This window comes from Pelophylax lessonae, assembly GCF_965119305.1.
Source record: "Pelophylax lessonae genome assembly, chromosome: 2".
Lineage (NCBI taxonomy): Eukaryota > Metazoa > Chordata > Amphibia > Anura > Ranidae > Pelophylax > Pelophylax lessonae.
Window position 1 is genome coordinate 716105027 of NC_138769.1, and position 144179 is coordinate 716249205.

The 144179-nt window shown below is 45.5% G+C and overlaps 2 protein-coding genes across 2 annotated transcripts in view; one reads left to right on the top strand and one right to left on the bottom strand.

The window, feature by feature from the left end:
- Nucleotides 1-9495: 9495 nt before the first annotated feature.
- USP35 (ubiquitin specific peptidase 35) lies at nucleotides 9496-76167 on the top strand (the record flags this gene model as incomplete). The annotated part of the gene is made up of 10 exons (XM_082247322.1): nucleotides 9496-10177; nucleotides 12417-12552; nucleotides 16639-16768; nucleotides 22067-22168; nucleotides 31052-31210; nucleotides 34140-34333; nucleotides 61341-61434; nucleotides 62951-63057; nucleotides 64306-65539; nucleotides 75942-76167. The coding sequence occupies 10 exons, from the start codon at nucleotides 9496-9498 to the stop codon at nucleotides 76107-76109; spliced, it is 3006 nt and encodes a 1001-aa protein (XP_082103448.1). The 3' UTR covers nucleotides 76110-76167.
- A 29620-nt stretch (nucleotides 76168-105787) lies between these two features.
- Nucleotides 105788-144179, bottom strand: part of GAB2 (GRB2 associated binding protein 2) — a 329003-nt gene continuing 290611 nt past the window's right edge. Inside the window, exons 3-10 of the mRNA XM_082245287.1 lie at nucleotides 140599-140839; nucleotides 135927-136498; nucleotides 125522-125616; nucleotides 122642-122931; nucleotides 120721-120813; nucleotides 115707-115809; nucleotides 109040-109165; nucleotides 105788-106866 (exon numbers count right to left, since the gene is read on the bottom strand). Coding sequence (XP_082101413.1) covers nucleotides 106723-106866; nucleotides 109040-109165; nucleotides 115707-115809; nucleotides 120721-120813; nucleotides 122642-122931; nucleotides 125522-125616; nucleotides 135927-136498; nucleotides 140599-140839 — 1664 coding nt within the window. The 3' untranslated portion in view covers nucleotides 105788-106722. The remainder of the gene's footprint in view (nucleotides 106867-109039; nucleotides 109166-115706; nucleotides 115810-120720; nucleotides 120814-122641; nucleotides 122932-125521; nucleotides 125617-135926; nucleotides 136499-140598; nucleotides 140840-144179) is intronic.

Here is a 144179-nt window from a genome sequence, read left to right on the forward strand (position 1 = left end):
GTGTGCATATTGAGAAAAAGGCAAGATGTCAAACTATTAAGGCTATTCACAGCATAGCAATAAATTAATGAGAAACCCAGCAGCAGCAGCCTTTTTTTTATGACACCTGCTGGCTGCAAGTAGTAAACATGGGATATTCAAGTTTAGCATTCAATTCTGTTTATATAGCCCTGAACACGTCCCCTTTAAATGATGGCAATTGCCAATCCAAATTCTTTGCCTTGTTTATTATTCATAAGAATTATTTTGCAAGAATTTATTGGCACAGCAAAGCATGATCTCAGCAAAAAAAGGATCAGAGATATAGGGTGACATAGCAAGATTCTATTTAAATCCTGATCTATGGATGTATTAATATGTCCTAGGAAGATTATTGCCAGCTGGAGGAGGGAGGGAGCAGAAGTTAACCACTTGTCTACCGGGCACTTAAACCCCCGTTCCTGCCCAGGCCAATTCTCAGCTTTCAGCGCTGTCGCAATTTGAATGACAATTGTGCGGTCATGCTACAATGTACCCAAATTCAATTTTTACCTTTTTTTTTCAAACAAATAAAGCTTTCTTTTGGTGGTATTTAATCCCTACTTGGGGTTTTTAGTTTTTGCTAAACAACAAAAAAAGACCACAAATTTTGAAAAAATAAACAGTTTTTATAGTTTGTTATAAAATTTTGCAAACAGGTAATTTTTCTCCTTCATTGATGTGCGCTGATGAGGCGGCACTGATAGGCTGCACTGATGAGCACTGATAGGCGACACTGATGGGCACTGATAGGTTGCACTGATGGGCACTGACAAGGCAGCACTGATAAGGCGGCACCGGTGGGCAATGATAGGTGGCACTGATGGGTGGCATTGATGGGGAATGAAGGGCACTGGTAGGGGCACTGGAGGGCACTAATAGGTGGCACTAATAGGTGGCACTGATGGGAACAAATAGGTGGCACTCATTAATGGGCACTGAAAGGTGGCACTGATAGGCCATGATAAGCACATTAATGGGTACTGTTAGGTGTCACTGAAGGGTGACACTGATGGGCGGCACTGATGATGGGGCACTGATTGGCACTGATAGGTGGCATTGGTGGGCAATGATAGGTGGCACTGATGGGTGGCATTGATGGGGACTGAAGGGCACTGGTAGGGGCACTGGAGGGCACTAATAGGTGGCACTAATAGGTGGCACTGATGGGAATAAATAGGTTGCACTCATTAATGGGCACTGAAAGGTGGCACTGATAGGAAATGATAAGCACATTAATGGGTACTGTTAGGTGTCACTGAAGAGTGACACTGATGGGCGGCACTGATGATGGGGCACTGATTGGCACTGATAGGTGGCACTGGTGGGCACTGATAGGTGACACTGGTGGGCACTGGCAGGTGGCACTGACGGGCACTGGTAGATGGCACTGGTTTGCACTGATAGGTGGCACTGACCTGCACTGGTAGGTGGCACTGACCTGCACTGGTAGGTGGCTTGGTGGGCACTGGCAGGTGGCACTGACGGGCACTGGTAGATGGCACTGGTTGGCACTGATAGGTGGCACTGACCTTCACTGGTAGGTGGCACTGGTTGGCACTGATAGGTGGCACTGACCTGCACTGGTAGGTGGCTTGGTGGGCACTGGTAGGTGGCACTAGGGCACAGATGATTCTCTCCTCTTCGGGACCGATTTCCCTCTGACAGCAGCTGGCGATCGACTAGGAGAAAAAAAAAAGCTGATCGCCGGCTGCTGTTTACATCATATGATCAGCTGTCATTGGCTGACAGCTGATCACGTGGTAAGGGGCTTGGACTGGCCCCTTACTCAGATCTGTGATCAGCGGAGTCTCATGGACTCACAGGGATCCCTCCCGGCAATTAAGGTGCGCTCTGTAGCCGTTTTTCAGCTATAGCGCGGACGGGAAGTGGTGAAGGCACAACTCCGATCTCCTGTATGGCAATATACACAAGTCTCAGTATGTACACAAAAATACATTTTTCTGGCCCTTTTTGTTCAATTCAGTATTTTTTGCTTGAAAATTACATATAACCCCCCAAAGATTATAAAAATATTTTTAGCAGAGACCCCAGGGAATAAAATGGCAATCGTTGCAATCTTTTATGTCACACGGTGTTTGCGCAGCAAGTTTGCAAACGCAATTTTTGGGGAAAAAAATACACTTGAATGATTTTTAAAAAAAAACAAAGCACAATATATATAGCACATTTTTTTGGTAAAATGTGAAAGATGATGTTACGCCGAGCAAATAGATACCTAACATGTCACGCTTTAAAATTGCGCACACTCGTGGAATGGCGACAAACTACGGTATTTAAAAATCTCCACAGGCAACGCTTTAACTACTTCAATACTGGACAATTTTACCCCTTTCCAGCCCAGGCCAATTTTCAGATTTCAGTGCTGTCGCACTTTGAATGACAATTGCACGGTCATGCAACACTGTACCTCTATAACGTTTTTAGAAATTTTTTGCACACATATAGAGTTTTCTTTTGGTGGTATTTAATCACCGCTGGGGTTTTTAATTTTTTGCTAAATAAACAAAAAGAGACCGTAAATTTTGAAAAAAAAAAAAAAAAAAAAAAACGGGTTTTTCTTTGTTTCTGTTATAACATTTTGCAAATAAATAATCTTTCTTCAAAAATTTAAACTAAAAAGTATTCTGATACATTCCTTTGGTGAAAATAACCCAAATCAGTGTATATTATTTAACCACTTAAGCCCCGGAAGATTTTACCCCCTTCCTGACCAGGGGGTTTTTTGCGATTTTTTACTGCGTGACTTTAACGGACAATTGCGCGGTCATGCGACGCTGTACCTAAACGAATTTCACGTCCTTTTTTTCCCACAAACAGAGCTTTCTTTTGGTGGTATTTGATCACCTGTGCGATTTTTTTATCATGCGCTATAAACAAAAAAAGAGAGTAAATTTTGCAATATTTTTCACATTTTTTTATATGAAATTCCCCCAAAAAAATGTAAAAATCAAAATTTTTTAACATTTTCGGCCAATTTGTTTTATGCTACATGTTTGTTAAAAAAAATTGCAAAAAGCGTATTTTGATTGGTTTGCGCAAAAGTTATTGCGTTTACTAACAAAGGGAAAGATTTTTGTCATTTTTGTTGTTTTTTTTTAAACGCGTAATGGCGCCGATCTGCGATGTTTTTTGCGGGACTGCGACATTGCGGCGGACAGATCGGACCCTTGACTGACATTTTTGACACTTTTGGGGTACCAGTGACATTACTGCAGTAATCAGTGCTATACATATGCACTGTTACTGTAAAAATGACACTGGCAGGGAAGGGGTTAACTGTATTGGAGAGGGAGGGGTTAAGTGTGTCCTAGGGGCGTGATTCTAACTGTGATTGGACATGGCTACTGGTGTAAAAACAGAGATCAGCAGTCCTACATAGTAGAACCATCTGATCTCCATTTTTACACAGGGGAGAATGACAGGCGGCTTGTTTACATTAGCCGCCTGCCTTTCTCCCTTCCCGGCGAACGATCGCGAGTGACCGGCAGACATCGGGTCCACCGGTCACACGCACTGACTTCTTAGGGAACGAGCCGGGGCGGGCGCTCACCCGCTATTGGCTCACAAGCCAGTGACAGGCTAGTGACGTATATATACGTCACTTTGCCTGGCCGGGGCTGACCGCCGCAGTATATCTACTTGCGGCGGTCGGCAAGTGATATGGTATATACTGTACTGTATATCTGAAAATTGATCGATCCTGATGTCCTGACAGCCAAAAATGCCAGGACAGTACAAATAGCCCCCAAATTACCCCTTGCTGGAAAGTAGACAGTCCAAGTTATTTAGTATTTAGAGGCATGGCAAGTTTTTTGAAGTTTTTTTTGTCACAAATGTTTGGAAAATAAAGAAATTAAAAAAAAAATGTTTTTTGCATAATCTTTTAATATATATTTTATATATATTTTTTTATACTGCAGAAGTGCATCATCATATAACTAGTGTGGCGGTGATGAGGGACACTAACTGGTGACACTATGTACAAAAAAAAAATATTCATTTTCTTTTTCAATTTTTTATATATTATTTTCTTTTTTACTATTTTTTTTTCCTTTTTTTGTTTTTTTACATTTTTTACAGTTACCAGAGCAATAGTAAGTCCCCGTTCACATGCAGGCAACGCTACTTCCAGGGGCGACCTCCGAGGTCGCGGTGCGAGCAGCGCGCCGCGACCTCGGAGCGGCCGCCACGGACTTCATAACAAGTCTATGGCGGTCGTCTCCTGGTCGCCCCAAAGAAGCCCCGGACCCTTTTTCTAAGTTGGAGCGACTTGTGTATTAGAACGGGTCCGCAGCTTCCCTATGGAAGGCGACCTGCGGCGACCTGTGAGGCGACCAGGTCGCCTCACAGGTCGCCTTAGTGTGAACGGGGCTTAACACTGTACTATTCTGGAGAGGTGATTAGAATTATTATTTATTTTTTTTAAACACGATTGCTTATAACTGTGAATTTTACAGTTATAAGCAACCATTTTTTTCGTAATGAAAACTATTCATTCAGTGTTTACTAGTGTGATTAGCTGTGATTGACCACAGCCAATCACATATTACAGATGGGCTGTGATTGGCCCTCTCTGTACCATGTGATCACTGTGACCAATCACAGAGCTCATCACAATAGAATACAATGAAGTACAGGGGCAATACGTGATGGTGGCAGTAGGCTAAAATATGTATCATGCCATCCCCCCAAAAACAACATTTAAACTCCTATGGGACCAATTTCTCCTATTTTGTTTCAATAGTACACAATGAAAGGCATGAATCGAAGCCTTTCATTGTTTACAATTGTCATGTAATCTGCTATGATTGGCCACAGCAATTACAAGGTACTGGCAGCAGGCCGGTACCACGATTAGTCATCAGCTTTGTCCGGTGGCAGGTTGCGCCACAGCACGGCCCGTGGGGCACGTGCGAGGCGCGATCTTGGGAAGACGTCATATGATTACCTCCCAGGATAATAGGGCTTCCACTCAGCCGTCGTATTACAATAGGCCGGGAGGGAGGGGGGTTAAACACCTTTACAGGTTATCTGTTTAAAGTTACATAGGAGGTCTAGCACCAGAATTATGGCTCTCGCTCTAACATTTGCGGCAATACCTCACATGTGGTGCAAATACCGTTTAAATATGCATGCAAGACTTATGCACGCCTTCGTTTCTGTGCACGAACATGGAGGAATGGGGGTGCTTTAAATTTTTTTTTTATTTATTTTTTTTTTTACTATCCCTTTTTTTATTTATTTTTTTATCACTTTTATTTATATTACAAGGAATGTAAACATCCCTAAGGATGACAGGTCCTCTTTATGGAGAGATCTGGGGTCAAAAAGACCCCAAATCTCTCCTTTACCTTTAAAAGCAAAAGATAAAAAAATAAAAGTATTTTTTTAGGGGGTGGGGGTACCCAAACCAGGCACTTTGCACATCATTGAAAGAACTGGACAGAGGTAATGCAAAATGGATTGTCCAATTCCAAACCGGAGGGGTGGCAAACCTAATTTCTTTTGGTGGTATTTGATCAACTGTGCAATTTTTTTTTTTTTTTTTTGCACTATAAACAAAAATAGAGCGACAATTCTGAAAAAAAAAAACAATAATTTTCACATTCTGCTATATAACATTCCCAAAAAGAAATGTTAAAAATCAAAATTTTTTAACATTTTAGGCTAATTTGTTTTCTGCTACATATTTTTGGTAAAAAAAAAAAAATCACAATAAGCGTATTTTGATTGGTTTGCACAAAAGTTATCTACTAACTACTGGAAAGATTTATGTCATTTTTATTATTTTTTTTACTAGTAATGGCGGTGATCGGCGATTTTTAGCGGGACTTCGACATTGCGGCAGACAGATCGGACCCCTAACTGAAATTTTTTCACTTTTGGGGGGACCAGTGACATTACTACAGTAATCAGTGCTAAAAATATGCACTGTTACTGTAATAATGCCATTGGCAGGGAAGGGGTTAACCCAGGGGCGATCAAAGGGTTAAATGTGTACCTAGGGGCGTGTTTCTAACTGTATGGAGGGAGGGGCTTGGGAAATGATCAGAGACCTGTGATCCTATATAGAAGGATCACATGAGCTCTGTGATCATTTCAGGGAGAAGGATGGTCAGCTGTGTTTACAACAGCCGACCGTACTTCTCTCTCAGCGGGGAACGATCGCGGGTGTCAGGCAGCAATCGGAGCCGCAAGATCAGTGCATCAGAGTCCCCGCTGCCGAATGGGGGCGGTAGCGGCGCATGCTCGCCCCCTAGCTGCAGGCGCGCGACCGACGTATACCTACGGCAGTTTGCACAGGAGGGCCAGCCTGCCGCAGTATAACTGCGGTGGGCGGTCCTTAAGTGGTTAATGAATTTTAAACCCTAAAAACTCAATATAATACCCGCTGTTTGGTAACATATACAAGATGAGGTTACACTGAGTAAAAAAAAAGATACCCTACATGTCCCGCTTTAAAATTGCAAATTCTGGGTGAACCCTCTGTACACTACTATACACACTTTCCAGCAAACTATGCAATGAAAAACAGAGAGGCGCGCTCCCGCCCCCACTTGTTCACAGACATCCCCCCGCTCGGATGTCCGCCGATCACTCGCGATCTCCCACTGAAGAGGGAGAAAGGCAGGCGGCTGATGTAAACAAAGCCGCCTGTCATTCTCCCTGGTGTAACTGCAGAGAGGATCGTATGTCTCTGTGGTTACATCACAAGCCACGCCCCCCCCACAGTTAGAATCACGCCCCTAGGAATACATTTAACCCCTTGATCGCTAATAAAGTTAACCCCTTCCCTGCCAGTGTCATTTTTACAGTAACAGTGCATATGTATAGCACTGATTACTGTAGTAATGTCACTGGTACTCCCAAAAGTGTCAAAAATGTCAATTAGGGGTCCGATCTGTCCGCCGCAATGTCACAGTCCCGCAAAAAAAATCGCAGATCGCCGCCATTACTAGTTAAAAAAAAAACAATAAAAATGACATAAATCTTTCCCGTAGTTAGTAAACGCAATAACTTTTGTGCAAACCAATCAAAATACACTTATTGTGATTTTTTTCACCAGAAATATGTAGCAGAAAACAAATTGGCCTAAAATGTAAAAAAAAAATATTTTTACATTTTTTTGGGGGGGAATTTCATATAAAAAAAAAATGTGAAAAATATTGTTATTTTTTTCAAAATTGTCGCTCTTTTTTTGTTTCTAGCGCAAAAAGTAAAAATCGCACCAGTGATCAAATACCACCAAAAGAAAGCTCTATTTGTGGGGAAAAAAGGACGTCAATTTTATTTGGGTACAACATCGCATGACCGCGCAATTGTCCTTTAAACTCACGCAGTGCCGAATCGCAAAATAGGCCCTGGTCTTTGAGCAGCCAAATCCTCCGGGGCTTAAGTGGTTAAAGGACATCTTTTGGTACAGGAGATACAGGAGGGGAGTGAGGCACCCTGCACCGCATGATCTGTCTTGAAGCACCTCAGCACTTTTTTACTTGAAGCACCTTAGCACATTTGTTGGATCCTTTGGAGCACTTTTAGCGCTTTGATCAGAAACTATATGAGATTTTTTGGAACACTTGAGCACTTTATAGATGTCAATGAAGTTTTTTGCACATGAACACTTTATTTAATAATTTTTATATGATTGTTATTGTTAGTATATCTTTATATGACTGTGAGGGCAAGTGGTGTTACTATCACTTATATATAGCCAGTAGTATTGCCTGTACAGTAACTGCAGGCATCATCCTGGTATAACGCTTCAAACCGGTAATGTAAATGTATGTTAGCAGGTCCTGAAGTAGCTAACTGACAGATTACTGTAGACCACAGGTGTCAAACACAAGGCCCGCGGGCCGAATGCGGCCCCACAGGCCATTCCATGTGGCCCTCGCACTTCTCCTGCAGCTGCAGCACCCCCCTTGTCTCTGCCCCCACCTTGACCCAGTAGTCAGCAGCAGAGGACAGAACTCCTTTGCCAGATCCTGCATTCCTCTGTGCAGCTGCAGAAAGGCTTGTCTTTGCCCCTCCCCTTCGCAGCAGTGAGGAGGGCAGAACTCCTCCTACAGATCCTGCACCTCTCTGTGCAGCCACAACACCACCTTGCCTCTGCCTCCCCCAGTCTCAACATTCAGCAGACTCTTGAAGCTGACTCCAGCCCTCCACTGGTTCTCCTCTAGACCCTGTACTTCTTCCCAGATCCACCCGTATCCTCTTCCTGGCAGCAGCATAAGGTAAGGGGGTGCATTGTGATGTAAGGAAGGGAGGGTGACTCTTGACTTCTGATGGTGGGGGGGGTTGACATCTCATGTAAGGGTGAAAGGGGGCGTGGGGTGCTCTGGACATCTAATCTTACAGATATAACCGGCCCTTTGAGGGCAACCATAATGCTGATGCGGCCCGCAATGAAATCGAGTTTGACACCCCTGCTGTAGACCATGGGTGTCCAACCTTTTGGCTACTCTGGGCCACATTAAGTGTAGAGAAATTTTCTCGGGCAGCATATAAAATCTACACTATAGTTAAGGTATATAAGTAATAAAACGCCGCCGCGCCCTTCCCGTGCTGCCGCGCCCACCCCACCCCCCCAGCACTAATTTAACACAACTAGTGGATGATCCCCCCCAAGGCTGCCTCTGTGGCCATGCCCCCAACTCGATTTCCTTCCTCCCCAGCAGAAAAAAAAAATTGTCAGTGGGCAGTGGGCCGCATTTCCTGCGGTTCCGGGCCGCATGCAGCCCCCGGGCCGCAGGTTGGACATACCTGCTGTAGAGTGATGTTCTTGGAATCCAAGAAGAAATAATGGCCATGATTTTGGAAGCCATAATCCAATCTTCTTATCCCATGTACGTCAAGCAAAGCTTGGCTGAAGCCTCCAAGCAGCCCATAGATAGCAGACAATGCTGGTCACTCCAAGGCCTTCTTCTTGGGTGAGCCCCATCTAACTGCTACTAGATATACCATCACCTGGATAAATGAGTACCTTCACAGCCACTGACAGAGACTGTTTGCGTGTTTCAAAAATTTATGATAGACTGCTGCCGTTTGACTGCCTTGCATTTCCCTGAATGCAGTAACCTATTATAGTAGTACATCCTATTGGGGATCATTTTGCAATGTAGGCAAAGCTGTTCAAATGCAACCTATTACGTTTGTAGGCATGCCTTTGAGCTGGGTTGCATTTGAATGTAACAGTCAATAATCGACACTAACACCTGTACACAAGCCCTTAGACCTCCTTGTAATATACTATTTTGATAAAAAATTTCTTCTGATAGAGGATCTGAAATAATCAGTGGAAATCCCCCAATTGGCAAGTATCCCCTGTGCAGTCTTTTATGTTCCTTGAAATCATATATGTTCACTGTAAAGTTAAATTTCTCAAATTGTCTTCCAGCTTCCCTGCTGATAATCTACAAACAAGCATAGATTGTTGCGCCTGGACAAGAAACCATGGACAAGATTTTGGAAGCCGTCATGCAGTCTACTTACCCCATGTATGTCAAGCAAAGCTTGGCTCGAAGAGTGATTGAGGCCTCCAAGCAGCCCATTGACAGTGAGCAATGCTGGTCAATGCTGGAACTTTCTACCAAGCTCTTCTTTTTGGGTGAGTCCCGTTTTGCAAGGGAAACTGCCAGAGAAGTTCTGGAGGTCTATGGAAGGTACCATCCAGAGGAATTTGAAGAATTTTTCAATGTCAGGTTCATCTTGAACCTCCTGCAAGAAGGGTATGGATCTCTTGGAAAGAGGCATGCCTTCATATTGGACTACATCCATCTCGGGCTTCAGTTTGTTTTAGACAAACCCTCCACGGAGGATATTTTCAGACTGCTGAGGGTTGAAGTGCTCCGTATTGTCTGCGAAAGGCCAAGCCTTAAAATTTGTGTGAGGATCAGCAAACTCCTAACTTCCTACTCACAGTGCATGCCAATGGGACATCACCAGGTCTTGTTCTGCCAGCAGCTAATCCGATGCTTAGGTCAGTTTCATTGCCATTCTGAAGACGAGGAGGGAGTTATACAGTTCCTGGACCAGGTTAACAGAGTTAGTGGGCTACTGCAGAACATCTGGAGGCTAGAGACATCTTTGATCCTGCCATCCTTAAAGGAATTATTTTCTGTCATCTCATCAACAGGTATGAAATACTATATAAGCCATAAATACTGTACATATACAGTGCCTTACGAAAGTATTCGGCCCCCTTGAACTTTTCGACCTTTTGCCACATTTCAGGCTTCAAACATAAAGAAATGAAACTGTAATTTTTTGTGAAGAATCAACAACAAGTGGGACACAATCATGAAGTGGAACGAAATTTATTGGATATTTCAAACTTTGTTAACAAATAAAAAACAGAAAAATTGGGCGTGCAAAATTATTCAGCCCCTTTACTTTCAGTGCAGCAAACTCTCTCCAGAAGTTCAGTGAGGATCTCTGAATGATCCAATGTTGACCTAAATGACTAATGATGATAAATAGAATCCACCTGTGTGTAATCAAGTCTCCGTATAAATGCACCTGCACTGTGATAGTCTCAGAGGTCCGTTTAAAGCGCAGAGAGCATCATGAAGAACAAGGAACACACCAGGCAGGTCCGAGATACTGTTGTGGAGAAATTTAAAGCCGGATTTGGATACAAAAAGATTTCCCAAGCTTTAAACATCCCAAGGAGCACTGTGCAAGCGATAATATTGAAATGGAAGGAGTATCAGACCACTGCAAATCTACAAAGACCTGGCCGTCCCTCTAAACTTTCAGCTCATACAAGGAGAAGACTGATCAGAGATGCAGCCAAGAGTCCCATGATCACTCTGGATGAACTGCAGAGATCTACAGATGAGGTGGGAGACTCTGTCCATAGGACAACAATCAGTCGTATACTGCACAAATCTGGCCTTTATGGAAGAGTGGCAAGAAGAAAGCCATTTCTTAAAGATATCCATAAAAAGTGTAGTTTAAAGTTTGCCACAAGCCACCTGGGAGACACACCAAACATGTGGAAGAAGGTGCTCTGGTCAGATGAAACCAAAATCAAACTTTTTGGCAACAATGCAAAACGTTATGTTTGGCGAAAAAGCAACACAGCTCATCATCCTGAACACACCATCCCCACTGTCAAACATGGTGGTGGCAGCATCATGGTTTGGGCCTGCTTTTCTTCAGCAGGGACAGGGAAGATGGTTAAAATTGATGGGAAGATGAATGGAGCCAAATACAGGACCATTCTGGAAGAAAACCTGATGGAGTCTGCAAAAGACCTGAGACTGGGACGGAGATTTGTCTTCCAACAAGACAATGACCCAAAACATAAAGCAAAATCTACAATGGAATGGTTCACAAATAAACATATCCAGGTGTTAGAATGGCCAAGTCAAAGTCCAGACCTGAATCCAATCAAGAATCTGTGGAAAGAACTGAAAACTGCTGTTCACAAACGCTCTCCATCCAACCTCACTGAGCTCGAGCTGTTTTGCAAGGAGGAATGGGCAAAAATTTCAGTCTCTCGATGTGCAAAACTGATAGAGACATACACCAAGCGACTTACAGCTGTAATCGCAGCAAAAGGTGGCGCTACAAAGTATTAAGTTAAGGGGGCTGAATAATTTTGCACGCCCAATTTTTCAGTTTTTTATTTGTTAACAAAGTTTGAAATATCCAATAAATTTTGTTACACTTCATGATTGTGTCCCATTTGTTGTTGATTCTTCACAAAAAATTACAGTTTTATTTCTTTATGTTTGAAGCCTGAAATTTGGCAAAAGGTCGCAAAGTTCAAGGGGGCCGAATACTTTCGCAAGGCACTGTAGCCATGGGTACAGATTGTTTTGATTTTGCTGAACCTCAAGCTTTGAAACATTAGGTCATTAACCCAGAACTAGTATGAAGATAAGTACTTCAGCCTTTACTCTTACTTTCCTGATCTTTAATGTTCCCTCTGTTCCATGTATGTGACCTAAAAGGTATTGAAGCTAGAAGGTCATACCATATTCACAAGTTGCTCAGCAATGGTAGCCTCCATATTTCTTTTGGGAATCATTCCCTTTAAGCAGTAATTGTTGTAGAATATCAGATGGTGGCCATTCATGACTTCATCAGGGAAGGGGATAGCAATGCCTGTTCTCCTGTGTCTGGTATTATCATTCAGTAGCCAGACTGTTAAACCTAGTGCAAATTTAGGTAATCTTGACATTCCACTAGCAACATAAACTAAGCTAAAAATCTTCGGCACCAGATTTATTTTTTAGATCTCTTGGCTCATTGGGCTCTGAGTTGTTCCAAACTCTGCAATGAACATTGGAACTTGATGTTCAGACTCTGACCTGCAAAGTTAATAGGAGGTGCACAATTTAAGGATCTATTGATGTGCTTCACAGATGAGTTGGAGACTCCCTCGAATTCCTTGGCGAGTGTGGTCCAGTACATTCCACTGGAGCTCATGGAAGGTGTTGTCCGGAATCTGGCCAATGCTGACAGCATCACAGATGCACAGATGATGACTGCCATCAACAGGTATGTGTATCTGGAACAGTGATGAAAAGCACCTACATTGCTACATGCCATGGTAAAAAAAAAATCAGGGTGTTACATTAAGAACAAGATTTTCCAGCTACCATCATTAGGTTTCCCTTGACCAATAAATAATATCAGTTTACCACCAGCCAAAGGTAAAGTTGGAAACCCATAGATTGGACTGCTGTTGCCACCAGGAACCTAACTATGTGTGATGAGGTACCATTGCAAAACATTAAGGGCATAGACAGATTAAGGTAGAATGGGTCCCTGGGGAAGGTGGCAACTTTGTCCCCCCCATTCCTTTCATCAGCATTTATAAGGATTGCAATAGGTACAGAGGAACTGCCCCATTTGCTTTGTCTGAACTGTATGTGCATGGCTCAGACACCAACAGTCAATGAGTATATCCTCCCATGTAAAATGACCGGCAGATGTACAGCTTTATGTTCACAAAAACGTAATGTCACTTCGGCACTCACTCAGTCCTACATCCAATGGTCTACATGTGGTGCTCCAACAATGCTGCCCTCTTCAAGCAGGGAAACTCCGGAGATAACCGTAAAAAGACACAGGGGGGGGGGTGGGAGGGGTGCAAATGCCTAGTGCATTACCACCACCAAATTTTATTCAGTATCGAAGCCAAAAAACATACTCACAAACATGAGAAGGTACAAGCGTAACAATACACCTCTCAAGCTTAGGGCGATACCAACATAGCGGCAGTTGGAAATCTTACGTGTTTCGGGGGCACAAGCACCCTTCCTCAGAGCTGACCCAATGAGATTTAGTTCCACAATTTATATATTCACATATTCCAAAGAACCTCCCCTTCAGTGATATGCTAATGTGGGGCTCAGCCACTGAAGAGGAGGTTCTTTGGAATATGTGAAGATATAAATTGTGGAACTGCATCAGGTTGGGGCAGCTCTGAGGAAGGGGGCTTGTCCCCCGAAACGCATCAGCTTTCCAACTGCAGCCCCAAGCTGGAATGGTTTATTGTTACACTTGTACCTTCTCATGTTTGTGAGCATGTATTTTGGCTTCTATATTGAATACAATTTGGTGGTGGTAATGCCCTACATGTTTTTGTGACCCAGGTGTCTTTTTACAGGTGTACAGCTTTGGCCAATCGTGGTCTCCCTTGGTTTACTGCAGGAACAATCACTGGGCCATAGGCTCCTGCCTAGGTCACCTTGTGGATGATCTGGTAGAAACCACTAGCATTCTCATGCTCCAGTATGGGTATACTAAAATTATTAGATGCCTCTTCCCATTCCCATCCTTTCCCGGTTGTCAGTCTATATTTTGGAACCACTCTGCGAGGCATTCAGAACTATCACATTGGGTAGCCGGATTAGGAGAAAAGAGGAAGTCTACATCTTCCTCACTGTGAAAACTCGAGGAAGCTCAGAAGTAGTGACAACGCTGAAGACCCAGGATTGACTAGCATAGCATTGCCACTCTCACTCAATACGGGAAAGCTGGGAACTGGTAGGGTCACCAGGTATTTACTATCTAATGCAGGGTTTCTCAACCAGGGTTCCGTGGAACTCTAGGCTTCCTCCTGAGGTTGCTAGGGGTTCCTTGAACAATTGGCAATTTCTGCATCTCAGAGAGAGGAACTCATAACGTTAAGAAAGATAAGAAGACCTTAGAATGTGTTCTATGTAGAAACCTTCAGGCACCCCGTGCTCCTTCCACCTTCCTGTTCTCCATAAAACTACAAACCCTCCTAATTAAAATAATTGGTGCCTATCATTCTGTACAACCCAAGACAATATACTGGGGACCTTACAGCCAAGTAGGTGGGCTTAGGACATTCATAACGTAGCTAAGGGTTTCTCAACTAGGGTTCCTCCAGAGGTTGCTAGGGGTTCCTTGAGCAATGGGCAATTTCTGCCTCTCAGATAAGTTCCCAATGACACCATTGTTCCTTTTATCTATCTGTAAGGGGGTAATTCTTCCCAATGATGACAAGAGTAAGGAGCATTCTTCCCACTCACTGTCACACTAATGTGTCATGAGTTGTAGATTTTTATTTTTTAGCAGGGGTTCCCTGAGACCAGAAATTTATTTCAAGTGTTCCTCTGTGTTGAAAACGTTGAGAAAGGCTGATCTAATGATTAATTAGAAAAAAAAATTGGATTTACTGACACTTTAAATAATAATTTTGGGTGGAATCTCCAACAAAACACAAAATTGTCCTTGTATGCCGTATGAGAAAAGGTAGTATTATTTCATTGTGTATGAGATTTGGGCTGCACAATTCTCCTAAGATATTGATTGTTGGGGGGAGCCACTGGAGACCTATTATTACTGACCTTGAATGCGCCTTTCCTGTGTGGGCGATGTGGTGGAGGAAGAGTACCGAACAGTAAATGGCAGTTGTTACATGGGATTTAGCAACCAGGCCGTTGATGTAAGTTATCCCTGATAAGTACAGTATACATACACTTTTATTAGTAGTATCATTGTTATTGTTATTTTTGTTTTGTTTTTCTGATTTGATCTTTTTCCTGTTAAGTTTTTTTAAGTCAATTTTAATTTTCAATTTAAATTCCTTTTCTGCCGTCTGCAAACCACACCCATGCTTTTTTTTCCCCTTAGCATGGACTGTCTGAAAGTAGAAGTCTAATTATAATTGAAGCCCTTTCCTTCAATCCAAAATATTGATGTGAAAAGTTTTTTTATCTTATTTTTTTAATGCTGACCATAATAAATAAAATATAAAAAAAAAACTATACATTACCTTTAGAAGGTTACTTCCCCCGCTAGATGACCAGGATATGGACAATCAAGTATTTTCAAATAGTAAATTTATTATTCGTAAATTAACAAGCCCTAACTGATCTCTGTACAGTAGCTGCAGGCACTGTGGAGCAATTCCTCCTTAAAGTCCCTCAAGTCCTTCTATCTGGAAGTCAGCTAACCTTGCTACCCCCTCCTAGTCGCAACTGAGCAGCTCTGCCCCCCCCCCCTCACCGGCAGTGACTCATCAGCTCAGCTTTCTTTGCTCCTCTCTCCCAGAAAGTATGTGGCAGCTCAGTTCCTCTTCCCAGATATCCTGATCTGAGATAAGAGGGCTGAAAAACTGCTGAATCACTGTTGAATAGGGAGGCGGCGGGGGGGGGGGGGGGGGTGTATAGATAAGCTGCTAAGTCACTACTGATAGGGAAGTCAAGGAGAGCCAAGCTGCTGATTTACTGCTGGGAGGATGAGCTAAGCTGCTGAGTTGCTGCTGAGAGGGGGAAGCAGGAGGAGCTGATCTGCTGAGTTACTGCTCTGAGGTGGGGGAAGGAGGTGCTAAGCTCCTGCTGGAAAGGGGGGAAGTAGGAAGAGCTAAGTGGCTAAGTCACTACTGGGAGGGTAAGCAGGGAGATTAGCGCTGCGGAGTCAGTGCTGGCAGAGGGAGCAGAACTGTTGAGTTAATGCTGGGAAGGTAAGCAAGGAGAGCAGGGCTGTGGAGTCACTGCTGGCAGAGGGAGCAGAACTGTTGAGTTAATGCTGGGAAGGTAAGCAAGGAGAGCAGGGCTGTGGAGTCACTGCTGGCAGGGGAGCAGGAAGCACTAAGCTTGTGAGTCACTGCTGGGGTGGGGTGCAGCTGGAGCTGACCTGTTGGGTCACTGCTGGGGGGGGGAGCTGAATTGTTTCGGGGGGGGGGAGCTGAGTTGTTGAGTCACTGCTGGAGAAACAGAGCTGTTGAGTCACTGCTGGGGAAAGAGGGAGCTAAGCTGATAAACCACTGCTGGGGTGTAGCAAGAGAAGTTGAGTTGTTGAGTCACTGCTTGGGGGGAGCTAAGCTGATGAGTCCCTACTGATGGGGGGAGCAGGTAAAATCTGAATAACAATGTAACTGCTGGGAAGGGGAGCAGGGAGAGATGAGCTGCGGAGTTACTGATATGAATATGAGTAGGAGATGCTGAGTCGCAGCTGGAGGAGGGGAGCAGGGGGTTCCGAGCTGTTTTGAAAATGACTTGAGCACTTCTGCATTGAACCTTGAGGAATAATTGTTCCACAGCGCCTAGAGCTATATAAGCCAATCAAAGATCATCTTTAGTTGACCTCTCTCTTCTCTGTTTACAGGATGATTGACTGGGTGTCCTGGCCATTAGGAAAAAACATTGACAAGTGGATTATTGCCCTTTTAAAGGGACTGGCAGCCGTGAAGAAGTTTAGTATACTTACGGAGGTCTCTCTCGCCAAAATACAAAAGGTCAGTTTGGCTGTCGCTACACTTTACCCCTTTCAGTGTCAGAGCCATTTTCTTTCATGTTGCACACAAATACTAAAATGTACATTTTTTTACTTAAAACCACATTTTTTACTTAAAAGAATGCCAGTATTCTGTTGGCTTTGCTTGCAGTAGCTTGGCATTGCATGCCATTGCTGAGCTTGTCCTCTACTAGGACCCCCAGGTCCTTTTCAATCTTAGATTCCCTCAAGGGCTCTCCCCCTAGTGAGTAACTTGCTTTCGTATTTCTGGCACCCAAATACATTACCTTACATTTTTCAACATTAAACCTTATTTGCCATTTAGATGCCCACCCAGTGCCGGCGCTACCAGTAAGGCAACCTAGACAGTAGAGACCCTATAGAACAAGGATGTGCAAGCTGCGGGCCTTCACCTGTTGCAGAACTACAAGTCCCATGAGGCATAGCATGGGATTATAGGGAAGCATAACATGGGACAGCCCCAATCATGACACCCAGAGGCAGAGGCATGATGGGACTTGTAGTTTTGCAACAGCTGGAGGGCCACAGTTTGCATAGCTCTGCCGTGTTTTTCCATATGAAAATTCTCAGTACATTATGATCAATATCATAAAAAATAATTCAAAATTTATTTTGCTTTTAACATTTAATTTTGAAGAGAATGGGCTTTCCCAAACAAAAACAAAACATACTGTACATTGTAATAAAATGACTTGTTTGAGAAAAAATTCCTATCCTGCTCCTTTAAATTCTTTCTGCACTGCAGTTGAAAAATGAACACTGATTTGGCCCCCCACTGACCATTACAAAAATGTAACAAATGGTATTAAAATGAAAACTATTAAACACATACAGTTCTATTAGTATAGGGCAGTGATGGGGAACCTTGGCACTCCAGATGTTTTGGAACTACATTTCCCATGATACTCATGCACTCTGCAGTGTAGTGGAGCATAATGGGAAATGTAGTTCCATAACATCTGGGGTGCCAAGGTTCCCCATCACTGGTATATGGCAATCTTTAGACCTACCTAGGGGGTATGGGGGACCACCCACTGTCAGAATGCATCAACAGTGCCTGCAATTGCAGGTGCTGTTTAGGTGACAGTTATCCATCTGGCCCCTTTAACAAAAGTCAATTGAAAAAAAATGTACTTTTATTGAACCAACGGGGCCACCCAGGGCCGAAATCTTTGCTGATTCAGTGCCGGTTCATACTGGTGCGATGTGGGAACCCTGCAAATCCACTGCTGGTTCCCGCGTCGCACCCGACTCGCAGGCAGTTCACACTGCCATATGCGAACTGCTGGGAGTGTCAATACAAAGTTAACGACACCCCCAGATCAGTTCGAATATCGCAGTGCGAACTGTCAATTCGGACAGGAATCGGATCGCATAGGAGAGTACCCATGCGATCTGATTCTGGTGCGGACAAAAAAAGGGTCCTGCACGACTTTTGTCTGAATGCGATGCAAATTCAGCCATGCAATCTGTATGGCTGAATTTGCATCGCACAGACATCGCATGTGCAGAGCAGTGCGGTGCGAATCACATGCAATGAAACTGGTGAAATTCAGCCATGTACTGCCTCCATGTTCCGCCACAGGGCATTTTAAGGATACAGAGAACAACATTCTGTTCTAATAACATATTTTTGCAAAGGCATTCCAGCATAGAAAACCTGGATGACCTGAACAAAATAATGGGGTGGGCACAGGGCTGGTGAAAGGATTTTCTCCGCCCTAGGCAAAATAAAATGCTCTTCCACCCACTATCCCAAGTTGCTGAAGGGGTTAAAACCAGTGGTGGCTGGTGCTCCATCGGTGGGGGGGGGGGGGGAACCTGGCCATGGACCCCCCCCCCCCGTCACTCCAGAGTCCAGTCCACACCATATCCCCCACCAGGCGCCAGTTCACTTACATTGTTCCTCTGGACAGTGACAGCTTCCCCCTCAGTCTCCTCCATGTCCCCTCTTGGTGGCCGTCTCCTCCCTCCTCCTTCGCCAATAGGATACCTTCTCCTTTGGCCAATTGGGAAACAGGTCTCAGGCCCCGCTTCCTGATTGGCTGGGAGGAGAATCAGCGTGGCAATAGCAAGTATTCATTCGCTATTGTCAGACAACTGGGTGGGATCAGGGCGCAGTGCTCTGTGACCCGAGCCCGCCCTTTTTTGAAAAGCCTATTAGAGCCTCTGGCTCCAATCACGTGCTTCAAAAAAAAAAAAAAAAAACCCTCATTGGAATTCATGCATCCAGCGCCCTGCATGTAGATTAGGGGGCCAGACGCATGGATGGGGGGGGGGGGGGGCGGCGCCCCTGCACCCCTAATGGACGGGCCGGCCGCCACTAGTTAAAACCCCTTCAGTGACTTACGGTAAGTCAATTACCTTGGGTCAGGCTCCTCCACGCACCCTGCTAAGTTGTGCCATAGGTGGCAGCCTAGGTCGCCTTACTGGTAGGGCCGACCCTGGGTGGGCATCTACATGGCAAATGAGGTTTAATGTTGGAAAATGTAAAGTAATGTATCTGGGTGCCAGAAATACGAACGCAAGTTACTCACTAGGGGGAGAGCCCTTGGGGGAATCTAAGATGGAAAAGGACCTGGGGGTCCTAGTAGATGACAAGCTCAGCAATGGCATGCAATGCCAAGCTGCTGCAAGCAAAGCCAACCGAATACTGGCATGTATAAAAAAGGGGATTCACTCCAGAAATAAAACAATAATTCTCACACTCTACAAGACTCTGGTCCGGCCACATCTGGAGTATGCCATCCAGATCTCGGCGCCGGTCCTCAGGAAGGATGTGCTAGAACTGGAGAGAGTCCAGAGAAGGGCAACAAAGCTAATAAAGGGAATGGAGGACATCAGCTATGAGGAAAGACTGCAAGCACTGAACTTATTCTCCCTGGAGAAGAGACGATTGAGAAGGGTATATGGTATCAATGTACAAATACTGTACTGGTGACCCTAGCATAGGGAACAAACTATTCAGCGAAAGGGAATTTAAATGGACTCGCGGCCATTCGCTAAAATTAGAAGAGAAGCGGTTTAACCTTAAACTGCGTAAAGGGTTCTTTACCGTCAGAGCGGTAAGAATGTGGAATTGTCTTCCACAAGCAGTGGTATCAGCACTCTCAGCATCCTCATTTGTCCCTCATTTTGAGCTAATCTATATAGTTGCATGCAGGGTTTTTTCAGCAGGAATGCGGGGGAACGCACCTCCAACACTGAATGTATGTAATGGCAAGGGGTGCTGAGGTGTACTAGAGGGTCTACTGATGTTGGCTGCTGGGGGATCTATTGTTCCTAGAGGGGATCTATTTTTGCATGGTAGAGATCTATTATTGTTGCTGGTGGGGGGATCCTTTATTGCTGGGGGGGGCTTATGTTGCTGGTGGGGTCAGCTGTTCCTGGGGGGATCTACTGTTGAGGGAGGGGTCTATTATTTCTTACTGTTGGGGGATCTATTATTGCTGGAGGACATCTATTTTTGCTTGGTAGTCTGTTTTTGCTGGAGAGGTCTGTTGTTGCTGGTGGGGGAACTATTTTTGTTGGTTGGGCTTATGTTGCTGGGTGATCAATTGTTGCTGGAAGGGATCTACTGTTGAGGGAGTGGCCTACTGTTGCTGGCTGCTGGAGAGTCTATTGAAGCTGGGCTGATGCTGGGAAATCTATTGTTGCTGCCGGTGTCTATTGCTGTTGGCTGCAGGGGATATAATTCCACACAACTTACTTATCACCACAAAATGATACTTGATTCTGTATTCTCTAAAAGGGGCCGTACTGGGAGGTGGGTAGTGGGTGGAACCAAGGAATGTTGCTCCAAGGTGAGTAGGGGGCAGAGGCAAGAAGTGACTCAGAAGGGGGGAGTTCCTGCACCTATTCTCTGAGGAAAAAAAAGCCCTGGTTGTATGTAAAATGCACTATTTATCCATGAAAAAGTGTTTCATAGTGCTAAACCCTTCATCCAATTTCTAAATTGCTGCATTTGTAAATGTAAAAAGCCAATATAAAAGATTAGTAGTGTAAAAGTAAAAGCACTTGTGGGTTTAACTGATCATTTTTTTGTATAATTCTTCTTTAAGGGGTGTGGCAGGGGTGTGTCCTATGCCATTATACTTGTGCTCATAGGTGTTCCTCGTTCCCATCTCAGAAAGTTAGAATGTATGCAATGTCATGGATGAGATATGGCCATGTGTCCATGTAACAGAACCGCGACCCACAATGTGCTTGTGGGCTTCCAGTAGAATACGGCTTCCTTCAGTCTTGAACATAGATATCAGATATTACAGCCGCCCCCATACAAAACTAGCCGAGAATAGCTTCTATAAGATCTGGAACATTTATTGAACAAACTCACACCGAATATATACCCCACTAGGTCACTGAATATATACCCCACCAGGTCAGGTGCCTGATTACATTATCATATGCAGATTAAATTATGTACAGAAATATAATTAACATATCTAAGGAACAACCAACACAAACAGTATTCTACTTTCCCAACTAATAGATGACAGTGATTTAATTAACTTGAGCTAATTAACTAGCAGACTTGCTGTCATCGAGCTCATGAAGTACAATACACATTATTTTAAGTGTAAACACATCCCCACAGTAGACAATAGGTGAGTTAATCAGCACAATCAACAATGTGTGGAAGACAGGTGGTTGAGCTGATGACATTAGCATCTGCCATGAGTCTGACTATGCGGAGCAGTCCACTATTCGCAATAGCCAGCTAGGCCTTTAACATGGATCCTAGGCCTAGAGTCCCAGAGTCTGTGTGTCTTGGGGAAATGTGGACTTGAATCCAAAGTAACATTACTCCAAGGGTCCCCCCAGTATACACCCCACAAAGAGCAGTGTTCCCTCATAAGCCAGGGCCCATAGTCGGTAGGCAAGAGGCTAGCCTGCAGTCCCCTCCTAAAGCCCCTGTCCTGAGTGAGTTTGTCAGAGTCCATTTGTGGTGAGCGATGTTACCAGGATTAATCCCCACCCCTTTGTTTCATGCAGTTGCGGGGCATGAAGCTAATTGGGCCGTTTACCTGCTATCACTTGACAGTTTCTTAGCTTAACCCATCCCTAAACATTAATAAAATACATACATATTTTTCTTTATCAACGCTCACTTACAAAGGGTAACCTACCTAATAGGGCCAAGAGGTCCAGGACACTAATTAACCAATGAGAACCCTAACAGTATGGAAGTCGATTCTTGTAAGCCCTCCCCCAAGGAACACTAGAAAACTCACTGTTTTCCAAACCTAACATGTATGTTGTACGGGTCTGTTTCCAGGTGTTCTCCAAGCTGCTGTACCCTGTAGTCCGAGAGGGAGCTCTCTCTGTCCTTCGATATATGTTACTTAGCTATCAACACTCCCCTGAAGCATTCCATCTGGTAAGAACGTAGAGCACAACCACACTCAGACTGGGAGAGGGAGGGACAGGGATGCTGCAAACTAATGTGCCGATAGGAACCTGCTGATAAGAGGTGAGAGCAGACAGGTGACCTTATTATTCTCCTGCGGCTCCTTCACTGACCAATCAGCAGGCCAGAGATCCAAAGAGGACATGACATCTACACTCCATAAAGCTCAATGAAGCTTTCAGCCTGAATCAGCTACATATATCCAACAAGACAAAATGTGTTCAAAGTCTTACAGTTTTTCTTTAGAAATCAGCCACAGTGTGAGCAGTAAAGACTGTCTCCTGCCAGCATGCTACAGAAAAGGACCCTTGCTCTCTGTCTGGAAGCAGAGGTCTGACATGCACCCCCTCCCCTTGCTGAGTCATACCCATAGCTCAGGAATCAGCAAAGCTCCTTATACCCACTGAATAGGGTGCTCTAATTCTGACTCAGCAGGGGGCATGTCAGACCACTGCAGAGAGACCACTGCTTCCACACAGAGGGGTTCCTTTTCTGCAGCATGCTGGCAGGGGACAGGTTATACTACCCAGGCTGTGACTGCTTTCTAAAGAAAATGAACTCTAAAATGTTGAACACCTTTTGTTTTGATGCACCTGGAATGCGTTTAGCTGATATAAAATACATTTTAATTGGGCTTCAACTGTAACCAAGAAAACTGGTACTTGGTAGCAGAGCTGTGTATATCTCAGCACTGGATGGACAGAAATATAAATCCTTTGGCTGGAAAAAAATAAAATAACAAAAAAACTTCCCATATACGTATTTTAGCTGCGTAATTAGCTGCTTGGCTGAAGTTCAAATTTGACTAAAAATTGATGGAAAACTCAGACACATAGGGGTCTTTTTATTTAAAAAAAAAATGCATAGCCATTCATCCAGCAAATCTGAATTTACATTTGTTCTGTGTAAAATGAATGTTTTTTTGTGTTGTTCTATTTTCTAAACAATGGTCATTTATTAGATGGCGCTGAGGAACAAACGTCTTCGTAAAAATGTACCGTTCAAGAGAATGCTAGAGGGAATAAATGTAAGCAATGGTTATCTGGAATTGTTACATTGTATTTCTTGTCACAAAGACATATTTATTTCCTATGCTCTTCAGCTGCATTAAAGTGATTGTAAATAGAGATGTATAGAACTGTTCGCCGGCGGACAGTTCCCGGCGAACTTAGCATGTTCGCGTTCGCCGATGCGGGCGAACATATGCGATGTTTGGTCCGCCCCCCATAATACATCATTGAGGCAAACTTTGACCCTGAACTTTACAGTCAGCAGGCACATTTCCAGCCAATCAGCATACCTCCCTCCCACACCCTCCCACCTCCTATAAATAAGCAAGGGCAGCATCCATCTTAGACTCATTCTGAAGCAGTGTGTGTAGTGAGAGTAGGGAGAGCTGCTGCTGCTGTTAAGCTAGGGACAGTTAGTCAGTGTTCCTGGTCTTGCAGTGTTCTTGGTCCACTACTGCTGTAAGGACAGCATCCTGACAGCACCCCAAAAAGCCCTTCTAAGGGCTGGTATTTGTGTAATTTTTTATATATATATATATATATATATATATATATATCTAGCGTCCCCAAAAGCCCTTTTAAGGGCTGGTAATTGAGTTTTTTCTTCTTATATATATATATATATATATATATATATATATATATATATATCTATATCTATCTAGTGTCCCCAAAAGCCCTTTTAAGGGCTGGTAATTGAGGATTTTTTTTATTTATATATATACATATATATATATATATATCTAGTGTCCCCAAAAGCCCTTTTAAGGGCTGGTAAGGTAATAGAGTTTTTTCTTTATATATATATATATATATATATATATATATCTATTGTACACTGCAGTTGCCTGCCCGCTGTGTGTGAGAGGCCACAGACCTACCACAGACTGTACTGTGTGCACACCACACTCATTTCGGGTGGCACAGGCACAGTACCTTGCATTTTAAAAAATATTTTTTTTTTCCTCTGTCATAATTGCAGTGAGTGCTGTGTCAGGTCCACAGAGTGCACTGTACCCACTGCAGTGCACTGCCCACCACTGATATATATACGGTGGCACAGCATCTTGTTGCAAATTGAAAAAAAAAATATTTTTTATTATTGCAGTTGCCTGGGCCGCCAGTGACTGTCAGGTCCACAGAGTGTACTGTGCCCACTGCAGTGCCACTGTGTGCCCACCCACCACTGATATATAAGGTGGCACAGCAGCTTGCAAAGTAAAAAAATATATATATATTTTTTAATTGCAGTTGCCTGGGTGCCAGTGACTGCTGTCAGGTCCACAGAGAGTGTACTGTGCCACTGCCCACCCACCACTGATATATAAGGTGGCACAGCAGCTTGCAAAGTAAAAAAAAATATATATATATTTTTTAATTGCAGTTGCCTGGGTGCCAGTGACTGTCAGGTCCACAGAGTGTACTGTACCCACTGCCCAACACTCCTATAGGGTGGCACAGCAGCTTGCACTCATAGTACAACAGTAACAACACATTAAAAAAAAAAATGACAGGCAGAGGCAGGCCACCCCGCAAGGGCCGTCGTGGTCGTGGTGCTGTGATTTCCTTAGGCCCTAGAATAATGCCCAGTGTTCAGAGGCCACCACAGACCCTGAACTCAAAAAATTCTGAGGCCATAGTTGACTGGCTTACACAGGACACCCAATCATCTACAGCTTCCGCTCGGAACCTTAATGCACCATCCTCCTCCAGCTCAGCTTCGGGCACCTCTCAATTTACCACTCGCCAGCCCACCGGCACCACCACCAACACTAGCACCACAGCCGCTTCACTTGATCCGTCAGAGGAGTTATTTTCACATCAGTTGGAAGAAATAAGTGATGCGCAACTATTAGTGCCAGAGGATGTAGATAACGGGGATATGTCTCAGTCAGGCAGCATTATACACATGGACGTACATTGTGATGATGATGATGTTGTACCTGCTGCTGCTGCCTTTGCTGAGTTGTCAAGTGAAGCGGCTGATGATGACGATGTGTCTGTGGATGTCACCTGGGTGCCTGCTCGAAGAGCAGAAGAAGAGGGGGAAAGTTCAGATGGGGAGGCAGAGAGGAGGAGGAGACGAGTTGGAAGCAGGGGGAGGAGGTCATCGCAAGAAGCTAGTGGCGCAGTCAGACAGCATGTAGATTCGGCACCCGGGGTCAGCCAGACAGCACGCCAATCAACGCAAGCTGTTGCCACCACCAGAATGCCGTCCTTGCAAAGCTCAGCAGTGTGGCATTTTTTTTGTGTGTCTGCCTCTGATATCAGCGATGCCATTTGTAACCTGTGCCAAAAGAAACTGAGTCGTGGGAAGTCCAACACCCACCTAGGTACAACTGCTTTGCGAAGGCACATGATCTCACATCACAAACGCCTATGGGATCAACACATGAGTAAAAGCAGCACACAAACTGAAAGCCACCATCCTCCTCCTGGTCCAGCATCTTCAGCCACGTCAACCACTGCTGTCCTCCATGCCCCCTATCAACAACCCGCCCCTCCGCCTCTCACCTTCAGCAGTTCCTGCTCACCTGCCCACAGTCAGGTGTCTGTCAAGGAAATGTTAGAGCGTAAGAAGCCAATCTCACAGAGTCACCCCCTTGCCCGGCGTCTGACAGCTGGCTTGTCGGAACTCTTAGCCCGCCAGCTTTTACCATACAAGCTGGTGGAGTCTGAGGCCTTCAAAAAATTTGTCGCTATTGGGACACCGCAGTGGAAGGTACCCGGCCGAAATTATTTTTCACAAAAGGCAATCCCCAACCTGTACTCTATTGTGGAAAATGAAATCATGTCACGTCTGGCACACAGTGTTGGGGCAAGGGTCCATCTGACCACTGATAGCTGGTCTGCAAAGCACGGTCAGGGCAGGTATATAACTTACACTGCGCATTGGGTAAACCTGCTGGCGGCTGCCAAGCATGGAATGCGTGGCTCTGCTGCAGAGGAGTTGGTGACACCGCCACGACTTGCAGGCAGGCCTGCTGCCACCTCCTCTACTCCTCCTACTCCATCCTCTTTGCTAACCTCCTCGGCTGAGTCCTCTTCTGCTGTTGCGTCTTGCTCCACACCAGTGTTAATTTTGGCAGCAAATTTCAATTTAGTTTTAGTCTTAGTCTTAGGACTAAAATGGCATTTTAGTTTTAGTCCTATTTTAGTCTTCTGCAAGTGTTTTAGTTTTAGTCGTATTTAGTCGACTAAAACTCCAGTATATTTTAGTCGACTAAAACGCCTTACTTTTTAGTCGACTAAAACTCATTTTAGTCATCTATAATCAAATGGGTGTAGTTCAATTGTAATTTGTAATGCATTATTTAAGCATTTCTCTACAATTTCCAAACTCATTATATACTACTGCTGGTCCTGGAGTGAAAAATCTAATATGTTATTATTTATGCTTTGAACATGCACCAGTGTTAATTTTTGGCAGCAAATTTCGATTTAGTTTTAGTTATAGTCTTTTGACTAAAATGCCATTTTAGTTTTAGTCGTATTTTAGTCTTAAGACTAAAATGCCATTTTAGTTTTAGTCGTATTTTAGTCATCTGAATTGTGTTAGTCGACGAAAACGTTTTAGTCGGTTTTAGTCGACTAAATTAATACTGCTCCACACCAACTGCACCCCCCCCAGCTCCCCAGGGGCTATTCCACATGCCGGATACGACAGTGTCACGCTGTCTTGGGGTTGACTTGCCTGAAAGCAGAGAGTCACACCGGACCAGCACTACTGTCCGCCCTGAACGCACAGGTGGATCAGTGGCTGACCCCGCACCAACTGGAGATCGGCAAAGTGGTGTGTGACAACGGCAGCAATTTGTTGGCTGCATTGAATTTGGGCAAGTTGACACATGTGCCGTGCATGGCACATGTGTTGAATCTGATTGTGCAACGCTTTGTGCAGAAGTACCCAGGATTACAGGACGTCCTCAAGCAGGCCAGGAAGGTGTGTGGCCATTTCAGGCGTTCCTACACGGCCATGGCGCACTTTGCAGATATTCAGCGGCGAAACAACATGCCAGTGAGGCGCTTGATTTGCGACAGCCCGACACGTTGGAATTCAACACTGCTAATGTTCGACCGCCTGCTCCAACAAGAAAAAGCAGTCAACAAGTATTTGTATGACCGGGGTGCTAGGACAGCCTCTGCGGAGCTGGGTATTTTTTTGCCACGTTACTGGACGCTCATGCGCAATGCCTGTAGGCTCATGCGTCCTTTTGAGGAGGTGACAAACCTAGTGAGTCGCACCAAAGGCACCATCAGCGACATCATCCCATATGTTTTTTTCCTGGAGCGTGCCCTGCGAAGAGTGCTGGATCAGGCCGTAGATGAGCGTGAAGAGGAAGAGGAAGAGTTGTGGTCACCATCACCACCACCAGAAACAGCCTTACCATCGCTTGCTGGACCTGCGGCAACACTGGAAGAGGAGTGTGAGGAAGAGGAGTCAGAGGAGGAATGTGGCTTTGAGGAGGAGAAACACCAACCACAGCAGGCATCCCAGGGTGCTCGTTGTCACCTATCTGGTACCCGTGGTGTTGTACGTGGCTGGGGGGAAGAACACACCTTCAATGACATCAGTGAGGACGAGGAATTGGACATGAGTAGCTCGGCATCCAACCTTGTGCAAATGGGGTCTTTCATGCTGTCATGCCTGTTGAGGGACCCTCGTATAAAAAGGCTGAAGGAGAACGACCTGTACTGGGTGGCCACGCTACTAGACCCCCGGTATAAGCAGAAAGTCTCTGATATGTTACCCAATTACCGGCAGTCGCAAAGGATGCAGCAGCTACAAAATAAGTTGAAAAGTATGCTTTACACAGCATATAAGGGTGATGTCACAGCACAACGGGAATCCAACAGGGGAAGAGGTGAAAGTAATCCTCCTCCTACCACCACAACCATGCCGGCAAGGACAGGACGCTTTACAGACGTCTTGTTGATGGAGGACATGCGGAGCTTTTTTAGTCCTATGCATCGCCACAGCCCTTCGGGGTCCACCCTCAGAGAACGACTCGACCGACAGGTAGCAGACTACCTTGCCTTAACTGCAGATATCGACACTCTGAGGAGCGATGAACCCCTTGACTACTGGGTGTGCAGGCTTGACCTGTGGCCTGAGCTATCCCAATTTGCCATTGAACTTCTGGCCTGCCCCGCTTCAAGTGTGCTGTCAGAAAGGACCTTCAGCGCAGCAGGAGGTATTGTCACTGAGAAGAGAAGTCGCCTAGGTCAAAAAAGTCTTGATTACCTCACGTTTATTAAGATGAATGAGGCTTGGATCCCGAAGGGACTGACAGTGGGGGATGCATTTGACTTAAAAAGGCCTGGTGATGACTGAGATGCCTTGGCCTAAAAATGGTCCACACGCTGCTGTCTTTAATCATTCTCTGCATGCCGGATGACTTACGTGACGTCTCCGCCACCAACTACGGTTCAAGCCACAATGTTTTAGTGCACTTTCTGCCTTGAAAACCTCAATTTCTCAGGCCGCTGCTACAGCAGCGGCTGCAACAATACCTGCTTTTTCATGCATGTGTACATGCCTAATTTTTCTGGCCTCTGTGGCTGCAAAAAAACAAAAAACAAAAAAAAAGGCACATACATGTGTCAATTCCCCTTCGTGATCGTTACCTTGTCGTGGTGAAGGGGCTTGCATATCACAATGAAGCGATCACCTCTAGGAGTGTGTTGGCACACCCCAGATGATAAGGTCGTTGCTTCATTGTGAACAGACCAAAAGCGATCCGCTGGATAATTTTTCATAGAAAAAACATTCATTTTCTTTCATTCTTTCTGCGGAGCTGGGTATTTTTTGGCCGCGTTACTGAATGCTCATGAACAATGGCTGTAGGCTCATGCGTCCTTTTGCGGAGGTGACAACCCTGGTGGTCAGTCGAACCCAAGGCAACATCATCGACCTCATCCCATATGCGTTTTTTCTGGAGCGTGCCCTGCGAAGAGTACTGGATCAGGCTGTAGATGAGCATGAAGAGGAAGAGTTGTGGTCCACTCCCCATCACCACCAGAAGCAGCCTTGTCGTTGTCAATTGCTGGACCTGTGGCAACGCAGAGAGAGGAGTCTGAAGAAGAGAAGTCAGAGGAGGAAGGTGGCTTTGAGTAGGTGGAATACCAGCCACAGCAGGCGTCCCAGGGGGCTTGTTCTCCCCTTTCGGGGACCCTTGGTGTTGTACGTGGCTGGGTGGAGGAAGAGACCTTCAATGATGTCAGTGAGGACAAGGAACGGGACATGGCTAGCTTGGTATCCAACCTTGTGCAAATGGGGAGTTTGCGGTTGTGCAAATGGACTGACTGACTGTTGTTAAACGGGGAGTTTGGTCTGTCAGAGTTTGGTCTGTCACTGTGAAGTGGGCGTAACCCTTACACTACCTGATCGATACAACATCATACCTGATCGTATTCACACACTGGATGTTTTAAAGCACGTTATTCCAAACAATTTAGGAATGTTAGGTGATTTATGCCCTTTATGGATCAAAACCCGACTCTGCGTCAACTACGTAATTTTCCATGGGAGTTTTGCCATGGATCCCCCTCCGGCATGCCACAGTCCAGGTGTTAGTCCCCTTGAAACAACTTTTCCATCACTATTGTGGCCAGAAAGAGTCCCTGTGTGTTTTAAAATTCGCCTGCCTATTGAACTCTATGGCGGTTCGCCCGGTTCGCAAACATTTGCCGATGTTCGCGTTCGCCGTTCGCGAACGGCGAATTTTAGGTTCGCGACATCACTAATTGTAAAGTGATTGTAAAGTCTCCTGTTGAGTGCCCCCACAGCAAGCAGCTTGCTATGGGGGCACCAGAGCCGAGCTACAGCCCTGTGTATTCATTCAGACACGGAGATGCCATTCGGCCCGTGCCCCTCTCTTTCCTCATTGGCTAATGGAGTTTGATGGACAGCAGTGGGAGCCAATGGCGTGGCAGCTGTTTCTCAGACAATCAGGAGGGAGAGTCCCGGACGGCTGAGGCACTCGTGGACATTGCTGGATAGAGATGGGGCTCAGGTAAGTATTAAGGGGGCTGAGGGGGGCTACACACAGAAGGCGTTTTATCTTAATGCATAGATTGCATTAAGATAAAAAAAAAAACCTTCTAACAATCAATATACACTTATTGTGATTTTTTTTTTATTAAACATATGTAGCAAAATACATATTGGCCTAAAATGATAAAAAAAAAATTATATTGGGAATGTTATATAGCAGAAAGTAAAAAATATTGTTGTATTTTTTTCAGAATTGTCGCTCTTTTTTTGTTTATAGCGCAAAAAAAAAAAAAAAAAAAAAAAATTGCACAGGTGATCAAATACCACCAAAAGAAAACTCTATTTGTGGGTAAAAAAAGAACATCAATTTTATTTGGGTACAGTCTCGCATGACCGCGCAATTGTCCGTTAAAGTAACGCAGTGCCGAATCGCAAAAAATGGCCTGGTCATTAAGGGGGGGAAAATCTTCCAGTCCAGAAGTGGTTAAGTGGTCATAATGCAATATTTTACTACTGTCTATAATAAAAGAGAACATTCGTTCAGAAGAGAAAATAGCCTAAAGAACATTTCTTTTTCCACAATTTTTATTTATTTATTTATTTTTTTAATTGGTTTTATCGAAAGTATGCACAATAACATAGGCAAATGTACAAAAAAAATAAAATTTGCTAGATGAATGGCTATACAAATTTTTTATAAACAGACCCCAACAGAGAATAATTGAAAATGGAAGTGTCATGGAAGGAAACCTCTGTCCTCGTGTGTTACAGCAGCATTGCTCCTTGTGATGATTTCTATTCTTTTCTCTCACTACAATCCCTCTACAATCCTTCTTGCGCCCGCAGATCATTCCTCACGTCCCCCAGGTGGTTTCCAGCCTCTCTAATGAGAACACAAATTCAGCGGGCAGTTGTCTGGAGCAGCTGGCGGAGCTCGTCCACTGTATGGTCTTCCGATTCTCTGGATATCCGGATCTTTATGAGCCGATCATGGAATCAATAAAGGTGTTCATTTTATCTACAAAAGGTTGCATGTATCAAAGTCTCTTATAGTCCTATCATGAGTATAAATGATGTTTTCTCTATGTGCTGTGCATCGGGAACCGGGTTCTCTACTCACCATTCGGCTGCCTTCTGAAAGTATGTTCTTGGATTAGTACAGGGAGGCAGAGGCTTCATTCCTCCACCAATTCTATCCCCTGAAGCCCAAACTAACCTATTAGGTACTTACTGTGTCCATCACAATCTGTCTCCAGTCTCTGACCATCTCCTCTACCATGTCTGCAGTCTCTGACCATCTCCTCTACCATGTCTGCAGTCTCTGACCATCTCCTCTACCATGTCTGCAGTCTCTGACCATCTCCTCTACCATGTCTGCAGTCTCTGACCATCTCCTCTACCATGTCTGCAGTCTCTGACCATCTCCTCTACCATGTCTGCAGTCTCTGACCATCTCCTGTAGTGTGTCTGCAGTCTCTGACCATCTCCTGTAGTATGTCTGCAGTCTCTGACCATCTCCTCTACCATGTCTGCAGTCTCTGACCATCTCCTCTACCATGTCTGCAGTCTCTGACCATCTCCTGTAGTGTGTCTGCAGTCTCTGACCATCTCCTCTACCATGTCTGCAGTCTCTGACCATCTCCTCTACCATGTCTCTATCACATCAGAGGTCCCCTCTATCACATCAGAGGTCCCGCCATCACTTTAGAGGTCTCCTCATCACATCAGAGGTCCCCTCTATCACATCAGAGGTCCCCTCTATCACATCAGAGGTCCCCTCTATCACATCAGAGGTCCCGCTATCACATCAGAGGTCCCGCTATCACATCAGAGGTCCCCTCTATCACATCAGAGGTCCCCTTTATCACATCAGAGGTCCCGCTATCACATCAGAGGTCCCGCTATCACATCAGAGGTCCCGCTATCACATCAGAGGTCCCCTCTATCACATCAGAGGTCCCCTTTATCACATCAGAGGTCCCGCTATCACATCAGAGGTCCCGCTATCACATCAGAGGTCCCGCCATCACATCAGAGGTCCCGCCATCACATCAGAGGTCCCCTCTATCACATCAGAGGTCCCCTTTATCACATCAGAGGTCCCGCTATCACATCAGAGGTCCCGCCATCACATCAGAGGTCCCGCTATCACATCAGAGGTCCTCCCATCCCATCAGTGGTTCCCCCTTTACATCAGAGGTTCCCACTTTACATCAGTGGTCATCCCCATCACATTAGTGATCCCCCCATCACAGTAGAGACCTATCTCATCAGAGACCTCCAAACACATCAGAGGTTCCCCCTTCACATCAGAGCCTCCTTCACATCAGAGCCCTCTTATTACTTTAGAGATCCCCCCCCCGTCACATTAGGGGTCTCCCCATCACATCAGAGATACCTCATCACATCAGAGATTCCCCCATCACATCAGAATTCCCCCATCACATCAGAGATTCCCCCATCACATCAGAATTCCCACATCACATCAGAGATACCTCCTCACATCAGAGATTCCCCCATCACATCAGAATTCCCCCATCACATCAGAATTTCCAGTTTGGGTCACAGTCCTGTTTACATGTGCGCTCCCTATCACATCAGAGTCACCCCTATACAGTACATCAAATTCCCACTATGTGTGTCAGAGTCCCCCCATCACTTCAGAGTCTCCCCACCACATTAGAGTCCCCCATTTACCACAGCATCCCCCCATCTTCAAAGAGTCCCTTCATCACAGAGCCATCCAATCACACATGCCCCTCCTCACATTTGAGCCCAATCTTTTGACTCCAGCAGTTTGGCAGAGATTGGGAGGTGGAGGAGGTCTCGAGGAGGTGGACTTCTGTCTTTTGAATGCTAGGGGTGTCCCTGCATGCCACCTGTCCTGGATCAGAGTCATGCGTTGCATGGTGTGGGCAAGCTGGCCACCATCATTATGGAACATGCGTTTTGGCAGAGGGACTGTGCAGAGTAGGGGTAGCTATTTCCTTCTCCCTCTACCTCCCGTAGATCTATGGTGCCCCCTCCATCCCCATAACAGCAGATCCATACCTCTCTAGGGATCTGGAAATTGGGGAAGACATCGGTGAAGCCTGAGCTTTACACCTATGATGCACTGATTGCGGGTGCAATGCTCTGCAGGCATCATTACAAATGTGCAAATGTAGCAGTTTTTTGTGGGACAGGTAGCCTAAGCCTTTAACAAAAGATATGTGTGTAAAGCCCTGTACACACGTACCGATTGTCGGCCGTAAATATTCGGCCGGCGACCGATCGGCCGATTGTAGGCTTGTTAGTATGATGCTTCCGACAGCCAACAGCGCATTTTCGGCCGAACAGAATCTGTCATGCAAGCATTAAAATTTTTGTTGGCCAACACCAGAACGGCCGATTGTTCGTCAGTCAGTACAGAATTCGGCCGACAAACAGCCGATTAGCAAGACTGGGCATGCTCAGAAAAGAAAAAAGACAAGGAAAGTTAACCATCACATGACATCACTTCTGCAGTCGGCTGTTATTGGCCGACAAAATTCGTGTGCAGTCTTTTGCACTTTTCAGCCGACAGGACAGCCCTGGACAAAAGACGGCCGATCGTTCGGCCGACGATCGCTACGTGTGTAAGGGGCTTTACTCATCATATTGCACACATAGCTCTCCTCACTGTTAATCTCTGGACTCATATTCTGATAATACTTGTAAATCACACAGAGGGCAGCACTGAGCTGCTTTAGGATTAGATAACATGCAGCTTGTTCATTCTGTGCTTTGCTATTGATAGAGCACTTTGGGAAAATGCAAGACAAGAAGCCAATTAGATGATTTTCTGCATTTGTTGGGGCTTTTATATATGCCTTGTTCTCTGCCTATGCTGACCATTCACAAGTTGTTATAAGAGTATTCAGCCTGTCACTTCCTGTGTTTCCCTTTGAAATAGAAACTCCCGGTACCAAATGAAGACCGAATAAAACAGTTGCTGGGTCAGAACGCCTGGACATCTCAGAAGAATGAACTGGCTCCGTATTACCCCAGACTGGTATCCAAATCTGACACGGGTAAAATCGGCCTGATTAATCTAGGAAATACATGTTACATGAACAGCATCTTGCAGGCTTTGTTTATGGCTTCCGAGTAAGTAAAACATACCCATGTAAGGTTGGGTGGTAAAACATACCCATGTAAGTTTGGGTGATAAAACATACCCATGTAAGGTTGGGTGGTAAAACATACCCATGTAAGGTTGGGTGGTAAAACATACCCATGTAAGGTTGGGTGGTAAAACATACCCATGTAAGTTTGGGTGATAAAACATACCCATGTAAGTTTGGGTGGTAAAACATACCCATGTAAGGCTGGGTGGTAAAACATACCCATGTAAGGTTGGGTGGTAAAACATACCCATGTAAGGTTGGGTGGTAAAACATACCCATGTAAGGTTGGGTGATAAAACATACCCATGTAAGGTTGGGTGATAAAAGATACCCATGTAAGGTTGGGTGGTAAAACATACCCATGTAAGGTTGGGTGATAAAACTTACCCATGTGAACATGTACCCATGTATAAGGTTGTAGTGCCGATAGTAATGAGACTTAATAATTATGATGGAATATTGATTTTCAGTTAACCAATGGCTACAATAGTCTTTCTCAACCTTTCCAACACAGAGGAACCCTTGAAATACCTTTACTGTCTCAGGCAGGGCCGCTGATAGGGGGGGACCACTAGCCCTCTTGTAGGGGGCCCAAGCACACAGGGGGGCCCACACAGAGAGGGGGATTAGCGATGGACAACAAATACAGAAATCTTCCTCCAGCACCTGAATCTGATCTGTCCCTCTCTCTGCTTTCAGCTTTTATCTGCTAAGAAAGAGACAGCCGTCGACCCTCACAAATCCCCCTCCCTGAGTGGGCCCCCCTCCCAGCACTGGTTCTAATGTTATCTCTACTCAGGACTTTATTTGTAACTTTGTTTCTCTCTCTCTGTCTCTCTGATCACTGAGCTGCAACTGCCCAGCCTGTATATTTTTTCTCATCTCATCTTCATTTTTATTTAACAGTTTTTTTTTTTTTTTTAGATTTAGCAGGAATTATGTGAGTTATGTTATATTTGTGTCTGCTAATAGTGATTAAATATGTGTTTAATATTTTCTTGGGGGGGGGCTGCCAGGTAGTCTGTACGTGGCCCCGCGATTTCTAACAGCAGCTCTGGTCTCAGGGAACCCCTGCTAAAATGACTATATCTACAACTCATGATGATACATTAGTGTGATGGACAGTGGAAAGAAAGTTTCTTACACTTGTGGTCATTGGGAAGAATTACCCCCCTTACAGATAGCTAAAAAGGTCAATGGTGTCAGTGGGAACTTATCTGAGAGGCAGAAATTGCTCATTGCTCAAGGAACCCCTATCAACCTCAGGAGGAACCCTGGTTGAGAAACCCTTAGCTACGTTATGAATGTCCTAAGCCCACCTACTTGGCAGTAAGGTCCCCAGTATATTGTCTTGGGTTGTACAGAATGATGGGCACCAATTATTTTAATTAGGAGGGTTTGTAGTTTTATGGAGAACAGGAAGGTGGAAGGAGCACGGGGTGCCTGAAGGTTTCTACATAGAACACATTCTCAGGTCTTCGTATCTTTCTTAGCGTTATGAGTTCCTCTCTTCCAAGGTTATACTGGTTGGCCACTTAAACTTTGAATGTAGCTCCCTGGCATTTGAGGGTTCTAGCGGTTTCTTGATATTCAGGGCAGGACAGCATGAAAAGGTTCCTGTGTTGACCTTCCACTCACTCAGTTACTCACCACCTCCATTGTGGAGGACAGCTGCAGTTTGCTTCCTCTAGGCCCAAGTGGAACTTCATGACAAATGAGTAAGATGAATCATTCCATACTTAGAGCAGCGTTTCTCAATCCCTTTTCAGTCACAACACCCTTTAATAATATAGAGAATCTCATGCAACTCCAGGATCCACTTGACCTCCGGGAAGATTTACCCTCCTTCCTGACCAGGCCATTTTTTCTGTGATACGGCACTGCATTACTTTAACTGACAATTGCGCGGTCATGCAACACTGTACCCCAAAAAAAAATAGAGCTTTCTTTTAGTGGTATTTGATTACCTCTGCATTTTTTTGTTTTTGTGCTATAAACAAAAAAAGACCAACAATTTTGAAAAAAAAAACATTTTTTTTTAACTTTCTGCTATAAAATATATCCAGTAAAAAATCGAATTTCTTCATAAACTTAGGCCAATATGTATTCTGCTACATATTTTTGGTAAAAAAAATCCCAAGAAGCGTATATTGATTGGTTTGCGCAAAAGTTATCGTGTCTACAAACTATGGGATATATGCTGGAATTTTTATTATTTATTTTTCTTATATACTAGTAATGATGGGGATCAGCGGCTTATAGAGGGACTGTGATATTGTGCGATGTGTGAACGTTCTGACACTAACTGACACTTTAGACACTTTGTGGGAACCGGTGACACTAATACAGAGTATAGTGCTAAAAAATTATGCACTGTCACTGTACAAATGACACTGGCTGGGAAGGGGTTAAACATCTAGGGCAATCAAAGGGTTAAATGTGTGCCTAGCCAGTGTTTTTGTGTACTGTGTTAGGTGCATTCAATAAGAAGAGTGATAGAATACATTTTTCATTTTTCAGGGAAAGAAAATCGATCCCTTTCCCCCTGTGTACACAGGCAGAGCTCCGTTCTGTGTGTTTTGCCGATGATTGGTGGGTACCGGCGGACATTCATTTGCCGCCACCCGCTGATCAACTTCTGCTATGACAAATCACTGCAGAAGAGGCGCGCACGTGCGTCCCCTACTCGAATGCGGGATCATGTACTAGGTACCTGATCCAGCACAGGAGAGCCAATTTGCCGGCGTACATCCTTGTGATGCGGTCGGCAAGCGGGTATAAAATGCAAGGCCCCTTTTACACAGGGCAGGTTCCCTGCTGATTGGAGCAGAGCAGACGGATGTCACATCTCTATGGGCATGGGCGTCCGCAGAACTTTTTCCAGGGCCAGGGGGGGCATAATTTTAAGGTCAGTCATGCGCCGCCCCTTTTCAACAATGTAATGAAGGGGAGGGGCTTAGTCATTATCACATAAAGCACAGGCATTGAAATGTTTGGGAAACCTGATGCAAAAGCAAAGCTGACCCTCTTTATTTTGGGTCTGTGCAGGCATCCCATGCATGCACGTGACGTCAGGACAGGCTGTGACATCACGTGAAATGCCTCTGTGCACAGGGCCACAAATCTCAGTTTCCTTCCCCTTGGCTTCCCCTCTCCTGGAATGATAGCACCGGGGCCTGGGGCTGAGGACAGTGATCCACGCAGGTGCTGGTGTCAGCCACTGCAAAAGCTGCGACTTACGAGTATTTATTTTTAAAGGGTAAAAATAAGCAGCTCTTTACCAGTTTTCAGAGCGCTGATCGCTGTTCACGTAACCCGCCACCTCTCTCCTCCTCTCGGCCTTTCCTCTTCCCCTACCGACTAACGTCAGTGGGGAATCCTTGGCCCCGCCCACTGCAGGCAGCTGTCAGACAGGGAGAGGAGAGAGCTGGCGGGTCACGTGAGCGGCGCTCGGCGCTCTGAAAACTAGTAAAGAGCGGCTTATTTTTTTTAAACACAGACACAGGGGCAAGGGCACACAGACCAGACAGGATAGTATAAAGTGGCTTAAGAACCACTTTAAAGGGGGAGTTGAGATTTCAGGCAGGGGCACTTGCCCCCCCATGCGGACGCCCATGTCTATGGGTGACTCAACTGTCCATTTACACCAAACTGCCTCCAATAAGCAGAGGAGGATGCAATCCTCTTGCATTTTTTTGTTTTTTTAATGGAGGCTGGATCAAACCCGGGGTTTAGCATGATGTGTCTTTTATCTGCTACATTGATTTTCCTGGCCGACCACTGCATCTACGATCCTCAGTGTTGCCCCTTTCTTTGTGCTTCTTCAAATGAGCTTGAACAGCACATCTTGAAAGCCCAGTCTGCTTTGAAATCTTTGCCTGGGAGAGACCTTGCTGATGCAGTATTACTACCTTGTGTCTTGTTGCTGTGCCCAGTCTGCAAAGCAAAGCTACAGTCTGCCTCAGCACTTGCTGGAGAGGTAAGCATGAGTGGTTGTCGTTTGCAGGGAACCTTTTCTTCAGTACAAAACCTTTTTCCAAACATTTTAAAGCTGAACCCATGCACAAAAACGTTATTTAAATATATTCCTCAATAGCTCCAAAGGTTATAAATCCAGTTTAAAAGCACCAAATGCCTTTGCAAACACAGGTATAACCTTGTAAAAGTAGCAGTGATATCATCCATACCTCCTGACCGCCCCCAATTCACCAGGACCGTCCCGGAAATTGGTCCTCAGGAAATCAGGGCTAAGTCCCGGAATGCTTGCGGCGGTGCAGGGAAGCTTGTTTCCCCACACACCACAAGCAAAACATGATGGCCAGCAACTCTCCCCGCTGCTCTGTGCAGAGTGGAGATCACTGAACCCTCCCTTCATCCTTCCTGTGTTTTCCTGTACATTAATGAGGCGGCGGGGAGCAGCACACCACTGTACAGGACGTGGCCTGATCTAAGGTCTGTAATTTTTATGGCATGAGGCAGAGGAGGAAGGCATGGAGCAGAGGAGGGAGGCATGGGGCAGAAGAGGGAGGCATCATGGGGAAGAGGGTGAGGGCGGGAAGGATGGAGCAGGGATGGGATCAGGGAGATGGATGGAGCTGAGATAGGATCAGGGGATGGATGGAGCTGGTATGGGATCGGGGAATGGATAGAGCCGGGATGAGATTGGGGAATGGAAAGAGTTGGGATGGGATCAGGGGATGGATGAACCTAGAATAAGATCAGGGTGGTGGATAGACCCGGGATGGGATCGGGGTGGTGGATGGAGCCGGAATGGGATCAGGGTGGTGGATGGAGCCAGGATGGGGTCAGGGGGCAATTGGATGGAGCCAGGGTGGGATTGGGGGAATGGATGGAGAGCCACCCCTGCATTCTGTAAATTACATACTCCTGCACCCTGCATTCTGTACATTACATACTTCTGATCCCTGCAGTCTGTACATTACATACTCCTGTACCCTGCATTCTATACATTACATACTCCTGCACCCTGCATTCTATACATTACATACTCCTGACCCCTGCAGTCTGTATACCCCTGCAGTCTGTATATTACATACTCCTGTACCCTGCATTCTGTACATTACATACTCCTGCCCCCTGCATTCTGTACATTACTCATTCCTGCCCCCTGCATTCTGTACATTACATACTCCTGTCCCCTGCATTCTGCCCATTACATACTCCTGACTCCGGTACACTGTACAACACACACTCCTCTCCCCTGCATTCTGTACATTACACACTCCTGTCCTCTACATTCTGTACATTGCATACTCCTGACCCCTGCATTCTGTACATTACATACTCCTGTCCCCTTCACTCTGTACATTATGTACTCCTGGACCATGCTCTCTGTGTATCATGCACTCCTAATTTCAGCACTGACTACAGCCCTCAGTGCTTTACATAATCCTGATTCTTGAACACACTGCATTACATACCCTGAACCCCTGCAGTCTGAGTTATGTATCCTAAACCCGTCACTGATTTCAGCACTCCCCAACCCCTGTGCTCTGCCTTACACCCCCCCCCAACCCCTGTGCTCTGCCTTACACACTCCCCAACCCCTGTGCTCTGCCTTACACACTCCCCAGCCCCTGTGCTCTGCCTTACACTCCCCAACCCCATGTGCTCTGCCTTACACACTCCCCAACCCCTGTGCTCTGCCTTACACACTCCCCAACCCCTGTGCTCTGCCTTACAAACTCCCCAACCCCTGTGCTCTGCCTTACACCCCCCAACCCCATGTGTTCTGCCTTACACACCCCCCAACCCCTGTGCTCTGCCTTACACACTCCCCAACCCCATGTGCTCTGCCTTACACACTCCCCAACCCCTGTGCTCTGCCTTACACACTCCCCAACCCCTGTGCTCTGCCTTACAAACTCCCCAACCCCTGTGCTCTGCCTTACACCCCCCAACCCCATGTGTTCTGCCTTACACACCCCCCAACCCCTGTGCTCTGCCTTACACCCCCCAACCCCATGTGCTCTGCCTTACACACTCCCCAACCCCATGTGCTCTGCCTTACACACTCCCCAATCCCTGTGCTCTGCCTTACACCCCCCAACCCCTGTGCTCTGCCTTACACACTCCCCAACCCCATGTGCTCTGCCTTACACACTCCCCAACCCCATGTGCTCTGCCTTACACACTCCCCAACCCCTGTGCTCTGCCTTACACCCCACAAACCCTGTGCTCTGCCTTACAACCCCCCCAACCCCTGTGCTCTGCCTTACACACTCCCCAGCCCCTGTGCTCTGCCTTACACTCCCCAACCCCATGTGCTCTGCCTTACACACTCCCCAACCCCTGTGCTCTGCCTTACACCCCCCAACCCCTGTGCTCTGCCTTACAACCCCCCCCAACCCCTGTGCTCTGCCTTACACCCCCCCCAACCCCTGTGCTCTGCCTTACACACTCCCCAACCCCTGTGCTCTGCCTTACACGCTCCCCAACCCCTGTGCTCTGCCTTACACACTCCCCAACCCCTGTGCTCTGCCTTACACCCCCCAACCCCTGTGCTCTGCCTTACACACTCCCCAACCCCTGTGCTCTGCCTTACACACTCCCCAACCCCTGTGCTCTGCCTTACACGCTCCCCAACCCCTGTGCTCTGCTATGCAGTCCATGACTATATTAATGAAGTTCTTTTTTAAAGTAGGCTCAGACAAAACAAAGCACATTTTATAAGTACAAGGAAGCCTGGGTTTTGTATAACCTCATCCCTTAAGCCCCTCCAACTGCTACGTGATTGGCCACGCCCACATTTTGCCAGTCTCCAAGTCTTATCCCTCCTCCAGTGTCTCTCATTCTGAAGTTCAAATGTTGGGAGGTATGCATCATCACTCTACTGCTGAAATCTACGGGGGGGGGGGGGGGGGGGGAGAAAAGACCAGAGTTGTATAAAGTACTCGAAACCCATACTTGAGTAAAAGTACAAGTGCTCAATCAAAAAGTGACTTGAGTAGAAGTGGAAGTGCTCGATCAAAAAGTGACTTGAGTAGAAGTACTAAAGTATTCAACATTTTTTGTACTTAAGTATTGCAAGTAGTTTTTTAAAAAATTTTGCTACTCAAGTACTGAAAGTAAAAGTACCAGTAGTTTTGAAAAAAAAATTGCTACTCAAGTACTGAAAGTAAAAGTACAAGTACTGTGTTATGTAGTTTTAAAAGAAAGAAGTCAAAAGTTTGAACATCATATTGTTTTTTATTATTTCAAATGCAGCTTTTATTTATACATACAGTAGCATTTATTTTAGTATGCGCTGATAATACACGTTTTGAGCTTCATGAAACCTGCCATCTACTGTTCTGGCAGTGGTAATTTTTATAATAGTAACGAGTAACTATGCAGCACAAAAAAAAAATATTGGAGTAGAAGTATTGAAATCATTGAAAGAATGTAGTGAAGTAAAAGTGGAAGTAGGAGAAGAAAATTCTACTCTAGGAAAGTACAGATACCGCCTTTCGGTACTTAAGTACAGTAGTGATGTAGTTCTACTTAGTACATCTCTGGAAAAGACCAGTCACTCTCCAGTCTCACACTGTATTACTGCCAGTGCAAGGACAAGGTCATCCAGAGCCCAGGGTGAACATGCCAAATTGCGCCCACCCCAAGATGTGTGAGCATCATGTGTCAGCGAAAATCCCCTCCCCCCCAAAAAAAAAATCATGCACTAATTTGCATGCCCATTCCTAAGCATAAATTCCCCCTCTTTCCAGTATAAATCTGCCCCCCCCCCCCCCCCCCTTGCTGACATTTCCCTCCACCCAGCACAAATCTTTGTCTCCCATTCAGTACAAAGCACAAATCCCCCCATCCCTAATCCCCCTTTCCAGCACAACCCCCCTCCCCTCCACAAATTTCCCTTCCTAGTACAAATACCCTCCAATTATCCCTACTAGCACAAATCCCCACCCCAAGATGTATGAGAATTATGTATCACCGAGAATCTCCTCCCCCCGAGAAAAAAAAAAAATCGAACACTGATCTGCGTGCCCACCACTAAACATAAATTCCCCTTCCTTGCAGTACAAATCTGCCTTCCTGCTGAAATCTCCCCACCCCCACCCAGTACAAATCTTTGCCCCCCTCCAGCTCAAATCCTCTTTCCTCCCATATGCTCCCAGCACAAATCCCCCCACCAAAAAAAAAAAAAATTCCCCTTGTAGCACTAGTCCTCTATCCCTCAAATTTCACCCTCCAGGCACAAATCCTCTCCCCCACTCCAAATTTCCCTTGCTAGCACACATACCCTCATATCATCCCTATTAGCACAAATCCCCCCTCCTTCCCAAAAATAACAATATATATTTCCCCTCTACCATATTATTTTTGTAGCACAAACCCCCCAAATCCCCCCTCCTAGTTACATAGTTACATACACAGTAGTTGAGGTTGAATAAAGACAATAGTCCGACCAGTTCAACCTGTGTAGATGTGTGTGGCTGTAATCATCTCACATACCCCTTAATGTCCTGATCCTTGAGATGTACGTCTAGAAGTCTTTTGAAAGCCACCATACTTCCCGCAGAAACCACCTCTTGTGGTAGAGAATTCCACAATCTTGTACCCTAACAGTAAAGAATCCCCCACATTGCCTGAGGTTAAAACGCTTCTCCTCTAATCGCATTGTGTGCCCCCGAGTCCTCATGCCATCCCTTCGACTGAACAGCTTTTTTTCTAAGCTGAGATCCCCATTGAGATATTTATAAATTGCTATCATGTCCCCCCTCAGGCGTCTCTTCTCCAGGGAGAATAAATCAAGCGATTGCAGACGCTCTTCATAATTAAGGTCCTCCAATCCCCTAATCAATTTAGTTGCCCTTCTCTGGACTCTCTCCAGCTAACTGTAGCACAAATCCTCTTCCCCCTGCCAACAAAAATCCCCCCAAATTTCCGCCTCCTAGTAAAAATCCTCTTCTCCCATCCCCCCTCCCAACACAAATCACCCCCAAATCACCACTCCTAGCACACCTCACTAAATGATACCACAGTGCTCTGGGCAGCCATCCCTCCTGCCCACCCCTTGTCCCGGCCCTGATTACTGCACAGATCTGGAAGAAATACACAAAGCATGCCGATATTCAAGTAGAACACACAGGACCAATGGATTTAGAGGATATTTGCTTATCCCGGAGTTCAGCTTTAAAACATTGAGTAAGAGGAAGAATACTCCGAACGTGTCCTTGTAGAACAGCAACCTGCATTTCACTATATTCCAGCATGAGATCCCAGAGGGAGGATGTTTACTGTAAATATCGATTTACTTTTCTGTTCTTTGGCCATTCAATAATGTGTTGAGACTAAAATAGAAACAAAAAAAATGACTTTTTTAAAAATAATTTTAAATCGCTGTGTCATCACAAAACTGCAACATTGCCGAGGCTCTAGAATTTCCTGAACAGGTTTATGTTTGCAGCATTTCAATGTTCGTTTTTTTTAAAGTAATTGCAATTTAAAGCCAGTCCCATGTGCCCAGACACGGCTTTAATCCCCGTGTGAAATGAATCACGAATCATTACCGGGCACTTTTACCCCCTTCCTGCCCAAGCTGGTTATCCGCTTTCAGCGCTGTCGCAGTTTGAATGACAATTGCACGGTCATGCAACACTGTACCCATATGACATTTTTTTTTCTACACAAATAGAGCTTTCTTCTGGTGGTATTTAACCACTTCCCGTCTGCCCACCATCAAATGACGGCGGAGCGGTGCAGCTATTTTATGACGCTTCTCATATGACGGTGTCCCAGTACAACCTCACTCGCGCGCCCACAGGGGCGCGCAGTGTGGTAATTGTGGCCGCGTCGTGTTGCTAGGACACGGCGCAACCCCGATCTTAGTAAAGAGCCAATGACTTGGCTCTTTACCCATGTGATCGGCTGTGTCCAATCACAGCCGATCACATGTAAATAAGAAAGTGCCGTTTATTGGCTCTCCTCGCCTCACGCTGTCAGAGTGTGTGGCGAGGAAAGCCGATCAGCGGCTCCTCCTCAAAGGGGAACCTAGAAAAGGTAATCAGGGCACTGATCATCAGTGCCCTGATTACAGAAAAGCTCAAAAACAGTGCCCACAGTACCCACAATCAGTGCCCATAGTGTTGACAGTCAGTGCCTGCTCATCTGTGCTGCCCATCAGTGCCCATCAGTGCCACCTATCAGTGCCCATCAGTGCCACCTTGCAGTGCCCACCAGTGCCGACTTTCAGTGCGCACCAGTGCTGCCTATCAGTGCTCATCAGTGCCGTCTATCAGTGCCACCTATCAGTGCCCATCAGTGCGGCATATTAGTACCTCCTCATCAATGCCCATAAGTGCCACCTCATCAGTTCAGCCTATCAGTGCCCATCAGTGCCGCCTCATCAGTGCACATCAGTGAAGGAGAAAAATTACTTAATTTCAAAATTTACTCACAGAAATTAAGAAAAACTTTTTTTTTTCAAAATTTTCTGCCTTTTTTATTATTTTTTTGTAAGAAAAAAAAAAAAAACAGCAGTGATTAAATACCACCAAAAGAAAGCTCTATTTGTGTGGAAAAAAATGATAAAATTTTTATATGGGTACAGTGTAGCATGACCACGCAATTGTGCGCTAAAAGCTGAAAATTGGCCTGGGCATGAAGGGGGTGAAAGTGCACTGTATTGAAGTGGTTAATCACCACTGCGTTTTTTATTTTTTGACAAATAAGGCCTCTTGCACACTGCAGCTTGAAAAAGCTTAGTACAGCTTTTCTTTTTTACTAAGCTAAAATCCAGCCCATTAACCGGTTCCGGACCACCCATAGCATATATACTGCGGCAGGCTGGCCCTCCCGGGCTATGGGCTACGGCAACTTTCCCGTAGTTAGTAGATGTGATAACTTTTACGCAAACCAATCAAAATACACTTATTCTGATTTTTTTTTTCCTTAAAATATATAGCAGAAAAATTGGCCTAAAATGTAAACAAAAATTTGATACAGTGCATTGCGAAAGTATTCGGCCCCCTTGAACTTTTCGACCTTTTGCCACATTTCAACAACAAGTGGGACACAATCATGAAGTGGAACGAAATTTATTGGATATTTCAAACTTTGTTAACAAATAAAAAACAGAAAAATTGGGCGTGCAAAATTATTCAGCCCCTTTACTTTCAGTGCAGCAAACTCTCTCCAGAAGTTCAGTGAGGATCTCTGAATGATCCAAAGTTGACCTAAATGACTAATGATGATAAATAGAATCCACCTGTGTGTAATCAAGTCTCCGTATAAATGCACCTGCACTGTGATAGTCTCAGCGGTCCGTTTAAAGCGCAGAGAGCATCATGAAGAACAAGGAACACACCAGGCAGGTCCGAGATACTGTTGTGGAGAAGTTTAAAGCCGGATTTGGATACAAAAAGATTTCCCAAGCTTTAAACATCCCAAGGAGCACATTGCAAAAAATGGATGGCTTCCTTACATGCCAGAGAAGATTTTTGTCAATAGTTCTATGGATTGTATTCAATTTTAATTTATTTATTGTTGATCCATATTGCACATCTAGCGCCAGTGGCGGCTGGTGCTCAAAATTTTTGGGGGGGCGCAAAAAGAAAAATGTAATAGGTATTGCTTTGCGTCAAAAAACGCAGTAAAAAATTGCGTGACTTTGAAGTCATGGTACAGGCATGGCACAGGTGATGGTATAGGCATGGCATAGGTGATGGTACAGGCATGGCACAAGTGATGGTACAGGAGATGGTATAGGCATGGCACAGATATGGTATAGGCATGTCACGGGTCATGGTACAGGAGATGGTATATGCCCCCTTTCAATGCAGAGACCAGTGTACATGCCCCCTTCAATGCAGAGTTCAGCGTGCGTGCCCCCTTCAATGCAATGAACATTGTGCTGTGCCCCCTTCAATGCAATGAACACTGTGCTATGCCCCCTTCAATGCAATAAACACTGTGCTGTGCCCCCCCAATGCAGAGTTCAGCGTGCATGCCCCCTTCAATACAACTGTGCTGTGCCCCCTTCAATGCAATGAACAATGTGCTGTGCCCCCTTCAATGTAATGAACAATGTGCTGTGCCCCCTTCAATGCAATAAACACTGTGCTGTGCCCCCCTCAGTGCAATAAACACTGTGCTGTGCCCCCTTCAGTGCAATAAACACTGTGCTGTGCCCCCTTCAATGCAATAAACACTGTGCTGTGCCCCCCCAATGCAGAGTTCAGCGTGCATGCCCCCTTCAATACAACTGTGCTGTGCCCCCTTCAATGCAATGAACAATGTGCTGTGCCCCCTTCAATGTAATGAACAATGTGCTGTGCCCCCTTCAATGCAATAAACACTGTGCTGTGCCCCCTTCAGTGCAATAAACACTGTGCTGTGCCCCCACAATGCAGAGTTAGCGTGCATGCCCCCTTCAATGCAACTGTGCTGTGCCCCCTTCAATGCAATGAACAATGTGCTGTGCCCCCTTCAATGCAATAAACACTGTGCTGTGCCCCCTTCAATGCAATAAACACTGTGCTGTGCCCCCTTCAATGCAATAAACACTGTGCTGTGCCCCCTTCAATGCAATAAACACTGTTCTGTGCCCCCTTCAATGCAATAAACACTGTTCTGTGCCCCCTTCAATGCAATAAACACTGTTCTGTGCCCCCTTCAATGCAATAAACACTGTTCTGTGCCCCCTTCAATGCAATGAACACTGTGCTGTGCCCCAACAATGCAGAGTTCAGCGTGCATGCCCCCTTCAATGCAATAAACACTGTGCTGTGCCCCCTTCAATGCAATAAACACTGTTCTGTGCCCCCTTCAATGCAATTAACACTGTGATATGCCCCCTTCAATGCAATTAACACTGTGCTGTGCCCCCTTCAATGCAATAAACACTGTGCTGTGCCCCCTTCAATGCAATAAACACTGTGCTGTGCCCCCTTCAATGCAATAAACACTGTGCTGTGCCCCCTTCAATGCAATGAACACTGTGCTGTGCCCCCACAATGCAATAAACACTGTGGTATGCCCCCTTCAATGCAATAAACACTGTGCTGTTCCCCCTTCAATGCAATAAACACTGTGCTGTGCCCCCCCAATGCAGAGTTCAGCGTGCATGCCCCCTTCAATACAACTGTGCTGTGCCCCCTTCAATGCAATGAACAATGTGCTGTGCCCCCTTCAATGTAATGAACAATGTGCTGTGCCCCCTTCAATGCAATAAACACTGTGCTGTGCCCCCTTCAGTGCAATAAACACTGTGCTGTGCCCCCTTCAATGCAATAAACACTGTGCTGTGCCCCCTTCAATGCAATGAACACTGTGCTGTGCCCCCACAATGCAGAGTTAGCGTGCATGCCCCCTTCAATGCAACTGTGCTGTGCCCCCTTCAATGCAATGAACAATGTGCTGTGCCCCCTTCAATGCAATAAACACTGTGCTGTGCCCCCTTCAATGCAATAAACACTGTGCTGTGCCCCCTTCAATGCAATAAACACTGTTCTGTGCCCCCTTCAATGCAATAAACACTGTTCTGTGCCCCCTTCAATGCAATAAACACTGTTCTGTGCCCCCTTCAATGCAATGAACACTGTGCTGTGCCCCAACAATGCAGAGTTCAGCGTGCATGCCCCCTTCAATGCAATAAACACTGTGCTGTGCCCCCTTCAATGCAATAAACACTGTTCTGTGCCCCCTTCAATGCAATTAACACTGTGATATGCCCCCTTCAATGCAATTAACACTGTGCTGTGCCCCCTTCAATGCAATAAACACTGTGCTGTGCCCCCTTCAATGCAATAAACACTGTGCTGTGCCCCCTTCAATGCAATAAACACTGTGCTGTGCCCCCTTCAATGCAATGAACACTGTGCTGTGCCCCCACAATGTAATAAACACTGTGCTATGCCCCCTTCAATGCAATAAACACTGTGCTGTGCCCCCTTCAATGCAATAAACACTGTGCTGTGCTCCCACAATGCAGAGTTCAGCGTGCATGCCCCCTTCAATGCAACTGTGCTGTGCCCCCTTCAATGCAATGAACAATGTGCTGTGCCCCCTTCAATGCAACTGTGCTGTGCCCCCTTCAATGCAATAAACACTGTGCTGTGCCCCCACAATGCAGAGTTCAGCGTGTGTGCCCCCTTCAATGCAACTGTGCTGTGCCCCCTTCAATGCAATAAACACTGTGCTGTGCCCCCTTCAATGCAATAAACACTGTTCTGTGCCCCCTTCAATGCAATAAACACTGTGCTGTGCCCCAACAATGCAGAGTTCAGCGTGCATGCCCCCTTCAATGCAACTGTGCTGTGCCCCCTTCAATGCAATGAACAATGTGCTGTGCCCCCTTCAATGCAACTGTGCTGTGCCCCCTTCAATGCAATGAACACTGTGCTGTGCCCCCTTCAATGCAATAAACACTGTGCTGTGCCCCCTTCAATGCAATAAACACTGTGCTGTGCCCCCTTCAATGCAATGAACACTGTGCTATGCCCCCTTCAATGCAATAAACACTGTGCTGTGCCCCCTTCAATGCAATAAACACTGTGCTGTGCCCCCTTCAATGCAATGAACACTGTGCTGTGCCCCCACAACGCAATAAACACTGTGCTATGCCCCCTTCAATGCAATAAACACTGTGCTGTGCCCCCCTTCAATGCAATAAACACTGTGCTGTGCCCCCTTCAATGCAATGAACACTGTGCTATGCCCCCTTCAATGCAATAAACACTGTGCTGTGCCCCCTTCAATGCAATAAACACTGTGCTGTGCCCCCTTCAATGCAATGAACACTGTGCTGTGCCCCCACAATGCAATAAACACTGTGCTATGCCCTCTTCAATGCAATAAACACTGTGCTGTGCCCCCCTTCAATGCAATAAACACTGTGCTGTGCCCCCACAATGCAGAGTTCAGCGTGCATGCCCCCTTCAATGCAACTGTGCTGTGCCCCCTTCAATGCAATAAACACTGTGCTGTGCCCCCTTCAATGCAATAAACACTGTGCTGTGCCCCCTTCAATGCAACTGTGCTGTGCCCCCTTCAATGCAATGAACAATGTGCTGTGCCCCCTTCAATGCAACTGTGCTGTGCCCCCTTCAATGCAATGAACACTGTGCTGTGCCCCCTTCAATGCAACTGTGCTGTGCCCCCCTTCAATGCAATAAACACTGTGCTGTGCCCCCACAATGCAGAGTTCAGCGTGCATGCCCCCTTCAATGCAACTGTGCTGTGCCCCCTTCAATGCAATAAACACTGTGCTGTGCCCCCTTCAATGCAATAAACACTGTGCTGTGCCCCCTTCAATGCAACTGTGCTGTGCCCCCTTCAATGCAATGAACACTGTGCTATGCCCCCTTCAATGCAATAAACACTGTGCTGTGCCCCCTTCAATGCAATAAACACTGTGCTGTGCCCCCACAATGCAATAAACACTGTGCTATGCCCTCTTCAATGCAATAAACACTGTGCTGTGCCCCCCTTCAATGCAATAAACACTGTGCTGTGCCCCCACAATGCAGAGTTCAGCGTGCATGCCCCCTTCAATGCAACTGTGCTGTGCCCCCTTCAATGCAATAAACACTGTGCTGTGCCCCCTTCAATGCAATAAACACTGTGCTGTGCCCCCTTCAATGCAACTGTGCTGTGCCCCCTTCAATGCAATGAACAATGTGCTGTGCCCCCTTCAATGCAACTGTGCTGTGCCCCCTTCAATGCAATGAACACTGTGCTGTGCCCCCTTCAATGCAACTGTGCTGTGCCCCCCTTCAATGCAATAAACACTGTGCTGTGCCCCCACAATGCAGAGTTCAGCGTGCATGCCCCCTTCAATGCAACTGTGCTGTGCCCCCTTCAATGCAATAAACACTGTGCTGTGCCCCCTTCAATGCAATAAACACTGTGCTGTGCCCCCTTCAATGCAACTGTGCTGTGCCCCCTTCAATGCAATGAACAATGTGCTGTGCCCCCTTCAATGCAACTGTGCTGTGCCCCCTTCAATGCAATGAACAATGTGCTGTGCCCCCTTCAATGCAACTGTGCTGTGCCCCCTTCAATGCAATGAACACTGTGCTGTGCCCCCTTCAATGCAATAAACACTGTGCTGTGCCCCCTTCAATGCAATAAACACTGTGCTGTGCCCCCTTCAATGCAATGAACACTGTGCTATGCCCCCTTCAATGCAATAAACACTGTGCTGTGCCCCCTTCAATGCAATAAACACTGTGCTGTGCCCCCTTCAATGCAATGAACACTGTGCTGTGCCCCCACAACGCAATAAACACTGTGCTATGCCCCCTTCAATGCAATAAACACTGTGCTGTGCCCCCCTTCAATGCAATAAACACTGTGCTGTGCCCCCTTCAATGCAATGAACACTGTGCTATGCCCCCTTCAATGCAATAAACACTGTGCTGTGCCCCCTTCAATGCAATAAACACTGTGCTGTGCCCCCTTCAATGCAATGAACACTGTGCTGTGCCCCCACAATGCAATAAACACTGTGCTATGCCCTCTTCAATGCAATAAACACTGTGCTGTGCCCCCCTTCAATGCAATAAACACTGTGCTGTGCCCCCACAATGCAGAGTTCAGCGTGCATGCCCCCTTCAATGCAACTGTGCTGTGCCCCCTTCAATGCAATAAACACTGTGCTGTGCCCCCTTCAATGCAATAAACACTGTGCTGTGCCCCCTTCAATGCAACTGTGCTGTGCCCCCTTCAATGCAATGAACAATGTGCTGTGCCCCCTTCAATGCAACTGTGCTGTGCCCCCTTCAATGCAATGAACACTGTGCTGTGCCCCCTTCAATGCAACTGTGCTGTGCCCCCCTTCAATGCAATAAACACTGTGCTGTGCCCCCACAATGCAGAGTTCAGCGTGCATGCCCCCTTCAATGCAACTGTGCTGTGCCCCCTTCAATGCAATAAACACTGTGCTGTGCCCCCTTCAATGCAATAAACACTGTGCTGTGCCCCCTTCAATGCAACTGTGCTGTGCCCCCTTCAATGCAATGAACAATGTGCTGTGCCCCCTTCAATGCAACTGTGCTGTGCCCCCTTCAATGCAATGAACAATGTGCTGTGCCCCCTTCAATGCAACTGTGCTGTGCCCCCTTCAATGCAATGAACACTGTGCTGTGCCCCCTTCAATGCAATAAACACTGTGCTGTGCCCCCTTCAATGCAATAAACACTGTGCTGTGCCCCCTTCAATGCAATGAACACTGTGCTGTGCCCCCACAATGCAATAAACACTGTGCTATGCCCCCTTCAATGCAATAAACACTGTGCTGTGCCCCCCTTCAATGCAATAAACACTGTGCTGTGCCCCCACAATGCAGAGTTCAGCGTGCATGCCCCCTTCAATGCAACTGTGCTGTGCCCCCTTCAATGCAATAAACACTGTGCTGTGCCCCCTTCAATGCAATAAACACTGTGCTGTGCCCCCTTCAATGCAATGAACACTGTGCTGTGCCCCCACAATGCAGAATTCAGCGTGCATGCCCCCTTCAATGCAACTGTGCTGTGCCCCCTTCAATGCAATAAACACTGTTCTGTGCCCCCACAATGCAGAGTTCAGCGTGCGTGCCCCCTTCAATGCAACTGTTCCGTGCCCCCATCAATGCAGAGTTAAGCGTGCGAGCCCCTTTCAATGCAGAGCGCCACAGCATTGTTCCCAATCACTGCAGAGCGCCACAGCATTGTCCCCAATCACTGCAGAGCGCCACAGTATTGTACCCCAATCACTGCAGAGTGCCACAGCATTGTCCCCCAATGATTGCAGAGTGCCACAGCATTGTCCCCCAATGATTGCAGAGCGCCACAGCATTGTCCCCCAATGATTGCAGAGCGCCACAGCATTGTCCCCCAATGATTGCAGAGCGCCACAGCATTGTCCCCCAATGATTGCAGAGCGCCACAACATTGTCCCCCAATTATTGCAGAGCGCCCACAGCATTGTCCCCCAATGATTGCAAAGTGCCCACAGCATTGTCCCCCAGTTATTGCAAAGCGCCACAGCATTGTCCCCCAATGATCGCAGAGCGCCACAGCATTGTCCCCCAATTATTGCAGAGCGCCACAGCATTGTACCCCAATGATTGCAGAGCGCCACAGCTTTGTCCCCCAATGATTGCAGAGTGCCAGCATTGTCCCCCAATGATTGCAGAGCGCCACAGCATTGTCCCCCAATGATTGCAGAGCGCCACAGCATTGTCCCCCAATGATTGCAGAGCACCACAGCATTGTCCCCCAATGATTGCAGAGCGCCACAGCATTGTCCCCCAATGATTGCAGAGCGCCACAACATTGTCCCCCAATGATTGCAGAGTGCCAGCATTGTCCCCCAATTATTGCAGAGCGCCACAGCATTGTACCCCAATGATTGCAGAGCGCCACAGCATTGTCCCCCAATGATTGCAGAGTGCCACAGCATTGTCCCCCAATGATTGCAGAGTGCCACAGCATTGTCCCCCAATGATTGCAGAGTGCCACAGCATTGTCCCCCAATTATTGCAGAGTGCCACAGCATTGTACCCCAATGATTGCAGAGCGCCACAGCATTGTCCCCCAATGATTGCAGAGTGCCATCATTGTACCCCAATGATTGCAGAGCGCCACAGCATTGTCCCCCAATGATTGCAGAGTGCCACAGCATTGTCCCCCAATTATTGCAGAGCGCCACAGCATTGTCCCCCAATGATTGCAGAGTGCCACAGCATTGTCCCCCAATTATTGCAGAGCGCCACAGCATTGTACCCCAATGATTGCAGAGCGCCACAGCATTGTCCCCCAATGATTGCAGAGCGCCACAACATTGTCCCCCAATGATTGCAGAGTGCCAGCATTGTCCCCCAATTATTGCAGAGCGCCACAGCATTGTACCCCAATGATTGCAGAGCGCCACAGCATTGTCCCCCAATGATTGCAGAGTGCCACAGCATTGTCCCCCAATGATTGCAGAGCGCCACAGCATTGTCCCCCAATGATTGCAGAGTGCCACAGCATTGTCCCCCAATTATTGCAGAGTGCCACAGCATTGTACCCCAATGATTGCAGAGCGCCACAGCATTGTCCCCCAATGATTGCAGAGTGCCACAGCATTGTCCCCCAATGATTGCAGAGTGCCAGCATTGTACCCCAATGATTGCAGAGCGCCACAGCATTGTCCCCCAATGATTGCAGAGTGCCACAGCATTGTCCCCCAATTATTGCAGAGCGCCACAGCATTGTACCCCAATGATTGCAGAGCGCCACAGCTTTGTCCCCCAATGATTGCAGAGTGCCACAGCTTTGTCCCCCAATGATTGCAGAGCGCCACAGCTTTGTCCCCCAATGATTGCAGAGTGCCAGCATTGTACCCCAATGATTGCAGAGTGCCAGCATTGTCCCCCAATGATTGCAGAGTGCCAGCATTGTACCCCAATGATTGCAGAGTGCCAGCATTGTCCCCCAATGATTGCAGAGTGCCAGCATTGTACCCCAATGATTGCAGAGTGCCAGCATTGTCCCCCAATGATTGCAGAGTGCCAGCATTGTACCCCAATGATTGCAGAGTGCCAGCATTGTACCCCAATGATTGCAGAGTGCCACAGCTTTGTCCCCCAATGATTGCAGAGTGCCACAGCTTTGTCCCCCAATGATTGCAGAGTGCCAGCATTGTACCCCAATGATTGCAGAGTGCCAGCATTGTCCCCCAATGATTGCAGAGTGCCAGCATTGTACCCCAATGATTGCAGAGTGCCAGCATTGTCCCCCAATGATTGCAGAGTGCCAGCATTGTACCCCAATGATTGCAGAGTGCCACAGCTTTGTCCCCCAATGATTGCAGAGTGCCACAGCTTTGTCCCCCAATGATTGCAGAGTGCCAGCATTGTCCCCCAATGATTGCAGAGTGCCAGCATTGTCCCCCAATGATTGCAGAGTGCCAGCATTGTCCCCCAATGATTGCAGAGTGCCAGCATTGTACCCCAATGATTGCAGAGCGCCACAGCTCACTTACCGGTGGTGATCGAGTCTTCTCTTCCAGTCCAGATGACCTCCACTCCTCTGGAGACGCTGCGCGGCTGCGGCCTGGTGAGGTGACTGCCTGGTCGGGTCGTCCGTCTCTCTGAAGTCGATTCCGGTGTCCGGTCTGCTCTCCGAGTCTCCGCTGACTCTGAGTCCGCTCCGCTCTGCTGTGCCCATCCGTCCACCGCACTGACTCGTGACTGACGTACGCGACGTCAGCGGGGTCACGGGTCAGCATCGGATGTCCTGGATGATGATTGGTCCAGGCTGGAGACTGGACCAATCACAGCCAGGACATTCCGAAAGTGGGGGTTTCCTAGCGCTGTACCCTGCGCCCAGGTTACGCCCCAGAAGGCAGCCAATCGGCGCCTCTTCTGGGTCGTAAACCCCACCCCCCCACAGCCTCCACATAGGCCGGCGAACACAATTTTTTTTTTTTTTGAAAACTTTATCGATTTTTTGTAATTTTTTTTTTTTTTTTTTTTAATTTTTTTTTTCTTTTCTTTTTTTAGGGGGGGGCGGCGCCCTGGCGCCCCCTATGCACAGGCCGCCACTGTCTAGCGCTGCACCATATTCTCTATTGTTTTCATTTTGGTGTTGTTTATTGTACCAAGGTGTTCAGCAGCTTTGATTTTACCTATATTTGCTTGTGCCAATATATTTTTCTGGTCACTTTGATCAGAGATGCAGCCAAGAGGCCCATGATCACTCTGGATGAACTGCAGAGATCTACAGCTGAGGTGTGAGACTCTGTCCATAGGACAACAATCAGTCGTATACTGCACAAATCTGGCCCTTATGGAAGAGTGGCAAGAAGAAAGCCATTTCTTAAAGATATCCATAAAAAATGTCGTTTAAAGTTTGCCACAAGCCACCTGGGAGACACCAAACATGTGGAAGAAGGTGCTCTGGTCAGATGAAACCAAAATCGAACTTTTTGGCAACAATGCAAAACGTTATGTTTGGCGTAAAAGCAACACAGCTCATCACCCTGAACACACCGTCCCCACTGTCAAACACGGTGGTGGCAGCATCATGGTTTGGGCCTGCTTTTCTTCAGCAGGGACAGGGAAGATGGTTAAAATTGATGGGAAGATGGATGGAGCCAAATACAGGACAATTCTGGAAGAAAACCTGATGGAGTCTGCAAAAGACCCGAGACTGGGACGGAGATTTGTCTTCCAACAAGACAATGATCCAAAACATAAAGCAAAATCTACAATGGAATGGTTCACAAATAAACATATCCAGGTGTTAGAATGGCCAAGTCAAAGTCCAGACCTGAATCCAATCGAGAATCTGTGGAAAGAACTGAAAACTGCTGTTCACAAACGCTCTCCATCCAACCTCACTGAGCTCGAGCTGTTTTGCAAGGAGGAATGGGCAAAAATTTCAGTCTCTCGATGTGCAAAACTGATAGAGACATACCCCAAGCGACTTACAGCTGTAATCGCAGCAAAAGGTGGCGCTACAAAGTATTAACTTAAGGGGGCTGAATAATTTTGCACGCCTAATGTTTCAGTTTTTTATTTGTTAAAAAAGTTTGAAATATCCAATAGATTTCATTCCACTTCATGATTGTGTCCCACTTGTTGTTGATTCTTCACAAAAAAATTACAGTTTTATATCTTTATGTTTGAAGCCTGAAATGTGGCAACAGATCGAAAAGTTCAAGGGGGCTGAATACTTTCGCAATGCACTGTATATAGCAGATAGTAAAAAATATTGTTTTTTTTTCAGAATTGTCGCTCTTTTTTTGTTTATAGCGCAAAAAATAAAAATCGCAGAGGTGATCAAATACCACCAAAAGAGAGCTCTATTTGTGGGAAAAAAAGGACATCAATTTTATTTGGGTACAGCGTCGCATGACTGCGCAATTGTCCTTTAAAGTATGACTTGGTCATTAAGGGGGAAAATCTTCCGGTCCAGAAGTGGTTAATTGTAATGTGCCTATGCACACAGGCGCGTAATAGAGCACCATGCATTCTTCAGTAAAAACAAAATAGAAAAATCTGCATTTTTGGTCAGTAATTTAAGCCCATGCGTGCAAATACGCGCAAATCTGCACAAATGGCCATTTACATAATGCACAAAACAAGAACATGAGAATACGTTTCCGCGCATTTGCATAAAATGCACGCGAAATTGCGGGAACGCATATGCGCAAAAATACGTGCAAGTACATGAAAAAAAAAAAAACTGATGAAAAAGTAGATGCTCAAAGAGGAGTATTGTATGTAAGAGACCTAATAGAAAATAATGAAAATTTCTCTTATAAGGTTTTGCAAATAAATAAACTTTCTTCACAAATTTAGTTCAAAATGCATTCTGCTATATTTCTTTGGTAAAAAATAACCCAAATCAGTGTCTATTATTTAGTCTGTTGGAAAGGTATAGAGCCCACAAACTCTGCTATATACAGTGCCTTGAAAAAGTATTCATACCCCCTGTAATTTTCCATATTTTGTCATGTTACAACCACCGACCGACACAAAGTGGCACATAATTGTGAAGTTGAAGGAAAATGATAATTGGGTTTCAACAATTTTTTACAAATAAATATGTGAAAAGCGTGACGTGCATTTGTATTCACCCCCCTGAGTCAATACTTTGTAGAACCGCCTTTCCCTGCAATTACAGCTGCAAGTCTTTTTGGGGATGTCTCTACCAGCTTTGCACATCTAGAGAGGGACATTTTTGCCCATTCTTCTTTGCAAAATAGCTCAAGCTCTGTCAGATTGGATGGAGAGCGTCTGTGAACAGCAATTTTCAAGTCTTGCCACAAATTCTCAATTGGATTTAGGTCTGGACTTTGACTGGGCCATTCTAACATATGAATATGCTTTGATCTAATCCATTCTATTGTAGCTCTGGCTGGATGTTTTGGCTCGTTGTCCTGCTGGAAGGTGAATCTCCGCCCCAGTCTCAAGTCTTTTGCAGAATCGAACAGGTTTTCTTCTAAGATTGCCCTGTATTTGGCTCCATCCATCTTCCCATCAACTCTGACCAGCTTCCCTGTCCTTGCTGAAGAAAAGCATCCCCACAACATGATGCTGACACCACCGTGTTTCACGGTGGGGATGGTGTGTTCAGGGTGATGTGCAGTTTTAGATTTCTGCCACACATAGCGTTTTGCTATTAGACCAAAAAGTCCAATTTTGGTCTCATCTGACCAGAGCACCTTCTTCCACATTTGCTGTGTCCCCCATGTGGCTTCTCACAAACTGCAAACAGGACTTCTTACGGCTTTCCTTCAACAATGGCTTTCTTCTTGCCACTCCTCTATAAAGGACAGTTTTGTGGAGTTTACGACTAATAGTTGTCCTGTGGACAGATTCTCTCACCTGAGCTGTGGATCTCTGCAGCTCCAGAGTTCCCATGGGCCTCTTGGCTGCTTCTCTGATGAATGCTCTCCTTGCCCGGCCTGTCAGTTTAGGTGGACGGCCATGTCTTGGTAGGCTTGCAGGTGTTTCCTCTTTCTGATGATTATTGAACAGTGCTCTGTGAGATGTTCAAAGCTTGGGATATTTGTTTATAACCTAACCCTGCTCTAAAGTGGGCCTGTACAGTGATCAGTCATAAGCTGTGTCTGTCCTCCCAGAACAAGTGTCCCCGCCCGGGAAGGTGTTAATGCATATCCACAGCCTTCCCCTCAGTCTTGTACAGTTGTACCGGCTGTGATGGAACACCATTCGCACTTTGTACTGCAACCAGTACCTTTCCTGGAAGGAGGCAAGGATTTTTCCCTGGTGTCGCTGCTCACGGGCTAGCTCTTCTTTCCAGAGTTCCAAGCAGATTGAATCATACCATCCTAGCAGGACCTGCTCTGACACTGGTCCCCTGTGCTGTATCCGCATCTCTCGCAACCTCCTTCCGAATTCCTCTTCCATGGCGGCTGGTATCTCTACCTCTCCTCTCCTGCTATCTGGACCTTGGATCCTAGTGGAGGTCTGGATGTCCGAGACTGCAGGAAGCATCCCACTGCTGCCACCAATGTGACGAAACCGGACACCCCAACTGGGTATCTCCGCCAAGAAGCTGCTTCCTAAGCTCTGGAACACAAGATCCTTGAATCTGGCTATAGTTACCCCAAGAACAAGGAAATACCAGTTTTGGAGCAAACCAGAATAGGAACTGTTTATTAAAACACAGGCACATAGAGATATACACCCTGGGACAATCCCCCCCTCCCCTTTTGCAGCTAATCCACATACACATATACATCCCATAATAGGTTGATCCCAAGGCAGACAGAAACAATAGAACAATGGGATACGGGCACTTATAATAATAATAATAAATAATAAACCCCACCCCACCTCACCATGTAGCAAGGGTCTATGAGACACCCCTGCAATATTCTAGCAATCGGAAAAGTCAAATTGTTTATCTCTTGAGGGATATTGTTCAGAAATCTTATTGTCCCAAGTGAAAGAGCTCCTTCATTCTTTCAACACAAACCACACATATAGAACCCAGGATAACCGAGGTAAAACAAAATGCCAGTCCAGTGTGGTTGTATAGCGAGTCTGATTAGTGCAGACCCGATTGGGGTTCTTGGTCTCCCTGTGCCTCTTATAGACACAGGGTGACTTACACATAAGATGGGCCGGAGGAAGCGTGACAAGGAGTTGTAAGGTAACCTGGATTCCACCAGCCCCCTGCACAAAGTGACTCCTGTCACACCGGCTCTTCTCCTGGGCTAACGTTGCTTACTCTGATTTCACTGCACACTTTGAGTTTATCACAGTGTGCATTAGAAGCTGCAGCAAGTCAGATAGAGCCCGTCCTATTTCTTGATTTCCTGGCTGGAGGATGTCCAGCACAATCTAGCCCTTTCATCTCCAGTCTGACTGTCCCTGGCCCACACTTTTCATTCATTGGCTTTCAGTTCTTTCATGGAGCCTCAGCATTACATGTGAGCGTTACCTAGGGCAGTCTGCTGGGTGTCTGTAATTGTAACCCTCACATTTATTTTATGTAGCAGGCTGCATTTTCCAAAATACTGCAAAAGAGTATTTTGGCATCATGCTCTTTCGTACAAGCTCCACCCCTTGTGTGATGTGATTATTTTGGCAAAATAGAGAGAATTATCAGAATGGTGCAGGTAGGGATACAGCTAAGCTACAACATAATCATACATGTGACTGTGCTGTAGGTGTGTAGGATTATACTAAAAAGTCCAAAGGTCCAAAGATATCTGTTGCGGCTTCTCAATGAGACTGAAGTAATCTCTGCAATATATAAAGGAAACGGCAGAGGGCGCCAACTAAGTGCAGTATATAGGAAAAGACTTTCTTAAAAATCATAACTGGAAACTCACAAGACGCATAAGGCTAAGAGCATGTAATCTGCCCAGTGTGGTTCGCTGTGCAGCCTCAGTGTATCTTCAGGAGCCAGGAAGCAGACAGCAGCAGTGGCGGCTGGTGCATTGGGGGCGCAGGGGCGCCGCCCCCCATCCATGCGTCCAGCCCCCTAATCTACATGCAGGGCGCCGGACGCATGGACTTCAATGGGGCTTTTTTTAACCATGTGATTAGAGCCAGAGGCTCTAATAGGCTAAAAAAAAGGGTGGGCTCAGGGCGTAGAGCACTGCGCCCCGAGCCCACCCAGTTGTGTGACAATAGCGAATGAATATTCGCTATTGTCACACGGAACCTCCTCCTGGCCAATCAGGAAGTGGGTAATGAGACCAGTTTCCTGATTGGCCGCAAGGAGAAGCCATGCCATTGGGCATGGAAGAGGAGGGAGGAGACGCAGAAGACTGAGGGGGAGGAAGCCGAAGTCGCCACCATCGTTTGCTGCTGGCAGGGTGAGTGAGCCGGGGGGGGGAGGGATCCTGCTGTGGCCCTGGGGGGGGGGGGGGGGAGTATGGTGTGCGGCCTGGTGTGGTCCAGGGGGGGGTATGGTGGGGTCCGTCTGCCGCCCCCGCCGGCCCATGGAGCACCAGCCGCCACTGGACAGCAGCCTCTTTTTTCTGGCTCCTGAAGACACGCTGAGGCTGCCCAGCAAACCAAACTGATCCCATTGACTTCAATGCAAAATCGTGTTCTATTGACTTCAATGCAAAATCACGTTCTATTGACGCTAGCCACATTAGTTAACTTTTAAAAATATTTTTTAAAAACCGTCCATTTCGGTTTTGGTTTTTGGCCAAGCGCATCCTGAATTTTCGGCTTCGGTCCAGAATTTTAATTTCGGTGAACCTCTACTATATACTGCATCCTCTTTCTATTATATTTTGGCTACTATATTGGGCTCTTAGAGGCAGCATGGGGTCTGCTTTTTACAGTATGCAGAGTATTCCCCTGTTTGTTTGTTTTTCTGTACAGACTACCAGACCAAAAAAAAGAAGAAATGGTTTTATGTGATGTGAATCTCCTGACTCCTCTTGACATCCCCTGCACCTCTTCCACAGTTTTCTTGCTTTAGCCACAAATGCCCAGAGAGAAATAAGATCAACAAAAGAAATGACAAAAGATTAATTCTGAGGCCTGGTGCTGCCCCCTCCAACCCCGCTACCCTAGGCATAGGGTTGCCTCCTGTCCAGGATTCACTCGAACAGTTCAGGTTTTTAATCATGGGTCCAGGATTCAGTCCACCTGAAACCCGGACACAATATTCAAACAGGAATGTGGCTCAGAACAGGGCCTGACAGGAGGGTGAGGGGGCACTATGCATTACTATTCTCTTTGGAGGGCCCAAAGGTCCCCTAGGTCTGTTACAATCCTATAGTGTATGCTAAAAAAAAAAAAAAATTGTGGTTTACCGCTAAAGTGTTCAGGTTTGTCATAAAGAAAAGGTGGTGACCCTACCTATGCACTAGCCCACGATTGCCGTTATGGTAGATAATACAGCCATGGTGGGATACCCTGAGCTCCAACAGTTGCAACGCAGCAGTAGAAATGTAGTAGTTGTAGAAGTAGAAGAGAATCCATCTTGTTCTGATTTGATCCCTATAAACGGGATAATAGTGTTGGTTTCCATTGATGTCCATTGACTTTGCGTTGTCAGTTTCAGACACTCAGTGCTCTGCTTGCGGGACAGCAGCTCCCAGCCTCTGATGATGAAGCTGCAGTACCTATTTGCTTTTCTTGAGCACAGTCAGGTAAGTGGGATCCCATTTCATTTTTTTTTTTTGAAGCCCAACTGAAGCCAGGTAGACGTTGTATCACAATCTCCATTTTCTTAGGTTTATCTTTGCTTTCCTTTTGCTTTCCACTGTCCAGTTGGACAGTGTGTCTAAATGAGTGATGGATGGCTGGCTGGCACATTGTGGTGGGTGGCTGGCTTTCATGCACCCTGTGGCGGGGTGGCTGGCTGGCACCCTGTGTGTGTGTGGGTGGCTAGCTGGCACCCTGTGGTAGGTGGGTGGCTGGCATAGGGGCTGTGGGTGGCTGGCTGGTACAGGGCCTGTGGTCGGCTGGCTGGTACAGTGCCTGTGGCTGGCTGGTACAGGGCCTGTGGGTGGCTGGCTGTCTGGCACCCTGTGGTGGGCGGCCGGCTGGCACCCTGTGGGGGGTGGCTGGCACAGGGGCTGTGGGTGGCTGGCTGGTACAGGGCCTGGATGGCTGGCTGGCTGGTACAGTGCCTGTGGCTGGCTGGCTGGTACAGCGCCTGTGGATGTGGGTGGCTGGCTGGCACTGGGCTGCTGTGGGTGGGTGTATCGCTGTGATACACTCCCGCGAGACTAGTCCCGACTCCAAGGCGAGGGAGGCGGCCTAAGAAGGCAGAATGACGTCACAAAAATATCGGCAATATCGGCCAGTTCCGGGGCCGACACCGATATATCGGAGAAAGTGCATATCGGCCACCGGTCTATCCCTAGTCTAAATATGACGAGGCACCAGGGCCAGACCACCCTGCCCCGTGTGTGCTATCCTATAACAGACCTGAACCCTTTCTTCCTCCACCATGAATGAGGATGCACGTTGCCAAAGGAGAAAGAGGGAGCACTTTCCAGATGTTGGTATTATGGATAACTGTGAAAGCAGCTTATGAATGAGAAACACATTTATTGAAGGAAACAATAGTTAAAAATGTGTGTTAAAAACACATTTGTAAATATATGCAAAAGCTGCAGAGGCCGCATCACAGCACCCCAGTGTACTGCAGGTCTAACTCTATAAATTTGAGAAATATATTTGCAAATGTGTGCAAACAAAACTTGTTTTTAATGTGAACTGTTAGACAGGGTCTTCAGTTTGTTTCAGAGTCCTAACCTGGTCTATAATAAAGACTAAATATATTTAAAGGTAGACGTCTATCTGGGCTTAAAGAGTTCCCATGAACCTGTGGCAGAATGAACAGATACTAGAAGAGTCTACTGAACGGAGGGAATTTTCCCTTTTTTTGGGTTTCCTTTACCCCTAATTTATCATTCTTTTGAGGAGTCAATACATTTTTGCAAAAGAGGGTTGGAGTCCTTGAAGTCTTTCGCTATTGGAAGGTTCAGGGAGTGTCCGAGAACAGCTACAAGTAAGATAACCTGTAGGGAAAGCAGGAGAGCCTGTTAATATCCAATTTTGGCCAATTTTAATATGTTTTTATTCTATTATTATTATTATTATGTGAAAATATTGTAAGTGAAATTATTGATTCGGCTTTGTGTTTTTGTTCCCCAGCGTCCAGCAGTCTCACCGGAAAGTTTTTTGGCTTCTTCTTGGCCTCCTTGGTTTACTCCAGGCATTCAGCAAGACTGCTCAGAGTATCTGAAATATCTCCTAGATCGGTAAGCAGAAGCACAACTTCATTTTACCACAAAAATAATACCTCTGCTTCGCTTTTAAAGGGGCATTTTACAATTCTAACCACACCACCTTCTCCCTCACTAGAGCAGTGGTTCTCAACCTTATTGGGACCACGGCCCGGTAAGTTCTTCCAAAACCTTCTATGCCCCAACAGTAAAAAAAAAGATCATACTCACAAAAAAGTAGGGGAATACAAAATATGTACTGAAATTCTGGAAGGCTTTGAATGGGATTGAGTGTCACTATGGGGGGAAGAAGGTTTTGGAAGGACTTAGGAAACTCTGCAGCAGACATAGAGGCCTTTGAGATCATGAGGTCTCCAGAAGGAGCTGGACGCAATTTTGGGGGATGGGGCCTTTGAAGGAAGCTGGAGATCTCTACATGGAGCTGTTTTTTTTTATAGGAGCAATGTGGGCGGCTGGAAGGCAATGCAGGGGTTAGGGGGCACTCTGGGACACTGTTAGGAGCACTATCAGGGGCTGGGGGCTCTTCAGCAAGCTGGGGGTGGGGGACAATGTATGGGGCTGGGAGCATTGTTAAAGATTGGTAGGCATGAAGGGCTCCTAGGGTGGCTGTGGGCACTTTGAGAGGTTGCGTAGTGCCTATGGTAGCTGGGAGATACTATGGTAGGTTAGGGGATCTGCAGCTAGCTGAAGATCCTGAAGGAAGGAGACAGTGGAGTGACAGTGGGCCATGGCCCATTAGTTGAGAACAACTGCTCTAGAGCATGTCTCTTTCTTTAACTCTTTTCTGTGGTGAAAAGCAGGCTTGTTAAATTACTAGGCTTGTAAAGTCTTTGCAGGAGGAGCTTCTAGGAGCTAAATTCTTTCTGACGTAGGCATACCACCATAACAACATCGCCTAAGAGCCCCTTTTCTACATACATTTTGTGGGCAGGAAAGGAGAAAGGCAGAGTTCTGTAGTTCAGTAGGCTTATCACAATGGTTGGAATTTAAGTGCAGAAAAGGCACTATTTTATCAGGCCAAATAGGATTGTAGGAGATCAATGGATTTCTAGCAGATCAACAGGTATTTTTTGGAAATGCAGCATTTTTAACGGTAAAACATGTGTATGTATTGCAGAGATGTACTTAATGTTAAGCATACACTTATTTTTGCCGATGTTAACATTTTGTTTGTGAGACCCAAGGCCAAGTGTGACTTTTTTTTATTGAAGGTATTTTTTACTTTTAATTACTTTTACCTCTGATTTGCTGTTCTCTTTAAAGGCTTCATGAAGAAGAGAAAACTGGAAAGAGAATTTCCCAAACCTTGGCCCAAAGTAGCAGTAGTTTACAATCAAAGAAGACTGTCTTGGGCAACAGGACACTAATAGAGCAGATGTTCGGTGGAAGAATTGTTACGAAAATTCGGTGTCTGAAATGTCAATGTGTTTCAGCTAGGGAAGAAGCCTTTACTGACTTATCTTTGGCTTTTCCTCCAAGTGACTGCACCAAGAAAAAGCATCCTCAAACTTCTAATTCTTCCTCTCCACCAGAAGAAGAGGTAGGGCCATATGATGCTCACACAAGACCCAAAGCTCATCCCTTACAAACCACGGACTGTCTAGATGATGTCAGGTGGCAACAGAAAATTGAGGAAAATCGAGGTAAAGTGAGCCCAGCTGAAGTCTTGAAAATTCATGAAAAAGATTCCACTAAGGACAAAGATGAAAATAATTGTATGGTGGTTGGCATTCGGAATTTGGGTACTGTCAACTCCGTTGAAAAAGCGGGTGCCAAGAAATGTTCCCTTACCCTTTCTGATCTGATCAACCATTTCTTATGCCCAGAGATGTTGACCGCAGACAATAAATATCGTTGTGAAACTTGTCTGTCCTTACAAGATGCAGAGAAAATTGTAGAGCTTTCCACTGGTCCACGATACCTTATTTTGACTTTACTCAGGTTTTCATTTGATTTGAAGGCAATGAGGAGGAGAAAAATCTTGGACAACGTGTCCATTCCACTGATTCTCAAGTTACCTATCCATGTGCCTTCTTCCCCTGGGCCAGAGAATGCATCTATAGAAAGGGACAGTAGATATGCCTCTATGAAGGTACACCAGTCTGCAACCTACGACTTGTGTACTGTAATTGTACATTCTGGACTGTCTTCCGAAAGTGGTCACTACTATTGTTATTCTAGAGAATGCATGGACACCGAGAGTCACAAACCACCGGGTGTTGATATAAAAAGGTTCCCATCTGACAAACATCTGGACATGGAAATCCAGTGGTACCTCTTCAATGACACCAGAGTGACTTTTTCATCCTTTGAATCTGTCAGCAACATAACATCCTTTTTTCCCAAGGATACAGCCTATGTGCTCTTCTACAGGCACCGGCCATATGGCCTTCCCGAGGCAACACAGGACTTAGAAGCAGCCAAGCCACATGGTGATATCTCTCTGAACAAGGAGCTAATGGAAGCAATTACTAAAGATAACATCAAGTATTTACAGGTGAGCAGTGGTGGCTGTTGCTTGGTAATTCGGGGGGGGGGGGGGGGGCGGCAAACCAATGCGCAACCCCCTGATCGGTCTGTCAGTCAGTTGGCAAGCGACACGTTCCTCCCCCGTGACACGTTCCTCCCCCCCCCATGGTCTGCTTCTACCTCCTCCTGCCTCCTGTCCGAGCCGGGGAGTGCTGGATGGCTGAGCCGTCAGCCGCTGTCCTTCTCCTCCAGCCGTGTCTCTTCTGCCTCTTCCTGGCCACTGGCCAGTAAGATCGCTTCTCCTTTTGGCCAATCGGGAAAGGGGTCTCACAACCCTCTTCCTGATTGGCTGGGAGGAGAGTCAGTGTGACAATAGCGAATATTCATTTGCTATTGTCACACAATGGGTGGGCACAGGGCGCAGTGCTGTGCGCCCCGAGCCCACCTTTTCTTGAAGCCTATTAGAGCCAATGGCTCTAATCATGTGCTTCAAAAAAAAAAAAATCCCCTATTGGAATCCATGTGTCCAGCACCCTGTATGTAGATTAGGGGGCCAGACGCATGGATAGGGGGGGAGCCCCTGCACCCCTAATGGATGGGCCGCTCCTGCAGGTGAGCTGTAAAGTCTTTTTTTCAGCTTATCCACTTCAGTCCCAGAGCCATTCTTTTAATCCATTTTGCACACATGCTTAAAATGCGCATTCTGAAAGCAGAGACTCTGGAGAATAAAAGAGTGGTATTTGCTATTTTTATGTTACATGACATTGGCACAACAATTTATCAAACCCAAATTTTTGGTAAAAAATTACACCTCCTTGTGCAAGTTATTATTAGTGCAAACAAACACAATATATTACTCGATTATTTGGTAAAAGACAAAAGATGAGGTTGTGCCAAGTAAATAGATACCCAGTATGTAAAGCCTTAAATCTGCATGCTCCCGTGAAATGGTGTTAAACGTCAATACTCTAAATGATCCATAGGTGACACTTTAAAAGCCCCTACAGGTCATCATTTTAGAGGTAACCATGATTAATGGGCCTTGTATTGATGTCTCCCCTACATTCCACTGTAGCTAAAAGAACAAAGATCATGCTCCATTAGCTGCTCCCCAGAGAATGACAGCTCTGAACCAGGAAGTGACGTAATACTTACCAAACCATGTATCTGTGGTCATGTGTACCCTGCTACCCTGCTACTTGTAAGGGACTTCTGATTGGCCGACTGCTGGTGTCAAATCACTCAAGCTCCTGTCCTGCTTCTTCTATAATAGGACTACAACCCATGGCTGGTAGTTCCTAGCCTTTGCCATATTGTGCCCAACTCCCTGCCATAGGCCTTCCCACAATATCCCCAGTCATTATCTTTATATATACAGTATATATATACAAGAAAGGAATGTCCACATAAAAGTTATAGTTTCGACACGTTACTAATGTTTTTCAAAGATTGATGTGATTCATCACCTCACACAGACATACCGACTGGTGTTTTCTGCATTCATTGCCATACACATAAGTGGATGAGCTGTAGGAGTCATTGTGAAAGCCACACATTGCACATCGCTGATAGGCCTTCTTCTCTTAGTATGTCTCTCTCTCCTCTCTTTGGCAGCACCATGGGCACTCAACTTCCTATATACTATATCTTCTCTTCAAACTGAGATTCACAAGTTGAAGCATCCTGCTCTGTCAGCCGAGATTAACATGATGTCTTCTACAGTATACCAGTCTCTCTTCTATGTTCCCCTCCATGATGTTAGTCTCTTACTTCCCAGGGTCATCAGAGGTCTCTGACTTGCCCGTTAGGCTTTATGCATCCAGCTCACAACTTGCTTCATGTCATTACAGAGACAGGACTGCTGCAGCTGCACCTCTGAATTCAGTACACTTCTCCCAGGTGTCAATAGAAGTCCCATGGGCATTAGTACTCAGAGAAAACTAGCTTGGCCTAGAAGACCTTTTGCATCCCACTCGCAGTCCAGTTAAACCATATTTCTGGTCCACTTAGACCATGTTTAATAAGACAGGACAACCTTGCTCTTCTGGCTATTGGACTATTTCACCCGGGGACCCTCTGCCCTATGCAGGGCTTTTGCAGCAGCTGGTTACATCTGTGTGAGATGTTTGGTTTCCATGCCCCATTTGACTAGGACTTCCCTCATCCTGGCATTTATATGGGTGCTCTCCATTTATTTTTATTTTAGTTAAACAAGATTATGTTATGTTTCTTTTTGCAGTGAAAAAAATTCTTACCAGAGAACTTACTAAAATAAAAAGTGTGCTTTTGCCATTCATTAAACATAAAAAATTATATGGATAGTAGAAGGAAATTTGAACTGGCAGGACTGTTGATTTTGAAAGGTGTTTTTAAAATGTACTTGTTTTTTTAAAAAACAAAAAACTCAGTGTGAAGTTGCACAATAAACCCCTCATAGACATTTGAAGACAGACCAAAATGGTAAAAATGTATTTTTATTATATTTAAACTGTTTAAAAAAGACATTATAAAAATGGTAATAATATACAAAATTGACACAAAAAAAAAAAACAAGTACCCTTTACAGCATAAGGACATGGCAAGTACAAGGCCACCCATATTGAACCATCGGACTAACCGCCATGAACTCTTGCGTGAACATCTGACATATTTCGGACTAGTGTAGTCCTTCTTCAGAGCTCCACGACTGCGCAGGTCCATCCAGCAGAAGCCACTTTTTTACATCTAGCTATGACGTGCAATATATTTGTTGAACTTTGCAAGTATATTTGTGGCTTATGTAATGTTTAGACTGTGATATCACCTTATCTTTGGATATACTCTTTGTTATATACATAGTTTTCTTTTTGTTACCCAAATGTGATATGTATGACTATATTACTAATACTATACATTTATATTCTGGAAAAAAATAGTACCCATCGTAATACCTCTGAAGAAGGACTACACTAGTCCGAAACATGTCAGGTGTTCACGCAAGATTTCATGGCGGCTAGCCCAATGGTTTGGCCTTGTGCATGCCATGTCCCTATGCTGTAAAGCAGGGGTGTCCAACCTTTTGGCTTCTCTGGGCCACATTGAGTGTAGAGAAATTTTCTGGGGCCACATAGAAATTATATACTATAGTTAAGGTATATAAGTAATAAAATGCTGCCACACCCTTCCCGCGATGCCGCACCCCCCCCCCCACACACTAATTTAACACAACTAGAGGATAATCAAATGAAATGGAATCAGTATACAGAGGTTTACTTCTTCTGAGAGATATTAAAGGAACACTCTAACCACCATGACCACTTGTCACGTACCTGGTCCTGAAGCCGAAATGCCGAGAGGGCTCTCCTTGCGGCTGAGTGCTTGGTGTCCCTGAAGGTGGTAACAGGAAGCACGAAGCCCAAAGTAGCAGGGATTGCCAGCTGTGCCCCAGATGAGGGTTGATGGTAGGAATATATCTCTGCAGGTGAACACCAGAGGAGGTGAGCACTAGGACCCAGGAGTGCTGTGGTAGTTGCAGACTGCACACGGCTGGAAGTAGTTTGTAATGGAGAGTGCAGCTGGCAGGATCAACAGGTAAGTACTGGAAGCAGGTTCTGCAGGCTGGGTACAGCAGGTGGGCACCAAGGCAGATCACAGCAGACAAGGCACAGCCAAAGGCGTAGTCGGGGACAGAAGCAGAGGTCAGTAAGCCAGAGGTCAGCAGATCAGATAGCAGAGTCGTGGTTAGGCAAGCCGGGGTCATACACAGGGCAGATGACAAGAGAAGATCCGTGAACAATCCGAGGTCAGAGCTGGGAGCGAGACAAGAGGAATCCAAGAACAAGCCGGGTTGTCAACAGGTGATCAGAAGCAGCAACAAACACAGGAAGCAGGAAACAGGAAACAGGAAGCTGAAGACCAGTCAGCAATGTTCATGTGCCACAGATATCCTTTTAAAGGCCAGAGGGTGCTGGGATTGGACATCCACTTTGTGGGCCAGCACGCACACGTCTTCGCCCTAGCGGACGTGCGTTTGCAATACGTGCGTGCGTATTCATGCGGCTAGTTCCCTGACAGTGCCCCCCCCTTATGGGCAGCCTCCGGATGCCCAAACGTGACACCTTCTCAGGGTTTCTGTTGAAGAATTCTTGCAGTAACCTGGGGGCATGAATATTTACCTCAGGCTCCCATGAATTTTCCTCAGGTGGATATCCCTTCCACTTAACAAGATACTGAATATGTCTTCCTCGCTTTCTGCAATCCAGTATTGCTTCCACCTCAAATTCAGTTTCCTCGCCAATAGTAATTGGAGGTGGCGGTGGGTTCTCCCTTCCTGGGAAACGATCTGGAACAGCAGGTTTAAGAAGAGACACATGGAAGACTGGGTGAATTTTGTAAGATTGCGGAAGAGAAAGTTCGAAAGCCACAGGATTGATGATTCTTTTAATTCCGAAAGGTCCGATGAACCTTGGTCCCAGCTTACGAGAAGGACAGGGGAGTTTTAGGTTGGCCGTAGACAGCCACACTCTGTCACCAACCTTGAAGGCCGGGTTCTCTCTTCTCTTCTTATCATAATTCCTTTTATAGTCATCCTGGGCCTTTTGTATTGCCTCCTGCAGGGTCTGGTAATTCGTAAAGATGGAGGTTAATCTATCTTGTACTGCGGGCACATCAGTTTCTGGCAGAGAATCTGGAAAAAAGCATGGATGAAAGCCATAGTTAGCCCAGAATGGGGTTTGGTTGGTGGCCGCGTGCACTGAGTTATTGTAGGCAAATTCAGCACAGGGGAGCAGAGATACCCAGTTGTCCTGTGAAAAGGTGGAGAAACACCGAAGATACTGCTCTAAGGTCTGGTTGGTCCTCTCTGTCTGACCATTGCTTTGTGGGTGGTAGGCTGAGGACAAGCAGACATCAATATTTAAAGCTTTGCAAAGGGTTCTCCAGAATTTGGAGGTAAATTGCACACCTCTGTCTGATACAATGCTTTTGGGCAAGCCGTGAAGTCTCACTACTTCTTTAATAAAAGCCTGAGCCGTGTCTGTGGCTGAAGGTGTGCCCACCATAGGCACAAAATGCGACATCTTAGATAATCGATCAATGACTACAAAGATGGATGTGAATCCCTCAGCCGGAGGCAGGTCCACTATAAAGTCCATTGACAACATCTTCCAGGGCAATTCAGGAATTGGTAACGGCCTTAGCAGGCCCCAGGCTCTGGTGTTACTTCCCTTATTACGAAGGCACGTAGTACAGGAGCCAACATAATCCTTACAGTCCTGATTCAGGCCTGGCCACCAAAAAGATCGTTGAATGAGCTCAATGGTCTTGTGTACCCCGAAATGACCCGCTAATTGATGGTCATGACATGCCTTCAGGACTAGGGTCCTTGCTTCTTGTGGAACGAAGATCTTGTTATTTTGCTAGAAAAAATTGTCTTGTTTTTTCAAGGAACAAACTTCAGACTCCGGACACTGAGTGGAAGCTTGCTGGATGGCTGATTTTAAATCAGGTTGCAACAACAAAAAGTTTTGTGGTGAAAGGATGGTACTGGAGGAGGCTATTTCAGGGGTCTCTGGAAACATTCGTGAAAGTGCATCGGCCTTGCCGTTTTTTGACCCTGGCCTGTAGGTGATATGAAAATTAAATCGGGAGAAGAACAAAGCCCACCATGCTTGCCGAGGCCTAAGGCGTTTAGCAGTCCTAAGATATTCCAGATTCTTGTGATCTGTAAATATCATCACTGGATGGGCAGCTCCTTCCAAAAGATATCGCCATTCTTCTAAGGCTGTTTTGATAGCCAGTAGCTCCCGATCACCGACATCATAATTCCTTTCTGCTTGACTCAGCTTCCGAGAAAAAAAAGCTACCGGATGGAGCAAGGCTTTAGGCCCCATACGTTGTGACAAGATTGCCCCAGTGGCGACCTCGGAGGCATCAACCTCCAAGACATAAGGCAGAGCAGGGTCTGGGTGCCGAAGTATTGGAGCGGAGGTGAAAAGAGCTTTCAGTTTATTGAAGGCCGCCTGGGCTTCCTGGGACCACTGAAATCGGGAATGTTGACGTGTGAGCTGGGTAATGGGAGCAATAATGGATGAGAACCCTTTAATAAATCTCCTGTAAAAGTTGGCGAACCCCACAAATCTTTGGATTCCTTTTTTATCCACTGGGGCAGGCCATTCCAGGATGGAAGACACCTTTTGGGGGTCCATAGCGATACCATCAGTGGATATGATCAATCCTAGGAACTGGATGGTTTGTCTCTCAAATTCGCATTTCTCTGCCTTGGCGTAGAGTCCATGTTTCCTGAGGGTAGACAAGACTTTCTTTACGTGCACACGATGCAATTCAAGAGATGCAGAGAAAATGAGAATATCATCAAGATAGACTATAAGGAAGTAATCCAGAAATTCTCTAAAGATGTCATTTACAAGGTGTTGGAAAGTGGCTGGGGCATTGCAAAGTCCAAAAGGCATCACAAGGTATTCAAAATGTCCAAAACGGGTTCGGAAGGCCGTTTTCCACTCGTCGCCTTCTCTAATTCGGACTAAATTGTATGCACCTCGTAGATCCAGTTTAGTGAAAACTCGAGCAGCTCGAAATCGTTGAAACAGTTCTGGTATGAGAGGTAGCGGGTAGCGGTTCTTGACCGTAATTTTATTCAATTCCCTGTAATCTACACAAGGTCTGAGTGTATGATCCTTCTTTTGAACAAAGAAGATTCCTGCTCCTGCAGGGGAAGAGGATGGACGGATAAATCCTTTTTCCAGATTCTCGTTTATGTAGAGTCGTAGAGCCTCCAGCTCTATTTCTGATAATGGAAAAATCCGACCAAAAGGAATTTCTGCACCTGGAAGTAGTTCAATAGGACAGTCATAAGAGCGATGAGGTGGCAACACATCAGCTTTCTTCTTATCGAACACATCCAGGAAGTCATGATAGCTAGTAGGCACATACTGACCGATATCTGAGACTGCCTGAACGGTCAGGCAGCTGGGAGAGTCCAATGGTTCAGGAGCGAAACAATGCTGCTGGCAGTAGGCTGAAGGGAACATGATCTCCCCTTTAGACCAGTCAATCTTGGGATTATGGGCCCTCAACCAGGGAAGGCCGAGTATTACAGGAAACAAGGGGGAGTAGAGGACATCGAAACATAGGAACTCTTGATGTCCAGAGTCAGTAATCGTTAGAATTGGTTCAGTCTCTTGGGTAATGGGCCCCGACTTGGGAATGGTGCCGTCTGCCAGGTGAACAGTAAGACTCAGTGTTTTAGGTCTAAGTGGAATCTGTAATTTCTTAGCTAATGTAAGATCCAGAAAACAACTGCAGGCGCCTGAATCAACAATGGCTCGGAATTTGACTTCCCCTTCTGCCACTTGCAGTGAGACAGGCAAGATGATATGAGCGGGGGAGGATCCAGCGACCGAGGCATATGTGGGACGAGAGGACAGGAACTTACTGGGTCTCACAGGGCAGTTTCGAAGGAAATGTCCCGTACCGCCACAGTATAGACAAAGGTTGGCTTGCCGCCGGCGGATCCTCTCTTCAGGGGTCAGGGAAGGCCGCAACAGGCCGAATTGCATGGGTGTAGTGGTGGTTACTGGAGGTTTGTAAGATTGAGTCCGTTCAAAGCGCCGCTCCCGTAATCGGCGGTCAAGCTGTATAGCCAACTGTATAAGGCGTTCAAGGGTAGTGGGAGCTTCCACCCGGGCCAGTTCATCTTTGAGCGCCTCGGACAGACCAAGCCGGAACTGGTACTTGAGTGCGGCTTCATTCCAGTCTGTATCTGCTGACCATTTGCGGAATTCAACCGTATAGTCCTCTACAGGCCGATTCCCTTGCTGGAGTGTGTGCAGGGCCGCTTCGGCCGAAGCCATTCGCTGGGGGTCATCATACAGCTGTGCCATGGCTTCAAAAAAGGCTGAAACTGAGTCTAGGACTGGGTTACTTTGTTCCATAAGATGATGGGCCCAGGATTGAGGTTCTTCTGTCAGCAAGGAGATGATGAAACCGACTTTGACAGTTTCAAGGGAGAAAGTCCGTGGCTGCAGAGCTAGGTATAACTGACAAGCATTTTTAAACGCTCTGAATTTTCTTCGGTCCCCGGAGAAACGTTCGGGTATGGGGACCCTTGGTTCAGGTGGAGGTACCACTACTGTGGGTATGACAGCGGTGCGTTCAAAAACAGCAGAGGCTGGAGCAGAGACCTCATGTGCGGTATTCTGGCAAGCAGAAAAGGACGTAGAGGGTATGCTGTGCAGGCGACCTTCTAGTTGCATATAGCCTTCTTGTAAATTCTGTACGGCTTGTGTGAGGGCTGTAACTTGTTGGCACAAAGCCTCTAGCGGAGACGCACCTCTGTCGGCTTCAGACATTTTATGGCTGACTGGTACTGTCACGTACCTGGTCCTGAAGCCGAAATGCCGAGAGGGCTCTCCTTGCGGCTGAGTGCTTGGTGTCCCTGAAGGTGGTAACAGGAAGCACGAAGCCCAAAGTAGCAGGGATTGCCAGCTGTGCCCCAGATGAGGGTTGATGGTAGGAATATATCTCTGCAGGTGAACACCAGAGGAGGTGAGCACTAGGACCCAGGAGTGCTGTGGTAGTTGCAGACTGCACACGGCTGGAAGTAGTTTGTAATGGAGAGTGCAGCTGGCAGGATCAACAGGTAAGTACTGGAAGCAGGTTCTGCAGGCTGGGTACAGCAGGTGGGCACCAAGGCAGATCACAGCAGACAAGGCACAGCCAAAGGCGTAGTCGGGGACAGAAGCAGAGGTCAGTAAGCCAGAGGTCAGCAGATCAGATAGCAGAGTCGTGGTTAGGCAAGCCGGGGTCATACACAGGGCAGATGACAAGAGAAGATCCGTGAACAATCCGAGGTCAGAGCTGGGAGCGAGACAAGAGGAATCCAAGAACAAGCCGGGTTGTCAACAGGTGATCAGAAGCAGCAACAAACACAGGAAGCAGGAAACAGGAAACAGGAAGCTGAAGACCAGTCAGCAATGTTCATGTGCCACAGATATCCTTTTAAAGGCCAGAGGGTGCTGGGATTGGACATCCACTTTGTGGGCCAGCACGCACACGTCTTCGCCCTAGCGGACGTGCGTTTGCAATACGTGCGTGCGTATTCATGCGGCTAGTTCCCTGACACCACTTCAGTGATTTGAAGTGGTGATGGTGGTAGGAGTCAGAAACACTGCACATGCTGGGATATTTACAGTTATGTGCTGGGGGCTAGTTGCACCCCTAGCACATGTGACTTAGGCAGCCAGAAAAGGTCATGTCCCTAATTATACATGTATGAACAAGGACATGACATATTATGACAAAACACAACTAGTTATTAAAAAACATATTGCAACAATATACACCCGCTAATGTACATACAGTATACATATATGTATTTATACATACCTTTTCTACATAGTTTGCAGACTGCTGGCAGGTAACTGCTGGTGCGTTTACTGCTGGTGGGTAATGCTGGTGGTTACTGCTGTCTGGTGCTGGTGGGTACTGTTGGCAGGTATTGCTGGCTGGTGCTGGCAGGTACTGTTGGCGAATATTGCTGGCTGGTGCTGGCGGGTACTGTTGGCAGGTATTGCTGGCTGGTGCTGGCAGGTACTGTTGGCGAATATTGCTGGCTGGTGCTGGCGAGTACTGTTGGTGGGTATTTCTGGCTGGTGCTGGCAGGTACTGTTGGCGGGTGTTGCTGGCTGGTGCTTGCGGGTACTGTTGGCGGGTATTGCTGCCTGGTGCTGGAGGGTACTGTTAGGGGTGGGTATTGCTGCCTGGTGCTGGTGGGTACTGTTGGGGGGTATTGCTGCCTGGTGCCGGCGGGTACTGTTGGCGGGTATTGTTGATGGGTTCCCGACCCACCATTCCTGAGAATCAGTGTAACAGTCACAGAAGCTGATAACGGAGCCGCGCTGTAGGATTCGGAGCCGATGCTTCTGTCACAGGCGAAGTACATCTGGTATCACTCCACCTGTGACAGGAGCTGACGCTATACAGGAAGCATCAGGTCTGCTTCCTACAGCGCTGCTACGTTATTTACAGTGGTGTGATGCTCGAGGATGGCCCCTCCCCCCGATCCGCCCCTGGTCTGGAGTTCTGCGGCCGGCGGGCCGCATTGCCTGTGGTTCCGGGCCACATGTTGGACATGCCTGCTGTAAAGGGTACTCAGATGTTTTAATTGTATCAATTTTGTATATTATTCACATTTTTGCAATGTTTGTGTCTTTTTTTAAACAATTTAAATATAATAAAAATATTTTTTTACTATTTTGGTCTATCTTCAAAAATCCACAAAGGGGTTTATTGTGCAGTTTCGCACAGAGTTTTTTTTTTTTTTTTGTTTCTTGGACATGACAGACCAATTTTTCAAACACATACCACCTCTCCCCATATTTTGTTCTCTTAAAAGTTCCAGAACTTTTTGGATTTCTTTCCTTTTTTCCTAGGAGCAAGAAAAGGAAGCCAGGAACACAGCAGCTTATATTTCCCCACTCCTTAAATCTCCTCTATGGTGGCAGGACTTCGACAAGGACAGCGATGATGATGGCTCATCAGGAGGACTCGGCCCATCTGCTGGGGGGGCTGGCGGATCATTTCATGGTCTTGTGTTTTAGAAGATCTTCATGTGATAACCCTCCGGCATGATCATTGCGCATATTTATTTTTCCTTGATTGGGGTATATAGACTGCAGATTATAGAAAGGGTGGGTACAGCTGATGGGACCATTTTTTTTTTTTAGATTTCCCGATTAACACCATCAGGAACAAGCTTCGAAACTTTAGCTTTACACCCAAGGAAATGCCATATGCATCCAATTACCATTTATCCATTTTTCTATTTCTTATCTGCAATACTGAAAAAAAAAAAAAAGGGACTTTAATGTAAACTATCCAAAACCAAACAAGCATGCCTGCTTCAATTAAAATGCCCCCCCCCCCCCCTAAAATATATACTTTTATTTCACATAAAGATAAAATCATTATAACCAATAAAGAAAAAACACCCTTATTGGGCACAATATTCATATATTATTGTTATTTTAGTAACATTACCCCCATAGTACACATCCAATGTACCCAGTAGAAGAAACTATATATCAAGATATGGTCTGATTGCTGATGCTGGCTGATGTACATTTTGCAAGTTGATTTTCATTGAGATACAGCGGGCTAATTATCAATAACGTTTCCAGCTTAGAAGAGATTTTGTTTAAAAAAGAATATTCATGAAATGGTAACATTTCCTTGAAATGCCTCACCTCAGTTTGGCTCAGTCCTTTTAGCCATACACAAATTCATTGGATTCATTTTATTTGTCTTATATAAAATGTTTATTTTGACCTGGGATTTTTTTTATGAATATTATTTCGATTGATCACATATCTTTTTGTTGGTTTCAGTCAGTATAAATTTTGAAAAGTGAATAGTCAAGAAAACAGAAAAATTTCCACTTTTACTATTTAATCTATTTTGCATTTAACATTTTTCAATTTGCCTACTGACTTTTTTTTTTTTTTGACCTGACAAAATGTTTTCGAGTCAGTTTTAGATTCAGTTAGAAGTAACTACAACAGTAAACATTAAATGTAATGTGAATTGTGAAAACATTACATTCAAAAATAATTTATTTGGTTTTTAAATTTTTGGTTTTTAAATTTTTGGTTTTTAAATTTTTGGTTTTTAAATTTTTGGTTTTTAAATCTTTGGGTTTAAAAATTGCAATCAAGAGGCCTATAAACTATTCACTCTGCCTAGTGGAATTTTATTTGATCTGAAAAACCAAATTGAAATATCAGTTTTAGATCCAATTGAAAGTAAGTAAAATTTTAAATTGAAAAATACATTTATAAACCTTTTATTTTTTAACATGTCATCAAATGGCCTGGAAACTTTTCAGACTGACTAAATACATGTTTATTAAACCTGACAAAAAAATTTCAAAAATCAGTTTAAGATTTAATTGGAAGCTACTAATGAAAACATTCAATTGAAAAAATTCATAAATCTTTTTTTGTTTTTTTTTTTTAATCCAATTAAAAGACCTGGAAACTTTTCAATCTGTCTAATGACTTTTTCTTTTAGACCTGAAAAAATATTTTAGAATTCTGTTTTATATTCAGTTGGAAATACCCAATGAAAACATTTAATTTTTGTTTTTTAAATCTTTGATTTTTAAAATTCTATAAATCCTTGGCTTTTAAAATTACCTTTAAAAGGCTTAGGAACCTTTCAGTCTGCCTATTGGAATTTTATTAGATCTGAAAAAAAAAATTAAAAGATCAGTTTTAGATTAAATTGAAAGTAACTTAAACCTAATATTTAAAAAAAAAATAATATCATAAGCCTTTTGTTTTTAAACATTAAATGGCCTGGAAACTTTTCAGTCTGCCTAAAGAATGTTTTATTAAACCTGACAACATTTTTCAAAAATCAGTTTTAGATTTAATTGGAAGTTACTAACTAAAACATTAAATTTAAAAAAATCATAAATCTTATTTTATTTTTATCTCATTAAAAGACCAGGATGATATTCAATCTATCTAATGACTTTTTCTTTTAGACCTGAAAAAATGTTTTAGAATTTAGTTTTAGATTCTGTTGGAAGTAACCAATGAAAATTTACATTTTTGTTTTTTAAATATTTGTTTTTCAAAATTACCTTTAAAAGGCTTAGGAACTTTTCAGTCTACTTAATGGAATTTTATTAGATCTGACAAAAAAAATTAAAGATCCTTTTTAGATTCAATTGAAAGTAACTAAAACTTTAAATTAAAAAAATAACTTCATAAGCCTTTGTTTTTAAATATTAAATGGCCTGAAATTTTCAGTCTGCCTAAAGAATGTTTTATTAAACCTGACAACATTTTTCAGAAATCAGTTTTAGATTTAATTGGAAGTTACTAATGAAAACATTAAATTGAAAAAATTCATAAATCGTATTTTATTTTTTTATATCTCATTAAAATCTGTCTAATAACTTTTTCTTGTAGACCTGAAAAAATGTTTTTAAAATTACCTTTAAAGGGCTTAGGAACTTTTCGGAACTACCTAATGGAATTTTATTAGATCTGAAAAAAAAAAAAAAAATGAAAGATCCGTTTTAGATTTAATTGAAAGTAACTAAAATTTTAAATTAATAAATAACTTCATAAGCCTTTTGTTTTTAAATATTAAATGGCCTGAAACTTTTCAGTCTGCCTAAAGAATGTTTTATTAAACCTGAGAGCATTTTTCAAAAATCAGTTTTAGATTTAATTGGAAGTACTAATGAAAACATTAAATTGAAACATTTCATAAATCTTTGTTTTTTGTAAAAAAAAATCCCATTAAAAGGCCTGGAGGGTTTAAGTCTGCCTGAGGAAATTATTTATCAGTCCTGGCAAAATAAAACCTATATAAATTAAAACATAATTTCATAAGTGTCACGCCGAGCGCTCCGGGTCCTGCAGCATCCCCGGAGCACTCGAGGCATGCTGCGGGTAGCGACGCTCCGGTCACCTTCCCCGACCGTGAGCGCCGATTCCCCGCATTTCTCACACAGTCGGTCCGCGCGGCGGGACGTTCTTGCCCGCGGACTCCACTCACCTCCCGCTCGGCTCTCGCCCTGGCTTCCTCCCGGCGAGCGGCCCCGCTCTCTAGGGCGTGCGCACGCCGCTGTTCTGAAATTTAAAGGGCCAGTGCACCACTAATTGGTGCCTGGTCCAATCAGTCCAAATGCTATAAAAACCCACTTCCCCTTCCTGTCCTTGCCCGATCTTGTTGCCTTTGGGGCCTTGAGAAAGCTTTTGGTGTATTTTTCCGTGCCTGTGTATCAGACCTTCTGCTGTTGCCCCTGACTACGAACCGTTGCCGCCTGCCTTGACCTTTTTCTCCGTCTGACCCTGCCTTTGCCTTGTCCTTCTGCACCGCGCCTGAATCAGCTGTCTTTGAGGTTGAGCCGTTACCGGAGGATACGACCTGGTTGCTACCGCCGCAGCAAGTCCATCCCGCCTTGCGGCGGGCTCTGGTGAAAACCGGTAGTAATTTAGAACCGGTCCCCTGGTACGGTCCACGCCAATCCCTCACTGACACAGAGGATCCACCTCCAGTGCAGTCACCTGCCGCCAGTCCGGACCCTGACAATAAGCCTTTTGTTTTTAAACATTAAATGGCCTGAAAACTTTTCAGTATGCCTAAAGAATGTTTTATTAAACCTGACAACATTTTTCAAAAATCAGTTTTAGATTTAATTGGAAGTTACTAATGAAAACATTCAATTGAAACATTTCATAAATCTTTTTTTTTTTTTTTTTTTTAATCCCATTAAAAGACCTGGAGGGTTTAGGTCTGCCTGATAAAATTATTTATCAGTCCTGACAAAATAAAACATATATAAAAATAAATAAAAATAAAAAATAGCTTTATGTATGGGTCAATTATAATTAAATTTAGTCAGAATATCATATAATCTAATGAAATAAATGATACAATAGATATTATAACATCCAAATCCTCCCATATAAAATGACAAATGTTTAAACTGCGTAGGCATTTTAAACATATGTATTATAATATATAATATATTATACATCACTACAATTTTATTGGCATTATATACATTTGAATATTTTGAACAGGCATTTAAAATTAAACTCCAGGCTAATTTTAAAACCTTCAATTTTATCCAGTTATGTATTAATTAAAAAATCATTACATGTATTTCTACCTATAGTTAGCAAAAGTATTTGTACCTCTCTCCTGATATTATCCTTCTGCAATCCCCTGCCCAGCAGCATTCAGACAGGAAGGGAGGAGCTAACACTAAGAACCAATCAGGTGCTCTTGCATTGCATTGAGCTGTTTCACGTCTATAATCACAGCTTGCTGCAAATCTTATTTAATTTAATTCTATTTAATAAATTAATTTATGTGACAATTTTACTTAAATGATATTCATAAAATAAATATTACAATTTATTGAATTAAATAATGTGTAAACTATTATTTGTTAAAATAATGTAACAATCTGTTAATTGATAGTAAATTACCTACATTTTGCCTTATAATACCCTGGCAAGTGCCTTAAAAAGTAACATTTAGCGTAATCTGGAGCTTGAAAAGACTTCATTTGTCCTAAGGTGTGATGTATATTGACATTCTATTCATTTATGTTATTTAGTGATATGGTGCACACTATTAAACAGCTTTAAACATAGATTAGACTCCGCCCTAGAGGAGCATTTTTTTTCTAAAATCCATTCCACAGTCTCACTCACTTGTTACGAGACATTACTTATGAATGCTGTTATATGCAATATCTAAAATAGAGTTACATTAAAAAAAGCACATTAGCTACTGCTTAATTTCGGTATCGGCTGATATTGGCCGATATTTTCGTACATTCTTATTTTTATTTATTTTTTTTTATTTTTTTTTTTTACAGGTACTCTTGTGGAGGGATCTGGAGGTCCAATAGACCCCAAACCCCTCCTCTGCACTTAAAAGTATTCAAAACGCCAAGTTTGGCTGTTTTGAATGCTGTAATTTTTTTTTAATTTGGCGCCGCCAGTACCCGGAAGTGATGTCATGACATCACTTCCGGGTTTTTACATGGAGACCTGATCAGAGCCGAATGCGGCTTTGATTGGGTCTTCTCTTCGGCGGCCGTGCAGGATGGTTGCCCAGGTCTCCCGGTTGGGCGTGAGACCCAGGCGAGCCGCGGAAGGTGGCGGGAGGGGGGGACGTCCCCTCCCGCTCCTTGTAATGACAGCCGAGCGGCTTCTCAGCTGCATCGGTTGTCATTACAAGACAGCCGACAGTGGACTATGGATGCCGGTACCAGGGTGATGCCTCTAGCTGCAGGCATCACTCCGGTACAAGCACTTTCCAGAAATATCGGCAATATCGGTCACTTTGCCTATAATTGGTCGATCTCTAGTTTTGATATCCATTAATACTGTCAATGACCCAGGCCAAATGTCCCCCCACCTTAGTTCCTACCAGAGAGAACCTACCTACCAGAAGATTCTTTCTATTGTGTGACACCATCAAGGTCAGCTTTCTGGACTGAAGATGGGAGAAGATCCCCTGGGTAACGGGTGGTAGAAATATCACCAACCCACTGCTAAAAATAAAGATTTGGGCAGCGTTCAATGTTAAAAACAGGGTCCAACATATTCACAAGCTTTTTGTCGGCAATCATGGAGCCCCCTTGTGTTTCCAATTGGCGGAGCATGCTTGGACTATCTATATTGCCTGCAATGCCTCTGTTGTACTTCACCGCCTCCAGCCCCTATGTACCGGCATCACTTACAGGAATGTTAACTAACTTTACAGATATTAAAGTGAAGTTTGTGAAATAAACAGAAGCAGCATTTCAAAAAATGGTGTCTTTCTTCCTAAATTACTGTGTATCTGTCATTGTGCTCAGCACACATCGTTTCCGAAAACCCCATGGTGGATATTGGGCAGAGCCCAATACAAACATTTATACCAGGGGTCTAACTGAAAGGTTTATTGAATAAGAGCATCAGATGAATCCGACGTGTTTCGGGGGAAATGCCACCCCTTCCTCAGGGCTGTCAAGACTGCAGTTTGCAATCTTGACAGTCTTGATCAAGCATCACTATACTATAGGTCTCCTAATTGCATCTCACCATGGGTCCAATTATATCTATGGCTTCAGCCCTGAGGAAGGGGGTGGAATTTTCCTCCACATTCATTGGATTCACCTGATCACAAAATGAACCCCCCTGAGTGTCATGAAATTTTGTATTGGGTGCTACACCCCAGAGTTTGTTCTCTACTGGGAGTTCTCCTTAAGGCTATCAGAGAGGCAGCATCACGAGACCGGAACAAGGTCCATCTACACTGCACTTTTATTGCATATTAGTCCCTTTGAAGGAGAGTTTACTCTATTGTACAGCCAACAGTACTAATACCCCGCTTCTTTTAGTGCAATGCTATCACACATAAACATCAGCTCATCATTTCCCAGTCAAACTAATGCACTCTGATGCTAGAAACTCACCTTTTGACCTTTTATTTACCTCAAAGACATCCATATGTAGCGCTACCCCCTAGTGTCCACCTAATCCTGCACAGCCAAGCAACAAGCATTTTTCCAGCTTGCATTCTCAGTCTTGAACCTGACATTGGGCTTGCTTTTATGTTTTATTGAGGGAATATAAACTTGGATGGGCATAATGAATTAAGGGATGCCCAAACTGAGTTCAACAACAACTTAGAGGACAACTTCTCTATGTACAACTTGCAGCAAAATGGATCCTAGACTGTACTCCCACCGGAATAATGTCAGTTCTTAATGATTTAGTAGCGCCCTTCCTTGCAATACAGGGTGTCTCCTAAATGAGACCTAAGGGTGGTGAAGATCCCTCTGGTCAAACTGCTCCTGCCTGGAAGCAGAGCCCCCAGCCCCAGGGTCCCCTCCATGCCTCACGATTAGCACTCCATACTCCAACCAGCAATGACCCCCGACTAGCCAAGTTCCTCAGTATTTTTGGGCACATCTTACCACCCTGCCAAGCCTCACTGCCTTGGAATTGGTCAAACTCCTATAAACAGTCAGATCCCCACCCCTGCACCACCACCCACTAGCTTCTAGAAGTTTTTGGAAACTTCCAGAATCAGGGGGAGATGACAGAGGCCTGACAGGCAGAGCCCTAAAGCCTGACCTGAGCTGGAACCCCACAGACATGCTCACTTTAGCTACTTGTAAACCAAACTAAATTTACCTAAGCTACTTACACCTAACCTATTCACACTATGTACACCAGGGGGTGCTACACATACATAACCCTTATAAAGGGTGGGCACATGGCTTTATGATAGTACTGTACAGAATCCAGCAACAAAGAGAAAACCAGTGCACAGAGTACTTGCAGATCCTGAAGCATGATTCACTGAAGTCCCATATCAACAAAAAAGTTACACCAGTGTTTTGAGAGCACGGTGGCATCTGACTGTCAACTTGAAAAAGAGGGCCACCGTGCTCACAAAATATTGGTGTACTTTTTTTGCTGATTTTCTTTTTAAGCTCCACAGTGCAGTGTGCACGCTCAAAATTAAACACTGGTGCAATAAAAAAAAAAAAGTGAGCACACAAAATCATTGTGTAAAAAAGAGTGTAACACAGGGTCCACCTCTGAAGGGAAAGGACCCTGGTCCTGTTCCCCGGGAGCATGTAACTCCTGACAGGGACTGGGGAACTCGTGGTCCACACGGCCAAAACCAGACAGACCCCATTCTTCAGACGACCTGCCAAGGCAAAGTCCACCCAAGTACTGGGGCGGGGGGGGCATGACCCCAAGACTTTTAGGACAACTCCAAGGAACTATACCCACCTAATCGAATGTCAGTAAAGTGCAAAAAATTGCAAAATAAATAAGCGCTTAAGGTGCAAAAGTTCAGACAATGGCAGGCCTTTTTTTGCTGATGTGGGACTTCAGTAAATCCTACATTGGAATCTTCTTTTTGTTGTGCTGTCTCAGGAGTAAGTGATGCAGAGTTCATTGTTTAGTAGTAAGTGCTGCAAAGTTCAGGGGTCAGTAGTAAGTGACTCAGAGTTCATTGTTCAGTACGTGATGCAAAGTTCAGGGGTCAGTAGTAAGTGAGGCAACAATCGGGGGTCAGTAGTAAGTGACACTGAGGTCAGTAGTGATACAGAGTTCAGGAGTCAGTAGTCAGTGATGCAGAGGTCAGGGGTCAGTAGTAAGTGACACAGAGTTCAGAGGTCAGTAGTAACTGACAGTGTCAATAGTTTACGGGTCAATAGTAAGTGATGTAGAGTTAAGGGGTCAGTAGTAAGTCACAGAGTTCAGGAGGTCAGCAGTAAGTAACATAGAGGTTCAGGGGTCAGTAGTAAGTGACATAGAGTTCAGGGGTCAATAGTAAGTGATGAAGAGTTTAGGGGTCAGTAGTAAATGATGCTAAGTTCAGGGGGTCTGTAGTAAGTGACACAGAGTTCAGGGGGTCTGTAGTAAGTGACACAGAGTTCAGGGTTCAGTAGAAAGTGGTGCAGAGTTCAGGGGTCAGTAGATAGTGACACAGAGTTTGGGGGTCAGTAGTAAGTGATGCAGAGTTCAGGGGTCAGTAGAAAGTGGTGCAGAGTTCAGGGGTCAGTAGTAAGTGGCACAGAGTTCAGGGGTCAGTAGTAAGTGGCACAGAGTTCAGGGGTCAGTAGTAAGTGGTGCAGATTTCAGGGGTCGGTAATAAGCAATGCAGAATTCAAGTGTCAGTAGTAAGGGACACAGAGTTCAGGAATTAGTAATAAGTGATGCAGAGTTCAAGGGTCAGAAGTGACACAGAGTTTAGGGGTCAGCAGTAAGTGACGTAGAGTTCAGGGAGTCAATATAAGTGAGGCAGAGTTAAGGGGTCAGTAGTAAGTAATGCAGACTTCAGGGGTCAGTAGTAGGTGACACAGAGATCAGGGGTCAGTACAAAGTGATGCAGAGTTCAGGGGTCAGTAGTAAGAGACACAGAGTTCAGGGGTCAGTAGTAAGTGATGCAGAGTTCAGGGGTCAGTAGTAAGTGATGCAAAGATGCAGAGTTCAGGGGTCAGTAGTAAGTGATGCAGAGTTCAGGGGTCAGTAGTAAGTGATGCAGAGTTCAGGGGTCAGTAGTAAGTGATGCAAAGATGCAGAGTTCAGGGGTCAGTAGTAAGTGATGCAGAGTTCAGGGGTCAGTAGTAAGTGATGCAGAGTTCAGGGGTCAGTAGTAAGTGACACAGAGTTCAGGGAGTCAATATAAGTGAGGCAGAGTTAAGGGGTCAGTAGTAAGTAATGCAGACTTCAGGGTCAGTAGTAAGTGACACAGAGTTCAGGGGTCAGTAGTAAGTGATGTAGAGTTCAGGGGTCAGTAGTAAGTGATGCAGAGATGCAGAGTTCAGGGGTCAGTAACAAGTAACACAGAGTTCAGGGGTCAGTAGTAAGTGATGCTGAGTTCAGGGGTCAGTAGTAAGTGATGCAGAGTTCAAGGGTCAGTAGTGATGCTGAGTTCAGGGGTCAATAGGAAGTGATGCAGAGTTCAGGGGTCAGTAGTAAGTGATGCAGAGATGCAGAGTTCAAGGATCAGTAGTAAATGATGCCGAGTTCAGGGGTCAGTAGTAAGTGATGCAGAGTTCAGGGGTCAGAAGTAAGTGATGCAAAGATGCAGAGTTCAGGGGTCAGTAGTAGGTGATGCAGAGTTCAGGGGTCAGTAGTAAGTGATGCACAGTTCAGGGGTCAGTAGTAAGTGATGCACAGTTCAGGGGTCAGTAGTAAGTGACAGTGTTCAGGGGTCAGTAGTAGGTGATGCAGAGTTCAGGGGTCAGTAGTAAGTGATGCAGAGATGCAGAGTTCAGGGGTCAGTAGTAACTGACACAGAGTTCAGGGGTCAGTATTAAGTGATGCAGAGTTCAGGGGTCAGTAGTAAGTGACACGGAGTTCAGGGGTCAGTAGTAGGTGATGCAAAGATCAGGGGTCAGTATTAAGTGATGCAGAGTTCAGGGGTCAGTAGTAGGTGATGCAGAGTTCAGGGGTCAGTAGTAAGTGATGCAAAGATGCAGAGTTCAGGGGTCAGTAGTAAGTGATGCAGAGTTCAAGGGTCAGTAGTAAGTGATGCAGAGTTCAAGGGTCAGTAGTAAGTGATGCAGAGTTCAAGGGTCAATAGTAAGTGATGCAGAGTTCAGGGGTCAATAGTAAGTGATGTAGAGTTCAGGGGTCAGTAGTAAGTGATGCTGAGTTCAGGAGTCAATAGTAAGTGATGCAGAGTTCAAGGGTCAGTAGTAAGTGATGCAGAGTTCAAGGGTTAGTAGTAAGTGATGCAGAGTTCAAGGGTCAGTAGTAAGCGATGCAGAGTTCAAGGGTCAGTAGTAAGTGACATCGATTTCGGTGGTCAGTAATAAATAATGCAGCGTTAGGGGTCAGCATTAAGTAATGCAGAGTTTAGGGGTGAGCAGAAAGTGACACAGTTATATGTGTATGTGAGGTTCTTGCTTTGTGGCACAGCAATCAAAGCATATTTTATAGGTACAAGGAAGCCCAGGTTATATTTAACTATTCCCTGAAGCCCCTCCCACTGTTAAGCATGACCACACCCACATTTTGCCACAGCACACTAAGGGGTCTCTTACTTCCTAAAGTGCCCCTCATTCTCAAGTTCTAAAGTTGGGAGGTATGTGATTCCTATGGAAGGTCTAGCAAGGATGAACAGAAGGATTAGATCATTTCTTTGGAAAGGGATGCAGCACTGTCCCCGTAGGGTTTGCTATGTGATAACTTCTTGGGTCTCCTCTGATTACCTGCAGACAGTCACTAAGGGATTTTCACACATCCAACCGGTTGCTCGTTACTCAATAAACAGTCCAGGGTATTTGTTTTTTTTTTATTATGGAACTTGGATGGGAGAAGGAATTGTGGGTCACTCCAACTGAACTATTCACAGTAGATAAGGAAAACTCTCACTTGGCCTCAAACGGATTACTTGTGGAAGCCAACACACTTCTTTTACCATACTGCCACTTGTATGCAGGAATTAAGTCTTCTCGCTCTTTTTAGCATCAGACGTAATACAACTACTTTATCTTCAGGACACTTTCTAGCATCCCCTTGACTGACAATCGTCCACTGACTCTTCCACTGAAGGGATGGCCCTCACATGGCAGGCCCCATGACACAGATCTTTACTCACTGTAGGCAGATTCCGATCTTTTCCAGTGTCCCCCTTCCAGTCAGCTCTGCAGGACATCTGGGTTTAGCTTCAATTTGACCTTCAGGCCCTCAGGTTGATTACCCAAGGCCGCATGGCAGCTTCTACAGAGGAGAGGCAGCCGCCCCCTTCCTAGGGACCACGCTGTCCAGCCGAAGACCCTGAGCACATGTGCACCTGGCATTTATACAGGCATCCAGCATGCATTAAGGCACTTTCCTCTGCTAATAGCCAGGGCTGTTACAATGCCTGTGCCCTCACTTGTCAGGTTTCCTCCCATTGTCCAATACGGCTCCCTATGGACCAGTGTGAGACATTCAGACAAGCTGAGCTGCACCTGGGCAGACCCTATCAATCGATCTTGCTCTCTGGTAGGCAGAGAGCACTATAGATTTACCTGGCAACCTTCCTGGTAAGCAGAAAGACCCAAAAACAACACTCTCTTCTAGCACCTACCTAGAAGGGTGCTACGGGGAAAAGAAGAATTCATGTTTTAATATTTAAGTCTAAATGGACTCCCAAATATAAAGAGCTATAACATGGCCACACTATTAAGAATAGCCTTAGTCTGGGTCTTACAAATGTAGGGATTCTGAAGCAATAATTTTCTTTGGAAACAGCTTAAAGCCACAGCATTTGCAGTGTAAAAGTCAAGAAAGAAATAATTTGTCCGTTACAGGGAACCCACGATTCATACCAGGAAATGGTAGAGAATAAATCAGCCTGAACTTGGTCATTTGGTTTAATATCACATGACCAAGAGAAGGGAATGCAAAGGGAAATGTCAGCATCGGTCCTCACTTTGCCTTAGATACGTTTACTGGAGAACCGATGTGGTACGGGAACTTGACTGGACCCCCCAGGAACAGAGGCTCAGTTGCATCTGTCGCCACTGGGAGACCTGCACTTGATCATGTGGTCTGATCACATGACCAAAACCTCTTACATCACCTCTGACTTCCTTTGAAGAGGTTGCATGAAAAAAAACAGGTGTTTTGCAAGTTTGAAGGTACAATAAAGTGGGGTGCTATAAGAGGGGGCCAGCAAGGGGGTGTCTAGCCTAAAATGTAGACCTTACATCTGTAGCTAACCCACCAGACCATAAACCTGCAAGGCCATTTTGCTTACCACTAAGGTACCAAGCTGTTGTCACCAACAGGCCTCTAAATCTATTGTTAGCCAAAATCTGGGTTCAAGTATTACTTTTTCTACCAAACATTGTAAAAGAACTAAAGGTTCATATGTATGCAATGACCCCCAAAGAAGCTGTGGGATTTTATTGGGCTCTCCTGCAATCTTTACTAGTGGCCTGTCATAAAGATGTCACTCAGACACTCAGCCAACCTTCAGTAGTGACAATCAACACTCCAAGTCCAATCTTCTTTTTGCAAAATGTATTAGTTTAAATGTATAGGGAGAAATGGTTGAGGTAAAGGGTACCCAAAAACAGCATAAAATATCAATCCTTCTTATGCCAGCAACAAAAATGGCTGGTGACTCCAATACTCCCAAAGGTGATGACAATTCTAGCAACCCTCCAGGTATCTCAAAATTGATAACGCCTTCCAGTTGAAAAAAGGAACCTTGTAACAAGAACTTTTTGGCGGCCCTATATTCTTCAGTAGAAGCCTCCTATAAAATGGATCCTTTAAGTGGTTCTATGGATGGCCCTTGATATTGCAGTAGTAACCTCTAAATAGGAACTGGTCTTCAGGTCTCATGATATGGTTGGTGTGTTCCTGGAAAACAAGTGTGCCTGGAGTTGTCTTCAGCCACCCGATGGTGCAGTGCAGGGGTGTTGGTAGCACCGGGCACCTGCGTCTGGGAAAGTCTGTGGTTTGTGCCGGGGTGAAGGTCTGTACTAAGGAGGGAAGGTCTGTATTGTGGGATAGACTGTACCAGAGAGGAAAGGCCTGTATTAAGGCAGGGGGGAGTCTGAACTAGGGAGAGAGGTTTGTATTGGGGAGAGAGGTCTGTGTTTGTGGGGGGTATGTACTGAGTTGATTTCTGGAGAGAGAGCTCTGTACTAAGTGGGACTTGGGAAGGGGGAGTTCTTTCTGTACTGGGGTGATTTAGCGGGGGGGGGGTCTTTATGGAGGAGGAGGTCATTTCAATCCACTCCACACTGGCTTGTATGTTACACATTGTTGACCCCTACATGCTGCACTAAACACTCCTGACTCCATCTGTCAGGAATTAGATGAATCGCTGGTGGCACTGTGGTTCCCAGAAGCGCAGGGTGCAGTTTTGGTGGCCACCAGCAGGTATATCCCAGCAACCAGCAGATCCCAGTAATCAAACTACCTGATGATGGCTGCTGGTGAGGTGTTTAATCCTCTCCTTAACCATACCTCCCAACTTTCTGAGATAGGAATGAGGAGCACCTATTAACAAATGTATGCAGGCATTGGACACACACCCTGCCACGCCCCCTTAAAGGAGAATTATACTAAAAAATTATTATTTAAACCCACAAATGCTCATTTTCTTTACCACTACTATTCCTTTATATTTGGCTTTTGAAATTTACAGTTGAAACAATTTAGAAATTAAATGAAAGATTTAGCATTGGGAAACACTTTTTTAACCACTTAAGCCCCGGAGGATTTGGCTGCTCAAAGACCAGGCCCTATTTTGCGATTCGGCACTGCGTGATTTTAATGGACAATTGTGCGGTCATGCGACGCTGTACCCAAATGAAATTGACGTCCTTTTTTTTTCCACAAACAGAGCTTTCTTTTGGTGGTATTTGATCACCATGCGATTTTTACTTTTTGCGCTATAAACAAACAAAGAGTGACAATTTTGAAAAAATAACAATATTTTTTAAATTTTTTTATATGAAATTCCCCCCCAAAAAAATGTAAAAATCAAAATTTTTTAACATTTTAGGCCAATTTGTTTTCTGCTACATATGTTTGGTAAAAAAAAATCGCAATAAGCGTATTTTGATTGGTTTGCGCAAAAGTTATTGCATTTACTAACTAAGGGAAAGATTTTTGTCATTTTCATTTTTTTTTTTTTTAATGAATAATGGCGGCGATCTGCGATTTTTTTCTGCGGGACTGCGACATTGCGGCGGACAGAACGGACCCTTGACTGACATTTTTGACACTTTTGGGGGTACCAGTGACATTACTACAGTAATCAGTGCTATACATATGCACTGTTACTGTAAAAATGACACTGGCAGGGAAGGGGGTTAACTTTTACTAGTGATCAAGGGGTTAAAGCGGAGTTCCGGGCACAAAAACAATATTTTTTTTTTGTGCCCCTCCGCTAGTTCGATATTACCTGAAAAGGAATTGGATAGTTATTTTTTTTTTTTTGTTTACTCACCTTTTAATTGAAGATCGTAAATACTCACCTCAGAGTACTTCCTCCCTCAGAGCCGCGGCTCACCCCGTCACTTCCTGTCTCGCTATGATTCCTGGGAGCTGAACGTCATCGCTCCCAGGAATCAATGCGACGGCACCAGCCCCGCTCGTCACTTCCGGGGCGACGCCGCATTCCCCTGCTAAACAGCTTCTGGGCATGCCCAGAAGCTGTGGAGGAATGCGGCGCCGCACCGGAAGTGACGAGAGGGGCCGGTGCAGGCGCATTCTGGGACAAGAAGACGCAGAAGAAGACACAGAAGAGGACCGCGCCGGCTTCAGCTGCCCACAAGAGAGATGGAAACGCTGTGGAAGAAATTTTATAAGTAAGTATTTCTTCTAAAAGGTAAGTGCGAACCGGGACAGATCAGAGGCTAGCCATTGTGGAATGTGCTAGCCCTGACTGTCCCGGGGGTATGTTTATTAAAAAATGACTTCTGTGCCTGGAACTCTGCTTTAAGTGTGTCCCTAGGGGCGTGCTTCTAACTGTAAAGGGGTGTGGCTAGTGATGTAATCACAGAGACATACGATCCTACATAGCAGGGTCGTATGATCTCCGCAGTTAGATCAGGGAGAATGACAAGCAGCTTTGTTTACATTATTCACGTGCCTTTCTCCCTCTGCACCGGGAGATCGCGGGTGACCGGTGGTCACTCGCATGGACATGTCAGGGAACGAGCGGGGGCGGGAGCGCCCCCCCTAGAGGCTCGTAGGCGAGCGACGTAGTACTACATCACTTTGCCTGTACGGGGCTGACCGCCACAGTAAATAGTCGTGCGGTGGTCGGCAAGTGGTTAAGATAAATAGTGCATTTAATATACAACTATATACATCAGACCAAAATGAGGGACAAATGAAGAGGAAAGAGGGACAGAGGGACTTTGTTCCAAATTAGGGACTGTCCCTCAAAATCAGGGACAGTTAGGAGCTGTTAACTGTTCCTCAATGTTCAGCCTGTGAACCACTTCCCTGCCTGATCCTGTACCTTGCATCCAGTATCCTGTATCCTGATACTCCATCTCTGCTCCCCTTATTCCCAGTCCCAGTGCTGATCACGCCAGAGGCGAAACTAGAACCTTTAGGGCCCTGGTGCAAGAAACCATGAAGGGCCCCCCGGACCCCTGGCCAGGGCCCTTCCCTTTAAGCCTGGGGCTCTTCCCACTGATCCTGGGGCGTTGCGGGGCCCTTTATTACGATTCCGCAATGGGACCCTTTCACAAGTTCTGCAGTGGGCCCCCTTCCTGCCATCTTGGGGCCTCCCACGGTGGTGGAATGCCAGGGCCCGGTCCCAAGTGTGACCTTTGCGATCCTGGAAGTTCACCCACTGGTGTCAGTAGTTTTTATTTTTTGGTATTTTAATTCTATTATTTTTTATCATTTTATTTTATATTTTTTTCACAATTTCACTGACTATGACTCTGTCCATTCAGAAAAGGAAGGAGCTGGTAAATTACATAGTTACCGACCCCTTCCTGGTTCTCTATTGTGACACATCCCTTGCAGCAGCTGGCAGGAGAGGGAAGGGAGCACAGTGGGGGGGGGGGGGGGGGGGTGAAGCACACAGGGGCCCAGAGACAGCAGAACACAAGTGAACTGGATAGGAGGGGTGGCGGGGCAGCATACAGAGGAACCAATCTCCTCAATTTTCCTTCTGCACCTGCAGGAGGAAAAAGGAGGACAGTGATTTCTCTACAAGCTGCCCTTGCCGCCCCTCCTATCCAGGTGTAAAGGGGAGCCGCACAGGCCCTCTGGAGCATAGGGCCCGGTTGCAATTGTAACCCCTGCAACCCCTGTAGTTACGCCCCTGGATCACGCCCTGTTTATGTGAGCTTCTTTCCATTTGTACATAGTGTATTATAGTTAGGTTGTTGGTTTGGTTGTTGCTTTACTTTTTATTTTTCACTTTTTGCTTTGATTGTGGCCTGTTGGTATTGGATGGGCTTTGTGTGCATTATTAAAGTGCAGTTCCGGCCTATTTTGCAACTTTAGTGATTCCTGGAGTGCTCGCTATGCTGATCAACAATTGGGCATTTTCATTGTACTTTGATTGTACTTCCTCCTTCTCCCCCCTCTGTCTGCCTTTGCATTGCATCCTGGGAGCTGTTTGTCATCACTCCCTGGAGGCTGGAATTAGGAAGAACTCCCAGAACACTCTCTGGAATCAGGAAGAAGGACACAGCGGATTACACTGCGGCTTCAGATGCCCACATCCAAGATGGCGACGCCCAGACAGCGTTTTTAAAAGTAAGATTTTGACTAAAATCCAATACTGTACACCCTGTAAGTATGAGAATAGCGGTTCTGTAAAGGGCGATGGATTAATATTATATGGGTATTTTTAGTTAAAAAAGGTATTTGAGGCCGGAACTCCACTTTAAGCACACATTATTGCAAGCTGCATGAATTTAGGCCACAATTTCTGTAATAGAATAATTCCTATGATCGCCAGCTCCACCAAGTGGCCAAAAATTTGGTATTTTTTCTCACTAAGGCAGTGGTTCTTAACCTGGGTTCGATCGAACCCCAGGGGTTCGGTGAGTCAGTCTCAGGGGTTCGGCGGGGGGGGGCAACAGGGCAATTGCTCCCCCCGAGAAAATATTACTGATTGTGAGGCCAACCCCCCCCCCCCCCCCCCGGGAAATCAGAGTTGCGGTCCAGACGACTCACAGCCATTACACATAGACACTTGACGCTCTGCCCCCTGTACCTCCCCCAGCAGGTTTCCAGCCTATCTCCTGCAGGCTGCTTGCTGCTTGAGTGGGCGGGATGGGGATGTACCTGACCACGGAGATCGCGCCCGCCTGGAAGAGGGAAGTGTGAGCAGCTGAGCAGAGGGAGCCGAGTGAATGTTCCTGGAGGTAGGCTTAGCTAGCTGTACATGGTGGATTAGTTTGCAAGCACCTCTATGCTAAGTCTGCTAAGTTACTGCAGCTTAGCATAGAGGTGCTGTTAGCTAACAAATGGAAATGCATGTCCTTTTCATTTAGCTCAATAAGCATTGTGAATGCCCCCTGGTGTGTGCCCTCCTGATACCCCATGGTATGCCCTCCCAACACCTCCCCCCCCCCAGTGTGTGTCCTCCTGACACCCCATGGTATGCCCTCCCAACCCCCCCCCCAGTGTGTGCCCCCCTGACACCCCATGGTATGCCCTCCCAACTCCTCCCCCCAGTGTGTGCCCTCCTGACACCCCATGGTATGCCCTCCCAACCCCCCACCCCAGTGTGTGCCCTCCTGACACCCCATGGTATGCCCTCCCAACCCCCCCAAGTGTGTGCCCCCCTGACACCCCATGGTATGCCCTCCCAACCCCACCCCAGTGTGCCCTCCTGACACCCCATGGTATGCCCTAGCACCCCCCCCAGTGTGTGCCCTCCTGATACCCCATGGTATGCCTTCCCAACCCCCCCCCCCAGTGTGTGCCCTCCTGGTTCCCCCAGTGTGTGCCCTCCCAACCGCTGATGTGTGCCCTCCTGACACCCAGTGTGTGGCCTCCTGACTCTCCACTGGTGTGTGCTTCACTACCCTCCCCCACAGTGTGTGTCCTCCTGACCCTCCCCCCAGTGTATGCCCTTCCAACCCCCTGGTGTGTGCCCTCATATACCCCCGGTGTGTGCCCTCCCAGCCCCCTGGTGTGTGGCTTTACTGATCCCTGTACACTGTCCTATCCTCTGTCCTGTCAACTCCTGTCCTCTGCCCTATTCTCTGTACACCGTCCTACAGCCTACTGACCACTCTATCCTTCCCTACAATCAACTGACTCGTATACACTGCCCTACATGCTACTGGCCTCTGTACACTGCCCTACATCCTACTGACCTTTCTACACCGCCCTAAAAACTACTAACCCCTATACACTGCCCTACATGCTACTGACCTCGCTACACTGCCCTACAAACTACTGAGCACTGTACACTACCCTACAAACTACTGAGCACTGTACACTACCCTACAAACTACTCACTACTGCACACTGCCCTACAGCCTACTGACCTCTGTACGCTGCCCTACAGCCTACTGACCTCTGTACGCTGCCCTACAGCCTACTGACCTCTGTACGCTGCCCTACATACTACTGACCTCTGTACATTTTACTTTGTATGATACGTTTAATTCAGTTCTGTAAACAACACCTTATTTTCTGGCAGTGCCCCTCCCGAGACTAGACTCATAAAATCATATTTTATTTTTCCAATTAAGAAGGGTTCGGTGAATGCACATATGAAGCTGGTGGGGTTCAGTACCTCCAACAAGGTTAAGAACCACTGCACTAAGGTATTTCAGAAAATTATAGCACATTTTGGCCACTAGATGGAGGAGAAGATTACAGGAAAAAATCTCTTACAGAAATGATAGTCAAAATTTTAATGCGTGTGACATTGGCCCAATCGATGTTTTATAAATATACTCCCGGCTCAGGCCGCAATTTCTGTAATAGAATAATTCCTATGATCGCCAGCTCCACCTAGTGGCCAAAAATTTGGTATTTTTTCTCACTAAGGTATTTCAGAAAATTATAGCACATTTTGGCCACTAGATGGAGGAGACGATTACAGGAAAAAATCTATTACAGAAATGATAGTCAAAATTTTAATGCGTGTGACATTGGCCCAATCGATGTTTTATAAATATACTCCCAGCTCATTCCCTTGATGTATTGTGCACACACAAAGCAATAAAGACAATGATGCGTTTTCAATATGTACCATGTTTATTGACATCAGAAAAAAAAAATTATACTAAACATAAATTCTATGTTAAAAAAAATGACAAAAGATCTACAGAGTGTATAAATTAAAAAAAAAATGGTCAAAGCAATAAAAAAAGAGACAAATAAATTAATAATTTATGCGGTTACTTCAGGAATTAGAAAACACAGGTCTGTTAATATTACAAGATATACATTCCGTGTTGAAACAACATTGCCCGTGGGTGGGGGGTAAAAATACTATGAGTGTCGGAAAAGTGTCCCGATGCCAATGACGTTTGTTGATTACAGGATGGAGGGGGGATTAAATAAGCCCACAAAGTAAGTGGGTCGCCGGTTCATTTTGGCAGTTAAAGGGCAACTCCTGTTGATAGACTAAATACCTACATAGTTGAACACGTGTATCTACCAAAAATGTGTGTGAAAAATGCATGTGAGCTGTTTGATCTTGCTGCGCGTTACTTCCATATGATGGGACGGGACTTCTCAGAGGACTTTGTGCCACTGCTCCACCCCCTTCCTGTTCTTTAGACTACTATTGATACTATTGAACGTTGCCACTCTAGTGGCACCCACCCTGGGTCCTCCCCTTCCTGTAAGCCACACTAAAGTGGACTTTCACCCTAAGGGTGCATCCACCCCGGCATATGTGTATTTTCTGCATGAAGGCAGGTTCTTGCTGCCAGAAGTTCCCGCAGAAAATACGTATATAAAGTACTCATGTTTTTAGTCATTCAAATGCATGTCTACATATTTATGCGCGTGCGTGTTTAGGCGCGCTCACGCGTAAAATCTGCAGGTCTGGATGCAGAGGGGTCCAACTTTTTTTCTGTACAACTTAAGTGCATGTGCAGAACACTCCTCCATGCACGGGCAGATGTGAAGCACGGCTCTGACGAGACCTGAAGTTCTGTGGGCACATCTGCGCACGTGCCAGGGTAACAAAGTTGGTGACACATCTGCGCGTTACTTCCATATGATGGGACGGAACTTCGTGCCATTGCTCCACCCCCTTCCTGTTCTTTGGACTACAATTGATACTATTGAACGTTGCCTCTCTAGTGGCACCCACCCTGGGTCCTCCCCTTCCTGTAAGCCACCCTAAAGTGGACTTTCACCCTAAGGGTCCAACCACCCCGGCATATGCCTATTTTCTGCATGAAGGCAAGTTCTTGCTGGCAGAAGGTCCTGCAGAAAATGCGTATACAAAGTACTCATGTTTAGATGCGTACAGCGTTACAGTTATCCATTCATTAAAATGCATGTCTACATATTTATGCGCGTGTGTGTTTAGGCGCGCTCACGCGTAATATCTGCAGGTCTGGATGCAGAGGGGTCCAACTTTTTTCTATACAACTAAGTGCATGTGCAGAACACTCCCCCATACATGGGCAGATGTGAAGCACAGCTCTGACAAGACCTGAAGCTTTGCGGGCACATCTGCGCACGTGCCAGGGTAACAAAGTTGGTGACACCGAAGGGGGGAAGAGCCAAAGCTAAATGGAACTGAAGTTCTTCTTTAAGTACCTCCCCTTTTTGTCCATCAGCTTACAGGACGGGCACTGAATGCCTGATTTCAGCTTTCAGCAAGTGCATGGCAACTAATTACTAAAATAGATTCCTGGTATGCTACTTAAATTCATAAATATGTCCATGTCTTAGAATAGAATAGACTAGGGCCCTTTAAGATCAATGCATGTGCGTATAGGTGTGTTTTTTTGTAGTCAGAGGCAGGGACATTGTCATGTGCCAACCTGCATTTTTCTAACATGCGTTTTTTGACGCACATTTTCGAATTTACAATTTAGAGTGGCTGGGGATACCAGCCATTGGCCAAGGCTTGTTCATATCAGTGGCCCACGCATCAAAATGCATGCTATGTGCTGCAGTTGACTAAAAGCCTCCCAAAGTAGTGCAGTGCTGAGATGAGAACAGGCGCTATTCTCACTGCAATGCGCTAAGAAAAAAAATAAATGTTGAAATCTTTAGGAACTGTTCACAGCTTTGCGTCGTGTTACTATGCGTTACAGCAAATGCATAGCAACGCATGTAAAGTGCTGCAATGTGATCCATTTTAAATAGCAACGCACGCAGGCATTGATAAAGCACCGAGGCTCACAGATGTAAACGTTCTGTTCACTGCGGTGCATCAGGATAAGTTGTGGCATACGGCATCGGTGACTTGTGGTCCATTTAAAATAAATCATGTTTTCTACGCACACGCATAACGCATTTTCAACATGTGTATAAGTGTGTTTAAAGCAAGACCTTTGAGTGGACGTCTGCGGGGGCGTATTTGAGCGGAGCACGCTCTGCTACCCTGAAATCACAAGCAGTGGTGTCAGCCCTGCCTGAGTATTCCTGGCTGAACTGCAGAACACCTTCTCCTCATGAGTGGGTGGGGTTGTATCCCAATCTCACAATGAACCCACTTGCTAGCCGCCTGCCGCATATTTACTGCGACAGGTTGGCTCTATTGCGCAAAATCACGTACCTGTACGTCATTTTATGCAATAGCCACTAGGGGGCTCCCAACTGTCCCAGATTTCGAGGGACTGTCCCTGATTTTCTTAACTTGCACCATATTAAAAAGACAAAACATGGGGAAACTGAATGTTTACCTTGCGATCACTGCTAGCTTCTGGGTCCCGTGACGAGTGGCTGCCCTGCTGCATTGTGAACACAGGAGGTCTCTCGCTCAGCACAGCCGCCATTTACAGAACACCTTGCATGTGTACTCAGAAGGGAAATTTTACGGGTAGAGGATTTGTACTCGGAGAGGTGATTTTTTTTTTGACGGGGGGGGTGGGGGGCAAAGATTTGTACTGGGAGGAGGGGGGGATTTATGCTTAGGGGGTAATCATGCAGATAAGTGGTCAGTATTTTAATTTTTTTTTTTTGGGGGGGATCTTTGCTTACAGATAACACTCATATATCTGGGGGGGGGGCGCCGTTTGGCATGTTCACCCTGGGCACTAGATGACTTTGTCCTGGCACTGCAGTGCGGGCACAGCACCACTGCATGGGGAAATGTATTTTTCCTCCAGAGTTAAAGCCTTTGTTCTCCAAGAGAAGGGGTCAAGTGATCATGGGCACCGAATGATCTAGGGGAACTGAATGATCATGGGCACCGAGTGATCATGGGCACTGAATGATCATGGGCACAAAATGATCATGGGCACAAAATGATCATGAGCAACGAATGATCATAGGCACCGAATGATCATGGGCAACGAATGATCATGGGCACCGAATGATCATGGGCACTGAATGATCATGGGCACCAAATGAACATGGGCACTGAATGATAATGGCCACTGAATGATCATGGGCACCGAATGATCATGGGCACTGAATCATCATGGGCACAGAATGATCATGGGAACTGAATGATCATGGGCACCGAATGATCATGGGCACCAAATGATCATGGGCACCGAATGATCATGGGCACAAAATGATCATGGGCACTGAATGATCATGGGCACCCAATGCAGGCAGGGTGCCTGCTATGAAGATTAGAGTGGTGCCGACAAGGTAACCCACTGATTCAATTTCGGCTGGTTCATAAAGAACCAGCTTGAGGTTTAAGGTAAAATAAGCTCAGTACTGCACTGTGTTGTCACTCTAACACTGCCACTTTGCTTACAGGAGGGGAGGGCACAGAGATCACCTCACCATTGAACTAGCACTCATTCAGGCTGGGGGAGGGGAGGTGACCAAGGAAGCAGAACTACTTTTTTAATTGCAGTGACCAGCGCAAATTCTATTACCGGGGCAAAGCTGTTAAGCTACACGCACTTCTGGGACATTATAGTGGGATCCTGACATTTTCAGGCAAATAACATTTTCAGCAAGTACAGAATATGTGTTGATCCTGCCAGAAATTGAGTGTCCTTCTGGCTACCTGTGAGATGAATTGAAAGCAAAAACAATGTTATCTTCCTTCTGTCAACCACCAATCTCCCCATTCCCCATGTGATGGAGATGAACGAGGACAGACATGTTTGAAGTCCAGGTTAGGTGGTAATCATGGCTCCCTCCATAGATACAGTGGAGTAGAAAGCGTAGTCACCCAGAGACAAGAAGTGTGTTATTCACAAAATCACCAGGTAAAAAAAAAAACGAGAAAAGGAAGCCAATACAGCCACCATATCCGAGGACTGGTGAGCTGCAATTCTTTAAATTTGAGAGTGCTCTTTGAGGAATGAAGGAAAGTTTGGGTTCTTTTGGAAACTCCTCTAACATTTAAAGTGTTTGTGCTAGCTTTAGCACAAAGGCAACTGATCCCTGAAGAGCAATGCCATCACTGGGAACATGAGCTGTGGCATTGTATGTTTGGGTAGTAAGGCTCTACCAGTGGATGGCAGAGTTTGTGTTGGCCAGACTGTGGTAGCCACAGGGGACAAATTATCTTGTGCTGCACCCCTGGACCTGGAAGCCATTGCCACCAGGGAATCCTGCGAATGGGTGAGTACCAGTTCAGTTTCAGATGTATTTATTGAAGAAAAGCATGGTTCCATTGTCCATGTCAGCAGAATGTGTCATATTCTTGTGTTAAACTCTACACTAGTGGTCAGCTAGCCAATTTAATAGGAGTATCAAGAGTTCATAATCCAACATGTGTTTCCCTGGTACACTCCACCTTTTATATCTCACTGAAATGTGGGTTCTACCTAGAGCTTCCTCTAAAGCCTCGTACACACGCAACGAATTTCCGCTGACCGCTCGTCCGTCTTTTGTCCAGAGTCGTGTCCGTTGGTTGGAATGTGCTCTAGACTGCACACGAATTTTCCCGCACAAATTTTCCGGCACTATTCCTCCCATTGACACCACTGATGGGGCACTATTCCTCCCACTGACACCACTGATGGGGCACTATTCCTCCCACTGACACCACTGATGGCAAACTATTCCTCCCACTGACACCACTGATGGGGCACTATTCCTCCCACTGACACCACTGATGGGGCACTATTCCTCCCACTGACACCAATGATGGGGCACTATTCCTCCCACTGACACCACTGATGGGGCACTATTCCTCCCACTGACACCACTGATGGGGCACTATTCCTCCCACTGACACCACTGATGGGGCACTATTTCTCCCACTGACACCAATGATGGGGCACTATTCCTTCCACTGACACCAATGATGGGGCACTATTCCTCCCACTGACACCAATGATGGGGCACTATTCCTCCCACTGACACCACTGATGGGGTACAATTCCTCCCACTGACACCAATGATGGGGCACTATTCCCCCCACTGACACCACTGATGGGGCACTATTCCTCCCACTGACACCAATGATTGGGCACTATTCCTACCATTGAAACCAATGATTGGGCACTATTCCTCCCACTGACACCACTGATGGGGCACTATTCCTCCCACTGACACCAATGATTGGGCACTATTCCTAGCATTGAAAGCAATGATTGGGCACTATTCCTCCCACTGACACCAATGGTAGGGCACTATTCCTCCCACTGACATCAATGATCCTACCATCGAAACCAATGATGGGGTACCTCCCCTTCCACTGACACCAGCAATGGAGCATAATTCCTACCACTGATATAAACAATTAGGCACTATTACTCTCTCTAATACCAATGATGGGGCACTATTCCTCCTTCTACTGACTACGTAATTTTTTTTACCCCCACTTACGCTTGGGAATTTTCCACTTCCACTGGCCACACTCCGACCCCCCTAAAGTTCAAAAGACAGTAATTTGCTTCCTAATAGTAAGAATGAAGACCCCTGCTCCAGAAGAACCCTGGGTGAGAATGGTTGATCTAAGTAGCTACTTAGAGAACCACAACAATGGGATTTCCCATGGCAATTGCTGTACTACACCGTAACTACTGGTAGCTAGGTCACTGATATTCAAATGGGGGGGGGGGGGGGGGGGGTTCTCAGTGTAAATCACACTTTTTTACAGATGCTTTTTAGTCTCAACCACAGATTTCTACAAGTGGATCTATGCATTTAATTCTATCCTGAAACGGATTTGTATTATATATTACAGGCTCATATTGATAGCATACTTGGTCCTATGGGAGCTGCTTGGAGATCAATAAACCTTCTATGACCTTGAAGTGGAAGCAAACCCTCCAATTGTTTTCAGCCAAGGAAGCTGCCATCTTGGTCTCTGTTTGATCTTCAACTGCCATGATGCTCCACATGTGATCAGTAATGACAACCGGCCACAGGATGGTTTGACAGTTTGGTTGAGAGCACAAGCAATGTGACAGTTACATTCCCGGGACATGCCAATAATGTAACTGTTTCTTGAAACTGGTAAATGGATGGGTCTACTTCCGCTTTAAGGCTGAACTCCAAGCAGATATAGAACAAACAAATGCATGCAGTTCTGAATTCATATTTTGTTAAATGCAAGCAGTGTAAAGTACTGAATTTTGACCTGGTATCAACCTCTTGCAGCCCCTGTACAGCAAAGCTCAGAATGGGAGGAAAAGCACAAAGAGCCAATCAGGGACTAACGAGAGGAACATGCTGATAGGAGGGAAGAGCAGAGTGACAGAGAGATGAGCTCATTACTATACTTTTTTTCCTTCTGTCTCCAGTCACAGGTTCATAACCCACCAGCCTGGTCCCAGAGTTAGGGGGTTGAATGATGCTGGCTGTCGCTTAACCCAAAAGACTGAGGACATCCAGTGGTGAAAAATAAGTACTGCAGGGGACAGCCATGGGTTGAAGATTCGTATTGCAACAAAAGCTTTTTTTTTATTTTATGTTTTAATGGGGGCTTTTAATGGGGGCTTTTATTTAATTTGACTGACATTCTGCTGATTGTACAGTCTACCAACAACTATGTAGTGCGAGGTTCTACCTCACTGGATAGAAATTGAACACTACTAGCAAAAAACTATTAAAGTGACACTACTAACCATTTTTTTTTTTTTTTTTTGGTGCCGAAACCCAGGATCGAACCAGTACATTCTTATTCTCCAAAAATAATCCATATGTAGCACCCTCCTAGGTAGGTGCTAGAGAGAGAGTATAGTTTTGGCTCTGTCTGCCTATCAGAGGAGCAGCAGCAGAATCTATATTGCTTTCTGCCTACCAGAGAGCAGGACCTGTGAGTTAGGTCTGCTCATGGTGCTCAGTGTGTGATTCATCTGGTCTAGGGAGTGTTTCACACTGGTCCAATAGGGAGGCATATTGGACAGTGGAGGAAATCTGACCAATGGGTACACAGGCTTTGATACAGCCCCAGTGATTGGAACAGACTGATCGTCTCGGTGCATTGTGGGGTGTGGTATAAAAGCCAGGAACACATGTGCTGCAGAGTATTTGACTGGTGAGCAGAGTCCCGGAGAGAGGGTGGCGGCTGTCTCCTCCTCTGTAGCAGTGGCACGCGGTCACAGGCAGTCAGCCTGGGGACCAGAAGGAAGGAACTGAACCCGGAGGTCTACGAGAGCTGACTGGAGGGGTAGAGACGCTGAAGACCCTCGAAAAACAGTATTGTTAGTAAAGGGGATCATGTCTAGGGGCCTGACCTGAGGGGGGCCACCCCAGAGTAGAATAGTCAGAGGACGGGTGTCAGCAGTGTCGAGAGAAAGGGGGTACTAGGTGTGTATCCCGAAGATAATTCATCCTAACAAGTCATCTACACAGAGACTTAATCTTAAATTCATCTAAGTGGCAAGGTGAATCAGCAGCCTGGCTGCATCTTCACACAGGAGTCCTCATCTACTGTGAATGGTTCAAGTTGGAGTATCCCACTCTTCCCTTCTCCTATCCCTAATTTAAATAAAACCACAAAAACAACTACATCCCCTAGACTGTTCATTGACTGAGCCAGAGAGAAAAGAGTAAATTTGTGGATACTGCATTTGCTATCGGTAACCCAGGGTTAACAGGTTAACAAGTTGCTATCAGTAACCAAAGGTGAACAATCCAGCAGTCCTCAAGGGGGCAGTGCTACACATACACAACATAATGGCCCTGTAATCTATTTTTAATGAAAATTATAAAATCATTTCTTACCAGGGGAGAACTGGGCCAGGGGGCAGGGGGGCAATTGCCCCCGGGGCCGCTCTGATTTCCCCCGAAAAAGGCTGCACCACTTCTGCCACAGACATGCCTAAAGGATTCCTGGTGAAAAGAAGTAAAGAGTCACTGCCACTGACTTAATGAGTGCGGGTTGAAGACAAGGACAAAGCACACACAAACGCGCACAGGCAGGGGAGTTCTGGGCCAGGGGGCAGGAAGGCAATTTCCCCCCGGGCCCCTCTGATGCCCCATAGAAAGGCTGCACTGCTTCTGCCACAGACATGCCTAAAGGATTCCTGGTGAAGAGAAGTAAAAAGTCTCCACTGCTGACCTACGGGATAAAGATAAGGACAGAGCGCAGGCCTCCCTCCCCAGCATGGATGGTGTAAACTGTGTCTGAGCAGAGGCCGGTTCCATGCCCCACCAACCAAGCTGTCCCAGCTCCCCCCAACCTCCCCCTGCTGGCCAGGTCGGGAACACGAATGCAGCCAGTAAGTAGAGAGTATCTGGAGCAGGGCTTCAGCTTGGAATGGAGGTCAGGAGGAGGATTGGGAGAGTGAGAGGGGGGGGGGGGGGGGAAGTGGGAAGTGGGCCGAGTCACTGCACAATGGGCTTCTGGTTTGTACTTGCCCCCTGGGCCAAAAGTTGCCAGTCTGCCCCTGTTTCTTGCTGTGTTTTTCTGTCGCCCTATAACATCCTCTGCGAGTTCCTGAACCTCTCATTTTCCCGCTCACATCCATTTGTTCGTAGTGAGCAGTGCATGTTAGCTGTGGTCATGTGTACTGTTCTATGCACTCTACAGTAGTCTACCTCAGGAGCAAGCAAGAGAGGGTGGCTACATTCCTACGTACATTGGGACCATAGGGAATGAATGTAGTCACCCTCTAACAGGAAGTCAGATCACAGCAGCAAAAAAAGGAATTAAAAAAGGTAAAACATTTTTTTTTTCAAACAAAGTTTAGTGTCACTTTAAACTGTGGCCAGTTTAAAAGTAGATCCCCCGTGGCACATCTATAGGATAGTACACACAGGCCATGGGCCGCTTTATGCAATCCCAGGACATGGACCTCACTAGGGCTTCTCTCATTTCAAGTGGAAAATATTCTTTCTGTACACAAGATTTAACATAGGAGCCATGTGAGTGTTAATGGGTGACCTGACCAGATTTACCTTCTGCTGTATATGTTGTTTTCTCTTCAGAACAAAGAATCTTTAAGAAGACGACCAACAACATGGTGAGACATCATTATGAACAGTAAAATAAAAAACAATGCAGAATTTACTCCAGGCATTCTTTAACTATGCCTAGATATTAAAAGCCGCAGCCTGATTGGTTGCTAAGAGTTACAGCGTGTTATTTTTTACGTTTCGGCACATATTTTATGAATTAGGTATTAGGTGGTACAACTAAAGGCACATCTAAATTGTTAAAGCAGTTGATTGTTTTCTACTCTTTTCTGAAGTAATCAAATGTTTCTAAGAGTTTACAGTAGTAGTGTGAGACTTAAGATGACATGTCAGCTCTGAGGTCACATAATTATCCAGAAAGAAACTGTGCCTCCATATTTCACAATTTTATAAGGGCAGCCTATCCTTTCATCAGGGACCAGTGACATCACTGAGAATGCAGCCTATCCCTTCACTAGAGACCGGTGACATCATTGAGAATGCATCCCATCTATTCAACAGAGACCAGTGGCATCACTGAGAATGCAGCAAATCCATTCACTAAAGATCAGTGACATCACTGAGAATGCATCCCATCCATTCACTAGAGACCAGTGACATCACTGAGAATGCAGCCCATCCATTCAATAGAGACCAGTGACATTACTGGGAATGCAGCCCATCCATTCACTAGAGACCGGTGACATCACTGAGAATGCAGCCTATCCATTCACTAGAGACCAGTGACATCACTGAGAATGCAGCCTATCCATTCACTAGAGACCAGTGACATCACTTAGAATACAGCCTATCCATTCACTAGAGACCGGTGACATCACTGATAATGCAGCCTATCCCTTCACTAGAGACCAGTGACATCACTGAGAATGCAGCCTATCCATTCACTAGAGACCAGTGACATCACTTAGAATACAGCCTATCCATTCACTAGAGACCAGTGACATCACTGAGAATCCAGCCTATCCATGCATTAGAGACCAGTGACATCATTGAGAATGCAGCCCATCCATTCACTAGAGACCAGTGACATCACTGAGAATGCAGCCCGTCCATTCACTAGAGACCAGTGACATCACTGAGAATGCAGCCCATCCATTCACTAGAGACCAGTGACATCACTGAGAATCCAGCCTATCCATGCATTAGAGACCAGTGACATCATTGAGAATGCAGCCCATCCATTCACTAGAGACCAGTGACATCACTGAGAATGCAGCCTATCCTTTCACCAGAGACCAGTGACATCACTAAGAATGCAGCCTATCCTTTCACCAGAGACCAGTGACATCACTAAGAATGCAGCCTATCCTTTCAACAGAGAGCGGTGACATCACTGAGAATGCAGCCTATCCATTCACTAGAGGCCAGTGACATCACTGAGAATGCAGCCTATACATTCAATGGAGACCAGTGACATCACTGAGAATGCAGCCTATCCATTCACTAGAGACCAGAGACATCACTGAGAATGCAGCCTATCCCTTCACTAGAGACCAGTGACATCACTGAGAATGCAGCCTATCCATTCACTAGAGACCGATGACATCACTGAGAATGCAGCCTATCCATTCAATGGAGACCAGTGACATCACTGAGAATGCAGCCTATCCATTCAATGGAGACCGGTGACATCACTGAGAATGCAGCCCATCCATTCACTAGAGACCAGTGACATCACTGAGAATGCAGCCTATTAATTCACTAGAGACCGGTGACATCACTGAGAATGCAGCCTATCCATTCACTAGAGACCAGTGACATCACTGAGAATGCAGCCCATCCGTTCACCAGAGACCAGTGACATCACCTCTGGTAGGGTGTTCAGTGATGTCACTATTACTTTGTAAACAGAAAGTTAGGACACATTCTAAAATGGCTGCTTCTGTTTCTTTATGGTCCTGAGCGCTCTTTAAAATCAAACACATGATCAGGTGCTACAAAATCTCTAAAACAGCTTCAGATGTCCAGATAAAATATTTAGTTCGTTGATTTGATAAATATTCAGATTGAAGCAATATTCTCGGTAAGCGTTCGAATACAGCTTTGTGCGTCCAGCTGCTGCCTCTCTGGACCAATCGTACGGTCATCTGCAATGCACTGCTAGGATTTAATTCTATGGGGTAAAGGCAGACTAGCTAACAAAGGAGCAGCAATGAACATCTCCACTGTGGTTGCAGCACAGAACGCCCGGCTGGAGGCTCACGTTAACACTCAGTTCCATTTCTAGAGAGTGGCTTCATCATTGCTTCCCGCTCTTGGTGGGCTCGGAGGACTGGCGCACATCTGTCCACTCCTGCATGGTATTCTGCAAGGCTTGGGTCTTCTCCTTGTCCACCTGGACATAGTCCACCTTCTCGTCTGAGGCTACAGAAGATGTTGATGGCTGAAAGCAATACAAATACTGTCAGATTTCCTTGTAAAACCAAGTGTCATAAAACACTAAAACGGAAATAAAGAAGATCTAGACTAGTGATCGACCGATATCATTTTTTTTACCGCCGATACCGATATTTTGGTCATCGGGTATCGGTATCTGCCGATATTTTTTTTTCTTTAATGTCTACAGGTACTGTGGTGGAGGGATCTGGGGGTCTAAAAGACCCCAAACCCCTGCTCTGCACTTAAGCATTCAAAACGCCAAGTTTGGCTGTTTTGAATGCTGTAAGTTTTTTGAATTCGGCGCCACCAGTACCCAGAAGTGATGTCATGTCATGACATCACTTCTGGGTACGCGGCAGCGCCAAATTCAAAGAAATGGAGACCCGGGTCAGACGGCGGCAGTGAAGGTAGGATTCCCAGGTCTCCCGGTGGGATGGGAGACCCGGGCGAGCCGCGGAAGGCGGCGGGAGGGAGGGGGCCGGGGACGTCCCCTCCCGCTCCTTGGAATGACAGCCGAGCGGCTTCTCAGCCGCATCGGTTGTCATTACAAGACAGCCGACCGTCGGCTATGGACGCCGGTACCGGGGTGATGCCTCTAGCTGCAGGCATCACTCCAGTACAAACACTTTCCCTGAAATATCAGGGCACAATAAAGGCAGAGAATTCTGAAGCCCTTCTCCATAAAAAAACAGCACTAATCAACACGCTCCATCTTTACAGTCCAAATCCTCCTCCCAGCACTTGGCTTTGCCCCCTTTCCCACCTTTCAGCTTCAATCCCCCCCAAATCCTAACAAATCACCCCTCCTAGCACACATCCTTTTTTCCTTCCAAATTCCCCCCTCCTAGTATAAATTGTCCCCCCAAATCCCCCCTCCTAGCATACATCGTCCCCCCCAAAGGCTCCCTTCTAGCAAAAATCCTCTCCCACAAACACTCCCTCCAAGCTAAATCCTTCCCCAAATCCCCACTCCTAGCGTAAAGCCTCCCCCAAAATCCCCGTTCCTAGCATAAATTGCCCCCCCAAAACCCCTCCTAGCATAAATTCTCCCCCCAAATCCTCCCTTGTAGCACAAATCCTCTCCCACAAATACCCCCTCCCAGCTTAAATCCTTCCCTAAATTCCCACTTCTAGTTTAAACTCTCCCTCCCAAATCCCCACTTTTAGCTTAAATCCTCCCCCCAAATCCTCATTCCTAGCATAAACCCTCCCCCCAAACCCCCACTCCAAGCTTAAATCCCTCCTAAATCCCCACTCCTAGCGTAAGCCCTCCCCCCCAAATCCCCACTCCTAGCACAAACCCTCCCCTCAAATCCCCACTCCTAGCGTAAACCCTCCCCTCAAATCCCCACTCCTAGCGTAAACCCATCCTCCAAATCCCCACTCCTAGCGTAAACCCTTTCCCCAATCCCCACTCCGAGCGTAAATTCTCCCCCCAATTCCCCACTCCTAGCTCAAACTCTCCCCCCCAATCCCCACTCCTAGCGCACACCCTCCCCCCCAATCCCCACTCCTAGCATAAACCCTCACCTCAAATCCACACTCCTAGTGCATACCCTCACCTCAAATCCCCACTCCTAGCGCAAACCCCCCCCCCAATCTCCACTCCTAGCTAAAACCCTCCCCTCAAATCCCCACTTTTAGCGTAAACCCTCCCCTTAAATCCCCACTCCTAGAGTAAATCCTCCCCTCAAATCCCCACTTTTAGCGTAAACTTTCCCCTGAATCCCTACTTCTAGCATAAACCTTCCCCCCAGCCCCCCCCCCCAATCTTACAGGAGTAGTGAGGAGGTGCGGGCTCTCTGTGCCCCCCCAGGCCGCTCCCCCCCCATTAACATTGTACCCACGCCCACTGCATGTCTTGACAAGAGAAGTGTCAGCAAAGGGAGAAGCACACAGGATTCTCTTAGATTGGACAGTACACGGCTTGATTACCCACCCCCCTACCCCCTCCAAGGAGTGCTCATCTCCCAAAAAATGTGGGTAGGGGGCGGTGATCCAGCCTAATAAACAATTTATACGAAACACTCAACTAGACGACCATCAGTACTGCCTCTGCCAAACCCATACCCACCACCTTTTATTTGATCTTACAAAGGTAGATGTTCTGAACTGACATAGTGGTTTGGTGGTCAGTAATCTGGGAGCGTTTATGAATATCGGTATTAAACACAAACCTTTCTGTGAGGGCTTGGCGACACCGGCTGAAAGTCTAGAGCCAGATAGTCCACGCTGCCGGTACTCTTCTTCTGGGCGGGGCTGTTGGCACCGCTGGTTCCCGGGGATGCCGAGACAGGATTTTGCTGGGAAGATAAGGTTGGATTTTATGAGACTGTTTGGGTTATGTAGTAGTGGTCCATTAACACATTAATGCTTTTAAATTGAGCCTGTCCGTACAAGGACACTTTGTATGGTGAAGCATAGCAGTAACAGAAGAGGCATGATATACCCCCAAAGCTCCATCAAAACCAAAAAAACAAAAATCAACCCTGCCGGGTGCTAGAATTTTAAGGACTTGTCTTGCCCGGTCAAGGACTCTGAAAAGAAGGATAAAAGTGCACACCAGGAAGGCGTCCAGTTCACTGAGAATCAGAAAGGTTTCCTCCCAAGCCATGTCCCTCTATCATATTTTACCTGCTCATGGGCTTGGTCGTAGAGGATAGAAGAGTAATAGATGAAGTATATTTTCGGTGGCCCATTATTTTAATTTGCTGCCTCTACCTTTTTCCCCAGCCACTGCAAGCATTCCACACTTCTATGTATACAGAGTACCTGCTCCCCCTCCAGGAGCTGACTGGCAACTTTTGGCCCAAAGGGGCAAGCACAAACCAGAGGGACATTGTGCAGCAACTCAGCCCCCCTCCTGCTCTCCCTCTTTCCGCCCTCCTCCTGACCCTCATTCCAGGCTGAAGCTCTTCTCCAGGTACTCTCTGCTCAATGGGGGAATCCTGGTTCCTGACCTGGCCATTAGAGGGTAGTTAGGGGGGGGGGAGCTGGGACAGCTCAGTTGGCTGGCTGGGGGAGGAGGGTTTCCAGTGGGGCAGGGAGCCGGCCTCTGCTCAGAAGCAGTTTACACCATTCATGCTGGGGGGGAGGCCTGCACTCTGTCCTTGTCCTCATCCTGCACTCATTAGGTCAGAAGTGGAGACTTTTTACTTCTCAACACCAGTAAACCTTTAGGCATGTCTGTGGAAGAAGCGGTGCAGCCTTTTAACGGGGCATCAGAGTGGCCCGGTGAGCAATTACCCCCCTGCCCCCTGGCCCAGCCCTCCCCTGTCCCCCTCTGCACTCATGGTTACTCCTGCGGGTTCATACATCACTACAGGACAGAATAGCTGGTGGGAGAAACCACTGCATGCGGCAGGGGGGAAACAGGTATTCAACCTATTCGACTGTTCAAATGCTTGCAGTGGACAGGGAAAACCAAACAGGTGACATATAAACATTATTAGTTGCTGGATAGGTAAGTATATTGCACATTCTATTACAGGTATGCTTTGGCATACAAAATGGCCCTGTGCTGACAAGAAGCATGGACAGAAACAAAATATTGGGAGCTAAGGGACCAGCAAAAGATGTAGGTCCAAATTTCTAAGCGCTAGGCAAAAAAACTGAGCTGGTTGCTGCAGATAGGGGATTTTGCCATCAGCAGAGGCCGCCCCAGGTTGTTTTTTGTTTGTACCTGACGCCCTACTTCTGTAGGTGTCACTAAAATCCATCAGTCAAGATCAAGAGATCCAGCTGTATCATTTAATGAACAAAAGAAAAAATCTTCCTGTCCAGTCCCAGCATTTGTAACCGCATTGTATGTTTTCTATGCTGCAGTGCACAAAACCCAATGCTTAGGGGTCTTTTTTATAGCTGCTGCGAATAATCCCCTTAATATATCTACTATGTGTATTCCCTATGATCATCAGTGCCATCTAGTGTCGTTAATATGGTATTTTCCTGGTTGCAGTATTTTAGGAAAATACCACATTATGGCCACTAAGGACCTGTCTTGCCCAGACACGGACTCTGAAAAGAAGGATGGAAGTGCATACCGGGAAGCCACCAAGCTCACTGTTCACATTATGGCCACTGGATGGAGCTGATGATCATAGGAAACACACATATTAGACACATTACAGGGAGCACAATATGATAGGCACAGAAGGCCGTTCACCTTTCGGGTTATACTGCCCCCTACAAGAGGATTGGTTACTGGCAAACCAAAAAAAAAAACTGAAGGCCAGCTTGGGATAACTCTTCTACTACCAGCATGTCTCAGTTTTGTAGCAAGCAGAACTAAAAGCATGATCATAAATGCAGAAGTGAGTCCCTCAAACGGATTCCGAGAAAGAAACTTCTTCCTTAGTTGTGAATAGAGTAGGGAAGGGTTCGGTATTTGTGTTCCATTGGGGAGATTTCCCTTCACTTCCTGTTTTGGAACTCCCTCATTACCGGATCATCTGTCCCCATTGGCATATTTACTCCCTTTTGTTTTTCTTGGATTGCTCGTGACTTTTTGTCACCAGGACAAACAGAGGGCATAAGAAGGTAGCCTGGCCAATCCTATCAACCCCACATCCCAAAACGTAGAAACATGGAAAAATATGTAAAACTGGACTTTTACAGTGTTTGATTTTATATCATGTGGTCTGTGACCAGCATTTTTTAAAGTATTTTCTATGATTGAGTAAAGCAAGAATTTTTATGATATAATTGTCTATTTTGAGTTTTACTGTAGGGGGAGGGCAACACCGTAAAAGTCCCGTCTTCCTTAGTTGTGAATAGAGTAGGGAAGGGTTCGGTATTTGTGTTCCATTGGGGAGATTTCCCTTCCCTTCCTGTTTTGGAACTCCCCCATTACCGGATCATCTGTCCCCCATTACCGGATCATCTGTCCCCCATTACCGGATCATCTGTCCCCATTGGCTTATTTACTCCCTTTTGTTTTTCTTGGATTGCTCGTGACTTTTTGTCTTTGCGACAGTGGTCCCCAGGACAAAGAGAGGGCATAAGAAAGTAGCCTGGCCAATCCTGTCAACCCCCCATCCCAAAACGTAGAAACATGGAAAAATATGGAAAACTGGATTTTTACAGTGTTGCCCTCCCCCTACAGTAAAACTCAAAACAGACGGAAAATCCTTCCGACACGTTTCGCCTTATGTCTTCTTCAGGGGTGTTTGTAAAGAGTGTTCAGGTGGGTTACTACAAAGACAAGAAGGAAAAAATATATACTAATGCAAAAAAAAAACGTATTTTATATATGATATACACTGCACTTACCATTCAAGATTATTGTAAGTTTACAATAATCTTGAATGTTAAGTGCAATTTATATCATATATAAAAGAAATGTATTATGTATTAGTATATATTTTGCCCTTCTTGTATCTGTAGTAACCCACCAGAACCCTCTTTACAAACACCCCTGAAAAAACCATAAGGCGAAACACGTCAGAGGAAGTTTTCTGTCCGCTCCACATTCTGGTTACACTGTAATATACAGCAGATTTAGAAAAAAGGGGGGGGAGGGAACTCCTTGAATATAAAGTGGGGGGGGGGGGGGGTTATTATCCATTATGGTGTACAATATCATCAATTGTTGGATTTGATTTTATATCATGTGGTCTGTGACCAGCATTTTTTACAGGTATTTTCTATGATTGAGTAAAGCAAGAATTTTTATGATATAATTGTCTATTTTGAGTTTTACTGTAGGGGGAGGGCAGCACTGTAAAAGTCCAGTTTTCCATATTTTTCCATGTTACAAAGAGAGGGTGGAATCCCCCCAGCAGGGACACAGACCGCTAGTGCAAAAGGGTCCCAGTCAACACAGACAGCTAGAAAATCCTGGATCATGTATGACAGAGGCACACAATTCAACTTTTTATTAGTTCATGGTTATAGAAAGTCAGTCTGATTCTTAGGGTTTGCAGTGGCTCTGCTGAGCCCGCTCTTAACAGAAACAGGGTGCCCTTTATCCAAGGGACCCAAAGCTTAGAATCCGCATGTATGGCATTTACCCAAAGATCTAAGAGACGGTTCACACTGAGGCGATCCGACTTCGAGGGGCGACCTGTGAAGTTGGCGCGACTTGTAGGGACTTCACATAATGGAAGTCAATGCAAGTCGCTCCCAGGTCGCCCCAAAGTAGTACAGGACCCTTTTTCTAAGTCGGAGCGACTTGTGTCGCTCATATTAGAACGGGTCCTGTGCTAATCTCACCATCTTGGAGTCCTTCAGGTGTTTTTTAGCAAACTCCATGCAGGCTTTCATGTGTCTTACACTGAGGAGAGGCTTCCGTCGGGCCACTCTGCCATAAAGCCCCGACTGGTGGAGGGCTGCAGTGATGGTTGACTTTCTACAACTTTCTCCCATCTCCTGACTGCATCTCTGGAGCTCAGCCACAGTGATCTTTGGGTTCTTCTTTACCTCTCTCACCAAGGCTCTTCTCCCCCGATAGCTCAGTTTGGCCGGACGGCCAGCTCTAGGAAGGGTTCTGGTCGTCCCAAACGTCTTCCATTTAAGGATTATGGAGGCCACTGTGCTCTTAGGAACCTTAAGTGCAGCAGAAATCTTTTTGTAACCTTGGCCAGATCTGTGCCTTGCCACAATTCTGTCTCTGAGCTCTTCAGGCAGTTCCTTTGACCTCATGATTCTCATTTGCTCTGACATGCATTGTGATCTGGAAGGTCTTTCCTAATCAAGTCCAATCAGTATAATCAAACACAGCTGGACTCAAATGAAGGTGTAGAACCATCTCAAGGATGATCAGAAGAAATGGAAAGCACCTGAGTTAAATATATGAGTGTTACAGCAAAGGGTCTGAATACTTAGGACCATGTGATATTTCAGTTTTTCTTTTTTAATAAATCTGCAACAATGTCAACAATTCTGTGTTTTTCTGTCAGTATGGGGTGCTATGTGTACATTCATGAGGAAGAAGAATGAACTTAAATGATTTTAGCAAATGGCTGCAATATAACAAAGAGTGAAAAATTTAAGGGGGTCTGAATACTTTCCGTACCCACTGTATATATGTATATATATATATATATATATATATATATATATATATATATATATACATAAATATATAATTGAAAGTGAAAGTAAAAGTAAAACAAAATCTCAAATTCTTGGGTTGTCCCCAGAAAAGTAATAGAAGGGAAATCTTCCAATGGGGACACTAGTTCTGATGATCTGGGGGGTTCCCAAGGAATTCCTTTAACTTGCAGGGATTTCCTCTCACTTCCTGTTCAGATATGAGACAGGAAGTGAAGGGAAATCTCCCCAATGGGACACAGGTTCAATTTATTTTCTTTAATTGTAATTTTATTTACAATAATTAATGTATAACTAAAGGGAAAACCTTTTTTTTTTTTTTTTAGTTTTGGATAGCGTGAAGAGGGATTAGAACCCCTGTCAGTTTTATCTTGCTGTCTGTGTCTCCATTAGGGAGACTCACCATCTCTATTTGTCCTGTTTACTATTATCATTGCAAGTGAAAGTAAAAGGAAATCACAAATTTTGGGTTGTCTCTAGAAAAGTAATAGAAGCTAAATCTTCCAATGGGGGCACTAGGTCTGATGATCTGGTGGTTCCCAAGGAATTTTCTTAATTTTCAGGAATTTCCTCTCACTTCCCATTCAGCTACGAGACAGGGAGTGAAGGGAAATCTCCCCAATGGGCACAGATGGGGAAAAAAAAGAAAAAAAAAACTGACAGGGGTATAACCCACCCTTGCTCTATCCAAAATGTAAAAAAAAAACAAAAAAGTTTTTTCTAGTTCTACTTAATATAATAATATTAATCATTTATACAACATTTTTTTTAGTAAAGTTCAATTTGATTTATATAATCATAATTTAATTTATGCTAATTAAACAATAATAGAAGAAGAAGAAGGAAGAAGAAAGAAAAAAGAAGAAAGAAAAAAGAAGAAAGAAAAAAGAAGAAAGAAAGAAAGAAGAAGAAAGAAAGAAGAAGGAAGAAGAAAGAAAAAAGAAGGAAGAAGAAGGAAGAAGGAAGAAGAATTATTATTAGTAGTATTGAAAATAAATGAATAATAATATATAAATTGATTATATAAAAAAAAACAAAAAAAACCCAAATCTGGATAATTGAACCCATCCAGCCTACTGGAATGACAGCATTGTGTGTAATTGCAACATATATAGGGCTGCATAATGTAAAAATAAATCTAACCTACCATAGCTACATAATTCTCTTCGCTGTCCCCAGAGCTGGTGCTGGTTATACTCTGCGTGCATTTTTTTTTAGTAAAGTTCAATTTGAATTATAATTTATGCTAATTAAACAATAATAGAAGAAGAAGAAGGAAGAAGGAAGAAAAAAGAAGAAAGAAAAAAGTAGAAAGAAGAAAGAAAAAGAAGAAAGAAAAAAGAAGAAAGAAGAAAGAAGGAAGAAAGAAGAAGGAAGAAGAAAGAAGGCGAAAGAAGGAAGAAGAAGAAAAAGAAAGAAGAAGAAAGAAGGAAGAAGAATAAAGAAGAAGAAAGAAGGAAGAAGAAAGAAGAAAGAAAAAAGAAGAAAGAAAGAAGACGAAAGAAGGAAGAAGAAAGAAGAAAAATAAAGAAGAAGGAAGAAGGAAGAAGAAAGAAGAAAAATAAAGAAGAAGGAAGAAGAAGGAAGAAGGAAGAAGAAAGAAGAAAGAAGAAGAATTATTATTAGTAGTATTGAAAATAAATGAATAATAATATATAAATTGATTATATAAAAAAAACAAAAAAAAAACAAATCTGGATGATTGAACCCATCCAGCCTACTGGAATGACAGCATTGTGTGTAATTGCAACATATATAGGGCTGCATAATGTAAAAGTAAATCTAACCTACCATAGCTACATAATTCTCTTCGCTGTCCCCAGAGCTGGTGCTGGTTATACTCTGCGTGGACACCGGGCGGCAGTATTGAGATGAGCTGGATTTTAGAGAGTGGCTGTAAAGGAGAGTATAACAGATTACTTTTAGTGACAATGATCCTGTACTGAGCAGAGAAATTACACTTTACAAAGTGAATTGTTTCTTAACTTAGTGCATGAGGTGAATTGCTGCTGACTTCAATCATCCAACTATGTGCAAGCAAAAATACTGTTTTTTCTTTAATTTTCCTTGCATGTGATTGGATATTCTTGGCAAAGGGAATTCTCACTGCGTTTGCTAAAGTAAGTGAAAATGCATTTGCAACATAAACATACGCCTTTGCAAAGTGAACATGCTCTACCCCCTTAGTAATTTAGCCATAAAGTATGAGAATAAGTGCTATGAAAACATTCTTAATGCACTACAATGGGTTTTTATTACAGTAAGGTTTGGAAATAAAAAAGAAAATATATAATCTGGGATATTCATGTACACAGCACACAGCCTGCTTGCAATAATGTCATCCTTCCAATGAAAGGGAACGCCACTCAAAACTTTTTCTTTGTTTATTTTAGTTTGAGGTAAGTTCTGTAAAGTTTGTTCTGCGATAGTTCCAAACTCTTTTTAGAGTAAATAGGTAGGAGGGGACTCTGTATTGAAAAATACACCGTGGCACTATCCCCGAATACAGCTAAGTTATGAAAGAGGAGGAGATGGTGGGAAAACGAGGGGATTTTTAAGTGCCCGACAAGTTATATGATACTTTGTAATGCTACAATAATCCACAAGTAAATAAAAACATAATCAATGTATTAATACATCAATTGTTAAAAGTCATTTAGATAGCCGTAACATTGCCACAAACATATATCCTCGACCCAAATTAACAAGATCCGCAATTACAAATACATGTGCAAAGGGATCTGGATCAACGCGTTTCACCTGATTGTAGGGCTTCTTCAGGATCCACGTGTTCGATGTTAAATACGCTCATAAAGAATACAAAATACGATCCAAAGTCTGCTTCAACAGAGTATAATCCCAGCCGAGACAAAAATAAAGCATCTAATCTGGGAAATATTTTAAAACCAAATAAAGATGGCCAGTGAGTAGCCCCCATCCCTCAGGAAGAAATGACCAAGGGGTTAATCCCATACTTTAACCTAGGTGTAGGCAGTCCTAAGCAATGTGGAGAACCCCCAAAACAGATGGTGGAAACCTCTTATAATGGACACAGCAGGTGGCAGACCAAGGAATTCAGTGCAGGGTTGATGGGAACCCCTCATAATGGGCACAGCAGGGTTACAGACCCAGGAACTCAGTGCATGACTGGTGGGAACCCCTCATAATGGACACAGCAGGTGTACAGACCCAAAAACTCAGTGCAGGGATGGCGGAAACTCCTCATAATGGGCAAAGCAGGCATACAGACCCAGGAACTCAGTGCAGGGTTGGTGGGAACTCCTCATAATGGACACAGCAGGTATACAAACCCAGGAACTCAGTGCAGGGATGGTGGGAACTTCTCATAATGAGAAGAGCAGGCATACAGACCCAGGAACTCGGTGCAGGGGTAGTGGAACCCCCTCATAATGGGCACAACAGGGGTACAGACCTAGGAACTCAGTGAAGGGATGGTGGGAATCCCTCATAATTGACACAGCAAGGTTACAGGCCCAGGAACTCAGCACAGGGATGGCGGGAACCCCGCATATTGGACACAGCAGGTGTACAGACCAAGCTTAGGGCAGTGAGGGTGGGAACCCCTCATAATGGGCACAGTAGACCTGGGAACTCAGCACAAAGGTCTCGCCAATAGAGTTTTTGGGAGAATGTGGGAATTGTCAGGAGGTTTGATTCTCCAACATCCACCAAACACTGAAATGTCTTTTCTTAGTTGGACTATCTATCCATTCGCTTATCTCCCCTGGATAGCATCAACCCAGAAGTGCTGAGCTCGGAGCACTTCCAGGTTCAGAGCTGTTAAACCTCAGTAGCTCTGGCCAGGGAAGAAGCTGATCGAACACAGTCAACTTCAGCAGACTGCCGAGGTGCCATTAGTGCTTTAATAGACCCCTGATGTCTCCTTAAAGAGAACCTATCATCTGCACTATGCTATCACATAGGAGGCTTATCAGTCCCCTTTGTGATAAATCTAAAGTCGAGTTAAAAAAAAATGTTTAAAAAATTAGAGTTTAATGTAAACTAATTTTAAAAGCTCCCATGCACACACACATTCAAACTTGCTGGGTGGGGGACGCATATGAAAATGTTGATTGCAGTGCACATATTAGCTATTACTATGCATGCCGAAGTGAGAGCAATTATTCTAGGGGAGTTATTTACTGTTAACTCTAAATTGATGAGCTTTTTAAAGAGGAAGTAAACCCTCCTCAGGAAGTTGTACCTATAGGTAAGCCTATGATAAGGCTTACCTATAGGTACTGTAAATATCTCCTAAACATGTACCGTTTAGGAGATATTTACCTTTAATGCAGCCAGTGACGTCACTGGCGCATGCACTCTGAAGGAACGGCTGATCGTGCCGTTCCTTCAGAGCCCCGTGCCGTGACCGTCGGCTACCGCGCGCGTGCGCGGGAGTGACGTCACCGCGGCTCCGGCCAATCAGATGACCGGATGCCGCGATCCCGGAAGACGACCGACATGTCATGTCGCCCGTCATACAGGTAAGAGAGCGGCACGGCGGGGGCTCGTTCTAAGGTAAGTATTTTATAATGAGCTGGTATGCGATGCATACTAGCTCATTATGTCTTTCTCTTGCAGGTTGTAAAAAAAAAAAAAAAATTTTAAACAAGTTTACAACCTCTTTAATATCACCTGTCGACGATTTGGGGTAAAGAAGCTTTTTGCCGTTTTACAGCCGTGCAGTTTTGAGACTTATTTGGAATCTATTTGCTTGACGCAGCCTCATCTTGCAGAAAATGAAATAATAGTTGTGGCAGAAAAAGGGCAAAGGTAAACAGGATGGGTTCTCCGATGATAGAATGACGGGAATATTTCCTGGACGGCGTTAGCCCATCACGACTGATTATAGTTGTCTGAAGTTAGGTTGATCTCTGGGTTTATGAACAAAAGCTCATTCCTTTAATTGGGACTACAATCTATATAGAAGAGCTTTCCTCAGCATGATGCCCCCTGGTGCCGTGATGTGAGAAAGTTAATCTATGTTCCCTTTCACAGCTAGGAGCATGCAGCTGTTCCTAACCTGAGCAGTTAGGTTGCAAATGCTGCAAGCCATGAGGGTATTGTTTTTAGAGCTGGTCAGTTTGTAGACAGGTGACTTCAAGAGGGTTCTCATTGGTTCCTGTCTGTGTTCATGCCCTTAAGTTAATAGGGCTAGCCAGGTGAAAATTGTTACTGCGTCTTATATTGCACTGGGTTGACCTGCTGAGCTTGGAGTAACTGAGCAGGAAGGGTTAATGTTTTCCCACTGTTTATAGACCCCTATAGGTTATACCATATAAAAATGACTCATTAAGTGCCCTAAGGGTGTCCCTGGGGAAAAGACTGCCAAAATGTAGCTGTTACTCTGCTGGAGTAATCACCCCCTTTGGGGGGAGGGCGTGATGGGATCCCGGTCGGGGTTCCCAGGGGGTTTGGAGCCTGAAGACTCTCATGGGCTTACAAATGCCAGTTACAGACTTTTCTGCTTTTATGGATTATTACCAATTTATGAAGTCTAAGGCCCCTTTCACACATGCGGGCCGTTCAGATCCGCCTGTCAGTTTTTCAGGCGGATCTGAACGGATGCCCCATGCATCTCTATGGGGCAGCGGATGTCAGCGGAGGCATGTCCGCTGACATCCGATCCTGTCCGTCAAATCCAGACGGATGGAAACCCTATTTTCCATCCGTCTGGTGGATGGGATCGGATGAGAATGGACAGGCGGTCTGTTCTCATCCGATTCCCCCATAGAGGACAGCAGGGATCTGACACCTCTGTCTCCGCACACAGAGCGGAGACACAGCTGTCCTCCGCCTGCTCAGCGGGGATCGAGAAAAACTGAGTCCGTTAGTGGAACGGACATGTGTGAAATGGGCATAAGGGACAATCGCTGTTACTTCTTGTGGATTTACTGTCTAAATGGATTCTTACCTTAAAAGGACTGCTTTTATGGACTTTCGCATCTGCCTAAGGCAGGGTTTCCCAAACTTTTTTGGGCCGAGACCCACTTCTGAATACCCTTTTTTTCGGGACCCACTTGCTTGTAATTGAATATTGTAAAGCGCTACCGAATTTGTTGGCGCTATAGAAATGCAAATAATAATGCATATTTTTAAAGGGAGGGGGATGTTAAATTAAAAATATCAATTTACCAATTTTTAATTTATTATTGAATACACTTAATTAATGTATAAATAAATGTGTTGTTAAGAGCCCAGCACACTTCACTCACCCAGCGTCTCTATGATGAGGAGCTCTATGCTGGTCTTGGTGTCCTGGCTCTTCTCCTTCAGATCCTCTACCGGGGTCACAGAAGCTGCCATGAACTCCTGACACCGCCAGGCCACCTGGTCCTCCTATGACACCAAGGCTGCTGTCTCTGACCACTGTAGCTGAGAGAATCCCACCACCAGTCTAGCCACCACCGCTGCCGCCAGCAGGACCGAGGAGCTGGCTCTGCACCCCATGAACATATCTTACATAACAGCCCACATACGTACTCACTGATGCAAGTATCCTTCTCGTGGGAAATGCAGACCAGCCTCCGTAAACTGCGTGGGCAGGTTCCTGAATCCATCGCAATTTGACTGCTCTGGCTCTCTGTAATTTGCGTGGGCTCGCACAGCACAATTTAAGCGGGCCTGCTCTCAGTGATTTCCGGCTCAGCGCGACCCACTTAAACGCAGCTCGCGACCCACCAGTGGGTCACGACCCACAGTTTGGGAACTCCTGGCCTAAGGTATAGTCCCTTTACAATGCACATGCTGTTTAAGCCCCGGTTGCATAAAGTTCTGTACTTACGCTTGTCTAGACCAGGATTTCGTGACCGGAGACTTGAATGGAAGTTCATCAATTATCGCTGTAGCTCGAAGGTCCAGGGGTGTGGGTTTTGCTGCAGGTGAGAAAAACGTTATAAGAGATCATTAAATCACAAAATCTGGGAACTTTCTTTATGCATTGATCCTCAAGTTAGACTCCTGCAGCACAAAAAATGGAGCAAGGAGATGGACTGCAAGGAGACGGGCATGGCATGATATAAAACACTGAGCGGCTGCTGGGTTGGCCAGGTGATCTGAAGATCTTGTCTATATGGGCGTTTTAATTCAGCAATAACTTTTTCATTACTTAAATGGTTAGTTCACCTTTAATGACATTTGCCAAAAAAATCTTAGTGAATTACAGCCTCCTCGGCACATGAATACGCAGTAGTCCCTTTTGTGAAAGGATGCTTACTTTTCAAACTGCTTATTCCATTGCACGTCCTTCTCCATCCAGTAGATCAGTGGTGTCCAAACTGCCTTTATCCAGCCCACTGACACCAATGATGGGGCACTATTCCTCCCACTGACACCAATGATGGGGTACTATTCCTCCTACTGAAATCAATGATGGGGCACTATTCCCCTCACTGACAACAATGATAGGGTACTATTCCTCCCACTGACATCAATGATGGGGCACGATTCCTCCCACTGTCACCAATGATGGGACACTATTCCTCCCACTGACATCAATGATGGGACACTATTCCTCCCACTGACATCAATGATGGGACACGATTCCTCCCACTGTCACCAATGATGGGACACTATTCCTCCCACTGACATCAATGATGGGGCACTATTCCTCCCACTGACACCAATGATAGGGCACTTTTCCTCCTACTGACATCAATGATGGGGCACAAATCCTCTCACTGACACCAATGATGGGTCACTATTCGTCCCACTGACACCAATGATGGGGCACTATTCCTTCCACTGATACCAATAGTGAGGCACTTTTTCTCTCACTGTCACTAACGATGCGGCACTATATCTTCCACTGACACTAATGATGAGTCACTATTCCTCCCACTGAAACCAAAGACGGGGCACTATTCCTCCCACTGACGCCAATGATAGGGTACTATTCCTCCCACTGACATTAATGATGGGGTACTATTCCTTTCACTGGTACCAATGATAGGGTACTATTCCTCCCACTGACACCAATGATGGGTCACTATTCCTCCCACTGAAACGAATGATGGGGCACTATTCCTTACACTGACACCAATGGTGGGGCACTATTTCTCTCACTGTCACTAACGATGCGGCACTATATCTTCCACTGACACCAATGGTGGGGCACTATTTCTCTCACTGAAACGAATGATGGGGCACTATATCTTCCACTGACACCAATGGTGGGGCACTATTTCTCTCACTGTCACTAACGATGCGGCACAATATCTTCCACTGACACCAATGATGGGGCACAATTCCTTCTCCTACTGACCACAGGTCCCATGTAATTTTCTTACTCCCTCCAACCACCAAGCCTGAGGCATTGTTTAATCCTACTGACCTTTGGACATTTTCAGCTCCCGCTTGCCACACTCTGGCCCCCCTAAAGTTTGAAGGACAGTAATCTGTCCCTTTGTTAAGAAATGTTTGAGACTCCTGCTGTAGATGGCAGGTCGTACCGAGCATTGAATGCGCAACCCTGGAAACTCAAGAACGAGCATTTGGCTTTGTTTCCTATCCACCTACTCGCAGTCCACTCCCTCTTGCAGCTTAGGGTTCCTCAAGAGAGTGGACTACACAAGCGTGGGTAGGGAACAAAGTCCAGTGCTTGTTCATCATGAGTTGCCAGGGCTGCCAATCCAATGCTTGGTACATCCTGCCATCTATGTACTGAATAGCCCTGGCTGTGAATTGTTTGCACCTAATGAGCCTCACCTTTCCTATCAGGCTTGAGGTTCCGATTTACTGGAGGTGGCTGGATTTCACTGACTCGAGTTGGTCTCTGACACAGAGAGGCAGTACTTCCTTTGCGGGCAGGAAGTGTGGCGGAGGAAAATCCCAGGAAGTCAAAGTGGTGTGGCCCAGGGCTCATGGGGATATAAACGCTATGTGCGTTGTCATTCAGCTTCTCAGAGTTAAAGTGAGAGGAGGAACCGGGGTTCATGGGGACGTAGTTGTCTTCAGAATCTGCACTTTCAGAGCGGGTCAAGGAGGACTTGGTTTGCTGCGGGTAAATACAGACAAAGTCATGAAACCAATAACTACAAGCATCTACACGTCCAAATAATTACACTGATGACAACACATTATCTGATATTTATCCATCATGCAAAAATATGGTGAAGAGAGACATTGTTTAGAGACAACTATTAATGAAAATACGTTAGTTGAAGCCTTTACACCTTATATAAAGTAAAAATAGGACATAATTAGGAACAACTACTTAGGTAATTTTGTGCAAAAATTCAAGTGCTTTTCATCTAGTCCCTAGATTTTTTCAGGTTCTGGTCCAAAAGAAATCAAGGGATTGGAAATGCATATGGTATTATTTTTTTTACAGGAAATAACCAGTAGTGGCTCCTAGTTATCTCCAATTTGTTCTTTATATGACTTGTTTAGTGTAGGGACCTGCCCTATTTATAGGGAATGGGATTTTGCTATTTGTGAAATTTGATGTTCCTGGTTCCACTCACATGTTATCATTTTGTTGTCAGAGCCAGGTTCTGAACCTGCAACCTCTGCTATGTCTCGCAACAGGTCTTCTTGCTGTGCCCTCTAAGCTGCTGGACAGCTCTCTATCTGATTTCTTAGGACAATCTTACCTTGTCTTTTGTTTCTTCTGAACCTTGAAATCTTTGGTCCTCCCATGAACTTCCTATTATAGCCATTTCTTTGTACTTCCTGTTTGCCAGATTATTGTGCTCTCTGCAGCTGATATCTTGCTCCTTTGCATAACTGCAGCTGCTCTTATATTTAATACCACACTTTACCGAACTTTGGCTTGTTCCTTGACTACGCTTCTACTTGATCCCCATCTGCAACCAACTATTATCAACCTTAGGCTTGTTCCTTGGCTACTTTCTGCCTGATCCCAACCTAAAACTATTTGTTACTGACCTCTGGCTTGTTCCTCAACTACACTTCCGCTTGATCCCAACCTGCCACCATTTGTTATGGACCTTTGGCTTGTTTCTCGACTACTCTCCTGTCTAATCCCAACTTGCATCCACTTTTTATGGACCTTTGGCTTGTTACTGACTATGCTTTTGCTTGATCCCTACCTTCTACATCTGCAACCAGATCCCTGGCTTGCTCATTTCCTGGTGGAGTGATCCTGAGGACTGTGACCTGACACTATCATGCAGCAAAACCCATCGCCACCATCAGGAGCTCTGGTGAATACCAGCTAGTACTTAGACCCCGCACCTCAGGTGCGCGTGCATCATCCACTAGGGTGCTCTGCTTGTTTATTTATTCTGCTGGTCGGTGAGAATCTCTAGACTGCTATAGCTACTGGTCTCTGTGCCTGACCTCGCACTTTGACATTTATATAATATCCACTGTAGTCACCTGGCTTCAGTCAACTGGTAATAAGGTTTACTTTGGCATTCCCTTAGCCAATAGTCCCATATGGTGCTGGGAATTCCTTTGGTCTGGTGTTGAAGAAATTCTACTTCTAAGGCATACATGTCACCCGTGCGCGATGCTGCAGGGGTGTGCTGTGCCATGGAAAAAGCATGCTTACATAGGTTTGGCAATGGAGTCCTTGAACATCGGTTGGGAGCAGCAGAAGGCAAGGCTTTCACATTCAATTTAATGCTGCCCATTGACATTAGATTATGAAAGATTTCTAAAAGATACTTGTGTAAATACACATACTTGGGTCACCTGATAAATACTGAACAGCCAATCCCTGCAAACCACATCTAGTGCTACAAATAATTTAGACAGATATAACAGTTGGAATGAGCTCTCCTTTCTCAGCAGTAAAAGGATGGATGGCTGTTGTAAGCATGTGGGCCAAAGTGACTGGAGTCGCGAACAGACTTCCCTATATTTTCCATACTTAAAGGAGAACAAAAGAGCACCCGGGGGCAGATGATCCTCTCTAGATAGTTTAATTTGGAACTTTATTGAAGATGACAAAGGTACAGATGAAGCCAAAGCATTTCGGGGGAACAGTCCTTCTTCAGGGCAGTTGATATGACACTTTGTAGAGCAGTCATGCTTCAATAAGAGATAATTGAATGATATCTGTACTTGCCGAGTGCCAGTGTGTTGTGGATGTGATGGAGAGGATTATCTGTCAGAGGCGCTCTTTTATACTCACTCAAGCTACTCCAGCTGAAACAGCATTCCTGTTGTATCAGAAAAGTAGAAGTCCTAAGATCTCAACTGAGTACCCTACCAATGCCTACCCTTGGGTAATCCATTTCCTTAGAGAGGCTCCCAGCCTCCCACCATATTCATCTTTTTGATACCCACCAACAACCTATTGGTTTTTTCACCAGTCCAGAGTGGTTTTCTACTCACATCCCATACATTTTCCACAGAACGTTGCCTATAGTCTCTCAATGTGTACTTAGTCCTTCAATCAAATTACCTCCTGGGTTCTTCCAATCTGACTTGAACCACCAGTTATATGCTTATGAGCCCGAGACTGAAACAGTCCACAGGAAATGAGTCAATAAATGTCATGTGATGTTTTTAAAATTGAATAGGTTATGTTTTTTTGTAAACCTAATTGTAAATTAGGTTTTTCTGTTAGACATGTAGATTAGCAGTGTCCTGAGAATATACAGCAGAGGACTCACCAGATAAGAGTTGAAGCCATCATTGATGGACTCCACAGACTGCTCCACGCTTAAGTCTCCCAGATGAGGATAGTCGTAGGCTTCACAAGAAGATGCTGGAGAAATAATCACATAGATTGCTTTAATAATAAGTATAAGCCTTCTTGTGGATACTGCATGAGGGCAAGACGTGATACATTTCCCATGGACATTATCAGGGGCAAGAAAGTGATAAAAGAAACATGAGCACCAGCAGAGGTCAACTAGTGATAAGTGCATCAAGGGAACTACAAGGAGTCAATAACTGATAAGTGTGAGATGAACTACACTGGAGGTCAAGAACTGAGTCTGACATGAACTCCACCAAAGGTCAATAAACAATAGGTGTGACAATAACTACATCAGTGATCAGTAAAAGATAACTCTGACATGAGATCAATAAGTGATAGGTGTGACATAAACTACACCAAAGGTCAAAAATTGATAAGTATGACTTGGACACCACCAGAGGTGAATATGTGAAAGGTGTAATTTGGACTAACGGGAGGTCAATATGATATACTGGGGACATTGACTACAACAGAGGGCAATAAATATTAAGTCTGACATGGACACCACCAGAGGTTAATCAATGATAAGTGTGACATGGACTACACCAGAGGTCAAAAAGTGATAAGAGTGACTTGGACAGCACCAGTGGTCACAGGTGTGACATTGACTACAGCAGAGGTCCACCAATCATAAGTCTGGCATTGACTCCACCAGAGATCAATAATGGCACTTTTCCACTGCAAGTACCGGCTCGGCTCTACTCGGCCCTGCTTGGCCCGGTTTGCTTTTCCACTGCTGGTACCGCATGGTACGGTGTTGGAACGGTTCGGTACGGTACGGTATGGTTTGCTTTTCCACTAAAGTAGTACTAAAGTTAAGTGGGTGGGATAACAACGGGGTGGGTGGGATTCTCTGACCAATCAGTGGCTAGTAGTGACTGCATGCAATGGTATGGTACCTCTTGGAACCACAATCGAGGTGGTACTGTTTTTGAGAGCCGTACCGTTCGGGTTCCATGCAGTGGAAAAGCGCCGCCGTACCGTACCGAACCGTTCCTACTCCGTACCATGCGGTACCAGCAGTGGAGAAGCACAAAAGCGAGCTGAACCGTTCGGTTCCATGCAGTGGGAAAGCACCATATGTGATAGGTGTGACATGCACTACACTGGGGGCCAATAAGTGATACGACTTGGACACAACCAGAGGTCAATAGGTTCAACTGGTGATCCAGAGGTCAATAAATAATAGATTTGACATGGACTCCACCAGAGGTCAATAAGTGACAGGTGAGACCACCAGAGGCCAATAAAAGATGTGTCACTTGTGGAAATGTTCATAGGCTATATGGACACACACCAGAGGCCATAAGTAATTTGTGTCATGTGTACACCGCTAGAAGCCAAGAAGCGATTTGTGTCAGATGGACACCATGAGAGTCCAATAGATGATGACTGCCTCAGGGGAACCTTCAAAGGATAACGAAGATTAAATAAAAATTGGTAATTATCACTGAAGATATTTGCAATTCAGGTGTGTGGACAAATAGGAACTCATTCAGCCAGAATTTCTTCAGTGAGTTTGCACCTTCAAATGTTCTTTATTGTCTTATATAAACAATGGTATTACTGGATATACTATATCTTCTAAAAGCTTTATTTCAACCTAGATTGTCACTAGGTCAACAAGCAGGAACAATGCAGTGCCCATCATTTGAGGTTGCAATATATGAATATATATTATTTTATAAAACAAGTAGGAACTAGAAGCAACCTTTTCCTTTCCTCATGCAGGATGGTGTAAAAGAATCACTTATGCAGTATTATGGCCAGGCCACTAGATGGAGCAGACAATCAAAGTAAACAAGTATTTATATTATGTGATTGCCAGCACCATCTATTGGCCAAAATGCAATATTGTCCTGATTCAGTCTGTTCTGAATGAGTGAATAACATCTGACCTAAAAAAAGAAAATAGCCTAAAAAGATTCAGTTTTGCCCCTTATTCACACAAAACAAATGGTCACGCAATGGCTCAGAAGAATAGCTCAGCAATTAATTTTTTATAAATACAACCCTTTGGGTTTACTAAAACATTTGCAGAAAAACACACCCAAAGTCTTCATAAAATTACAAAAGTCTGCAAATAGATCCCACTAGACTTTGTTTTTTCACGCTATTTTTTTTAACTTTATTTTTTCTTTGGTAACAAACAATACATCGTAATACATTTAAAACAATCACATTTATTATATAATTACCTCATTTTTCTTTATTCCCAACTTCTACCCATTTCCCACCCGAACAATGTTTGCCACATCCTTTTTTTTTTCCTCTTCCATTATTATCTTAATCCTTCTTTTCTCCTTTTTTTTTCAGCATATTTCCTCGTTTTTTTAAACTTTACCCATTTCTCCCAAGTGGAGTTGAACCTCTCTATTTGATGGAGGCACGCCCGCCCCCCTTAGGTGGCATGGAAGCCGATCCACGGGCCAGCGGCCGTGATTGCAACCGGGCTTCCCGTAAGGAGAGAACGATGGTCTGCTGTTGTAAACACAGCAGACCGTTATTCTCTCTGGAATGAACACAGAGAGCCTGTGTTCCTCCTATTTCGGATCACAGGTCTCTGTGTTGATTCCACAAGTCCCTCCCCATACAGTTAGAAAACACCACCTAGCTTCACACTTAACCCTTTGATCACCCCTAACTGACATTTTTGACACTTTTGGGGGGACCAGTGACATTACTACAGTAATCAGTGCTAAAAATATGCACTGTTACTGTAATAATGACACTGGCAGGGAAGGGGTTAACTCAGGAGCGATCAAAAGGTTAAATGTGATCCTAGGGGGTGTTTTTTAACGGTGAGGGGGATGGGCTTATTGGATCAACACAGAGAGCTGTATCACTAAGTAGGAGGATCACAGGAGCACTGTGATGATAACTGACAGAACAACGGCCTGCTGCGTTTACAATGGCAGACCACCATTCTGTCTTCCCGGGTAGAGATGGCAGGTGACCAGGGGCAATCGCGGCCGCCAGCCCCGCGCACCACTTAATACCCCCCCCCCCCTCGCCCCCTGCTCGCTCCAAAAGTATGGGTATGGCAATTCGCACAGCCAAGCCAGCCTGCCGCAGTATATCTGCAGCGGGCGTTCGGCAAGTGGTTAAAGATTTTATAATAGCGAGTGGTGAAGCCATCCATCTGGACCTGGACTCTTCCCAGTAGCTGTATTTTTTATTGCTTCTTTCGTTATTGGATCTTTTAGTGTTTGCAACTTTTCCGCTGATACTTTAGGTAGGTTTGCCTCTCTAATATATTCTTGTATTTTTTTCGTTCTTATTATTATCTAATTTTCCTTGGAGATTTTTAATCTTAATGAGTATAAAGGAACTATAATCGTTTTGGAAAACGTCTGCGATTTTTTTTTTTTTTGATGAGTAGGCCATCTCCCCATTTTTATTTTTTTAATTTTCCCTATAAAATTCATTGATTTCTTATTTTTTAAAGCTCTTGCAAGGCATTTCCCGATTTTTTTTTGTTACATTTTCAAAATATGGTGGCAGTTTCCTTATGCAGTTATAAAAAAAATCCTCTATACTATGAAAAAAGCACCTTGTCTCACTAAAACAAGAGCAGGAAAAAAAACACCGGGAGGAGAGATCAAGCCGAGATGAATCAGATATCTAAGCAAAGCAAATACAGCTGCTGTCTGTTTATAAAGAGGTTGGTGATGCTTCAATTCTGGGACTGTGGCAAACAAAACTGATAATGTTCTCATCCTGACATTTAGGTCAGAAGTTTGCTTGTAAAATGCAGTGTTATCTCTCACCACTAGAGGGGGACATTTCCCCAAAAAAAAAGTTGGTAAGAAATTTGAATCTCAATGCATATGAAGCTGTCTCTCCAAATTTCCACTAATATCTCTTAAAAATGTGACTCGAGACAAGACTTGTTATTGGACGGAGTCAGAGGAGATTGCCCCTCACTTCCTGTTCTGATGTTAGTAGTCACTGGGACAATAAAGTGTATGTATTTTTCTTAAAATTTTGTTGACTTTAGGGAAGGATTTGAACCCCTTACATTAGGGTCCTTATCAGAGCCCCCCTAACACCAGGTTCCCTGTCGTAGCGCCCCTAACATCAGAATCCCCATTAGAATCTCCCCTTACATCACAGTCACCATCAGCCCCCCTCTTCCATCTCCTGCACCATGCCCGCAGCCCCTGTATCTCCTGCACCATGCCCGTAGCCCCTGCATCTCCTGCATCATGCTCGCAGCCCCTGCATCTCCTGCACCATGCCTGCAACCCCTGCATCTCCTGTACCATGCCCGCAGCCCCTGCATCTCCTGTACCATGCCCGCAGCCCCTGCATCTCCTGTACCATGCCCGCAGCCCCCGCATCTCCTGTTCCATGCCCGTAGCCCCTGCATCTCCTGCATCATGCTCGCAGCCCCTGCATCTCCTGCACCATGCCCGCAACCCCTGCATCTCCTGTACCATGCCCGCAGCCCCTGCATCTCCTGCACCATGCCCGCAGCCCCCGAATCTCCTGTACCATGCCCGTAGCCCCTGCATCTCCTGCATCATGCTCGCAGCCCCTGCATCTCCTGCACCATGCCCGCAACCCCTGCATCTCCTGTACCATGCCTGCAGCCCCCGCATCTCCTGTACCATGCCCGCAGCCCCTGCATCTCCTGTACCATGTCTGCAGCCTCTGACACGTCCTCCTGTACCATGACTGCAGCCCCTGACATCTCCTGTACCATGCCCACACAGCCTATCACCACCTCCTGTACCACATCCGCAATTATATCACTTTTAACCACAATTTGCTTATATATATATATATGGACGAAGTCAGAGGAGATTTCCCCTCACTTCCTGTTCTAATGTTAGTAATCACTGGGACAATAAAGTGTATGTATTTTTCTTAAAATTTTGTTAGCTTTAGGGAAGGATTTGAACCCCTTACATTAGGGTCCTTATCAGAGCCCCCCTAACACCAGGTTCCCTGTCATAGCGCCCCTAACATCAGAATTCCCATCAGAATCTCTCCTTACATCACAGTCACCCTCAGCCCCCCTCTTCCATCTCCTGCACCATGCCCGCAGCCCTGCATCTCCTGCACCATGCCCGCAGCCCCTGTATCTCCTGCACCATGCCCGCAGCCCCTGCATCTCCTGCACCATGCCCGCAACCCCTGCATCTCCTGTACCATGCCCGCAGCCCCTGCATCTCCTGTACCATGCCCCAGCCCCTGCATCTTCTGCACCATGCCCGCAGCCCCTGCATCTCCTGTACCATGCCCGCAGCCCCTGCATCTCCTGTACCATGTCTGCAGCCTCTGACACGTCCTCCTGTACCATGTCTGCAGCCTCTGATATCTCCTGTACCATGCCCGCAGCCCCTGCATCTCCTGCACCATGCCCGCAACCCTGCATCTCCTGCACCGTGCCCACAGCCCCTGTATCTCCTGCACCATGCCCGCAGCCCCTGCATTATGCTCGCAGCCCCTGCATCTCCTGCACAATGCCCGCTGCCCCTGCATCTCCTGCACCAAGCCCCCATCCCCTGAATCATACCCGCAGCCTCTGCATCTCCTGTACCAAGCCCACAGCCCCTGCATCTCCTGCACCATGTACACAGCCTCTGCATCTCCTGTACCATGCCCGCAGCCCCTGCATCATGCCATCAGCCTCTGCATCTCCTGCACCATGCCCGCAGCCCTGCCTCTCCTATACTATGCCCACAGCCCCTGCATCTCCTGCACCATGCCTGCAGCCTCTGCATCTGCTGCACCATGTCAGCAGTCTCTGCATCTCTTGTACTATGCACGCAGCCTCTCCCTCTCCTGTACCATGCCCACAGCCCCTGCATCTCCTGCACCATGCCCGCAACCCTGCATCTCCTGCACCGTGCCCACAGCCCCTGTATCTCCTGCACCATGCCCGCAGCCCCTGCATTATGCTCGCAGCCCCTGCATCTCCTGCACAATGCCCGTTGCCCCTGCATCTCCTGCGCCAAGCCCCCAGCCCCTGAATCATACCCGCAGCCTCTGCATCTCCTGTACCAAGCCCACAGCCCCTGCATCTCCTGCACCATGTACACAGCCCCTGCATCTCCTGTACCATGCCCGCAGTCCCTGCATCATGCCAGCAGCCTCTGCATCTCCTGCACCATGCCCGCAGCCCTACCTCTCCTATACTATGCCCGCAGCCCCTGCATCTCCTGCACCATGCCCGCAGCCCCTGCATCTCCTGCACCATGCCTGCAGCCTCTGCATCTCCTGCACCATGTCAGCAGTCTCTGCATCTCTTGTAATATGCATGCAGCCTCTCCCTCTCCTGTACCATGCCCACAGCCCCTGCATCTCCTGCACCATGCCCACAGCCCCTGCATCTCCAGCACCATGCCCGCAGTCCCTGCATCATGCCAGCAGCCTCTGCATCTCCTGCACCATGCCCGCAGCCCTACCTCTCCTATACTATGCCCGCAGCCCCTGCATCTCCTGCACCATGCCCGCAGCCCCTGCATCTCCTGCACCATGCCTGCAGCCTCTGCACCATGCCTGCAGCCTCTGCATCTCCTGCACCATGTCAGCAGTCTCTGCATCTCTTGTAATATGCATGCAGCCTCTCCCTCTCCTGTACCATGCCCACAGCCCCTGCATCTCCTGCACCATGCCCACAGCCCCTGCATCTCCAGCACCATGCCCACAGCCCCTGCATCTCCAGCACCATGCCTGCAGCCCCTGCATCTCCTGCTCCATGCCCGCAGCCCCTGCATCTCCTGTACCATGCCTGCAGCCCTGCATCTCCTGTACCATGTCTGCACAGTCTATGACATGTCCTGTACTGTGTCCTCAGCCTCTGCATCTCCTGTACCATGCCTGCAGCCTCTGATATCTACTGTACCATGTCCGCAGCCTCTGCATCTCCTGTACCATGTCCGCAGCCTCTGCATCTCCTGCACCATGTCCCCAGCCTCTGCATCTCCTGTACCATGTCCGCAGCCTCTGCATCTCCTGTACCATGTCCCCGGTATCTCCTGTACCATGCCCGCAGCCCCTGCATCTCCTGTACCATGCCCGCAGCCCCTGCATCTCCTGTACCATGTCTGCAGCCTCTGACACGTCCTCGTGTACCAAGTCTGCAGCCTCTGACACGTCCTCCTGTACCATGTCTGCAGCCTCTGACACGTCCTCCTGTACCATGTCTGCAGCCTCTGACATCTACTGTACCATGCCCACACAGCCTATCACCACCTCCTGTACCACATCCGCAATTATATCACTTTTAACCAGAATTTGCTCTTATATATATAGATATGTATATATATATATATAAGCCCTATATGCTTTCATATTTGTCTTATCTATTTATAATACACTCTTCAAATGTGCTTTAAAATGCATGTTTTTCCCTTTTACGAACAAGAAAATAATGGCGCTATGCTGTTGGGCTGTTATAATAATGCTATGGGGCTGGTATGAAATTATTTTCAGGGCTAAATTTTAGTCCCAGTCCGGCCCTGGGTTCCTCCCTACATCAAACTCTACCTTAGAGGTTCCTCCCTACATCAGACTCCACCTTAGAGGTTCCTCCCTACATCAGACTCCACCTTAGAGGTTCCTCCGTACATCAGACTCCACCTTAGAGGTTCCTTCCTACATCAGACTCCACCTTGGAGGTTCCTCCCTACATCAGACTCCACCTTACAGGTTGCTCCCTACATCAGACTCAACCTTAGAGGTTCCTCCCTACATCAGACTCCACCTTAGAGGTTCCTCCTTACATCAGACTCCACCTTAGAGATTCCTCCTTACATCAGACTCCACCTTAGAGATTCCTCCTTACACCAGACTCCACCTTAGAGATTCCTCCTTACACCAGACTCCACCTTAGAGATTCCTCCTTACATTAGACTCCACCTTAGAGGTTCCTCCTTACATCAGACTCCACCTTAGAGATTCCTCCCTACATCAGACTCCACCTTAGAGGTTTGTCCTTACATCAGACTCCACCGTAGAGATTCCTCCCTACATCAGACTGTACCTTAGAGATTCCTCCCTACATCAGACTCCACCTTAGAGATTCCTCCTTACACCAGACTCCACCTTAGAGATTCCTCCTTACATCAGACTCCACCTTAGAGATTCCTCCCTACATCAGACTCCACCTTAGAGGTTCCTCCTTACATCAGACTCCACCTTAGAGATTCCTCCTTACATCAGACTCTACCTTAGAGATTCCTCCTTACATCAGACTCAACCTTAGAGGTTCCTCCCTACATCAGACTCCACCTTAGAGATTCCTCCTTACATCAGACTCCACCTTAGAGATTCCTCCTTACATCAGACTCTACCTTAGAGATTCCCCCTTACAGCAGACTCCACCTTAGAGGTTCCTCCTTACATCAGACTCCACCTTAGAGGTTCCTCCTTACATCAGACTCCACCTTAGAGATTCCTCCTTACATCAGACTCCACCTTAGAGATTCCTCCTTACATCAGACTCTACCTTAGAGATTCCCCCTTACATCAGACTCCACCGTAGAGGTTCCTCCTTACATCAGACTCCACGTTAGAGGTTCCTCCCTACATCAGACTCCACCTTAGAGGTTCCTCCTTACATCAGACTCCACCTTAGAGGTTCCTCCCTACATCAGACTCCACCTTAGAGGTTCCTTCCTACATCAGACTCCAACTTAGAGGTTCCTCCTTACATCAGACTCCACCGTAGAGGTTCCTCCTTACATCAGACTCCACGTTAGAGGTTCCTCCCTACATCAGACTCCACCTTAGAGGTTCCTCCTTACATCAGACTCCACCTTAGAGGTTCCTTCCTACATCAGACTCCATCTTAGAGGTTCCTCCTTACATCAGACTCCACCTTAGAAGTTCCTCCTTACATCAGACTCCACCTTATAGGTTCCTTCTTACATCACCCCCCTCCATCAGAGTCTGTCTTAGGAGTCCCTATCAGAGAAATTACAACAGGGCCTCCATCAAAGCTCCTTTACATCATGGTCATCACCAGAGCCCCATTACATCAGAGTCTACCTTAGGAGTTCCTCTTTATATCAAAGTCCTCATTAGAGCCCCCTTATATCAGAGTCCCCTTTAGAATCCTCCTTACATCAGGGTTGTCATTATGTCCCTATTTCAGCCCCCCCTTATATCAGATTCCCCATCATAGCCCACCCTTACATTACAGTTCCCATCAGGGCTCCCTTACAGTGTCTGCCTTAGGAGTCCCTCTCTACATCAGAGTCCCTATCATAGCTCCATTTACAACAGGTCCCCCATCAGGGCTCCTTTACATCATAATCACCATCTGTGCCCCCTTACAATGGAGTCCACCTTAGAAGTTTCTCCTTACATCAGAGCCCCCATGAGAGCCCTCCTTACATCAGAGTCCCCATCAGGGCCCAATTCTTACAAAAGAGTCTCCATCAGAGCCCACCCCTTACAACAGAGTCTCCATCAGCGACCACCCCTTACATCAGAGTCCCCATCAGAGCCCCAATTACATCAGGGCCCCCTTTACATAAAAGTCACCATCAGAGTCTCCTTACATCAGAGTACACCTTAGGAATTCCTCCTTACATCATATCCCCCCTTACATTAGAGTCCCCATCAGAGCCCCTCTTACACCAGAGTCTGCCTTAGAAGTTCCTATTGTAGCAATTACAACAAGGCCTACATCATGGTCATCATAAGAGCCCCCTTACATCGGATTTCACCTTTGGAGCTCCTCTTTATATCAGAGTCCGCATCACAACCCCTTATTCCAGAGTCCGCATCACAACCCCTTATTCCAGAGTCCGCATCACAACCCCTTATTTCAGAGTACGCATCACAACCCTCCTTACATCAGAGCCCTCACCAGAACCCCCCTTAAATCAAGGTTGTCATTAGAGTCCCTGTCACAGCCCCCCTTACATCAAAGTCCTTATCATAGCCCATCTTTACATTAGAGTGCCCATCAGGGCCCCCTTACATCAGGGTCTGCCTTAGGAGTCCCTCCTTACATCAGAGTCCCTATCAGAACTCCAGGACAACAGGGCCCCCATGAGGGCTCCTTTACATCATAATCACCATCTGAGCCCCCTTGGGTTGAGGAACCTGACCCTAACTGTAGGCCTGGATGTGGCCTTTGGGCCGTAGTTTGGAGACCCCTGAGTTAAAAAATCCACAAAAAATGAAAACATATAAACTGTTGGAGATGCTGTCATTAAGCTCACAATCGATAAGTGATTTCTTTTAATTGGCAAGCCAGTAAATGGGCCCAGAAACTGGTCTTGCACAGGGACTGCCTACATACTCTGCCCACCATTGGTAACAACCCAAATGTACATAAACGCAGTCCTTACCTCGATGGCGTCGATTCTCCATGGCCGGTAAGGTGTTCCTCCTTGGAATGTTGACCGAAACAACACCAATATTGTCCCCATTATGCTGCTGAGGACTTCCCCAGCGGGTCTCTGTCTGCCCCGGTTTGGGGGGCCTCGGAGGAGGAGCATTATGGAAGTCATTGGATGCCAAAGACAAAGCATTGTGGTTCTTGTCCAAGGTGAAAGTCCTTGGTATCTGATAAACGGAAAGCGGCGTCCCAGAAAGATCACACGAGTCCGTCGAAAGATCACTAAACTCTTTACAAAGAGCATTGCTAGGGGTTTTATAAGTGTAAACGTCCTCGTTTTCAGATTCCGGCCCGGTAAGGCTCGACTTGGTGGGAGTGTCTGAGGCGAAGCTCCTCGGGAGGTCGTAGGCACTGTCCCTCAACTCAGAACTGAGCCGCCTTGGCTTTGGTAAGCTATAGAAGCCGTGGACCTGACCACTGACCCCGTTTATGCAGTGTCCGTACCCCTGGGCCAACTTCTGCACAGCTGTATCACTACGCATGAAAAAGGAGGACCTGGTGGCCTGGGAGAAGCTGGCACTTCTGGAAAACAATAAAAATATTAAAACACAATGGTGCAGTTATTGACTTAAAGTGTCACTGAACTTACATCAGAAAAAAAACTATCAATAAACGGTGTATTACATGCTCTTCATACTCAATAAGTCCCTATGAGATTTGTTTTCTGTATTCTGCAAAAAAGCCTGGTTGATCCTGCTGCTCTCTATCTCCCCCTTCTGTTCATGTCCCCAATTCAGCTAAGAATTTTGAAGCTGTGGTGGCAATTCTGCACATGCTCAGTTTTCAGTGAGTTTCAATGCTGAGCATTTCCTCCCTATCACATCTGAGCAGCCCATGTGACTATAAAGGGGTGTCAGCCCACTACCTTCCTCCTCCTCCATGCCCACTAACCAGCTAAACACAATGGGGATGAGATGTTACGTGTAGATTAATGGAGGAATCACCTCCCTATTATTGTAAGACACAGGCTGGAGGGGGCATGACACACCCTGTGACTGGCAGAAATTTGACCACACCATGTTATTTACACAAAATAATAAAGATTTGATTTCAAATATATATTTGTATGGCAATTTAAAACAATTTATATTATTGATTTATTTTTATTCTGTATTCTAAAGGCTGTTTTTTTATTTTATTTTGAACATGTGACCAGCAGCAGAGGATTAGCAGCTCCTCCTTCTGGGAAAGATCTGGGTTATATGGCAGCTGTATATAGAGTAAATTAGAGTAAAATGTATATAGATTAGGTAAAATCTGACACTGTGGGATTGATTTACCAAAACTGGAAAGTGCAAAATCTGGTGCAGCTCTGCATAGACACCAATCAGCTTCCAGGGATTTCGTGTCAAAGCTTAATTGAACAAGCTGAAGTTAGAAAACGACTGGCTACCATGCACAGCTGCACCGGAATTTTGCACTCTCCAGTTTTAGAAAAATCAACCCCTAAGTGACACTTTTTGGGGACCAGTGACACCAATACAGTGATCAGTGCTAAAAAAAAAAAAAAAAAAAAAAAAAAAAAAAGCACTGTTATTGTACTAATGAAACTGGCAAGGAAGGGGTTATCATCAGGGCGATCAAAAGGTTAGATGTGCTCCTAGGGAGTGCTTTCTAACTGTGTGGGGGATGCTTAGCAGAAACATAAGATCTACATCTTCCCCTCTCACAGAATGGCTGGTTTACATAGGCAGACATCCGTTCTGCCTCTCCTGAGAACGATCGCCGGGTGCTGGCGAACATCGGGTCTGCCGGACCCGCTAATTGGCTCCTACTATGTCCAATCACAGTGGGAGTGGGTCGCCAGTGGCACGTGCGTGCTCCCCAGAACGAGTGCACAAAATCACAGGAGCGGGAAGGCCGGCCTGCTCAGTATATCTGCGTGGGGCGTTCCAGAAGGGGTTAATGTATTCCTTAATAGGTTATGAACCCACTTGGTAAGCACTAAATGCCATTAAAAAACCCATATATATATAGTACAGTAATACTGCAGGAAAGGGCACTGGGGGGCAAACTAATGTCAATTTATTTTATTTTGTAATGTAATCCAATAGGATTACAATATATAACCTTCTGCGTCCACCACTTGTGTCAAAATCACCTCTAGTCTCCATCACCTCCTGCCTCCATCCCTCTAGTCTCCATCACCTCCTGTCTCCATCCCTCTAGTCTCCATCACCTCCTGTCTCCATCACCTCCTGTCTCCATCACCCTAGTCTCCATCACTCTAGTCTCCATCACCTCCTGTCTCCATCACCTCCTGTCTCCATCACCTCCTGTCTCCATCACCTCCTGTCTCCATCACCTCCTGTCTCCATCACCTCTAGTCTCCATCACCTCTAGTCTCCATCACCTCTAGTCTCCATCACCTCCTGCCTCCATCCCTCTAGTCTCCATCCCTCTAGTCTCCATCACCTCCTGTCTCCATCACCTCTAGTCTCCATCACCTCTAGTCTCCATCACCTCTAGTCTCCATCACCTCTAGTCTCCATCACCTCCAGTCTCCATCACCTCCTGTCTCCATCCCCTCCAGTCTCCATCACCTCCAGTCTCCATCACCTCCAGTCTCCATCACCTCCTGTCTCCATCACCTCCTGTCTCATCACCTCCTGACTCCATCCTTCTAGTCTCCATCACCTCCTGTCTCCATCCCTCTAGTCTCCATCACCTCCTGTCTCCATCACCTCCTGTCTCCATCACTCTAGTCTCCATCACTCTAGTCTCCATCACCTCCTGTCTCCATCACCTCCTGTCTCCATCACCTCCTGTCTCCATCACCTCCTGTCTCCATCACCTCTAGTCTCCATCACCTCCTGCCTCCATCACCTCCTGTCTCCATCCCTCTAGTCTCCATCACCTCCTGTCTCCATCACCTCTAGTCTCCATCACCTCTAGTCTCCATCACCTCTAGTCTCCATCACCTCCAGTCTCCATCACCCCCTGTCTCCATCCCCTCCAGTCTCCATCACCTCCAGTCTCCATCACCTCCAGTCTCCATCACCTCCTGTCTCCATCACCTCCTGTCTCATCACCTCCTGACTCCATCCTTCTAGTCTCCATCACCTCCTGTCTCCATCCCTCTAGTCTCCATCACCTCCTGTCTCCATCACCTCCAGTCTCCATCACCTCCAGTCTCCATCACCTCCAGTCTCCATCACCTCCAGTCTCCATCACCTCCAGTCTCCATCACCTCCAGTCTCCATCACCTCCAGTCTCCATCACCTCCAGTCTCATCACCTCCTGTCTCATCACCTCCTGACTCATCACCTCCTAACTCCATCCTTCTAGTCTCCATCACCTCCTGTCTCCATCACCTCCTGTCTCCATCACCTCCTGTCTCCATCCCTCTAGTCTCCATCACCTCCTGTCTCACTCACCTCCAGTCTCCATCCCTCTAGTCTCCATCACCTCCTGTCTCTATCACCTCCTGTCTCTATCTTTACATCACCTCCAGTCTCCATCACCCCTTGCCTCCATCCCTCCATCACCTCCTGCCTCCATTACCTCCTGTCTCCATCCCTCCATCCCCTCCTGTCTCCATCCCTCCACCCCCTCCTGTCTCCATCACTTCCTGCCTCCATCACCTCCTGTCTTCATCCCTCCATCACCTCCATCCCTCTAGTCTCCATCCCCTCCTGTCTCCATCTCTCCATTACCTCCTGCCTCCATCCCTCCAGTCTCCATCCCCTCCTGTCTCCATCTCTCCTGCCTCCATCACCTCCTGCCTCCATCACCTCCTGCCTCCATCACCTCCTGCCTCCACCCCCTCCTGTCTCCATCTCTTCTGCCTCCATCCCTCCATCACCTCCTGCCTCCATCCATCTAGTCTCTATCACCTTGAACATGCACTACAGACAAAGATTTAGCCATTGTGATACATAACGTTTTTATAAATAAAACAAAGTTTCATAAACAAAAATATTTATTTTTGACAAACAGAAGTGCAACTTTAAATACAAAATCCCCAAAAAACTGTAAACTCCATTGGCTATAATGTCATTGCACATATTACCTGAATATATTACCAACATGAAATATTAGCAAAAAAATATAAAAAAAGCCTTTTTCTTATTTTTTTTCTCATTCAGCAGCTCAGTAAATGCCCCTTACTTATGGTTATGCGCTGGTGCAATACAGGTTTAAACTTTAATGTGCTATTATTATAGGCTCTGGATGGTATTATGTTGCTGATTTAGAAATGGCCAGCAGAGTAGTGTTATTTTTGATGTAAATATTCGATTTCGTTTTAGTCATAGTCTTTTGACTAAAATGTTATTTTAGTTTTAGTCGTATTTTAGTCACCTGAATTTGTTTTAGTTTTAGTTGTATTTTAGTTGACTAAAATAGTGTTCATTTAGTAGATGAAACAATTTTAGTCTAAAAAATGAACACTGTTCACTATCACTTTAATACTGTAAGACTTTTTTTCCCCTCTATGGGCATTCCAGAAAAATTAACTGTGGCAGTGAAGGGGCAGGGCTTTCTAAAGAGGTAGTTGGCTTCATGCTAGGAAAGCCCTTTTGTCCAATCCATTGTCTTTGTCCAGGTGAACCATGAGCCAAATACCCTGAATGACAGCAAAGAACATGGTCACTTAATACATCAAGAGATATGGAGCTCACCTCATATTTTCAGCTTTGCGGCTCATACATTGGTGTAGGAAGAGGTAATCCTGGGGAGCGCTGGCAGATAAGGTTGTCTGGTGAATGTGGTTGGAAGGAGGTTCAAAGGTGAACAAGGTGGGCTGGCTGGAATGGGAGGGGGCTGATGACTTCCGTTCCCTGAGCAGGTGGTGGGTGGTGCTGAATTCAGCGGGTGAAGAGCGAGGACCATGGTTCACAGATTGTAGGTTTCTCAAGGAATCTGCAGGGAAACAGAGAAGAATACAGGTTACCTATCGGCCACATGGAAAAAAACGATGGTGATCTGGTGCAAAATATTAACGCAAACCCATTTTTTTTTTTTTTTTTTAGAATACAGTCTGATTGCTTCCGTAATCCAAGTTTTTTCCGCCAGCTAAAAAAGCAGACAACAGATATAGCAAATAGTAGGTGGTAACGTTCTAATGGACTTGTTCTGTAACATTGAAGACATTTCATAGATTCTCCAAGCCATTTCTTTGGTTACAATCTTGGGACTTGGAGAAGCATCTTCAATATTACAGAATAGATCCAGTTGAATGTGGCCAACAACTACTAGATATACCATGACCTGCATCATCACAACTACTAGATATACCATGACCTGTATCATCACAACTACTAGATATACCATGACTTGTATCATCACAACTACTAGATATACCATGACCTGTATCATCACAACTACTAGATATACCATGACCTGTATCATCACAACTACTACATATACCATGACCTGTATCATCACAACTACTACATATACCATGACCTGTATCATCACAACTACTAGATATACCATGACCTGTATCATCACAACTACTAGATATACAATGACCTGTATCATCACAACTACTAGATATACAATGACCTGTATCATTACAACTACAAGATATACCATGACCTGTATCATCACAACTACTAGATATACAATGACCTGTATCATCACAACTACTAGATATACCATGACCTGTATCATTACAACTACAAGATATACCATGACCTGTATCATCACAACTACTAGATATACCATGACCGGTATCATCACAACTACTAGATATACCATGACCTGTATCATCACAACTACTACATATACCATGACCTGTATCATTACAACTACTAGATATACCATGACCTGTATCATTACAACTACTAGATATACCATGACCTGTATCATCACAGCTACTAGATATACCATGACCTGTATCATTACAACTACTAGATATACCATGACTTGTATCATCACAACTACTAGATATACCATGACCTGTATCATCACAACTACTAGATATACCATGACTTGTATCATCACAACTACTAGATATACCATGACCTGTATCATCACATCTACTAGATATACCATGACTTGTATCATCACAACTACTAGATATACCATGACCGGTATCATCACAACTACTAGATATACCATGACTTGTATCATCACAACTACTAGATATACCATGACCTGTATCATCACATCTACTAGATATACCATGACTTGTATCATCACAACTACTAGATATACCATGACCTGTATCATCACAACTACTAGATATACCATGACCTGTATCATTACAACTACTAGATATACCATGACCTGTATCATCACAACTACTACATATACCATGACCGGTATCATCACAACTACTAGATATACAATGACCTGCATCATCACAACTACTAGATATACCATGACCTGTATCATCACAACTATTAGATATACAATGACCTGTATCATTACAACTACTAGATATACCATGACCTGTATCATCACACCTACTAGATATACCATGACCTGTATCAACGAGAACTATCAAAGACCGCAGTCAATATAATGGTAAAAGAGTCTGATAGAAATGTTTCTTCATACAGCTAATGACTGTGCCAGTCATTACGGCACTCAAACACAACTTATAATAGAATTATAGGCAAAATAGTGAACCAGGAAGTTCATAGTGAAACAGGAAGCGAAAGGAAATCCCTGCAAACTAATGGAATTCCTTGGGGACCCCTAGGTCACCAGAATTAGTGTCCCCATTGGAAGATTTCTACACTATTTGTTTTTTGGGGACAACCCAAAATTTGGGATTCCTTTTTACTTTCACTTTCAATGATAATAGTAAATAGGACCAATAGAGAGGATGAATCTCCTTAATGGGGGAACAGACAGCAATAAAAATATGCAGCTTCCATTGTTTGCTTCCATCCTACGCCACAATTCTTCAGTGTCCTGGTCATGCCTGCTCAGTATCTCCCTATAAAATTATATGGCGGTGTTCCATAAAAGTTTGGTGTCCCAAGAATCTCTGGCTATAGTTGAGTCCAAAACAAAGAAACCTTGGGTCCAAGGATTATAGTTTCCCAATTAAGCGGAAGGCTCTAGAACAGAAATTAAGAAGCTGTTCTTGTTGGTGTTAAGGTGCCACTGTTTCTTTTTTTTTACTGCTAAATGCTAACTACCAGCTAAATTGGATATTATTAATATGGATATAAGACTGCACATATCAGCATTTTGGTTCAGTCTATGGCATGGGTGTCCAACCTGCGGCCCTCTAGCTGTTGTGGAACTTCAAGTCCCATGACTCCCAATGGCAGAGGCATGATGGGGCTTGTAGTTCTGCAACAGCTGGAGGGCCGCAGGTTGGACACCCATGGTCTATGGCGTGAATTATTATTATTATTATTTATTTATTTATTTATTTTTTAACCATTGTGTTTATTAAACGTGTTCAGCAGCATGAACAAGTAAAGGTACACATAAACCAAATCAAGCGGTCAATAAACAACAAAATAAACACCATAGATAAACGGTCATAGGAGTCATACAAACAGTAATCCAAAAGAAAAGCATCTACAAAGTCACGCTAAATGAGTGTTTATACCCATATATACAGTGGGTACGGAAAGTATTCAGACCCCCTTAAATTTTTCACTCTTTGTTATATTGCAGCCATTTGCTAAAATCATTTAAGTTCATTCTTCTTCCTCGTGAATGTACACATAGCACCCCATACTGACAGAAAAACACAGAATTGTTGACATTGTTGCAGATTTATTAAAAAAGAAAAACTGAAATATCACATGGTCCTAAGTATTCAGACCCTTTGCTGTGACACTCATATATTTAACTCAGGTGCTTTCCATTTCTTCTGATCATCCTTGAGATGGTTCTACACCTTCATTTGAGTCCAGCTGTGTTTGATTATACTGATTGGACTTGATTAGGAAAGCCACACACCTGTCTATATAAGACAGTCCAGATCACAATGCATGTCAGAGCAAATGAGAATCATGAGGTCAAAGGAACTGCCTGAAGAGCTCAGAGACAGAATTGTGGCAAGGCACAGATCTGGCCAAGGTTACAAAAAGATTTCTGCTGCACTTAAGGTTCCTAAGAGCACAGTGGCCTCCATAATCCTCAAATGGAAGACGTTTGGGACGACCAGAACCCTTCCTAGAGCTGGCTGTCCGGCCAAACTGAGCTATCGGGGGAGAAGAGCCTTGGTGAGAGAGGTAAAGAAGAACCCAAAGATCACTGTGGCTGAGCTCCAGAGATGCAGTCAGGA